Source organism: Esox lucius, chromosome 25, assembly GCF_011004845.1.
Source record: "Esox lucius isolate fEsoLuc1 chromosome 25, fEsoLuc1.pri, whole genome shotgun sequence".
NCBI lineage: Eukaryota > Metazoa > Chordata > Actinopteri > Esociformes > Esocidae > Esox > Esox lucius.
In genome coordinates, this window is record NC_047593.1 from 16,877,207 (window position 1) to 17,014,583 (window position 137,377).

The window sequence follows — 137,377 nt, forward strand, 5'->3', positions numbered from 1 at the left end:
AACATTTTTATGGAGGGCTTGCCTGTCTGCCTAGTGTAATCTACCATCCCTGTCTGAATCAAAAGGATTTGGAAGAAAACAGCAGTTTGTCTCCCCTATGTTTACATTTTAGTCATTTAGCAGATGCTCTTTTCCAGAGCTACTTACAATAAGTTAATTCCTCTTAAGGTGTCTTGGCAAACCAACATCTGACATTCATAGTAGTCCATCGAAACCATTAGTTGTCAAAGTCAGTGCCAGAGATATCAAAGTTAAGTGCTTTTATTTATTTATTTTCTGTCATTGGGGGTTGGAGGGACACACAAGTTAATTTAGTGCACTGAGAAGACATTTTATATGCCAATGAAAGTGCCCTTTGACCTGGAACCACTAGAGCAGGGGTGTCCAAACTATTCCACGGAGGGCAGTGTCTGCAGGTTTTCGCTATCTCCTTGTATTTGATTGACTAATCAGGTTACAAATTGGTTAGTTTCTACCCTCACCTGGAGCCAATTTATAGGAACAACCAAAAACCTGCAGACACACGGCCCTCCGTGGAATGGTTTGGACACCCCTGCACTAGAGTAATCCCTCCTTTGCCCCTCCCAACCTAGCTTTTATTTGCTGGGGATCCCTCACACATTTCAACATAACCTGCCTTGTGGTCTTTCAAGGCAAAAGAGAAGGACTGGGCACTGAAATTCTTAGTATTAAGCTGCTTCCAGATTTCTGTATATTTATTTTTTTATAGATTTTTGCCCCTTATGTTTCGCAGGTCTTGTTCCTCTACTTATTTATAAAAAAAATAACTTGTTCCTCTACTTGTCACTAGTTATGTTGCAATCATGCTTTTTTTCTGTTTTCATTTTTGGAAAAAAAGCAGACTCATTCCATTTCTGTTTTAATTCACTCGTGTACAAGAAAAAATGACACAAAGCGGTATCGGTCTATCCACACACAACTTATAGATGACACACAAACAGCCACATCCATCACGCGTGTGTCTTCACGTGAGCACGGAGGTGGGCACCGCGCGAGAAGTGACGTCCGCAAAGCGTGCAGGTGAAGGGTCGAACCCCTGTGTGCAGCAGCTCGTGCCTCCGAAGGTGGCTCAGCCTGATGAAGCTCCGCCCACACACAGAGCAGTGATGCGACCTCTCTCCCGTGTGGTTGAGGGTGTGCCGCCTGAGGTAGCTGACATAGGGGAAACCCTTCCCGCAGTCCTTGCATATGAACCTCCCCTCCTTGTCCTTACTGAGGGGAGCTCGAGTTCTTCTCGCAGGCCCGCCGCTCGCTCTCTGATCCCTGCGGGGTCCCGGCATGACGACGGAGTCGACGTGTTGGCCTGGCAGCAAGGCCAAATCGCTGGTGGCTGTCGTCGTGGAGGAAGTGTGTTGTTGGTTTGCCGGCGAGTAGGTGAAAAACGTACACGGGGTGTCTGTGTAGCTGCCGTAACCCAGGCTCAGTGCCGCATACTCAGGGTACGTTCTACTCAGATCCTGCTGGTTGATCCCCGGGTCTGGTCCTGCCCCTGGAGGTTGGTCAAGGTTTGGACTCTCTGGCTCCGTCTTGAGGCAAGGCAACAACCCTGCAGGCTGATCCGTGTCCAGACAGTGGGAACCGCTGCCAATGTGCTCCATAGTTCTATGTTCCAATTCCACGTGGTGTTCTAGAGTTCCATGTCCCAATCCTACATTGGGTTCCGTAGAGTCAGTGAGCTCATTTCTACCCTCCGAGGGTAGGTTCCGGAACTCCCAGTCCTCCTTGAAACAGGCCTGAACAGCAGGATGCTGTTGCCCAGCGACTAGAGGGGTGGCAGTATGTTCAGGAGCTGACATTTGAGAGGGAGAGGAGATCAGGGAAGGTGACAAAACTGGATAGGGAACATGGGAAATGTCATCATCAACCACCACCACCACCATCACGTCTCCTCATTGAAATCTATTCAACGCACCGCTCTCTCTCTCACCATTTGTCTTCTGTCCGTTAAGATCTGCATATTCCCCTGGGTCATCGCAGTCCTCCAGTCTCTCCTGTTTAATGGTGACAGGCGTACCCTTCCTGTCTGTTAGAGTGGCCTGTGGATCATCAACATGATCATCAATACACTGTGATCATCAATACACAGATGGGGCTTATTACAGTAACTAATTATTTTAACTCCCCCTTGTATGTTCTGTATTTGGCTTCTTTGTGAGGCAACATGACCTTTACTCTACAAAGTGTTAACCCTTTAAGAGCAATCATGTCGATTAACTCTATAACGCCTTCATTTTGTAACAGGAAATAATGTATATGGCATGCCAACCTACATTGTGACCTAGCTCGTTAACATCTGTCCCGGATGTTTCACCCCAATTTCTGCAGCACCCCGGCCGGGCCAAGACGGTGTCCGGTTCTCGTTCCTTCCTAGCCGCTGCATGGAAAGAGACGTATTTGTTGATGAAAGCATTTAAGCATTTAAAAGCAGCAAGCATTTAAGAGCATAAACATACCGGGCGTGTGGTGAGTTAGGGATCCCCCGAGATAGTATCTGCTGGTAGCTGAAGCACCACTCTGAAGTCTTTCGCAAAGCACAACAGCGCCAACATCATCCCCGCCGTGTTCAATCGCCGACGTCCTTGTCCGGTGCCGGCTTTCAACTTCTTTAAGTTTGTTCATCAGGATTTCGTTATCCTGTTTTTTCCGTGACAGTTCGGCGCGTAAAAACGCAGAGTACTCGTCAACTAGTTTGGTTATCTCCGCTACAGCGGCGCTAGATAGAACTTCCATTATGGACGTCAACTGCGTCTGAAATATTACGGCCTCCAACATTCTGATAGTCTCGATACTAGTATTAGAGCAACAATGTTACTTTTAAACTAAAGCTATGGCCTGTAAATACACAGTCCCGAAAAAAGATTTCCAAACACCGAAATCCTGTGTCTTTGCTTAATAACAAAGCTACGTGACGTCTCATTCAATTTACCGTAAGTGCATGAGCGGATTACCGTAACACTTCGGACAACACAACCCAGTGAGATGAACATTTTAATTAAACTATATTTTAGACTTTGTCGTTTCACATGCGCCTTTTTTACAAACAGGTGCAGAGGGTTTTTACTTTGACACTGTAAAGACACTACTCCTTTGGCTTGGCCAACAGTGGCAATGTCCACATGTGAAGGATGTCTCAGATACATTGGCCCTCTGTAGGACAAGTGAAAAGCAAGATGGTAGGAAGAGGCAGACTACATAGGCCCCTGTTTGTCTCAAATGACAACTATGTTCCCCACATACAGTGGTACACTACTTTGGACCAGGCCTATAGAGAATAATGTGCCATTTGGGACACCACCTCGGTTTTCTACTTCCTGTGTGGTCAAAGGAGAGGGACACAACAAAGAGTCAGGACACTAAGGGCATCTCTGCTGAGCACAGGTCACACCTGATTTGAGTTGAGTTTGCCACTTCCTGTTTAGCCCTGGCCCTCCTCTGATTGGCTAGAGAGCGGCAGTGGAGGTAAACGTGGAGAGGGTGGATGAAGGTGAGGAGGGTGAGGACAGTCAGACACACGTTGGCCTGGAAACACACACACACACACACACACAGGTGAGAAGACTAACACAAAGATTCAGCCCTTCCCAAACAGGTGTATTAATCCCCAACCCTCTCCTAAACATCCATCTGTTCCACTTGTTTATTTTGATTCCAATTAAAATGAATGCGTGAATGACAAACACGCATGTGAGCCAAAGACAAAATCCACTCTTTCAGAAGAACTCCCCCACGGGTCTCCTGCGGGATGAAGACACAGCCTTTCCCAACTCACGTGGAACGGATCTCCACGCAGCAAGCCTTTGATCAGGCGCAAGACAGGGAATTGGAGCAACAGCACCAGGGCGGACAGAGACGTCATCAGGCCTGACAGCTTACCGAAGTGGCAGCTGGGAAACCTGGGAAGCGGGCGAGGAGGAGGAGAAGAACGAGAAGCGGGGGCGAGATCAAGTGTAAGTTGCGATGGCGGCACGGACAAGATGGAGACGGCATGGTGATAAGAACGAGCAGCTGTCCACGGGCACCCGACTGTTCACACATCCACGCGGCGTGAGGTCTTACGCGATGGTGAGGAAGGCTTGGTGTCCGCCGTAGATGAAGGCACTGTTGAGGACCTGCAGGGTGAAGGTGAGGTACTGGAGAGGGAGGAGAGGAGTGGAAAAACAGACGTAGAAGAGGAGGCACTGGAGGGAGGTCAGGAAGAGGGAGAGGGAGGAGGAGCGCAGGTCAGCTTCTCGATTTGTCTCTCCTGCAGGGAGAGAAAGATTGTGAGAGACATGGGATGGTAGAAGACAGAGATGTAAGATGAGGAAAGACAGACAGGGAGAATGAGAAATGGACGACAGACAAAGACATAAAGACAGATGTGTATAATTTATTGGGACAAATATGGATCTCATTGTCTTGCATTATTTAACTGCTTGGTGTTTGAGTCTCTTGGTCTACTGTTTGTCATGTTACAAAAAAATCATCCTACCATACCTTTCTTTTGCTAAGGCCGCAAGCTTTTCTAGGCCTTCACTGACCATGTAATTCACTCAACTAAGCGACATTCACGTGCAACCCTTTGATGGTGCCACCCACCCGGAGCCAGATTTTTGTGTTTTGTTAATTTGTGTACTTTGAGCCGTACTGAACACGACCTTGTCAGCACCCCATGTTACTGATATGAATACGAGATGTCACCCACCCGGGGCCAGAGGCTTCCCCTTGTGTCTGTCCAGGATCAGGCCGTTCCATGGAGCACAGAGGACCCCACACAGCTGGGTGAAGGCAAACGCATTGGTGTAATGACTCACTGAGAGAGAGAGACACGGTCTGTTTCACTCTATGTGGCCAGGCCAAGGAGATGGTGACATGGTGATGGGACAGCATTGTTTGACACTAGGTTGTAAATGTGTGTATTTCTATTTGTGTTGTTGTTTTTACCCAGGGTCTGGTCTCTGTTGGCCAGCTGGTTGAGCACGGGGTTGACCGTGGCGATGAACAGGAAGTGACAGAACTGCATGACAATCACCCAAACCAGGTGCCACAGGAAGAACCAGGAGAGGACACAGCTTCTAAAACTAACCACTAGAGGGGGTAGCAAGGAGAGACAAATATTGGGTATTGAGCCTGGCACTCAACCAGGTGGGCTGACCAGGTGTCTCACCTGGCTCAGTGTGGTCAGGTCTGGAAGGACCAGTTCTGCCCTGGAACATGGTGTCCTCTGCCTCGTTGCTCTCTGTGGAATTCATATACTTGGCTCTTGGCTGGGCCATACTCACTCCTCCCACCTCCTCTCTCCTCTCCTCCCCACTGTTTCCCCGTCGACCGCAGCACCTCACCCTGCCACAATGGAGCAGAATTAGTGACTCATAGCGACGGTCACATATTGGCTTCCACAGTGGATGGTTGCCGTGGCGACTGTACATTTGGCGGGTGCAGCGGTGCATCATGGGTAGTGGCATTTATTCTGACCCGTAAGTGTACGCGTCGGGGAGTCGGTAGGGGATGTGGGTCTTGGGCATGAGAAACAACGTCCGGAAGACGTGGATGAAACTGCAGTTGGCGAGAACAAGAAAGGAAGCGTGGAGGGAGACCCCTCGTTCATACAGCACCTGGGAAGGAGGGAAACAGATTCAAATGAATCCTAACTTTCAAACCCCTCGTTGTGTTTCAACCTGAGGAAAGTTTGATTCTGTCACAATGGAATAGGCCATGCAAGTGAAAAGGCTGGATTAAGCCGAGGCAACTCGTTAATGACCGTGAAAGTCTTCCCATAGCGACTATAATGTGTTTAATCCCTCCTGGGATTACTGTAGGTTCTGACTCACAGTGACTCATGTTGCCACGATGGTGTGGTGGTGGGGAGGAGGAACCAGACACAGGCAGAGTGGCAGTCGATTGGATATTTTAATATTAACAAACACCGAGCACAAAAGCAAACTAATCGAAAACAAAGGCTTAAACAAAACGAAACAAAACACTCACCACTGATGTGGAACATACAGAGAAAGGGAACAATGACCAACAAATGAGGGGAGCAGAGGAGAAACATTTAAACACATACTGACTTAATTGGGACCTGGTGTGAGTGACAATTGGAGACGAGACAATGAAGGAGTCCGCGGTGAGTTCGAGAACAAATGGGAAACCTGGAAAAGCGGGAGATGACGGCGCCGTCCGTCACCTCACCGTCACACATGTTCTGGATAGAGGAACACTCATCATCACCAAGGTCACTGATAACATATCTTAATTATAACAGTGATGTTGACACTGACTGATGCTCAACCAGCACTTGTGTCCACAGTGACGTTTTATGGAGACACCCTGAGCAGACAGGAACGTTTATTTTCCCGGTCTTCATCTAGTCCTCAGAGCTGGACATGGAATAGAAAAACCCTGACTGCTTCTTCCAGGCCCATGGTTCTCAAATTATGTTACGCGGCACTCCCTTTAGTGGATATATATTGAGTGAAATATTTTCCGATGTGGTAGGCGGCGTAAAAAGCGTGAGAACAACTGTCCTGGGCGATTGAGAAGACGCTGCGTTACCTTGACGATGAGGAGGACGGCGGCAGAGGAATCAAAGGCCCCGGCGTAGACTGCTATGACCGTGGAGCGATGGCGGTCGAACAGGTTCCCCACCTGGAGAAGGTGGAGGGAGAGAGACAGTTGACCACCACACTGAAAAGCCTCCCCTCTTCATGTGGAGGACACATGCCACAGCGGGTCAAAGTTACTGCAATAGGACATTTTTGATACATTATCTTCCTTTGTTATACTTTTGTTTATATGATACATAATAAACATTACTGTGTGAGCGGGGAGTTGCAGACTGATGGGATTTGCTTGGGGAAGGGAAACAGGATGTTTGAGTACCAAACGGTTTCCAGTTGTTAGCCTTCAGTATTGGAACTAGGTAGGGATTTTAATACTGTCAACAATCGAGGGGTGGCATTCAAGCGCTCGGGTCTGTCTTGAACGCGGCCTCGTGTTGACATTACCTTTGACCTGTTTACCTTCCATTATCAAATGTCTGCCGGTGTTGTTGAATGTTATGGTTGAAAGGCTGACGCCAGACAGAGCCCGAGGGTACTCTGATCCTGGATCTGTGACGGGGTGTGATTCTGGAGCAGCTGATGTTGTGACTTCCTACAAGCCTCTTAGGCTGATGATTACAGAAACGTTGGCGCTGTGTGATTCGTACAGAAGAGACGGAGAGTGTTCTCTGCTCATGTTCTGGAGGGGTCTATCCGTTATAACAACTGAAACTTCCCACCAACACTCCTTGATTTGTGCAAGCCTCCCAAGAGTTGCCCACCCAACGGGATATGAATGATTGAGCAAATGCTTGGCTTGACACAAAAATGCCACAGTTCAAAGGATACAAACCTGAACATTGGTCATGTAGAACAACATTCCAGATGTAATCAGGCACGAGATGGCAGGAAACAGTAATGCTGAATGCTCTGTGTGTGTGTGTGACGGAAAGAGAGATAGAAATGGGGACAAACAGCAAATTCCTCTATAAAAAAATCTATAAAAGGATTGACAACTAGACACACTGACCAATAATAAAATATCTTGCAAAAACAATCAACCTTGACATGAGACGGCTATCAACAAGGTCCCAGTGGTGTAGAGACATCTGGAACAGAAGACAGACAGCTGGCAAGGTCAGTTGGGTCATGTAGGTCAGCTGTGTGATGATGTCAGTTGTGTGATGATCTCATTATATACACTGTGTTGTATTAATACCCTAACTAATATTTCATTCATGCCAAATCCAATATATTTGAGTATCAAAAACAATATTTTATATTACCCAATATAGAGTATTATAATAGCACATCTAATATATTAAAATACCCCAAAGAAATCCTAATCACTATTTATTTTAACTCCATAACCAACATGTTACCTTTATGACACTTCAATCCAGAGTTATTAATAAACATAAATCACGAGAAAAAAACGATGTTTACATGGCAAGTATCCTGGTGGCCAGTGTGCCATAGCGGTCGAAGACGTAGCCCAGAGGGAAACGTACGACGTTCATACAGAAGGAGGCGACGGTGAAGACCATGGAGAACTGTTCATCCTGTCCACTACAGTCTGAAAGAGATGAGAGATTGAGGGAGGAAGGGAGAGATGGAGGGATGGGAGGGAGGGAGGGAGGGATAGACATGTATTTTGAAGCAATAACGCCTGAGGTGGTGTGATATATGGCATACATACCAGACTCCTTTCATTGTAAACAGGTTACAAACAAAATTTGAAACATCCATCACCCAAACTCTTTAATAAATTGCCAACTTTCAGTTATGGTGAGAGAGAAAGAGAGAGAGAGAGAAGGAGAGAGGGAGAGAGTGTGTGTACAGTATGTCGCTCACCATACAGTATGATGTCATTACCAGGCTGCCCATCTGACAGCATGATGATGTCACCGGACTTTGTGGAGTTCACAGTGATATTACAGAGGTCACTGAAGTAGCCGTCGGTCTTCAGGACAAACACCAGTGACACCCAACCGTACGCTATGCCAGAGAAACACAGATTTTCAACCAACCCAGAGGCCAGCGTCAAACTGTGGCGCAGCCTTGCTCTGCCCTTGCATCTCAGCATACTCTCTGATTCCCACTGCTGCTGATTCAATTATGGTTTCCTCCTATGGGACTTTATGTCGTTTGTTGGATGGATGGGTAGTGAAGCTTGGCGGTAGTAGTTGTGGTCTTTCCTTCGATGTCTTACCACACCAACACACTACCTATTTAATTCGGCCCAGGGTATTTTTGGAAAGTAAGAGGAGATGTTCGGATCTGTGCCAAAGTATGAGGCACCAAAATAAACACCCAGCAACTTGTTTACCTCAGGCTTCGCTGTGTTGATATTCTATTTCCTAAGACCTGTGTTCCCAGAGCTCTGTTCCTTTATTCCTATGTTACATCAGTCCTTTGTTCCCTTAGTCCTATGTTAGCTCAGTCCTTTGTTCTCTCAACCTTATGTTTCCTCAGCCCTATGTTCTCTCAGCCCTATGTTCTCTCAGCCCAATGTTCTCTCAGCCTAATGTTCTCTCAACCTTATGTTCTCTCAACCTTATGTTCTCTCAACCCTATGTTATCTCAGCCGAATGTTCTCTCAACCCAGTGTTATCTCAGCCCTACATTCCGTGAGTCCTACCTGAGTCATAAAGCAACAGAAAAAGCCATGCCCACATGTAAACAATAGTCTTTGTGCAGTTCCCCTTTCAGCCAGTAGATGCCAGCATACATCTAGATAGCTGTGCACGGGCGTTACCCGGCCTTATCTCAGTCTTTTGGTTTCAGTGGAGCCTTGCTGAGCAAGGTGAGAGTTGCCCGAAATATACGAAGAGGAACAACAGGAGCCAACATCGCCCAAGATCAGGGCCCACACACACACCTAAAGTTTTTTAGAATAAAAAATATAATTAATTTAGCTTATTCTGACCTTGTCATTTACTATGTTAGGAGGGATAAACCGTGAGTTGATACAACGAATATGATGAAATTAAGTGTTTTATTTGTAAACTTATCTCACCCAAAACTGAAACCATGTATTTTCAAACAATTTCTACACCCCAATAATAAAGACGCATCTAACTACAACCTGTTTTTGAAGGGGATAACTGATAATTAGATAATCAAACTTTGTTGGTTTAACGACATCTGGATTGCTGAAAATTATGCTTGTGAACGTGCAATGTTTTAAATTACATAAATCGCTTAAGCCCGTACAGTTTTTGAAAAAAAATCCTTTTGAAGAGGTTCTCATATCCTTCGATGTTGATTTTACAACTTCAGTTTCAATATTAATTGTTTATTACACATGAATGTCATACATTTTTTTTGTCTTACCTTACATAACAATGCATTCAGGTGTTTTATTGCGCTAAAATGGTAATTACGGTAAAAAAAAATATTCACCGCCCTCTTTCTATTCACCTCCATTGTGTGTGTGTTCGTCAACTCGTCTCGATCACTGTGAAGGGAAAATAGGAAAACTGTGGGGAAGGAAGGGGAAGAGGAGTGGACAAGGCGAGGACGATTCTACCCTAGGTTGGTCCTAAAAAGTGGTTATTTCACAAAGGCTGCTCATCTATTTACTTTCAGCGTTATTTCACTTTGGTGTACGTGTTCAATGTTACTCTTTGTTGGTAAATAGTCGGAATTCGACTGAACTTTATTCGGTCGTGCGAGTGGGGCAAGAACGCCCAGAATTGGAATTGCAACCACTTGCTACCGCAGCAGTTGGAAATTTGAGCCTCTTTCGATAGGCCTGGATCCCTGTTCAAACAACCTCTCGGGACTTGCATGAAAACAACAATAGGCTCACCCGAAACTGGTAATTCAGTACATTATTTTCAATGTTCATTGTTTATTTAATTGTATTGCAAAGTGTCTCTTGACTCTTACAGACATGACGAACAAGTTTAACGTTTGCGTTGCCAGCTAGCGTGTGGTAGCTAGTTAGCAAGCAGTCGCCTGCTAGTGGTGTTTTTGAAAGGTTAGCAGGCTAGTCTGTGATCACAGTAGCCGGATAGTTAATGTTTAGTTCATAAGCGGTTGTCTTTGTTTTACATACTTATATTGACAACCCAACTTTACTGTTAAAACAATATGCGTTAGGTTGTAAGCATGTTGGCAGGTTTACCAAGTAAAGTTATCTTGTTCGTGAAACTAGTTTCGTTGAGAGTGGTCTGTTAAGGATGCAAGATTGGATACATTAACTGCCATGTAACCAGAAAGCAATTGAATTCCGTGAAGTTTGCAAAGACTTCGTCGGCTATTATTGCAGTTTCACTTACTGGACTTGACTCTCGATAGTCAGTCGTTATTGAGTATATTGCGTTAGGTCATGGACCTTCGGGAATGAGCGCTACTACCTTACCCCTCGTACGCGGAAGTTGTTCAGTCTGCGTTAGTCACGAATAGGATATGTTTCAAAGTCCAAGTGAATAATTTTGTCATATTGCTAGATCTCACATCGTTCGAGACGTGTACTGCGCAGGGACGCATTTTTTTCTGCGGTGTTTCAACGTGTGACACCGGTCTTTGAATGTTGTGCTCTGTCCTAAAATCTGACATTCCAAGTCTTCGATAGATGCGATGAGCGTTTGGAATATAACTTAGTTGTGTTTTGAATACAGCAACTGTTGAGATACTAGGTTGACTTAAAGTAACATCTGTGTTTACTGCATTCACGTTTCGCACTGTTGCTGTAAACATTGTAACAAGTAATGGTCCCACGGCGTGATTTGGTTTGTTTTTCCTCTTATCAAGGTGAGGCTGTGTCTTTGATGTGTTGTATCTCATTTGATATTATCCGTTTTGGTGAGAGGAAGGGAATAACCTGTTTTGTGAGTCTTGGCCAATCATTTTCAATTGGAGGCGTGTGTGAAGGTGTGGTAGTGAATAAGGCATGTTGGGTTCAGTCTGTCTGTAATGTTATGTGGAAATACTTTATACGGTGCATTTCTCTCCGTTTACACATTTTCGATGTGATGACTCCATTAGTTAGGTTCAGGTCCGTGTTTGTGAAATATTGGTATCTGGATCAAGGACATTGTGCACGTTGTACATCTGCGTCAGATGTTTTCAGCTTTTACCTTTGGGAGACTAAAAAGTTATAGTACAACCATGCATTTTTTCTTTTATTGGGGCATTCAAAAATCCCCTGCAGGTGTCTGTGAGAAAGACCCACTGAGACCTGAGTGAACAAGTTAGTTCATGCTCTACTTTAAATAGTAGCGCGTCACTTCTTCCGAGTGTGAGAACTCCTCGTTTTCTCCGAACGGGGACACATGTCACATTGGTGAGGTTACGTTTACTTGTCGTACTAGTAGCACTTTAAAAGAGACTGCATAGTCTTTGCCCGGGCCACTGCGGGTACGCAGTGCTTTTCATGATAAGGGTGTCATTTGTCCACATCCGTAGTGACAGTCAATCAGATGTCGTAATAGGTGTTGCCGCGAGATCAGGAAGTATGCTTTTTCCCGTAGTGGTGCCGCCCTTTTCCTAGGCTGGGCGCCTCACCTGGGGACTGTTTTTGTTTGAACTGTTGTCTGCCAGAGTGTGTTCATAATTATTTTTTTTGATCCAGTGCTGTGTCGCCAGTGACATTTATTTTCCCTCCAGACATTTGGTTGAACGTGATATCACACAGACTGCCCTCTACGTGACCACATTCGGTCTGTCCCCTCAGAGATGGATTGTGGTTGTTTGGTATTACTCAGAACTCGGGGCGGTTTGCTGTGGATCACCAGACCGGCGAGCCCCTGTACTGTATGTCAGTGAGAGGCCATTAGTCTCTGCCCAGCCTTTGGGTTGCCTGTTGGGTGTGTTTCATGGTCCAAAGTCCAGGAGTTGCCCTGGCAGTTTTTGGGCCAAGGCCAACACACACACACACACACACACAAATAAACTCTGACTGCCCGGCTCTAACCAGCCATTCAAATGTTCTGAGTCAGCGGTTTATGGGACAGGCCACAATAGCCTTTTACCACACGGCAGCAGTGCTAGCCACGACCTGAACGGGCTTTCATTACACGCTGTAAAAAAAGAAAATGCTGCCCCTTTTTTCCTGCTGTTTGCGATTAACCAAAAATGTTGGTTATTTTTTTCCCGTTAACGAGTAACTGTTTAAATTGACGTTGGGTCAACATTGGGTTGAATTCCAGTTGTCGTTCTTTTGCGCGTTTGTGAGCTCACTGCGACTTACGTTGGGACGTTCAGTGGCGAAATGAACACTAGTTAGGCATTAAACCCGGAGTCCTGCTGACGCGCCCATGTTATGCTTCACACAGGACCAGTATATGCATATGAGAGTGAGTGAGTGGGTGGGTGGGTGTGTGTGAAGTGTGGGATGGGGCCTGACAGTGAGTGGCTTAGTGGTCTAATGCACATCAGTGCACACAAGATTTACTACTGGGCTAATTGCTTCATAATGGCTGGACTAACCACAGCTAATGGACTCCACCTTCACTTAACTGGGCTTGTCGGGACAGCCGCGCGTCGGCGTTATGGCCATTCAGTCAAGCTGGGACGAAACCACGCCGACCGTGTTACTGGGACTCTCATTTCACTTCAGAACATTAAAAGGGGTACTCGCACTTGTGAGCAGTGATGAACGAGCCCTATAACTCTGTGCTAAAGGTTGCTTTTGGCAAGCTGAGATTGACAGCGCCCACGTGTCGCACACGCCACTGTTGTCTCGCCCTCGACTTACTTTAGTGTTTATAAAACGTTGGGGGATTTTTTTTCTGTAGACCCGTCCGTCCCAAATCCATGGTTTAAATTTCGCAGTAACCAGAGTATTTGTTTGACAGGCATTTTAGAGCAGTTAATCTTAGTGTCATTTACTGTGGAATTCCCCATAATATCTAGATCCCTCTAGACATACCTTAGCTAGACAGGCCTACTTCATATTCGTTGAAAAGGGAAATAATTTCCACAGGAAGTTACAAGCTGGGTAGTTCATTAACCGGTTCACCGGTGTCACCCAGCCTCGCAGAAACGACGCCGTTATACAGTAGTACGTTACTGCCGGAGACCAGGTCAGTCCTTCACTTGTCTCCTTCAACTGTCTACTGCTTCCACCTGGCTGAGGCTCGTTAGCCCACACGCTTACCAATCTCTGGTCTCACATTCAGTCTCTTCTGGCAATAGCGAAAGGGACCGGGAAAGAACCTAGAATCCTTAGAGAAACCTAGGTATGCGTGCTGAATGAGGTCAGCAGGACTCTGAAAAGTAAAAGTAAAAATAAAAACACCACATGCGTGCTGAGTGTTGAATGGTGTGCACATCCAGGCACTAGACATGGGTTTGTAGATGGCTGTATATGTCGAGGGTCAGTGTTAGAATGCACCACGGCTTGCTCCTGTGTCAGTCCTTCATACTCTGTGGGTGGGAAGCACACCTGTGTCTCTAATTGGTCAAAATCAAACAATCACAACACTGGTAAATTGTCGTAAACCACCAAAACGTAAGATGCGTGTAGGAAAAAGTAGCTGTGTCGTAGTAAAGAATATCCAAACCAGCCCGTCTATGTTTGTCGACCAACAACACAACTGACGTTTAATCCCAAGCAATGTAGCGCTGGCCGTGCAACATGGAGGATTGTGACGGGGCAGTGGAGCAGGCCTCCCCTGTCTCTCAACGTCCCCCCCTCGTGAATCAGCGTCAGCCTACAACCGTACGTCCTGTGACCCTATGATCCTCCACGAGCTGCTCTGTCTTCATACGCACTGATGGGGGTTCGCGCTGGTCTGTCCCCCGAATCACCCCAATTAAACGGATGGCCTTTTGGGCTGTGTTGTTGGGAGTTTGCTGGGAAGTATAGATTTGACTGAGATATGACGTTGCTGTAGTTCAGAATTCGGGAGGGAGAGCACGGATCCGGGAAAGAGAGATCGGGGATGTGTAAGACGGAGGATTTAACCACAGAGACGACCTCGACAGCTGGGGCAGGATGTGGCATGCCAGAGCTCCCGTTGGAATGTGTGTGTGAGTGAGACTATGAGAAAAAGATTGCGTGATGGAGTGTGTAAAAGACAGGGGGGGTGGGGGGGGGTGTGACTTGTAGAGCGGGAGGAGATCCTGGGTGATATTAACCAAGTTGACCAAAACTTGATGTTCTTTCTGGACTTTCAAGGATGAAGCCTACGTCACACTCTCTGGTATACCTCTTATTTAGACTAGCCTCTCATTAACCCCTCCACTCACTCACTCACCCACACACACACACACACACACACACACACACACACACACACACACACACATAGCAAGAGACCTGCTGTACTACACAGCTCTTTGTTTCTCTAATCTCCACAGACAGCAGCTGTGTGGAGTCAAGCTACTGCACAGTAGCGGGCAGATTGTCAACAGTGATTGATCATATAATTTAGTAGTTTGACAACTGTTGCAGCTATTATGAACTCAGGGCTTTAATATGATCGGTCAGGTTTTGGTTTTGACCTGAGTTCTATTCTCACTCAGCTCTCTGTTCATTGTTGGACCCCGTTTTATTTATTTTTTGCTCACTAGATTTCCCTTGAATGTCATTAGGTTCAGGCTTTTGGTACCATTTGGCTTGTGGAGCCAAGTTCCGTTCCAAACTCTGTTGTAGCTGCCGTTTCAGTTTTTTGTCTCAGCCAGGAGCCGACAGACCCAGAAATAGACTTTCAGGCCCTGCCTTTCTTTGCCGCATTTTCTTGTCGTCACGTTCTCTCTCACCCTCTCCTGTTCAACTCTCACATGCCTCTCACCAACTTTGTGAAAGAAAATAGGTGCTAACGAGCAGCACACACCACAGTCCCTTCCCTGAAAATGTGGATCTCTCCTGCTACTATTTTTACTCTTTGTCTCTAACCTCCCCATCGTCCCTCCTCCATCCCCACCAGTCCCACTGTTAGTTATTCAAGTGTGGAGGTGATTAGCACTCTGTCACCTGCCTTGTCACCGCTCAGCATCACTTTAACGTGTGTTAACTCTCTGTCTCATTCTGCCCTTCCATACTCATTCTAACCCTGCATCTGCTGACAAACATCTCGATTTGCCTGTTTCAATAAACTTAAGGGGGCCCTATTGTAGAATCCTGCCTCTTGTCTTTGCAGGACTGAAAATGAACAATGGCATGCCCTGTCTCCAAACGAGACCGGAGTTGTGTTAGCAAGTCCATGGTGGTTTATGGTGGGAAGGATAATACTGTGGGATTACATGTCAGTGCCATCCAATAGACAGGCCGGCAAGGATGTTAAAGGGGGAATATCTCAGGCACTTGCACCCGTTTTGTAGCAAAATAATATTTGTGCAGAAGTCTTCTGGTCATTTTTGCTTGTATCGGTACTCGTAGTACAGAGAGAAATTGCACGCACGTCCTTTTAACTTTGACGTGCTGCCACCCGAAATGGAAAGAGGCCATTATTGGAAATCGGTCAGCGTTACGTTACTTCAGGCATTGTGGCAACAACAACCGTGTGGGCCAGTCGCTTTGTGCTAACTCGCAACATGCTAGCTTGCAGCCGCTAACTTGGCTACAAAAGCTCATTGGCTGTGGTTGACGGTATGTTTGAACACGCTGCACCGTTTAGCTGCGTTCCTTTCTCTTCATCTGAAATAACTGACAGGCTGTTTGTGCTGTTGTCAGGCTTTGTGAAGGGGTGGGGGCAGCGGCGCACAGGACAATGTAGCGACGCACAATGGCACGATGAAGACCTGCGCATCAAATAATAGGGTTGAAATGAACTTTTCACTCATTCGTTCAGGATTAATGCTCTAATCCCACGTTAGGCATTATCCCCCTCTGTCTATCTCTGTCTGTGTCTCCCTCTGAATAGAACACGGCATGGAATGTGGTTTTAAAAAGAGATTTTCTCTCTGTGTGGCCGGGTATGTGCTCCTGTTCTCCCTTACATGATGCTAGCTGGTTTAACTGTCTCCTGTCCTCTTAACGCTGTGCTAGCTGGTTTAACTCTCTCCTGTCCTCTCTACTCAGTTTGAATGGAGCAGTGTGAGAGTGCCGCCTCTCTCCTGGCCTCCGTGCGGGAGCAGGAGAGGCAGTTTGAGCGTCTGACTCGAGCCTTGGAGGAGGAGAGGAGTTGTGGAGGCACCCTCCCACGCCCTCTCCCCGCCCTACAGGTAACACAAGTGTCCCCATGAGACCACTCTCACCCCCCCCCCCACAAAAAGTCATCCCTCATCTCCTCATCTCACTTCAACCGACGTGCGGTCGTCATGCTTTTTCCCTTTATTTTGGCAACCATGCTTGCATTCATTTGTTGTATTCGCTTGCATCTCTGTAACTTGCCCGGAATTGCAAGGTTCTCTTGAGAATTCTTTGCCCACTCCAGGTGGAAGTGAATCATGGATCTTCTGGGGTGTTTTTTAGTTCCTCCAACTCGGATGTGTTGTAACATTTAGGATTTTTCCCATGGGATGTACAATATTAGCCACCATAGCATCACCACATTAACCCTGCCCCCCTCCCCCACCAGTTTCGGCGTACAGCTGTCTTGTCTAGTTTGTTTGTGGCCGTCCATACGTGATCTGACCCATCATTTGTCCCTTGTTGCCAGTCAACTCAACCCGAGTTGACTTCTGCCTAAGCTCTCAAAGAAAATCTCAAACTGTCCCGTTCATAGCCCACGGTGCTGGATTGGTTAATTAGGTCCCAGATTTATTAAGATCTTCCTTCGCCTGGTTCTATTTGGTCTCAGTTGGGCATCCTGTTGAAAGCTAAAACCGAAAACCAGCCGACACTCGGCCCTCCGTGGAACCGGTTTGACACCTCTGGTGTAATGTCTCCAGCAGATGCAACACGGTGCTTTTACAGCAAAAAGGCTGCGACGAGAGTTTGTAGAGCTGTTAGCTTGAGATGCTTGAGATGCACACGCTAGCTTGAGATGTTCGTTAGGACAACGGCCTCACACTGGCACCACGTTTACGCTGGGCCGCACTCAGCGAAACGGGCCCATAACCAGGGTTTATAAATACGGGATCCAAGGACTTGAATGGGGACGAGAATATATTTGTGTAACTGAAGCCCTAATTCTGCACGCTCCAGTAGCCACATGTCTGCGATGTTTAATGTCTAATTTGTTATCCAGAGGTGTCATGCCCATAGGACTACAGAGGAACGTGCCCCCTCAAACGTTTAAAACTGGACAAATGAATTACTAAACTTCATGTTTAGGCCCATGTTTTCCTCAGCACTGTGTTTTGAAGTGTTGTTTCTTGTTGGTAGATTGTAGAGCCGAGGTGGGAGAAACCCAGCTCCCAAGATTTTCTGTTGAAAGTCAGTGAGCAACACCGCCTCAAGTACACCGTAAAGAAATGAGTCAGAGCATAAATTAGTCAAAGTTCTGGTCGTATTTGGTGACACGTGGTCTGATTCATTTGATTTTAGCCAACGGTAAATGTGTAGGGTTGTTCTGTCAGGAGCTACAGTATGTTGGTAAATAGTTTTCATCAGGTTAGGTTATTGAATGGCGGTCTTGCTTAATGCATGCAAAAGTGCTAACTACATTAGCAAAAGTGCTAACTATGCTAGCGATTAGTTCGGAGAATGATAAAAGATTTACGGAATATAATAACATCACAAAGCTTTGCATTACGTAGTCAGGTGGTTATGTACTATTGGCCACAACGGCAACAAGGTGTTACGATGAGAGAGGGTCCACCGATTGGTTACAGCCAAATTACTGGTGCATGTTGTATCAGTACTAGTTACTTATCTAGGGTTTATGTGTCGATGCATGCTAGCACCATTATAACCGAGCTACGTATTTTGGAAGTGAGCAGCGCACAACCTGGTGCAGGCTGTTATGTGTAAGCCCACTGCCACTTTCCATATAGGCGAACCACTGATGTTGGCTGACGAAGTTATATCAAGGTCTCTAGCCTAGAGCAATGTCCAGGATAAAGGGTGAGCAGGTGGATCGAATGGGGTTCAGGTTCTCCTGTTCCCACACATTTTTAGACGTTGGCCTTTCTGTAGGACGTTTTCGGATGTTTTGAGCTGGCATTGGATGTGGGAACAGGAGAAAATAAAATCTCCCTCAGCGTGCTCTGTATTCATGAATGTTTATTCCTACATGCATCGTCTAATTTTGATTGAACCGTGGCATCCAGCAGTGACCGTTGAAGAGATCTGTGAAAGCCTAATCAGAGCGTGGTTAAGATCAGATTGGCCAACCCACATTACTGCCAGGTGTGAACCGGGCTCTGGTAATACACACCTTGTTCTTCCTCCCTCCGCTAATCCCCTTTAACAACCCCTCTGTACTGCCATCGTGGTATGGTCCATGTGAGGGGAAACCAGGTCCAGTTGGACAGGTCTATATAAATCACGGGGGTGAGTAGAGTAGAATTAAAGTACTCCCTCCCTGAATATGGGCGAGTTCTTCAAGCCATAAAGGGAGAAAAAAACATGCCCACTTTGGGCTATTTTAGACTGTTCCCTTGGTCGTTAAGCGGCCCCCAACACACACACACACACACACACACACACACACACACACACGATGCTATACTGCATGCATTCAAGGTAGTATTATAATTAGTGGTGGTGGTGGTGGTAGTAGTTGTGGTGGTAATATTACTACCTCTGCCGGCTTAGTTAATAACCAGTTTGAGTGTCGACCACTGGGCCGTGTAACAAGCTGCCACGCCCACTTTCCGCTCGGTGCGTGTGAGAGCCTATCCGAAGGCCGCGACCTCCTTTCCAGAAGTGAACCCTCGCGGTGGTCTAGCTTGTAATATGCCCGAAGGTTGGGGCGGTCCGGTCAGTACACGTCAAAGTGCCGTGGCTCCGTGGCCCAGATGGGGTTGGAATGTGCTTGAGCCATATCTCCGCTGTTTACATAGCTGACAGGTTCTCACACGTTCTGAAACCACACACACACACACACACACACAGCGTCGAGTGACAAACAAAAACACACACACACACACACACACACCGTTGAGAGACCTGCACACAATGAGACTGCTCTCTGACAGGTTCTCACATGCTCTGCCCTGCCCGGCACTAAATCATTCTGCTACATGGTTTCTTTCTTCCTGACACTTTGGCCCAGAGAGGAAGAGATGAGTTGGGAGGGTCCACTACACCTAAAGTCTGTCCACGCTACACCGGGCAGTTAGCGGACCAAGCGAGGTACGTGGATAGTCAGATTTGGCGCAATGAAATTAGGGATGGGCAAGGGTATTTAAAACTCAAATGGACTGTAGTTTAGTATATCAATACTTGTGGGTATTAATTTTTGTGAGAAAAACAGTGGGCTTATTTCTTAAGTGCAGTTTTTTTCAGATGTCTATTAAATATTTGTAAGTCTTCTTGAGAATATAGTTTTCCGTTATTATTATTTTTTGAATAAATGTATGTTCTATCGTACCGTTTCTGTGTAGAAATTGTGCAGGGCTTCCCCCAACAACAGGGTGGTCATAGCAAATACTTGTTTGAGTGGATTGCTGATTGGCCAGCTCATCTATCTATAGCCTACTGATTGACCAGTACAAACAACTCAGGAGGATGTCAAATGATCTATGTTCCTCAGGTGTGTTTTTCATCTTATAATTATTTTCAAGTTTCAAGCTTTGCGTTACAGGACTAACATTTTTAAGGTCTGCGTTAAAGGAATATTACCTTTTAAAACAGATTTCAAATATGTGCTTTGTTTTGTTGCGCACAATGATTCACCATGGCATTTCAAATTAACATTAGAAATATAAGAACCACATTTCCTGGGTCCTTTAGGCACACTTCTTTTAGGTTCATCCTCAGATCCCTGTAGAAAACCGAGGTAGAATTCACTTTCGTTTACCGCACGACAAAATACAATTCAGAAATGTCAAACTTTCAGATATGAATTGACTTGACAACAATGGAGTGTGTTTAGGGAGTGTGCAGCACATGGCCTTAACGAGCCTCGCCACAGCTGGCTTGCCTCTTCAGCAAACTTATCTCAGCTGCAATATTATTGGATGTATAAATCCACATACAAGTGGGCTTGGGTTCTGTGTCTTTCCCTCAGTACCACAGGAACCCTCACCCATGGCAGAACTGTAGCTCCGGCCCCTATCGCCCATTCTCTTCCGAGCGCGTCGGTTCCGGCTGGCTTTCCGATTAGGCAAGCGGTTTGATAAGAAACGCCGGCATTTTGGTAGCTCGTCTCCGCATGCAAAGCGAGCCGGCATTTTCCGGGATGCTCGCGCTCTGTGGCGTCAACCCTGCTGCTGCAGACGCTGCGGTCTTTTCCCCGTCATCCATTGCTCATCCATTCTGTCCATCGTTCATCAGATGTTTCTTCACCTCATTTGTGGTCAACTTGCTTTTATCGTACTAGTCTACTTTTTCTGATGGATTTGTCTGTGCCCCTCTGTCTGTGCCCCTGCATCCTGTTGTAATGACGTTCTATGAACCTTTGGAACTTTGAACTATGAGTCCTGCAGGAACCTGCTCCTCTTGAGGTTTTGTGGAACATCTCTGCTCTCCCGAGGTTGTTGGCCTCCTAATCCACGCAGTCTCTCTGTGTCCCCTTGGTAACCAGTGCCTCCCACTTCCCTTTGCAGAACGGGCGTGTTTCTTGTGATGCGGACATAGATAGGCTCACACTGAACGAGGGATACATCAACGGGACACACGTAAGCTGTGTGTGTGTGTGTGTGTGTGTGTGTGTGTGTGTGTGTGTGTGTGTGTGTGTGTGTGTGTGTGTGTGTGTGTGTGTGTGTGTGTGTGTGTGTGTGTGTGTGTGTGTGTGTGTGTGTGTGTGTGTGTGTGTGTGTGTGTGTGTGTGTGTGTGTGGTCTTCCTTAACTCATGGGGACCAAATTTCCCAGTGAGTATAGTAAAACCAGAACATTAATTGGGATCTTTTTACGGTCCGGCTCAGGGTTTAGGGTCAAACTTAAAATGTATTTTATAGTTAGAATTGGGGTTTCTTTAAGGTCCAGGCATTGTTGGTTAAGTTTAGGGTTACGTCTAGGTAAAGTTTAGGCATAAATGTTACTTTATTGAGGCTAAGGTTAGGGTAAGAATTATGGTTAGGTTTAGGGTTAAGATTAGGGCAAGGGAGTATGCAATTTCTATTTTCTGGTCCCCATGAGAGTAGTTGTACAAATGTCTGTCTTTTTAATTTCCTGGCCTGTCTTCTGCACAGAAGTAGACAGCGAGTTATGCTAATTCAAGCTCTCTATCGAACCAAATTTAAATGTTCACCAAACAATGGCTGAACTCCTCTCTTCAGCTGCAACGCTCTGACAGCGGTTTAATCACAGAAGTTGTTTTCCATTCAACTTCTGTTTTGGTTTTGTTTTTCCCTTTCAGTTCGTTAGACTTGACCATTTTTCTCACTTTGTACTGGTGGCCGATTATGACCAGCGGATGACTGTTGTTGCTCATAAAACCGCTGTAATGCTTCTTAAGTCACGTCTGACTGTGTCTCCGTGTCCCCGGTGATCAGTACAGGATGGATCCGGGTCACGTCGTCGAGGAGACCTTCACCGTGGAGGAGGACCCTCAGGAAGCCCCGCCCATCGTGTCTGTGGAGACCAGTGAAGACGGCACCACTCGACGCACGGAAACTACGGTACCTATACGCAACCTACAGACACACACACACACACAGTCTCCTGAGGTTTGTGAATGACGTAATCTGATTGAATGATCGTTTTGTCTGCCCCTCCCCCCGTCCCCCCCCCGTCCCCCCGTCCAGGTGAAGAAGGTGGTGAAGACCACCACCACCCGTACAGTCATCCCCTCTGTGTCCGACACCCTGTCCCTGGACGGAGGCGGATCCGTGACGGGCATGGGGGGTGGCTACCCGGGCCCGGTGGAGCGGTCCTACCGCCGGCCAGGCCCCGTGGACTACCCCACCAACACCGTGCCCCGGAACTACCAATACGGGCCCCCGGCGGGCTACGAGGAGTACCGCGAGCTGCCCCCCACCATCGGGGAGGCCTATGCCAGCCTGAGCCGGGGGGCTCGCGTGGACGACCGCTACAGGTGAGAGACGTGACGGGCCGGTGGAACGCCGTCAGCTGGGGGTTTGGGAAATCTGAGCCCTAACCCGTCCGCTCTCTGGTTCTGTTGCCCAGGCCCATGGATGGCTACCGGACCCTGGATTCGGGCTACAGAGCCATCAGCAGGAACCAGCTGGACCCTTACGCAGCTCAGCCGCAGGTGGGGGGTGGGGGCGTGCAGGTGGAAACCTGTGATGGTATTATGCTGGTTGGTTGTGTGTGTGTGTGTGTGTGTGGTTGTGCGGTATGTGAGGCCTGTCTCTGTCCCCTCCCAGGTGGGTCGTATGGGCAGTGCGTTGGAGCTGTCTGGGATGCAGCGCTTTGTCCCGGATCCGTACGGGCTGGAGGACGACCAGAGGAGCCTGGGATACGACGAGCCTGACTACGGCATGGGACCGCCCATCCACTACGGAACAGTACCCCGCAACGCCCCGCTATACAACCACGGACCCCCTCGCAGGACCGGGTGTGTACAGGCGTGTGTGTGTGTGTGTGTGTGTGTGTGTGTGTGTGCGCGTTATGTGTGACTGTTCTGTTGGTGTCTGTCTTGGGTACTGACCCCTTTCCTCGTCACCTTCCAGGAGCTATGAGGGCACCCTGGACGGGGATATGAGTGGTGCCGGGGACATGTACTACTATGGGGGTGCCCCCCTGGCCCAGGGAGAGAGGGGCAGCCTGGCCTCGTTGGACAGGTGAGACAACTTGGGTGACATCCATACCTCTGAGCTGTTCGAATGTGAGCCTGGAAGTCAGGTCCAGGCCTGAATGGAGGGGAAGAATGGAAGTCTGCGTTGGCATTCAGTTCAAAGTCCGGGTGTTAATTTTACCGCCCTTGCTTGAAGTTGCTTTAGGGAAATGTGTGGCTAAATGGAATACTCTATTCTGTTGTATGATTGGCCAGCACCCTAAGGAAAGGCCCCGCCCCAGTTTCCTGGAGACAGCCTGAGTTACCGGAGGTCATTGCTATGCTTAACTACAGACTGGACCCTGTCAAAAGCAACGCTGCCGCATACCTGCAGCACCTCACCTTTAAGAATGACAAGGTAATACACTATGAACACCTACTGCAGCACCTCACCTTTAAGAATGACAAGGTAATACACTATGAACACCTACTGCAGCACCTCACCTTTAAGAATGACAAGGTAATACACTATGAACAACTACTGCAGCACCTCACCTTAAAGAACAACTGAAGCAACTACAATGGTTTTTTTCTCACAATTACTGGGCTTCAGGGTGCTTTTGCAGTTAGTGGACATAATTTGAAAGCTTATACCATCCAGCAACCAGCCGAACAACACTAAGGAATATTGAATGAATGCTAACCAGTAGTCCAGCCTCACCAACACACCTCTGCCGGCCCCTCCCCCCTCCACTCCCCCCAGGTGAAGTCTGATGTGCGTCGCATGAAAGGGATCCCCGCTCTGGTGTCAATGTTGGACAACCCCAAGAAGGAGGTGCACCACGCCGCCTGTGGAGCACTCAAAAACATCTCGTACGGACGAGACCACGACAACAAGGTCGCCATCAAGAACTGTGATGGAGTCACCGCCCTTGTCAGGCTGTTGAGGAAGACCCGAGACCAGGACCTCACTGATACTATCACAGGTGTTACTACGATTATAACATTACTACAATAACATTACTAATGTTGAAGTAGACCCGAGACCAGGACCTCACTGATACTATCACAGGTGTTACTACGATTATAACATTACTACAATAACATTACTAATGTTGAAGTAGACCCGAGACCAGGACCTCACTGATACTATCACAGGTGTTACTACGATTATAACATTACTACCATAACATTACTAATGTTGAAGTAGACCCGAGACCAGGACCTCACTGATACTATCACAGGTGTTACTACTACTACGATGATAACATAACTAGGATTACTTCACTAGGATAACATACTGTACTGACACAAATTATTACAACAGGTACTGTTGTTGGTACTTTTACTGTAAAAATCACAGTACTTACTAAAACGGTATTATTGTCATTACTGTAACATTACTACTTTAATACCAAGGATCAAAACCTGACCACTACTTTCAGGTTATACCATCACAGCTGTGATGTTGATTCATGGTGTACTGGGGTTCAGGTTTGTTCTATTCATTTTATTCCTATGCTTTCTGCTTGAGGTTTTGACAAAGTCAGGAGTTTTGAGGAGTGGCTGTGCTTGCTCATGCGTTGTTGATTTGAAAAAGAGATAATGGCCAAGGTTCACCTTAGCTTTCAGAAGAAGACCCTTATATTAAAGTATTTTGATAAGTAACCCTGCATTCCAATTAAGAGATTAGGAGACTAGACGTCTGGCTATATGAAGTCTGTTTATTTAGTTTTCATTCTTCATTGTAACCACAATATCACTGTTGGTTTGTGATTACCAAATATCACAGTTGGAGAACAGCCACACATCAAATATTGACAAACCAATGTCAGGTTTCATCAAGCCTGTCTTACTTCATCCACCACGTTTTCCTTCTTTGTGACATTACTAAATGAGAACAGGATTTCTTTGATTTCTGTTGTTTCAGCAGGGACACTAGACAGGGAAAGGTCAGCGCAGTGAACAAAACGGAGATGTCGGTGGGAACATCTTTGCCAGTTTAGCCGTTGGTACACATGGGAATCCGACCTCAGAACGCGAGGTGTTGCTGGCATAAGAGGCACCTGGCAGAGCTGCGCGCAAGGCGCTCCGATCTCTGATTGTGACGCCACTGTAACAGTTCTACTGTTAGTGGTGGTGATGATGATGATAAAGGCTGTGTGCCTTCCTCAGGGACGCTGTGGAACCTGTCGTCTCACGACTCGGTGAAAATGGAGATCGTGGACCACGCCCTGCACGCTCTCTCCGACGAGGTGATGGTGCCCCACTCGGGCTGGGAGAGGGGCCACGAAGGCGGAGGAGGCGAGGAGAACCTGAAGCCGCGTCACCTGGAGTGGGAGGCGGCCCTCACCAACACGGCCGGCTGTCTGAGGTGAGGAGAGGGCGACGGGGGGGGGGGGGGGGGGGGGGGGTCAGGGGGTCAGGGATGAGGAGGGAACTAACAGGGGATGATGGTGTCGGACAGATTTGGGACACAAGAAGGCAGCTTAATGTACCGTTAGTGAGTGGTGGGCGTGTGTAAGAGAATGAAGTCCAGTCCAGTCGTTTCTCTGTTCTGCTCAGAGTCCGTCGTATAAACCCAGTGCCGGTCCGATGTCCCCACCGGCCAGTCCCAGGCTTATTCTGACTCCGGGAGGACTCTCCGTTCACTATTGATGATTGGAGTCCTCATTTTGTAATAAATAAAAGGTGTGGTCGGTCGTCCATCCTATCCCCCGTTCAAAATATTTTTCGTTTTCCTAGTCATGGATTTCTTGAGTTCATTCCGTTTCCTGGAGGGTTTAATTCATGTGTGTGTGACCTGCAACGCTCATTGTTGTCGCGTGCGTGTGTTTCCCCTGTTAGACAGGGTGGATGCAGAATGTCTGATAGGGGTGGGTGTGTCAAGCAAGCTGCAACAATGCCCAGCAAACAGATCTATTAACCCCCCCCCCCAAACACACACACACACACACACACACACACACACACACAGAGCCCTATGGAGAGATGGCACCCTATTCCTTATATAGGACACTACTTTAACCAGAGCCCTATGGAGAGATGGCACCCTATTCCTTATATAGTACACTACTTTAACCAGAGCCCTATGGAGAGATGGCACCCTATTCCTTATATAGGACACTACTTTAACCAGAGCCCTATGGAGAGATGGCACCCTATTCCTTATATAGGACACTACTTTAACCAGAGCCCTATGGAGAGATGGCACCCTATTCCTTATATAGGACACTACTTTAACCAGAGCCCTATGGAGAGATGGCACCCTATTCCTTATATAGGACACTACTTTAACCAGAGCCCTATGGAGAGATGGCACCCTATTCCTTATATAGGACACTACTTTAACCAGAGCCCTATGGTGAGATGGCACCCTATTCCTTATATAGGACACTACTTTAACCAGAGCCCTATGGAGAGATGGCACCCTATTCCTTATATAGGACACTACTTTAACCAGAGCCCTATGGAGAGATGGCACCCTATTCCTTATATAGTACACTACTTTAACCAGAGCCCTATGGAGAGATGGCACCCTATTCCTTATATAGGACACTACTTTAACCAGAGCCCTATGGAGAGATGGCACCCTATTCCTTATATAGGACACTACTTTAACCAGAGCCCTATGGAGAGATGGCACCCTATTCCTTATATAGGGCACTACTTTAACCAGAGCCCTATGGAGAGATGGCACCCTATTCCTTATATAGGGCACTACTTTAACCAGAGCCCTATGGAGAGATGGGACCCTATTCCTTATATAGGGCACTACTTTAACCAGAGCCCTATGGAGAGATGGCACCCTATTCCTTATATAGGGCACTACTGTCCCTATGGGCTGTGGTATAAAGTAGTGTGCTACATTATGAACAGGGCTGCAGCCACGCCCTTTCAGCCTCTCCAACGCTAAATGAGGAACAATCAGTGTTTTATTAGTGATGGTCCTGTTCTGTACCAGAAACCTACTGTAGCCACTTAACTGTCCCCCTCGTCTCCCTTTTGTCTGTGTCCCCTCCGTCTCTCTTGTCTGTACCTCCTCTCTTCTGTCTGTGTCCCCTCCGTCTCTCTTGTCTGCACCTCCTCTCTTCTGTCTGTGTCCCCTCCGTCTCTCTTGTCTGCACCTCCTCTCTTCTGTCTGTGTCCCCTCCGTCTCTCTTGTCTGCACCTCCTCTCTTTTGTCGGTGTCCCCTCCGTCTCTCTCGTCTGTACCTCCGTCTCTCTTTTGTCGGTTCCACTCACTGTCTCTTGGTGTCTGTCCCGCACACAGGAATGTGAGCTCAGAGCGCAGTGAGGCCAGGAGGAAGTTAAGAGAATGCTCAGGATTGGTCGACTCGCTCATGTACATCGTCCAGTCCCAGATTGACCGGAAAGAAGTGGACAGCAAGGTGTGTGCTAATGTACACAACAATGTGATCCCCTCAACATGATTCAAAACACGACCGTGTGATCCCCTCAACATGATTCAAAACACGATCGTGTGATCCCTTCAACATGATTCTTATCTTTGTTTGTGTGTTTTAAACCTGTTTTCCTTCGCCCTGTTTCCGTCTCGCCGTCAATCTCTCCCTCCACCGGTCGCTCTCCAGCTGACAGAGAACAGTGTGTGTCTGTTGAGGAATCTGTCTTATCAGGTATGGTTTTTGATGTTTGTTGTTTTTGTATTCCTCCCCTTTTTTTCTCCACTGCTTATTTCTCCCTCGTTCGGTTCTGTTTCTTCTCCGTTTGTTGTGCCCTCTAACATGTGTTTTAAAGTATCCCCTTTGATGTGAAGGTTCACCGGGAGATACCGGGCGCTGAGCGTTACCAAGAGACTGCCCCCGTCAACCAGGGACCCGCCCCTTCCTCCGGAAAGACCCGCCGTTTCAGCTCCCGCAGGGGCAAAGGTGTGTGTGTGTGTGTGTGTGTGTGTGTGTGTGTGTGTGTGTGTGTGTGTTGCCTCAAGTGTCTTAGGTCTACAGCGTTTGTGTGTTAGTTTTGCCCGTCTAGTTGATCTATATTTGTTGTATCTGTGGTGATCTTAATTTGCTGTACCTGCGCTTGGTGCTTTGGTGGGAGCGCTGTTCAGCTGATCTGAGGGTTTCGGCTGTCCTCCTTTCTCTGACTGTAATGCTCTCTTTCTCCCCTCTTCGTCGTCCTCCTCTTTCTGCTGTTCTTCCTGCTACTTAACAGACGAGTGGTTTTCTAAAGGTAAGCTCTGACATCTGCCTGGTGCCTGCAATGTAGGTGGAGATAATGCGCGCGTGCGTGCGCGTGCGTGCGTGCGTGTGTGTGTGGGGTGGGGGTGTGTGTGTGCGTGCAAGTGACGCGTGCTTTGGCAAGCCTTTTTAAAGCAGCTTTTTTTTCTTCTCACCTAGTTGGTGGTGCTCAATCACCTCGGTGTGGGCAGAGGGTTCTAGAACAGGGAGGTTCTGGGTTTGAGATGATTCTGATTGTTCTGCTGTTCTGCTGCAGGGAAGGACGACGGGACCGATATGATTGACATTCCGAAGCGGACCGCACCTGCCAAAGGTAGAGTGACACACACACACCAATCACAACCTCCTCTTCTGTAATGTCTTCCCCTTTTCTCAAATCCGTCTCTCCTCCCCCTCTCGTTTTCTCTTGATCTCCCTCCTCGTCTGACCCCCCCCCCCCCCCAGGCTATGAGTTGCTGTTCCAGCCAGAGGTGGTTCGTGTCTACACCTCCCTGTTGAAGGAAAGCAAGAACCCCACCGTGCTGGAAGCCTCTGCCGGCGCCGTGCAGAACCTGTGTGCCGGACGCTGGACGGTAAGTCAAACGTAGTACGCCCCCTGGTCCGCCGACCCGTCACTTCAACCCAAAAGCGACTCGGGTCACGTGACCTCCGGTGAAAGCACGACCCCTAACTGGCCGCCGCCTGACGTTGCCGTCGCTCCGCGGCCGTCGCTCCGCGGTGAGTTCTCCCCCCGGTCTAATGACTGTCCCATGTTGTTCCCCCCCGTCCGTCAGTATGGCCGCTACATCCGAGCCCTGTCACGTCAGGAGAAGTGTCTGCCCATCATGACGGAGCTGTTGGCCCACGGCAACGACCGGGTGGTCAAGGCTATGTCCGGGGCGCTGAGGAACCTGGCCATCGACTCGCGCAACAAAGACCTGCTCGGTTAGTAGTGTCTCTGTGTGTGGCCCCTCTCTCTTCCCCTTCCTGGGGGGTGGGGGCACTTTGGGGTGTAGTTGGTGGGTGGGGGGCACTGTGGGGTGTAGTTGGTGGGTGGGGGGCACTGTGGGGTGTAGTTGGTGGGCGATGTGTAACCCTGTTCTCTGTCCCTCTGTGTAGGAAAGCACTCGGTGCCCAACCTGGTTGCCAACTTGCCCGGCGGCGGTCAGAGCCAGCCGGTCCGGGCCCTGACGGAGGAGACTGTGGTGTCGGTACTGAGCACGCTCCATGAGATCATGGGCTCAGGCCTGGAGGCGGCCAAGAACCTCAGAGCCTCCCAGGGCATCGAGAGACTGGTGCTCATCAACAAGGATGGGTAAGAGAGAGAGAGAGAGAGAGAGAGAGGGTGGATGGGTTGGGGGGGTGTGTGTGTGTGTGTGTCAGCGATAGATGGAGAAAGTGTGTTTTGGTTGGGCGGGGTCTCTGACCAGCGTTTTTCCCACCACTTGAAGAATGTCTAGTTAATTTGAGTCAATCATTGATGGAATCCCAGAGCTGACATGATTGGCAAACTGCATTTGTGTCCTTGAGAAAGACACGCCTCCTGAATTGCACCGGTAAGCTACTCTGGATAGGAGTGTTAGACAAGAATGTAACGACATGAGGCGCCCAAGCGGGGGGGGGGTTCAGATCCCAACATAGGGTGAAGCAGTAAACAAATGCAAGTTGCGCAACCCGTCGCCGATTTTATTGGCGCGTCCTGTCTCCTGCAGGAACCGGTCGGACCGCGAGGTGCGCGGCGCCGGCCTAATTCTCCAGATGGTGTGGGGACACAAAGAGCTGAGGAAGACCCTGGAGAAGGACGGCTGGAAGAAGACCGACTTCATGGTGAACCTCAACCCGTCGAATAACACCCAGCCTCGGGCCAACGGGGGCTACGAGGACAGCACCATGCCGCTCATAGACCGAGGTGAGACGCGCGCGCAGACGTCCCGGCCTGCTCCTCTACATTTCTCCAGTAGTTTGCGTTCCCGGATTTAGATGTGGTTGAAGGCATGGCGGTGGACCTCAGACACGTTTTGTCAGGTGGTTGGGGATGAACAACTTGAGGCTTACAGAACGGGGTTGAGACATTAGGATATCAGGGCCTCCGCTCAGTTGGTACGATACAGCCAATGTTTTACTGAACGTATGAAGCTGTAGTTTGTCGTTGTAGGACAATGTAGTGTGTCTGGAATAAGGAACAGGTAGCGCCTCCTACAGGGAAGCATTCGGGATAATTTTCCAACAATGGGAGTCAAATTACACGACGATGTGATCCCTTAAATCCGGTGTAAAACTGGAATCGGAGACCAATGTTCGGTGTCACGCTTTTAGGTAGCGTTACTGTTTTTGATGCCAGTGTTGACGGGCAGGATGAAGATGGAGATTCCAGACCCTCCTGAGATGCCGACTTCATCAATATGTATAATCAACTGATGTTTTGTTTGTTCCAGGAGGCGATAAGCGAGATAAAGACAGAGACTTGATTCCACTAAATGATATGGGACCAGGTATGTTGGAGAACGTCCACAACCCCCTGAATGGCTCTGCATTTCTATTCCTGTGTGGACCAGAGAACAAAAATCCATGTCCCCTGACCTTAACCTAAGTCTTACCTTCACCCATGCCAAAACCTCAAACAACCACTGTTCTTAAGCTAAACCCATTTTGAAGTTTGACCCTAACCCCTAAGGCAGAAATGTACTTTGTCCTCATGGAAAACCCTGCAAATAGTTTTTTTTTCACATTTTTACTGTCTTTGTGAGGACTTGAGGTCCTAATTGGTTTGTGAAAGGAAAGTGATAACTCCTATTGTCTGTCTTCCAGATGCCTATTCCACCCTGGACCAGAGGGGGAGGAGCAACACTCTGGATGAAACACTGGAGCCTGCTGACAAAGACGCAGCACAGGTATGTCTGCGAGCGCACGCGCACGCGTGCGCCTACTGAACACATACACATGAGTCTAGGGCATGTTTTTGCATGTCTCACTAAAATGTTGTCTTTGTGTCTCAGCTAAGATTTCTCACTCAGATCTGTTTGTGGAGGGGTTTTCCTTTTAACTTACACTAACCCACTTTATCAACCGTCTCCTCTCTCCTTCTCTCTCCCCTATCTCCCTCTCTCTCCTTCTCTCTGCCCACATCCTACCCTTTGCCTCTCCTTGTCTGTCTTCCCTCTCTCCCTCCTCCTCTCAGGGAGGGGTTTATGATGAGAGACGGGCCTCTGTGCCTCTTCTGGACTCTTACGACGGTTAGGCCGCACCCACTCAAACAGTGCATGTGAGCGCATTGGTATGTGTGTCTGCTAACCACCCCACCTGCCTCGCTTCATCGTGTGTGTGTGTGTTCCCGTTAAAAACACTCACATTTCAATGGTCCTACCATTGACAAGAAGCTTTTATCTGTGTTGGGGTTAAGTTTAGGTTTAGAATTTGGGTTAAGTTTAGGAATGAAGGGTTATGTTTAGGAGCTAGGCTGAAGGTTATGTTTTGGCATTGGTATGGGTTAGGTTTAGGTTAGAGGATGGGTTAGGTTTAGGTTAGAGGATGGGTTAGGTTTAGGTCAGTGGATGGGTTAGGTTTAGGTTAGAGGATGGGTTAGGTTTAGGTCAGTGGATGGGTTAGGTTTAGGTTAGAGGATGGGTTAGGTTTAGGTTAGAGGATGGGTTAGGTTTAGGTTAGAGGATGGGTTAGGTTTAGGTTAGAGGATGGGTTAGGTTTAGGTTAGAGGATGGGTTAGGTTTAGGTTAGAGGATGGGTTAGGTTTAGGTTATAGGATGGGTTAGGTTTAGGTCAGTGGATGGGTTAGGTTTAGGTCAGTGGATGGGTTAGGTTTAGGTTAGAGGATGGGTTAGGTCAGGTGGATCGGCTGAAGTAGTTATTTCTAATTGAACTAAATTGACGGCCCTCATCTTTATACCAAAACCGTCTGTGTGTCTTTCTGTTCATTGTAGCAGTGTTTGTGGTCTTGCTCCCTCTGCTGATGGTTGGTATGTTGTTCATGCTGCCTTGTTAGTTCCATAACTGTTCATACCGCCTGCTGTGTCTTATCAAGTGACTGTGTATTGATGCTGTCTGATCCCATTGTCAATTTCTGTTTGAGCTGACAACCTTTATGAAACTGGTTGATTGGGTGTTGATTGCATGGGCGGTTATTGCTGTTTCAGCAGTTGTAATCTGAAAACAAATGTTGCACTAGTGGGACTAATGTTGGCATTTCTCTGTCCCTCCCTCCAGAAAAACTGATTGTGTGCCTCGCTAGAGGAGAGCAGCCTCTTCCAGCATACTGCCCTTGTTGAACCATGGACACTGAGGGACCACCGATTCTCCAATAGGACTGGACTGCCTTTGTCTCTCCTTTCCCTCTACATTACTTTTGCTCTCGTTCTTTCCTTATCACCCAGGATATGTATGTGACATAAGCCACTTGCATTACCTTCAGCTTTCCTCAACCTCCTGTCTCCCTCCCCCACTATCTTACATTCCTGTGTTTGAACTGACAGCCGGGTGTTTTGTCACTAATGGAAGCCACACTAAGGACACCTTCCTCCCCTCATCTTCCCATGGACACGATACTATGACAAAAGAACCACTCCTCCATAGAGTAACTTCTCCCACAACACTACACGGTTGTGAATTCCTTTTGACCTCCATCTTAAAGCTCCTCCCACAACACTATACAAGCTCCCCCCACCACCACAGTAGGGACAGTTGAGACCTCATATCGGAATTCGGAGCTGGGAACGTTAACCACAGTAGCAAATCTTATCAAAAGGAAACCGTTGAAATGGGCTCTTGTTTTTTTTTACTTGAATGGTTAAATTTGCTTTTTAACTGACTGAAGATTTCCAGTCAAGGTTCTTTCATATTGTAATGACTAACTACCACTAAAACATTTTTTTTCCTTTTACAAATAATCAGTAATGTTTGTTCATCAACCACAGTTGCTGTTGTCCTGGTTTTGCATTGTGATAACCACTGCTGAGGTGCGCTTCTGGGCACAGTGACTTACATGTGCCAAACTAAACACGGCGATGGCCTCTTAACACTTTACGGAACCTCCTCCTGGAATGTCTGGCTGTTGACTATGTTCAGATGGAAGTTACGAGAGAGGTGCGGTGTTACCAATGACTGATAACCTTGTTTTAAGTCATTGGTAATGCTCAGCAATTAGGTCCCTTTCTTAGCTCCCATCTTGATCGAATGATGTCTGTGAAGCTTTGTGAGAAAAATACCCATTTGGTTGTTAATCCAGTGAGTAATTTTTTTCTTTTTTTCTTCTATCTGCAAATATATGGTATATATATGAATGTGTAAATACAGTGTGTGATTGCCTTTAACTAAACGTTTTTGTGGCTATTGGATGACTGGAGTGCCTCACCTGACGGTCAAATGGGTGAATCGGTGTGTGGGGGGGGGGGGGGGTACCTTTCACCTGGGAATATCATTTACTAGCCACAACATTCTAGAAAACTGCATCTGAGTGGAATGTATAGAACCGTTTTGTGTTCCACATAATAACACAAAGGAATGTATACAGTTGCTATGATTGGATTATTGATCAGATGGAACCAAAAGGGAGCCATGCTAGTTCTTTTCAGTTAATTCCATGTTAGACAGGCAACATTCTGGAGTGTTCCGGCCTACTGAATGTACCCCTGGTTTTTCGTTCACTGTGCCTGACTGGTTTGTGCAGTGAGACCACGGCACACTAAGTGAAAGACGAAAGGACGGAGTCCTTTTAGGACAGAGCTGTACCGTAGACGGCATTGTTCTCAGTGCAGAGTAGATGTAGATATTTTCTGAGTGGCTCATTAAAGCACTAGGGGAGAAGGCTTTTATTTCTTTTCTTCATGCCAATCCAACACTACGAATTGTCACAGGCTCCGAAATGTAAATTAGTTGCCTTACCAGATACAGGCATTGAATGACATGATTCTAAAGAACTGATTCTAGAACTAATGATAAAAGGTCCATTGGGAAGGAGGGCGGGAAGTGGCAGGAGAGCAAGAAGGCAAGTAAGGGGAAAGACCAGATTAAGATTCTAGCTAATTAGATTACGAAAAAATTAAAGCACATTTACATATATATATATATATATATATATATATATATATGAGAATATTTGTTAATTTTAATGGTTTTATGTTTTTCTTCGATATTTTATGATTTGGGATTGTTTTGTGGGTATTGTGGGTGAACGCATATGCAATCAGTTTTATTTTTTAATCGAGAAACATTTGCGGTTTATATCTTTTAATTAAAAATAAAACAAGCAACAAAAAAAGCGAACTGTCTCCTCAAACAATGGTTGGTATTCCTGATTTCTGTTGGTCTCCAGACTGTTGTTGGACCACTAATCTAAAAAGTGATTGTGGATGAAAACCTTAATCTCTTCTTTGCCTTGGCTCTTAAAGTTGCACATTTCTCTCCTGAATGGATGTAACTAGCAATACTGTTTCTAATAAAAAACGTGATTTTTTTTTTTCTCCAAATGCTGGCCTTTGACTTTCCGTGTGCACTTGTGATGAATTGTATTTGCGTTAGCTAGCTTTTACAAGGACATATGATGTACAATGAGTGTCATGTTGAAAAACGTAAATCTTAAAGATTCTGATAATAGGTCAACATTATAATTTTCTGCTTTGCATGAATATTTCCGGATTCTTTTCAGACTGGAACATCTGGCAACGGTAAAAACAACTCCGACCATTGATTTAAAATTACAATTCATGCACTTGTGTTTCCCGGATAATCTAGGTTTGTTGCATGTGCGCCCAAGAACAACACTCGCGATTTTGACTTTGATGAGTAAACCCCCTTTGTGGAAGTCTGACGTCAGTGCGCTAACTAGTCTAATTTGACCACGTTGTAGGAGTCAATTAACGTCAGAAAATGTAAACATCTAGTTTTGTCTTTGAAAAAGAAAGTTACTGGAGCAGAAAAGACTGCATGCCAGAAACAGAAAATGTAAGTACGTACATTGCTAGGTAGCAAGCTAACAGAGTGGCTGAACTAACATCTGCGTGATGGCTATTAGCACGGGGTGACATAAAGCAGAACCTAACTTACTTGTTACTCGGTAGCTATTTAGCCGGCCGTATCACATTATTTTGAGATGTTTTAATATATTTACACTCAGTGCTCCAACATAAGTTTTATAGATTTTGTTCGTTAAAGGGTGTTGCAGTGGCAAACAGCGTTCCTCAGCAATTCTCCGAACAAAATGTGCTGTAAAACGACACGTGCAGTTACATTTAGCGAGGTTTTCGGGTTGATCTATACTGTGTTTTCTTTGGGGGTTCAAGTTCAAGAAAATAATATAACTTAAACGTCGACACTGGCAGGTTCACAGAGAGCCATGGCTTGGTTCTGCAACGTAGAAGCTACAGTTTTATCCAATCAAACTTGCATTTGTCAATAGGCATACGTGAGAAATAAGGTCAGAGATTGTTTTATTAACTAAATCCAGTTTTCCAATAAGCCGTCATTTCTAATTAATAGTTTTCAGTCACGTGATTGCTCTGACAGCCTGGCGGGTATTGTTAAAACATGGCGGCTAACTGGGAATTATATGGAGGTAATGCACAAGCGGGTCAAATGTTCTACTTTAATAGCCCATGAAGGTTTAGATCACCTCACAAAACATGAAAAACAAATGTATGCAAACTTACTGCAAGTCTTAGGCACTTGTGACCCAAATACAGCACCCGCTGCCTTACAGGGTAAAAAACAGCGACATCCCTGCTGGAGCTGAACTTTGGGAGATGAGTACATCTACCTTGTTGTGGATAATCCATCCCCTTACACTATCGAAATGAACGCGTACAAAAGTAAATATAGATATCTGTACATTCGATCAGGGTGGGTCAATAATGCTATTATTTGAGAGGTGGAGAAGAAATTATTCATTGTCAAAGCGAAGTTGGGTGCTAATTTACCTAATTACCGGCATTAGTTCTATGGGTGGTCAGTGTAGCGTAGTGCAGCCAGTATAACACGGAATCTTGTGACAAATGTACCGGTACTATATTATAAACGTTTTCCCAATGTCAGGTAAACCATTCTTGTTTAAACGACCCACCATTAACAAACTGTGTTGCTGTGGAGATTGGTGCGATTTTCTCCTGTATTAACTTTATTTAGCTAACGTTTAACACAATAGGTTTCGCTAGCCTCACTAACGTTAGCTAGGCAATTGGAGTTGGTTGCATCGGTGCAGACGAAAACAGACCATGTCATTCATTACAATGATTACATGTAGATATGATTGCAAATACAATATATATGCGGTTAGCCCATCCAAGGGAACTGCAACTATCTGGCATTTTGAAGTATAACTAGAAAAAGTTGCACAGTTGTCGATGGTGGGCAATTGAAGGAAACTTTGTTTTGCCTTTGCACATGGGCGTTCCCATGTGTCGTGACGTCACATGAGAACTATCAGTACGTCACTAGTGGTGGAGAGTGGGCACACCCCGGCAAAAGGAGGTGCAGAAAATAGCGAGCCTGTTCAGTTAGGAAACGCCTACTCCTAGTGTCAGTCTATGGTGTCAGTATGCCAGAGATTTTATCTTTTTTGTTTAACCTGGTACCTAATTACATTCACCTGTTGTAACCTGATGCCTAAATAAAGACAGACATTTAAACCTGCAGTATTCCATATCACTAGGCATGGAGTTGAAAATAAGTCTCATAGAAAAAAAAAAGCTAGTCCACTCTCTTGACCATGAGATCTGATGTTTTATTAATGAGAGAACTGTCAGAATGTCCACCCAGTTCAATCTCGCACCATTAGATTCCACTTCCTGTCCACTGGACTTCCTTTCCCATTGGAGAGTGTAAAAGCAGATGGGTCTCCAACCTTGCCCCTGGAGAGCAACTGTCCTGGTAGTTTTCACTCCAACCCCATGTATATGCAGCCCCATTCTGTTATTAACTGTCTATCAGATGTGCTAAATTAGGGTTGGAGTGGAGAACAGCCAGGGTAGTAGCCCTCCAGGAGCAGGGTTGGAGACCACACTCCCTATCCTTTTTGACCCAGCACCTCTTCTAACCTCACACTTCTCCCCCTCCGGCTGCTCCCTCAGAGTCGAGGCCAGGAAGAGGAGGATTAAGATGTGGAGGTACGGGCTCCCTGGCTATGAGCTGAAGCTCATTGGGGAACTCCAAAAGCAGCAGCACAGCAGCCTCTACTGTGACACCCTGCTGCAGTCTGAAGGTGAGCGGGGGGGTCCGGGGAAGACACTAAATTATAATGTGGGCTGGGGGGGTAGGGGCGGGGGTGTATTCGGGTGAGGCTAGGATAAGAAAAGGGGAGTGAGATATTGAGATGGGGTGGTCCCAGGAAGTAGGGTTGAGTTTGATATTGGGGGTGGGGGCACATTTTGTATATTTTTTTTCCAAGTGCTCTTATTATTGGGAGACCAATTTCCAACATTGGAGGGGGGGGGGGGGGGGTGGTCAGAAAGGGGATGGGGAAATGTAGAAAAATAAGAACAGGGAGGGTGGGCCCCCCTCCTCGCTGTTGGCCTCCTTTTGGTGTGTCTCCCCCCCACACCACCCCCCCGACTGACCTCCGTTCACGACCCACAGACGTCTCAGTTCCAGCCCACAGCTGTGTCCTGGCGGCCCTGAGCCCCTACCTGTCCAGGGCCCTGGCCGCAGACCCGCCCCCACTACGCGTTGGCCAGAGACGGTCGCTGAAGCTCCACACTGTGGGGGCTCGGACACTGCTCAAGCTGGTGGGCCTCTTCTACTCCGGGAGGCTGGAGGGAGAGGGCACCGAGGAGCGCGAGGAGGTGATGGCCGCGGCCTGTAAGCTGGGCGTAGGTTGCCTTGTGGAGGGGGGAGGGCACGGGTGGAGGACGGGATGTGGTCTCAGGGAGGCGGGCGTGCAGACAGAGCATTCGGGGAGGGGGACCGACGTGGCGGTGGGGACGGGGGCGGAGGAGAGGAGAGACGGAGAGACACAGGTGGAGGCAGGGACCCTCGTGGACTCGGAGACACAGACCGCCGACAACGAAGGGGGTGATGACGCAATACCGCAAACCCCACTGCCTGACGTCCTCCCTTCGATATCTCCCTGTCCGCCCTCTCCTCCATGCCCACCCCTGCTCCCGACACCGAGCGGCAGTGAGGCGTCCTCTGGCGTCCTGAAGGATGGCCGTGCCCCGAGCGGCTATCCCAGGCCGCTCCAGTCGGGGAGTGGCGACCCAGAATGCTCTGTGGCAGTGAACAGTGTGACTGAGAGAAGGGTGCAGACTATGACGTGGGGAAAGAAGAGGAGGCAGAAGCAGCTGATGTCACACACTGGGCAAGGAGAGGGAGGAAGAACAGGAAGAAGGCCGTGTTTGGTTAAGAGAGGTAAGAGCTGGAGGCAATTTCGATTTTTCAATCGTCTTTTAAAAAAGTCTGCTTTTTAGCTACTCTTAGTGATTTATATCATCATGTTGGACATACATTTTGCTTTTGTTATGTTGTAAATCCATTGGTGCCTTTAAAAAATATATATATTTGTCTCTTTCATGCATGTTTTGTAAAGCTGCACTTCCCAATCCTCTCCACATTGGCCAGAAGAGGTTTCACATATTCAAATCAGTTACTAAGCGATTTCACATTTCAGTCATGCAGCAGGCACTTTATGCAGAGCAACATCTCCAGATAACTAGCTGGTATTAACACACAACCCATTCAAAGGCAGTTCATCTTAGCCAATGTAGTAGCTGTCAACGTCTATGCCAGAAGAATGAAAAAACCCTCTGAGACCAGAGATGGTGGAAAGAAGGCTAGAGACTTGAGAGTTGCCTGGAGCTAGGGAGGGACAGGTCCCCTTGATGCGGCTTTGGCATGCGCCGTGAATTGAGTAATTAAATCAGGTGTGCCAGTTTATGGCTAGCGCAAGTATGCAGAATGCCTGATGGTTCCAGAGGAGTTAGCCGGAGAACTGGCACTGTGAAGTGTCACCCTGATTTGAAATTTCTTCAGAAAAATTTGTAAGTTGTGATTTGATTCAAGGTGTGCTGGAGAGAAGGTGCCTGGCCAGACTGAAACAGATGGATACCCAGAACTCAATCAAGGTGAAGCTGAGGAGGAGGACCAGAGGACAGGTAGGTTTTGTGTGGGTTCAATGGCACCCTGTATTGAGCAACAGGGTCGACCTGTGCCAAAGTCAATCGGAAAGCAATCGTTTTTTCATATTGTAAAAGGTGGTGAGAAATCTCAGTCTTTGGTGCTAAACTGTAATTGAGTTGAACTATTAATAACTAATGACTACCTGAATATAACTGACTCCACAATTTGGGTCGGTATGTTCATACCGTAACATGTTAGAGTAGGTTTAGTGGACTATGTACAATGAGTTCTGAGTCATCAGGCAACGAATTGAGAAAACTAAACCTAAATAAACAGGCAAAATTCAAATACATCAATTTAATTCGCACAACAACTGTCATTTCACTACATTTCCAGAGGATCTGATTGGCTGTGGGCTTCCTTTATGGGGCAGTTTTGGACGTACTGTTTTTCCCTGCCAATACGAGCAACTGCTTTCACTTGCCGTCCAGTGTCGAAGCCTGGTTAAAGTCTAAGCCCTGTAACAACTGCTGACGGTTTTCTCAAGACAGCTATCCGATTGATTGACAGGTGTGGGAGGTGGTAAATTGGAGGGAGAGGGTTGGCAACGTCCCATCATCTGCCCGTGCGACTGTCCTCGCCGCGTTGAAGGTGAGGGGAACGATAACTGAATCTCACTTGCGCTTAGCCACGTAGCCTAACATCCATAATTCACCTGTGTCACGAAACGTCTGATCCCCACCCACTCTGAAGATATATTTCCTAAACATTTATGTCAAAACTCTGTTCAGATGATCCCCGATTAAGGCATCGTGTAGCTGTCGAAACCGTACATTGTCTAGGTGTGCCTTAGAGCAGTAGGTTCTCTAACCTTTCTGGTAACTTTGCTTCTTTTCCTCTCAGTCACGGCAGGACAAGAGGACAAGCCCAGGAACTAACCAGTGCTTTGATTCACCCCAGTCTACAGTCCTCTCCCAGGGTAGCCCCCCTACACCAGTCCCGCCCCAGGGTACTCCCCTAAAACCAGTCCCCTCCCAGCATACTCCCCTTAAACCAGTCCTCCTCCGGGGTTCTCCTCTTGGCCCTGCCTTCCTCACCCCTCCACCAGACCCACCCATATCTCCTTTAGCTCCACCCCTCTCCCAGCCACCCCCCCTCGGTGCCCCCATCCAGCACCTGACCCCACACCCCACCCAGGATCCCCAGCATGGCTTCCCCCAGCCTCAGGTAATTTTACTTATATTACAGAAGAAAAAAACAGAAAGATCCACCACACATTTTAGTGATCGAGAACAACAGTCCATTTCCATTGAGGTCCTCCTGTGTTGACCAGCAGGTGGAGGAATCAGAAGAGGAGATCGAGAAGATGCTGGAAGACATCATGATGGGGTTGAACATACTGCCCCCCAGGGTTCCGCAGAGGAACTGCGACCAGCACCACCTCCACCGTGACGGCGGACCGCCTGTCTGCTTGTGCCTCCCCGGCCACGCAGCGCCACGGCACTGTGAGGAGCGCGGCACTGTTTGCTCGGCTACGCGTTGCGTGTGTTCCCATCGCTACACAACAGAAAGCGAGGATGCGTTGGCGAAGGGAACAGGTACAGGTCTTTTTTTTAAACTGTCGTGTGTTATATGAACTACCGTCTTTCTGCGTTTCTGTAGTGAACGATAAGTTCACTATAGAAATGCTTTACCTTCCCGACTAATCCAAGCCTGTCCCACTACTTCTTGCACTTATTGGCTTATCTTTCTCGCGGCTGTCTGTTTTCAATAGATACATATTAGCATGTGCCCCTTGCTGCCGCTTGGCTGTAACTCAGTTGCCACCAGCTTCATCCACAACTCCTTCTTTTCTTTTTCTTCTCAAGCCTTTCACTCCATCACCTCCTCCCATTTCGCCACCACAACATCTGCCACCTGCACTTTCACCCCCGACCTTCACGTGGAGCCGCACCCTCTGAACCCTCACAGCCTCCTGTGCTGTGGTCACGGCCCCGCAGACCTGGCCAAATTTGACCGGGCTCCCTGTTATTCAGGTGCGCTCCGGTGCTCGTCTGGTCACTCCCGGAATCATGAGGAACTCCGGAACACTCAAAACCGTGAATTTCAGCCCCGGAACTCCCAGAACCAGGTGGTTGCATGCGATGGCGGTAGCAGCGCCGTAGCTGTCGACTCTGGTCTTTCACTTGGGCCTCTTCAGCTAGATCAGGCCCTCCCACATTGCCGGGCCTCTCTATCATACACAAGGGAAAGGGATCTAGATCCGTCCCGGCTGGCTTCTGCAGCCCATTCCGAAGTTTTGTCAACCGCAAGGGAGCCTGATTGCCCATCGATCAGTGGTGAGACCTTTGCAAGTCCAGGGAAAGGAAGAACTCCCCCAAGTCAAGCCAATGGTGACGCCATTCCAAGTTATAGGCATGCCGGAAAAAAACTGGTAATTCCACAAGAAAAAGAACCAATGATGTCCACCCACAGTGTCCCTTCCCCTGCTGAAACAGAACCACAACACACAGGACTACATTTCCCAGGAAGATTTGTAGGGCAGCGTCAAGGAAGTGGAATCCAGCCTTCCCAACTCAGTCCTGCACATTGGAAGGAGCTATTCCTGCCAAAACATCTCTCACCCATCCATTCGCCAGAACCCCCACTACCACCTTCTCCAGTGAAACGTTTCACTAAAGTTCCTGCCACTCCGTCCCATAGAGTGCCTCAGCTTTCAAAGCTACCAAATTGGCTTTCCCCCAACATGGCAAAACTACAGTTTCCCTTGGGCTCCATGCTTCACTCGCCACATTGCCAAGGAAACCAGTGCCCATCTGAGAAAGAGCAGCTGACCGATGGACAGGGCAAGATGGCTAGCATTCACTGCAAATCACAATATGCAGGTAAAAAGGAGAGCAAGAAGAGGATTAGGAAGATTGTCACGGACACCAGTGAGACGCAAATGTTGGAGAAACCCAGAGCCAAGACAAAGAAAAGAGACGTGGATGAAACGTGGAATTCCCCTAGGAACCTAGCGACGGCCCGTGTAAGGAGGAACCGGGCTGAGGAGAAACAACCAGAGAACGATGACACAACGGAGCATCCTCTGAAAAAGAGGAGATGCAGTCTCTCTATACAGGATGAAGCCGTTGTAAAAGAAAGTCCTTCAGTGAGTGCTGCAAGTTTGAAGCGCAAGCATAGGGAAAACCCCATGAATGGACGGGTTAAAATTGGTCTCTGCTCTGTCAGTCTGTCGAGCAACAATATCTTAGCCAGGGATGAATTAGGAAGGTTCCCCTTCGACACCTCCACATTGTCTTCATACAGCCTCGATGAGGAAGCCAAAGGACCTTTGAAGGAAACAAAGAGGCTGAGGAAGAGAACTGACAACCCAGCAAAGGTGCTCCGAGCCAGGGATGGCGATGTGAAAAGTCTCCCTATCATTTGCACCAGAGTCAGGAGGCTCTCCTCTGTGAAACTCCACCAAGAAGACAAGAAGCCTGACATCGCTTCTGAAACTGGGTTGCATCTGATCCCAACACCACTACCATCCCAGAAACGAAAACGAGGTAGACCCCGGAAGATACAACCAAGTGAAGATCAGCTTTCCACTGCTACTGGTTTAGTTCCCCTTGTCGAAATGGCAACGGGCAGCAATAACGGTGAAGAAGTTGAGTGCAAAAAGGAAAAAGGAGAGTTGAATGGAAAGGGACACGAGAGCGGGAGAAAACACTTTGCGGGGCTGTTCAAGAGTCTACCCTCCCTTCCTGAACCTAAAACTGATTTTCACAATCTTAACCAGCAGAGAGCTCATCCCAGTGTTTTTGATCCTTCCAACTGTTCACAAATATTACCCGCCACCAGTTTGGAATCCCAGCTGTCTGGACTGCCCCAGCACTCGAGTACAGAACAGTCTGGAGAGACTAAATCCGACAATGACCAGGTGAGCACCCCTGCTGTAATGCTGACCACCTCCAAGGGTCAGGCAACCACGGTGTCTCTTAAGAAGTTCAAAGAGCTACTGAAACACAGGCACCAAAAGACAAGAAAGTCTGCAAAAAGAGAAAACAAAGAGACAGAATGTGGAAATGAAATGGACAAAAGAGGTGAAGGGAAGTTACCAGAACCAAAAAAAGTTGACAGCAATGAAAATGTATCAAGTGAGGTGGAAGGACACACAGTTTTTTCCCAGTCTGTAGAAAGGAATTCTCCCACTGGACCAGTTGTTGTTGTTGAAATCCACAATCAGGAAAACCAAGCAGTGAGCAACCAACCAGAGGAAAAAGACGAAGGACCTAAGATCAGCACCAAATATAACAGCCACAGTGAATCTAAAAGAAAAAATGCTGAGGACGGAATCAATTTTGAGAACGCAGAAAATGACAAGGTCAGAGAAATTGTGTCCAGAAATTATGTTGAGCTGGCTCCCTTGGCGACGATAAAGACAACGGTCGCTTCTCAACAGACAGATGAGGATGAAGGCCACAAAGAAGTCACATGTGGGGTTACCAAAGACTGCAAAGAGGAGCAAACCGATTCACAGAGAGAGACGAACGAGATGAAAGAGGACCAAATCAAATCCGACGCAAAACCTAAAATCGGGACCGTTCAAGAGGTGGAAGACAGAACGGAAGATGAGTATTTGGAGATGGATGTTTTTAAGGAGACTGGTGCTGTTCAGGTCCACCCGACATTTGGCTTCACAGATACGGAGGAAATTAGTGGAGAGGTCCAGGTGGAGGAAGTGGATGTAGAGAAGGAAGAGTTTAGCGTGAAGGCCAACGATTCTACAGTGTATCCTGATGCTGGTAAATCAATAATGAATCTGAATTTTAACCTTTATTATATTTAACACTTGTGTGAGACACAACCGTTACTTGCAGTTGCCTTTCATATTTAAATCCAGTTTGAGCTATGATGGTATACATTGTTATCTTTTTCAAATATTGACCCTGGGCTTGTCCTCTTTTCTTTCTCACTTGGGAAGAAGGTCCTGGTGTCAGAGAAGTGGATCGAGGGTGTTCTACCGTTGCATTCATCGGACGCACCCCCGATGATAATGTCGACGTCCCTCGGGATGTCAAAATTGCCGCCGTTGCCCCAAATGCGGCTGACTTGATCCTCCCAACCCCTTCGGACTTTGGATCATCCCAAAGAATCACCACCAGGTCCACGATTAGCTGGGAGTCGGAGGAGGAAGAGGAGGCGGTGGAGGTCGATGTTCTGGAGTGCTCACCGGGCATCCAGCCAAGAGTGTGGGAGACTGGGCTTGAGCAAGGCTCCACAGAACTGACTGAAGTAGATGAGGACTTGGAGGAAGACGAGATTGACGTGACCGGCGATGAAACTGGTTGACTGCTGGTATACTCTTAGGAATTTGTTCATCTAGAATCTGTTCATAAAATCTTAAATTTACGAAGTTGCTGTTAAGAAATGTATGTAGATTATACAGCACACAGGCTAGCTTTGTATGTTTCTTTGGCAGCTTTTCTTATATGTAACTTAAAATCTGTTGGAACGCCAACAGATTTTAAAGGATGTTCTACATTTCAAAGACTGTGTTCTTGTGAAGGCTACCATCCCTAAGAAACCTACCTCTTTAACACCCTTAACTGTCAGTGCAGCCCCAAACTACCACACTGACTTAGATTATTTCACTAAATTGTCAGTTTTGCTTTGTAAAACACCTTGGGTGGGATTTTTGTTATTGTACTGTCCCTCCACAAAGTTTAAAAAGATCTAGACTAGATTCTTCAAGGAAGTTACTCTTTTGTTACATTTCAGGCCTATTGACAGTGTCTGACTATAAGTGAGAGATCTATGATCAATTTAACCTTAAATTATAATGAAAAAGGGCACTGGATCCTATATTCTCAATCCTGAGACTGACAATATAAACCCAGATGTTAAATGGTTCTTTGTTTCTACCTAATTTGGTCAGTCAGCGTCCAGTCAGAAGCACTTCAATGTTTTTATTATCTACTTAATATCATGTTTTGACAAGTTCTTTATTTGTACATTTTCTGTAAATGACAACCTTCAAGGGTGTCATGTAAATAGAATAATTTTGTTTTATTAAAATGTTTTTCTCGACCAGCTGTTCAAAAATATTTTTCTCTCTAGTAAATGGTGTTGTATTTCATTAACTTAGCTGCGGAACCAAACTTGCTTTGTAAGCTCATTGTAGTAAGATCAGTGTGTGAGCTCTTAACTGCCACTCATCTAGCCAGTCCAACATCAAGCCATCGGTGGTAAAAAAACAAAAAAAGGATTTTGATCATCTGTCGCATGGCAATAAGCGGTCTTTAATACATTGCTCAGTAAGGTAAGTAACTAAGAGTTTCCGTATTAACAGCTTTAAACATTATAGCGTTATTAGATTTATTTAAATAAAATAATGGGTAGTGTAAAATGCATTTGAACATGAGAAATAGTTCCCTCACAGCTTTTTGAATCGGTTTGTATGCGCAACTTTATTGACAACGGAAGTGGTACCGGAGGAGGGAAAGAGTAACACACGTGCATTCCTCCTAGTCTGAAGGTTAAGTAAGCCGGTGGTCGTTGCGTTTGTTAGCCACTCACAGTAATAGTTACGGTCAGATTTTGGAGATAGTCTAGTCCAACGTGAGTTCGCCGCAGTCATGGACCCAGAGAAGGCACAGCAATTGGCGGCGGAGCTAGAAGTGGAAATGATGGCTGACATGTACAATCGGTAAGACTGGATAGCTAGCAGTGTGAGATTAGCTTGCGAGTAAACCTTATTTCTCATAGGAAATGCAGGGATGTGCTACTCCCCGTGTAAAAGGGCTAGTAGCATTTTTCATTTCGCTTATCCCATGACGTGCAATTTAATTCAAGCATTTTCTTTTCCATGTTCGGTACTGTAGTGTAGATTCTCCCAGGCTACGCCGGCTGCAACTTGGTTTTAGCTGTCTAGCTACTGAACTTCAGACCAATTCAGGACGCGGTTTTAATCCACACAGCTACATACACTGAGAAAAGGCTACAAGGAATTTGAAACGTGAAAAGTCATACCAAATTGTTAAACTATCCCTTAACCAGACCGCTAACCTATTTTTTAACAAATTCTGAAATAAAATGTCAGCTTGCAAGTCAGTAGTGTCCATAGAGCTTTTTCTACATTCAGTTGCGCCTTGTCAAATGCATAGTCAATTTGTTTGTATTGACAGGTTATATCTGGGTGAATCTCAGAAGCATTTCTCGCATCTCCTCATGCTCAAAGTGAAGCAATGAGATTTAGGCCTGCCAATGCTCTCACTCCCTCTCCTCAGTGTTATTCAGCTGTTTTGAAAATGTGCTGTTTAGCTTGAACACCTGGGTGACGCTTCAAGGAAAACACTTGAGTCACCACCCAATTATCATAACCCATGACTAAGTCTCAACGCTCCTCCCGCTTCCTCCTTGCAGGATGACCAACGCGTGTCACAGGAAGTGCGTGCCCCCCCACTACAAGGAGGCGGAGCTGTCAAAGGGCGAGGCCGTGTGTTTGGATCGCTGTGTGGCCAAGTACCTGGACCTCCACGAGAGGCTTGGCCGCAAGCTCACCGAACTGTCTGTACAGGATGAGGAGATGATGAGGAAGAACGCCCTTGGGCAATAACACTGAAGCATGAAATGGGGGGGGGGGGGTTGGCTGGTGATGGCGAGATGGGGGTTGCATTCAACTTTAAAAAGCATGGTCGCATTCCACGCAGACTCTTATCGATGTGTTGCGCGTCGTCAGCCAGGAGTTGCACGTCACATCAACGACTGAGCCGTCTAGGGTCAGATTGCAGCGTGGCGATATGAGACCCTGCACGACTGCAGTGTGGTCAGCCTGGAACGCCACCTATTGCATCGGGTTATCCAGGGCGACGGTCTGATGATTTAGCTGAGACGTTGGATCAATTGTGCCAGCCGCTGGCGATTTTCCCCCCCTGGGTAGTGGTTTCAGTGCCACTGTCCTGGGCGGACCCATGGGAGCTTTACCCACAAGACCTTCATTTAGAGGTGCCTGTCACCTAGCAACATGTCGGTGTAGTCAATGTGAGAACAATCCCTGGGTGTGCTGATCAGACTGCGTTTGTTCATTGGTGTTTAATTTGTGTGTTAATAGCTTGTACTAATGTTGTACCAAGTTGTCTTTTGTGTCATTTTTCTGTTAATTGAGTTTTAAATAAATTGTCATTATATCAATGGTGTTTTTAGTAATGCCTACTACACAAATGGTCGTGTACCTTTTTTTTTTACTGTGATCTTTTTCAAGTATGTATGCTAAGGAGAAAATATTGTTTACAGCAATAACCTGGGAGTCAACGGTTTTCCTCAGGATAGTTTTTTCCACTTGTTGACTTAGGTATTAGAACCAACAAACTTTAATTTTATGGCCTGGCACACTACCCTGTAGTTGTTCTGCCCTTGCGTGATGCTGTGCTTGTTGAACTGCGTTATGCAATGACGAAGATGCCCTTTGTGACCGTATTCAACACTGAACATGGTGAAAAGTAATGTTCAGTTTTAATATCTCATTATTGAAATTTGGTGGACACATTTTCTTTAGAAATTCCCTGTGGGTTTCTTGAAAAACCCTATTCCAAATCAAAGGAGAAATGGAGGAAAAGTGGAAAGCAAACTTAGCTTCTACTGCCTGGCCAGCTGCCTCGTTCTAAAAACATCTGTGGCCTCAAACAGATTTGCCTCCGGAACAGCCTGCATTTTAGAGGCATGACTTTTATTTTATTTTTCTCCTCAGAGGACTCAAACTTGGCTCTAATATGTTGCTGCAGATTTGCTGGCAACATATCTTCTAACCACATCATCCAGTCCCAATCCAGTGTGTGATCACATGTCTACAGAAGCCAAATATTTTTTCAACTTCATCAGTAGAGTTTGATTTATGAATGAAGCTGCAACCATTCTGAGAGTTCCAACCCCTTGACTACATTAAGCTGGTGAAAGCCCTTAATGGGCAACCCACACACACACTTTTGTTTCCCCATAAACACATATACACATAATATGCCCCCTCATTTATAAAAAAAAAAAGTAATTTCATCTTGGAGCTGGGCCTGGCTACAGCAACGGCTGCATGGATTGGCCTAATGATCTTTGGTCGCTTTTGAATTAATGTTTACAGTGCAAAGTACACAGTGATGAAAGAAAAAAAAAAGAATACACCACAGGTACCAGGTCTGTGCAAAATAGGTGCTGGAACAAAGTAAGCAAATTCTGAAAGTTATGGGATCTTGTTCCGGTTGGATCCGTCTCAAATGGCACTGGTGACTAGTATGTCCCGGTACGACCCCGCACTAAAGATAGTAACGTGCTTCCACTGCTAGAAATGCCTTTTAGACAGCCAATCCACCTTTATGGGTGAGCGTCATTAACTCTGCAGCTGTGGGAGTTGCGAAAAGAGATGTTCTGTATCTTTAAGACAAACAATTATTCCAGGACGAGGAAGTGAGAGTCGTCGCAGTTTCGTTTCCCTCAGTGAACATTTAAATTTGGATCTGCGCCTTTTCATTAAAAAGGAGAAGTGCTACCGAGTTTGACATTATGTCGAAAATAGATATTAGAATGCGACTAGGTGAGAATCGCAGTTAGAAAAGCTTTATGCATATAACATAAAGGACTTGCAGTGCGTCGGTTGCCAGCCCAGCAATTGTAAGTGTTATCCATTGTTATGATTGTATTGATGGAAAAAAGTGTCTGAAATGAATAACTTTTTTTGAATATTTTAGAATAATACACATTTAAATTTAAATTGTATTTAAAACTATAATTTCTATTTTGTTAATGTTTAACAAGGTGTCAGATCTACTTTTTCATAATCTAAGTCATTGGTACATCGTAAGTCTTTAACCTCATTGGATGTTAGGTTAATTCTTTGAAATATGAATAAATTATTGATTGGGAAGCAGCAAGGCATGTGCTCAACTCATCAGTATTCCCCCATAGTTTAGAAAACATTTTTAAACGTGTGTTATACTCTAATGGTTTTTATGTTTAGTCTTTTAACGACAATAAACCCTATCTTCATGTGCTTGTTGTTCTTTATATAATCCGCAAGATGGCAGAAGCCGATGTGGTAACGGAAGAGAACGTGTATCGGGAGGATGTGATTGAGCATCGCGATGCGGCCCCAAACGGCGAAATTAATAACGACGAACTGTTACCTGTGGGCCCAGAAGGGAATATACAAGGACAGGTGGGAGACATCCAATTGTATATCCTAAGATTTACTGAAAATAATCCACAGTTTTGTTTTGATATTACATTTATTAGTTAACTTATTTTCTGTGTGGAGTGTGACTGTGTCAGGTGACGTGAAAGAAAGTGTCTAGTGATAAAGTAACTTTTTAAATATCTTAATTGATTACTCAATTATTACCTACATCAACAGATGAACTCAGTCAGTAATAATCCAGATTATTTATCTTCATCAACTTCCATCTCTCTCTTCTCCCCTCCCCTTCTCTTCCTTGCCCAGATGGAGGAGTTCCTTGGCCCTCAGCCAGAGTACGATGAGGAGGAGGAGGAGAAGAAGTACTACAGGAGAAAGAGGCTGGGCGTGATAAAGAATGTCCTTGGGGCCAGTGTTGGGGGAATGATCATATACAGCGTTTATTTGGGTACCTGTCTGTTTGTTTGCCTGTCTCTGTTTCTCTGTCTGTCTGTCTCTGTTCGCCTATCTGTCTGTTTAACTGTATGTTTCTATTTGTCTGTCTGTCTCTCTGCGTGTCTCTGTTTCTCTTTTTGTCTGCCTGCCTGTCTGTCATACATCCAAATTTGCCTGTATTCCGTTTTGTTCATTTAAATTGTGTGTGTCTGTGTGTGTGTGTGTGTATGTGTGTGTGTGTGTGTGTACAGGCCTGTTGCAGATGCAGCTGATTTTGCACTATGACGAGACCTACAGAGAGGTGAAGTATGGTAGCCTGGGCCTTGAGGACATCGACAGGAAGATGCTGATGGGGATCAATGTAACGCCTATCGTAGGCCTGCTGTACACCCCGGTACTGATCAGGTATAGACCTGCTGTACACCCCGATACTGATCAGGTATAGACCTGCTGTACACCCCGATACTGATCAGGTATAGACCTGCTGTACACCCCGGTACTGATCAGGTATAGACCTGCTGTACACCCCGGTATTGATCAGGTATAGACCTGCTGTACACCCCGGTACTGATCAGGTATAGACCTGCTGTACACCCCGGTACTGATCAGGTATAGACCTGCTGTACACCCCGGTACTGATCAGGTATAGACCTGCTGTACACCCCGGTACTGATCAGGTATAGACCTGCTGTACACCCCGGTACTGATCAGGTATAGACCTGCTGTACACCCCGGTACTGATCAGGTATAGACCTGCTGTATACCCCGGTACTGATCAGGTATAGACCTGCTGTACACCCCGGTACTGATCAGGTATAGAGCTGCTGTACACCCTGGTACTGATCAGGTAAAGGACTACAACACACCTTGGTTTTCCTATCCTTATGGAGACTGGAAACTCCGTGACCATGTTCCCTAGCCCTTACCGTAACCCTAAACCTAAAATCTATGCCTAAACTTAAACTAGCCCTAATGCCTAGCCAAAAACCACTATCTTGGTTTTTCTGACACTGTCTTTCTCTCAGTAACTTGTTCTCTCTCTCTCTCTCTATCTTGCTTTCCCTCAGGTTTCTGGGCACCAAGTGGATGATGTTTCTGGCCAGTGGAATTTATGCTCTCTTCGTCTCGACCAATTACTGGGAGCGATACTACACCCTGGTACCATCGGCCGTTGCTATTGGTGCAGCCATTGTTCCACTGTGGGCATCATTAGGGAACTACATCACAAGGTGTGAGAAAGGAAATAAGAATGAGAAAATGGTGACAACTCGCCCGCACTCACAATCACACACACACACACACACACACACACACCCACACACCCACACACCTCAATACATTAAGCGCTAACTTATTCTGTCCATGTGATGTTATTCACACTGTATTTAATTCTGTCTTGGTCTCTCTCTCTCACACACACTATGCGCACACACACACACACACTATGTGCACACACACACACACTATGCACACACACGCACACACACCGTCAGGATGGCACAGCAGTACTATGAGTATGTCAACTATAAGGACGATCAAGTTCAGGAACAGAAGAAGGTGCCTGAGGGGGCGTATAACCGCTACATCATCATCTTCCAGTCTGTGTTTTACATCATCTTTCATGTGAGTTGCCCCTTGGTAGAATAACTTGGATGTGTGTGTGTGTGTGTGTGTTTGTGTTTAAATTCCTGTCAGAATTAACTATGGACCGGTTGGAGCTTTACACTATTTAGGTGCGGACATTTTGTCTAATATACTTTTTAATTGTCCTTAGTTAAGGTCAGGGTCGGGGTTGGGACCAGTGTTTAGTTTAGGCATTACGGGTTATGTTTTGGGGCTGTTACTTCAAATTAATGTGTGTGGGTTTGGACATGTGTACGGGTGTGTGTGTGTGTGTGTTTGTGTAGTTAATCATTGTAAGGTCGTGTCTCTGTCTCTCACTCCTCAGCTCAGTCTGGTGTTTGCCGAGTTCCCGATGCGTATCTTTCTCCATGATTTCCTCAGCGACTACAACCACACCCTGTTCAATGTCAAACACTGTGGTAAAGTTGTGTTTCTCCATTTCTCACCGCTAAGGTTGTCGTATCTACTGTGGTGATACCGTTGTGGACTCCGTTTTTGTGCGGCTGTATTGCTCTTACCCGAACACACTTCTGTTATTGCTTATTTTGTCTCCCTTCCAGTTTGCTCTCTCTTGAGATAGATACGATCAGTGGTTTTAAAAAGCATGTTTCTCTATTCCCTCTTCTCCTTCTCCTCAAATGGAGGGCAGCGTCATGATAAGTTTGAATAACTCTCAGTTTATCTCCCTCTTGCACCCACCTCTCCCCCCCTCTCCCCCCCTCTCCCCCCCTCCTCCCCCCAGGTGCGGAGAGCAGTGGTATGATCGAGGGTTTCAACAAGACGGTTCTGAATCACCTCCCGCGTTCTATTCTCCTCATCCAGGTGGAGAGCGTCCTGATGGGGGCCGCCTTCCTCTCCATGATCATAGTAAGACGAGTGTCTCCGGCGCTCCTTCACAGTCCCTAGGCCTAACCTCAGAAACCTACCCTTAACCCCTTACTGTCATCCCTTCCCCTAATTTTTAACCCAACCCCTGTTTCAGCCTTACATCATCTCCGGGGGGACTGGGGAAAATGTCTCACATGAGCTTCCTAAAAGCCGAGCCCGTACTTATTTTGACTCCACCTCAACTGTGCCCCTCATTCACCTACAGTCCTTTGCTGCATTTTACCCGTAGTTCCTGGTGTTATGTGGCCCTGCCTACCGCCCCACAGAGGAGATAGACCTGAGGAGTATCGGCTGGGGCAACATATTCCAGTTACCATTCAAACACCTGAGGGACTATCGAATCCGACTCCTCATTCCCTTCTTCATCTACAGCGGCCTGGAGACACTTTTCGCCGTCACTGGACTGACTCTGGTAATACGAACATTTACTATGTGAGCCTTTTTTCCCCCCTCCGACCTAAAGACTTTGTGTGGAGCAGTACTGGGTCGGCGGTAAAGACCCTTCGTCCGTAGACGCTGTTGCCCAGAATGAGCTGACTGTCACGGTCTGGTAATAGAGACTGAAATGCAAACGCGTGTAACTTCCAGTGCGTACAATTGTTACTATACACGGACTCTTAGTACGGCCTGCTGTTCTTTAGGTTGTACTCTCGCCGCTGTGGCGGATTTCTATGTGAAGCACTGTGCTGCGTGTTCCTGGCACGGTCTAATCAATCGGTCTGATCGGGGATCTTTTCGCTGGTTCTGCTGGACTTGTGGACTTCCACTTTGTGGCTGGACGTAGTGAATGCGCGTCGCGGGTCGTATCGATCGCGGCTTTGCGGTATTTTAATGTTGTGTGTTTCCAAGTCGTTGTGGTTGCCATGGCGCCGTCTAGAAGCCCAGGTAGAGATCTCCTAAATTACGTTAATTAGGTAAATATTTTGTTTTTATAAATTTTTTTAAATATAATTTTTATATCCATTTTTATGTTACAGCCCTGAAATATCGGTCAGTCTTGTTCCACAGTTATGCTGGGTTGACTCCTAGTGAGTTATTTAGGCTGAGCTGGTTGAGTAATTCTCTTTGTCTCTCGGTGTCTCTGTCCTGCAGTCATACGGTGTTTGCACGGTGGGTCTGGAGTGGCTGTTTCTCCTGGTCATGATCTACGGCTTGTCCTGCTCCCTATTCTCCTGCCTGTCCCTGTCCCTCCTCAAGCTGCCACGCTACGTAACGCTGCTAGGGGGCGCCGCCATCCACGGGCCCCTGCTGGTGTTTCTTTTCTGCTGGTCCCCGGGACCCAAACAACCCGACAAGCTGGCATACCTGCTGCTGGTAACCGCCCTGTGGGGAATCGGCTCCGCTCTGAACAAGACCGGACTGAGCAGTGAGTTGTGTTACTGTGATTCACACACGTACATCAGGCTCTTTAATTTCCCAGTTGGAAATACACTGTTATTTCCCAGGTTGGCCGAAAAGTGATAATGTCCGCTATTAGTCTGCCTCAGTCTCCCCCAGTTTCACCAGGCTCTCTCTCTCTCTCTCTCTCCCTCTACTCTCTCTCTCTCTCTCTCTTTCTCCTTTTTGTCCTCTGCATCTCTCTCCCCGTCCCTTCTCCTCCCCCACCTCCTCCTCGCTCAGTTATCCTGGGTATGCTGTATGAGGATAAGGAGAGGCTGGATTTTGTCTACACCATCTATCATTGGTGGCAGGCTATCGCCATCTTCGTAGTCTATTTGTGGACCGGCCTCATCATGAGGGTTAGTGCGTGCGTGCGTGCGTGCGTGTGTGCGTGTGTGCCTGTGTGTGTTTAGGTATTTCACTCCTCCGCTTAATCCGTGAACCACCTCCTCAGGCCAAACTCTCCATCCTGTTGGTCACTCTGCTGCTAGCGTGCTTCTGCTATTGGACAATGGAGCGTCGCCTAGCAAAGAAAATCCGTTTCCGGCTGCCTCGTATTCCCCGGCCCAAACACAAGGTAATCCTTTGCCTTTTTCCACACTAGACTTTTGAGCATTCCTCCCTAGCCAATGCACGTAAAACAATGTCCACACACATTTTGAATGTTTTCAGCTCTTACTGTGAGACCCACAAAACTCAAAATCAGCAACAGTGCAGAAACAAGACGAGCCCGATTACGTTGTCATTGTTTCAAGAGCTGTGTGTTGGTATTGGCAACAAAGACAGTTAAAGATACCCGTGAAATAAATAGTCTGTGATATTTCAAATTGATGAGTTATCAAAGCATGTGACACTTTAGTCTGTGGGTCTGCGATATCATAGAACCTTAACTGTAACATGTCCCCAGGTCAAAGGTTACCGTTACCTAGAAGAGGAAAACTCGGATGAGTCGGACATGGAGGATAGCGACAGGAATGATGACGAGGACCAAGAGACTCTGGAGGAGTTAACCGAAGAGGCCAGAGATGAGGAGTCACAGGCCTCTGACTCGCCGAGGGGAGGTGCTAGGGGTCGACGCAGGAGGTGCCATGATGATTACGAGCAAGCAGGAGAGGGGGTGGATCTTTGAAGGAGAGCGGTGGAGGGAGGAGAACTCTGGGGGTCTTATTTTTTTACAAAGATGAACAGGAGGTGTCTTCCCAAAACAAACCCTAAATGGAATTGGTTGATTACTCCACCCAAAATAAAAAGCAATTCCTCTCAGCTGCATGATCTTTTGTATCTAGAAAAAGGGGAATTACTACACTGCTCTATCACCAGATTTCACATGTTCCTGGTCAATAGGAGAGTAGTATTTATGGAATATGATGCGATTTTCGAAGCAAACATACTGAATAGAGAACCAAAAAAAATTTGAGAAGTTGGGTACAAATGTTTGACCGATGTACAAACCCCTTGATAAAGCATCATGTTTTTTATTGTTGTGTGTGTGTGTGTGGTGTGTGTTTTATTTGTTCTGTTTTATTTGTGCTTGTTTTTCTAGTGTTTTGAGTAGCTGACATTTCAGGTAGTGTAGCTTTTTGTTTTCAATCTGTGTCATTTTGTAAAACATTTTCATTTACTCATGAATAATTGAATGTAAATGGTTCGATTGGAATTGTTGCCTTTTTCAGTTGAAAGCAGTTTTTTTTGTGTCCTCAAACAGGTTATGAAAGACCCAACTTTATCACCATGGAAACTTCTCTGAGCAAGTTAACATGTATTAAATAACTCCTACACTGTAAAAAAGTTGGATATAAAAAGTATTCACTTCATCAGATACATGGAGTGGACGTTTATATTGTGTGTGTGTGTTTATGTTTGTATATATACATGTGAAAATATACAGGGCCAGTCAGAAGTTTATAATCAATGGGGCCTTGGTGTAGCATGGCTGGAGGTTGCAATAGCGCCACTCACCCGTTCTGGCAGCGTGGCCTCGGAAGGACGCAAAACTGTGAAAATCCGTCAAACTGTGTGTCTTAGATGTGCAATTACCTCAAAATAAATCCACACATATTTCATGCAAGAAAGACAGGTGACACAGGTTTAAGGCGAGTGTGGGTTTATTAGTCAGCAAGGATCTCCTTCCTCACCACTGGAGTATGTTACTGGTGCTTGTGAACCAAAGTCCCCTATGAACAATCTGTGACGCTGCTAAAATCTGATGGGACCATTACAGAGTTATCACACTGTAACGGTCCTGTATCACGTGTTACGGCGATGACTCGTCTCCCCCTGCTGGCGACCTTACGGCACTGACATACCGACACGGGACTGTCCTCCCCCCGCCGTAACCCCCGGCTATACACCGCGGCATTAACCAACCGGAGTGTCAGAGGGAGCAAGCGACGGTTGAGGTGTGGATGTGTGACGGGACTGATGATGACCGGAAACGGCGTGACGGTTCTGACTGACCGGGGGAAAGGGGGTGGCTTGTGGACCCGGGCCTGGACCGAAGCCCGGGGCTTGGGTAGGGGGTCCGGTCCGCTCACGGCCCTCTCAGTGCTGGATACGGCGGATGGACTGGATCTGGGGGGTCTGGCAGTGGGATCCCCAGGTCCTCCAGTGCTGGTAGTCTCCGCTGTGCCTCTCAGACTCCATGATGTACTGCTGGCCCCTGTAGCCGGGGAACTGGTAGCACACGAAGCTGCAGAGGCCGAATTCGGACAGACGGGAGGGAAGGAGTGTGGGTGAAAGGGGGGGGGGGGGGAGAGAGAGAGAGAGGGGCGTGACTCGGTGCTCAGCATCATATAGCGGCGAACTGTGACATGTCGCAGACGGCGGCAACGAGCGGCCGTGCGCAGACTTACGCGCCACCCTGCACGTGCATGGATCCGACTTCGGGCACGAACCATCCCATGGCCTTCAGGGACGGGTAGTCGTCACACAGCTCGGCGCTGCGGCCCATGAAGCTCTCCCTCTCGAAGATCTGCATACGGCTGTTCTGGTGGGACTGGCGGAGGAGGGGAGGGAGGAGGAGGGAGAAGGGGAGGAGAGAGGTGAGGAGGAGAGAGGGGAGAGAGTGAGGGGAGAGAGTGAGTTTAAATCCACATACTGGTTTCCCTCACATCATATATCCCTGACTGTTTCCCTCTCAATCGCACACTGACTCAGTCAGACACAGGTTACTCTTGATCAGTTAGTCTATCTTGAACTCTCTTTCTCCTCTCTCTCTCCTTTTCTCTCTCACTTCACCTTTCTCCCTCTCCTTTCTTCCCGCCTTGCATTCTCTCCCTCCCCTGTCCCCCGTATGCATCTCTGACCCTCACGCCAGCACGTTCAGCACACACACACACACGCACACTCTCCGATACGCTCCCCATCCACAGGCAGGCAGACACGCCACTCACTGCGCAGTAGACAGGGCGCAGGGACATGAGGCGCTCCACGTGGTAGGACAGGGAGCCGCTGAAGGCGTCCCAGTGGGGGTACTCTCCCCTCTCCAGGATGAACTGCTGCCCCTGGAAGTCGTGGTGCTCAAAACCCACCCAGCTGGAGAGGTGGGGGTTCGAGGGGACGTACAGTAGGGCCGGGCGGGGGGGGGGGGGGGGTGGATGAGAGGGAGGACAGGTGTTGGTCAGCGAGCGAGGAAACAAAAGTCCTTCAACACTCGCGCACGCAAACACACACGCACACACACAGTGCCAGCTCTAGCCTTTTGGGGGCCCTGAGCAACATTTTATTTGAGGCCCTCTCCTCTATGTGTAGGGCCCCCTAGCGGTCCAGGGCCCTGAACAAGCACTTAAGTCGGTTATGTCAAGAACCGGCCCTGCACGCGCGCACACACACACATACACACACCTACATGCCCTACAACACAAACACCCACGCAGACATACAGGGCTGTGAGACTCACGCTCCGCTCTCCACTCTGATGGAGCGGATGTTGTCCAGGCCACAGTCCTGGATGTTGCAGCACTCGGAGGTGAACTCCTGACATTTGCCCTGGAAGTGCTCCTGCTCAAACACAGTCACCTATAGAAAGATGGGTTGAGATTAGTGAGTGTGTGTGTGTGTGTGTGTGTTTCAGTGTGGTAGAAATTGTGTGAGGTGGGTGTGTTTTGTGCTCGTGTGTATTTCCATATAACCATCTGTATTGTGTCAGTTCACACATCAAACACACGTCCGTATTTCTGTGTAAAGGTTAGGTTTGCGGTAAAACGTACAACTGGTGTTAAAATCGGGGTTACTTTTGGGTTTGGGGCATTGCTGGTAAGAGTTGGGTGTTAAAGCTAAAGAAGTTTAATCTTAGAGGTTAGGTTAAGGTTAGGGGAGGGTGAACATGCATTTCTGGCCCCCAAAAAGATAGAAAAAAAACCTGTGTGTGTGTTTGTGTTGTTGGTGTGTGATCACCTTCCAAAAAGGGGCCATACCCATGCCAGGGAAAAACATGGGGGAGGTCATGTGAGTTTTAGTAGCTCTATTCATGTCTGTAGAAAGAGAAATAGATAAAGAGGGACATCAAGAGAAATAGAGATGATTGAAAGAGAGATGGAGTGAGCGAGTTTAAATCGTTTAGGAAAGATTAAAATGCTATTATTCTGACTATATTTATAAAAAAAATATCTAACTATTTTCACACCAATTCACATTAACAACATTTCAACATATGCCAGTTTATTCTAACGATATGCTACTATAGACTGCCTCAACCAACTAGAGTAGGCTACCGCCAGCATCTAAATCTCCTACAAAGTATAGTGTTATCTTATCATTTAGGAAATAGGATCATATAAAATGTGTAAAATGTCGTTTAAATTAACAAAAACCGTTATAGATGTACTATGAGCTATTCCATCCCAGCACTTACCACGTAGCCTATCTCACAAATAAATGTCAACAAGTAGTTGTAAGGCCAAAAGAGGCTAACAAATTATTTTCAAACAGTATCTCCAATTACGGACTTTCGTTGTGCAAACACAAAACACACACACACACACATACACAAATACATTTTAAAAAGTTGGTAAATCCGGTGAATTTCAAGTCCTTTGGTCCATTCGGTCCCATCCGGAACGGGAGCTTACCTAGTTAGTCTCCTCTCTCCTTGCGATATTAGGTAGTGACACACGACAATCCCTTTACACAGTTTTGTGAGAATCTGGCGCGTCCGTTTTATACCAGCGTCCACCTGCAACACTGTGCGTGCGTGTGCGCGTTTCATCACCTCTGTGTAAGTGAGTTGTGGGTAGAGTTAGCACGTGCGCTCGCGTGCTCCTGTATGGGAACCCCTACGTGTGTCCACGCGTAAATGAGTCAAATGGGTGCGCGCGGCCGTGTGATTGACACGGGTTCCCAACCTCTTTTTCTCCCCGTGCGCCCCCTTTTTTTGTTTCCTATGAGCTCGATTGTGCGCCGACTCAGCAGATGCTTTAGCAGCGACCCCGTTGGAGTTCTAAGCCGGTTGAATACACGGCGGTGCAGGGACAGTGCCGTGCGCGGGCGCGTTCGGTGTGAATGGGGGGCCCGGTGCTGGGCGGTTATAATCGTGCAGGTCAGCAGTGCTATCGTATAGCGCAACAATGGCCAGGCTATAGGTCGTGAATGACATGGATTTGCCTCTCCTGAGCTGTGGCCGGCAACTGGGGGCATTAGAAGTCGTACAAAATGAGTTACTTATGGAAACTACACCTGCGTGAGTGTGACTTCGGTTTAATGTAATGGCTTTGTAATATGGCAGCGTTGCTCCTTTAATCAAACTTTTCAAATCAGTATAATTGTATATAGCCTGGAGACAAAACTTTTTATTATCAGTGTACTACAATAAAAATGTAATGCAGCGATGGTAGTCGTATGTATTAAAGATATTAGACCTAATATAAAGAAAATGATGTGCCATTCTCCACACCTACCACACTTCAAACCGTTGTCATGGTAACCTCGCTAGCCCCCCCCCCCCCCCATTTTGATCACCTCAATAAACCCTTGACCTCTGACCCAGAGCATTTGAGGAGGTTATGACAGCAGGCGGGTCGCCAACACAGACACACACGCACACACACATTTGAGGAATCTCTATACTTTTCTACACAGTTCGACAAGTTATTCCCATTCAATATCCGATTTTCCCTAACCATATAACTCATAACCACTAATCCCCAATCGTTAACCCTAATTCCAGCACTAACCCCTAGCTGTACTTTAACCCCAAGCCTGAAACCTATAACGGAAATGGGAGACTGAACAAAGTTCCAGTCGGCCATGTTTTACTATCCTTACAGGGATTTTCAGTCTACTGTGAACACACACACACTCCATATATGGTATAATGTATGGGAAAACATATTCTCCAGTGAAGAGTCAGGTTGCATGTTTGGGACAGCATGCATTAGACTTGGAATTTCACATGACCTTACTGAGACTGATGCATTCACTTATCACAGCATCTGTGATACGTGTGGACCTCTCTGTTCTCTCTGTTCTCTCTGGGTTCTCTCTTTTCTCTGGGTTCTCTCTTTTCTCTGGGTTCTCTTCAGGGGTGGGCACAGAATTACGACAAGTCTAAATTCCTTTGATCATTTCCACTCGAGCGTTGAGTTGTCATTGTGTTTCACTTCTATTAGACAGATGCAAAAACCTGTCACAGCCATTTTGCCGACAGAAATGCACAGCTGATCTGTATGATAATGTCCGAAGGGTTATGTGCTATGTAATTCAACACCGAGCTCCGACCCCTGCTCAACGACCCCAATGAATTGTCCCATACAGCCGTGCCACTGTTCAAAAGTGATGACCGCACAGATCCAAAATGGCCACCGTACACACTTGGAACCTCTGGCATGAGGTGGAAATGTAGTGCATTCCAAAAGGCACCCTATTCGCCATGGGCCATGGTTAAAAGTAGTGGACTATGTAGGGAATAGAGTGCTAGATGGGATGTGCAGATCTGAGGTCTGTTTACCCACATCATATCCTGACCTGTACCGTTAGTTGGGGAACATAACACCTGCCCCTGGATCAGTATGTACACACAATGGAGTAGGGAAGGTGTTCAGTGCAGCCTGGTATAAATCAACACTGTCAAATGTGAAGCTTGGCACTTGATAATGAGTCAGTAGAAGTGGTATCACAGGTAAATAAGACTGTATCATTAAAATGTTTTGTATTGATATTGATCAGCTGTACGTTTACTGGTATTAATATTTAAGCAATTAGGCCCTGGAGTCATGGTTACATATAAGGTAAAAGGTTATAAGGTTAAATATAACCTAAGTTATTGTCCAAGCTGGGGTTATATAAAGCAACATGAGGACCAAATAAGTGTCATTAAAAGCGAAAGCTGGCCAATGTAAGGCAGATAAATGTGAATAAAACAACCAGAGACAGCCAAAACATTATGCACGCCTCAATCAAGTGTTTTGTACATTAAGAAGAAGGAAAACCCAGCCCAGGTATCATGAATGACTGGCTAGACAAAGGAAGACCTACACGGTGGATAATCAAAGAACAGTCAACATAATGAAGACAGATCAGGAAGAGTCTCTAGGAGGAAGCAGTAGCCATATACCACCAAATGCCTCTAAACTCACTAGAAAACACTTCAACATGCAGGAGAACAAAGGCTCTTAAACACACTGTCACAGATACCAAAGAGTTTTTCATTGCCAAATAGTGGAATGTTCTCGACTAGCTAGGTCAATCCCACACCAAGTCTGTCACCCAATTTCCCAATACAACTGAGCAAACCTTCCACACGCTAAAGAGATGATTTAAGGCAACTTTGATCTGAAACAATGAGAAGGGAAGACAGCTGCAATACTGCCCAGGCAGAGCAACAACAGGGAAAGACCCGAAGTATTGTGATGTCAAATAAGTGAATGACTTCGCATTCATAAAATATGTGACCAAGTACTAAACATGACTGCTTTGCTTTGCATCATCATTTCCAGATACTATATTTAACATCATTTGTCATAATACTTTTGACACACTAAATATATAGATAGATATATATATATAAATATATATATATATATATATAAATATAACAACACGTGTCTGATAGACCATGCCCTATCAGACACTTAATACTAAGTACTAAGTAAATACTAAATACTAAGTAAATATTAAGTATTTCAAACTTAATACATTAAAAAGATCTATAATTGATTTCTACTCTCTCAGTCAGTCTCTCTCTAGGTAGATTTTACCTCCAAGCACAGTTCCAGGTTAGGAGCTACATCCATAAAGCTTCTCAGGGGAGAGCTGATCTGGGATAGATTCTTGGCGAATCCCCAGAACCCCTTTTTTCCCCCCAGAGTTTCCTGATCGGATTTCGTGCACGAAAATGTAATAGGCCTATCATCCACTTGGATGTTGAAGCCCATTTGATACATTTGTTTTCTATGCATTTATACCTACAATTGTTGAAATCAGGTTGGATAATTTAAACCCCAAAGCAGGTTTACAAAGGTTGTATATTAGAAATCTACCACGTTCCTCGAACTACCTGGGTTTTCACTGAGAATGTCGAACCGAAACGGTGACACCAGAGCTGAATAACAAGCTTAAAAGAATAAACCCATAGAATGGTGTTATTAAAATAACTGGTGTTAAACACCCATGAAAAGTCCCAAGCCAGTGAATAAAATAAACCTCTTGACAGTCACACCTGTGCATCGTGGCCAACACCAACCACAACGCATTAATCTCCACTCATTTAGTATTCACCTCTCCCTCTCTCTCTCTCTCTACTGCCTCCTCTCTCTCTCCCTCCCTCTCCCTCTCTCTCTCTCTCTCTCTTTGATGATGGGGGGATTTCTATTCTTCCGTGGCTGTGAGCTCAGCGGGTTTCTCTCTGTCTACCTAATCCCCCATCTCTGGGCGCCAGCATATAAAAGCTCAGGGGGGCCCTCTGAATTTACACACTGATCGCCTGAGTCCACTCCCTAACGCACGCACTGAGCAGAGGTAAGAGGCACACGAGGAGACATCCATCGGGGTAAAATGGTGGCAGGAGAGAGATGGAAGAATACGCAGCAGAGTTAGAGATACAAGTAAAATCCCTGTAAACTAAAGAACTCTCATGACAAATGAAGATTGTACATTACAGAGAGATTTGGGAATGGATGCCAGTTTTCCAGTGCTTGGAATCTGTTTAGCTGAATATACTTATAAGCAATTGTGTTTAACAACTTGGCAAAAATTTATTTTCATACCCGTCAGAATATCATGCGTGTTAGTGAGCATGTCTGGTACTAACCTCATCCAAGATGGCGGTTGATATTTTCTGGCGCGTTTGCTATTTTCTGTTTAACGTGTACACTTTCCACATTTTGGTAACCAACACTCACCAACTTTGCCAAATAGTGTAAGTTTTTTTGGGGAACAGCTTTCATGCTTGATTGGTACAACTTTCAGACTTGAGTCCCGAATATCAAGGTTGACCAGAGATAACACCATCAATGTGACCAGCATCAAGCCTAGCGGCCAGTTAGTTCAACCCTGTGAGCACACTTCTAACGTCAACTCTTTTTTGCCTTGCTTCACTTCTGGTGCCTCCTGTTCCCGTACCAGTCATCATGTCTGGAGATAGGTCCAAGTCCGCTTCTCAGACCGACGGCAAGGTCACCCAAGGAAAAAGATCCGAGATGGGCATGAACGCCTACAAGGTAGCACACAAGCGCGCGCACCCGCCTACATGCACGCGTACACGCCAACAAACACAGCTAAACACACACCCAGTGTGAGCGAACGGGAACCACAGGCCACTTCTGCATATATTACTTGTGATGACAGTCTTACCACGCAGTACCTCCGCTTGCCTCGGGACACCGTTGCCATGGCTCGTCGCGCGTGGAGGCGTTCCATGAGAGTCCCAAATGGCACCCTATCCCCTCAGTAAAGGACTCCTGACCAGATTCCTAGTGTACTCCAGGAGAGGGGACGGCGCACGTTGGAGGGGATGTGTTGCCTCAGTTTCTGCCTCTGAGAGAAAAACGAGAATGAAAGTAATTTGTTCTCTCTTCCCGACCCCTCTATTTCCAAATCTCTTCCCACTGCTCTTTCCCCTTATCTCCTGCTCTCTAACCCCCCCCCCCCCCCCCGTGGCTTCTTCTCCTCTCTCCTCCTCTCTCCTCCTCTCTCCTCCTCTCTCCTCCTCTCTCCCCCTCTCTCAGATGTGTGTCTTCGACCAGGAGAACTTCCAGGGTCGTTGCGTTGAGATCACCAACGAGTGCATGAACGTGTGTGACATGGGCATGGACCGGGTTCGCTCTCTGCGTGTTGACTGTGGCCCGTGAGTACACACACACACACACAACGCACCTGTCACCCACACACGCCTCAGTAGTCACACCTGAACCTACCGATCTGAACCGGATCACCAGATCAAACTAATAGCCGACAACCAGCGCTTCGGCCTCCGTTCTCAAGAAAAGCATTTCCTTCCCCGCCCTCTCAGTTTCGTGGGATACGAGCAGATGAACTTCTGCGGTGAGATGTTCATCCTGGAGAAGGGAGAGTACCCCCGCTGGGACTCCTGGAGCAACTGTCAGAAGAACGACTACCTGCTGTCCTTCAGGCCCGTGCGCATGGTAACACTCACAGTCTGTCTGTCTGTCTGCACACTTCGGTTCACCTGTCTGTCTACCTGACAACACTCCTCTGTTCACCTGTCTGTCTGTCTGTCAACACTCCTCTGTTTACCTGTCTGTCTATCTGTCAACACTCCTCTGTTTACCTGTCTGTCTATATGTCAACACTCCTCTGTTTACCTGTCTGTCTGTCTGTCAACACTCGTATCTCTACATGTCTGTCTGTCTACCCATCATCGGCCCTATGTTAACCTGTCCATAGTTCCATCTTCAGTCCTCTGTTTACCTGTCTGTCTACCTGTCAACACTCCTCTGTTTACCTGTCTGTCTGTCTGTCTGTCTGTCTGTCTGTCAACACTCGTATCTCTACATGTCTGTCTGTCTACCCATCATCGGTCCTATGTTAACCTGTCCATAGTTCCATCTTCAGTCCTCTGTTTACCTGTCTGTCTGTCTGTCTATTATCACTCATTGGTTTGTCTTTCCACTTTGCATCACTACATCTCTTGGCCAACCTGCGTACACTGATCTATCAGCATGTATTTGCCATCCATCCATTTAATCATCAGCTCATCTAAGTGATCATTCTGTTTCTCTCTCCTGCCAACCACTGCTCCTTGCTCTCCGAGGACCCCGAGAAGCACAAGATCTGCCTGTACGAGGTCGGAGAGTTCAAGGGTCGCAAGATGGAGATTATGGATGACGACGTTCCTTCTCTGTTCTCCTACGGATTTACCGATAGGGTCGGCAGCATCATGGTCAGCTGTGGAACGTAAGTGGTCCTCGCCGCGGCAACAGGCCCCACCCTCACCACAGAAATGCATACCATTGGCCTATATCGGGACCAGGACCGCCCGCCCTACACTGCAGACAGACATGCACGAGGCCAATAGGATGAGGCAGACCAATTGAACACTGATGAAGAAGTAATTGTCTCCCTACAGTACAACTAGACATTAGTTTGCTAGTTTTAATTTTAGCACACACCCATTGAAGTGCTGCACGGCATCATGGGTCATATTTTGTGGTCTCTGCATGTGCGTCGGCAGTCTGTTCATAAGACCGTTCCAAATATAGCTGTGAGTGACGCCAGCATCCACAATAGTTTTCATTCATTTCATATTGTCAGAGGGGTTACCCTGAGAAAATGATGTTTTCTTCTGGCTTCCCGTGCCATCCATAGATAGAATCTAGTTGCTGTCTCAAATGGCTCCATAGCCCCTACGTGGTGCACTGCTTCCCAACAGAGACATGGTCAAAAGGAGTGCACCGAGTATGGATCAGGGTGTCATTTAGCACGCGCCTCTCAGAATCTACGATTCATGACATCACTCTCTGAAACACAGCAGGAAAGGTGTCAGAAAGGCTTTTATGTATTTTAGTTTTTCCAACAGCTACTTTACAATCAGGACAGACGGTTTTTTTTAGGCGGTCTGTACGTTGGTGTCTGTGTGTGTGTCTGTGTGCACACGTGTGTGTCTGTGAACGCGCGTGTGTGTGTGTGTTTGTCGGCATCATCTCCCCAGTGTCCGTCCACAGTGCGACAGGAGATAAGCCCTGTTCCTTCACAGATGTGTCGGTCGCGGCGGTAGCCCGGGTTCCCGCTGGTGGACAAATGTGTCGGTCGCGGCGGTAGCCCGGGTTCCTGCTGGTGAACAAATGTGTCGGTCGCGGCGGTAGCCCGGGTTCCCGCTGGTGAACAAATGTGTCGGTCGCGGCGGTAGCCTGGTTACCGCTTGTGTACAGATGTGTCGGTGGCAGCGGTAGCCTGCTTACCGCTGGTGGACAGATGTTCCCGTGTCTCAAACTATCAATTCTCCCTCCTTCATTCTCTCCCTGCCCGCCCACCCCTCTCTCCTATCCCCTCATCTGCTGACCCTCCCTCCCTCCCGCCCGTCCCCCTCCGCCTCTCATCCTCCGCCCCGCCACTCATCCCTTCGCTAATCCCTTTCCCTTCCAGCTGGGTGGGCTACCAGTTCCCGGGGTACCGCGGCTCCCAGTATCTGCTGGAGAAGGGCGACTACAGGCACTTCAACGAGTACGGCGCCCGCTGCCCCCAGTTCCAGTCCGTGAGGCGCATCCGCGACATGCAGTGGCACCAGCACGGCTGCTACACCATCTCCAGCAAGTGAGGGTCCCAGAGGGCGAGAAAGAGAGGGAGCGAAGGGGGAGAGGCGGAGGAGGGGCACAGTAGAGGAGGAGCAGGAGGAGGGAAGGCTAAAAGGGAAAGGAAGCTCCCGAGATAGGAGGAGGAAACGTTCCCTGTATCTCTCCACCTGAATCCTCATCCCCTGACGATCCTTTACGCGGTTAGATTTTTATTTTTAGAGCGAGGGAGAGAGAGACGGACAGAAGGAGGTAGTTGTTGTTTTTTTCTTCTCCTGAGATGGCGCCCTCTAGTTTTTGACTTATGCAAAAAGACCAGCCTTGTAATGCCGCTCTGATTGGACAGGCAGGCAAACACCTTGAAATGACAAGACTACCCTGAGACTGTTGATATAATTAGACAACCACCACAACTCACTTATCAGAGATGAGACTTGTCCAGTCGCTTGGTACACAGCTAGATATTCTCTCTCTTTTTTTTTTCTCTCTCTCTCCGTCTCTGTTATTTTCCAGCCCCATTCACCCTCCCTTAACCTCTCTCTCTCTCTTTTTCCCCCTCGCATAATTTTATTTTTCATCCCACCATCTTGTTTTTCTTCAAACCTAAATTCAGCCCGAAATGCTACGGCTAGTGCCTGTCCTTTGACTCTGATCAATGGGAGTGAGGGGGCGGGGTCTGTTGTCATGGGCCAGAGGAGGGGGTGGGATCTAGGGATCTAGGATTCCAAGGAATTGCTTTCACCTCTGTCACTGTGAACGCTTGTACTCCAGCCCCGTGCTGTCTTCATTACAAACCCAAATAAAGAGACTTCAAACCTGACCTGATATTTCCTCTGATCCTTCATTCAGACACATTTTTGTGTCGAGTACGGTTGCGAGATTTACGCTTCCAGGTTTTCCAGAATGCTTGCTTGGTGGGATACCAGATTTACTACCACCTAAATGTCCACTCATGAACTGACAGGTCAGCTTTCTGCTAAGACATCTGTCCTACCAAAAGGTTGCTTGATTGAACACGTTCTCAGCTATAAAAAAAAGTTGCTTATATGTCTTGACAACACTACACAGGCAAAGGTTATACATATAATCAGAAATCTTCTTAAAAATGTATTCTGTCTCCTTAAAAAGAACCTCAAAGTATGTATACATAAATATTATCATTAAAAGTTACAAAGATTAAAACACTACATTTTTAAAAGATAAGATGTATAAACACTCGTAAACCATATAAACTATTCATGGTTCTATACATAATCAGTATGAAGATGAGCAAAATGATAATTGATCTGAAACCGCCACACAGGCAAAACTATACAGTATTTAGTTGGTTATGTAGCAACATATTTATGTAATATTTTATATTAAACACAGGCAATGTCTTTAAAAATGGAGCATGATAAACAGCAAGGCAGAGGAATAATTCTGATTGCTCCAGGACCGGGTCAAAATTACAAACTGAACCATCACAAGTACATCTTTGTTGAAAGCATGTCTCTACCGGGCCAAAACTCGACACTGTCAGCAAAATATTATTGGTCAATGAGCAAATGTCCGTTTCCTTGGACCACATGGAAGAAACATATGTGTGTAGCTATATCTGAAGATGGGGTGGTAGGACATAAGACACTTCTTGGGTGTTAGAATGCTGTGGCTGAGCCCTGAATGTGTTGTGATCCTAGCATAGCAACGCCTCAGTTCTCAACTCTCAAAAAAATAAAATCTTAATTATTCAACATTTTGAGCAGCGTCTAAGGGATTAAACCGGAGGTTGCGGGCGAGGCAAATCGGGGCTCTGGGTCTGTTCTACGGAAGTCTGTGTAGCACAGTTACAGGTCTTCTTTCTAAGTATTGTAATCAGGTGTTGTTTGGAAGGCGTGTGGAGTGCTAATGTATCAAACGTAGGCACTAAGATGATGTCGCTGTCACATAAGGGAAGTGAGAGAGCTAGTGACGTCTGCACATTACGAAATCAGGTGAAGAATGGGTAGATGCCTCTCAGCAGTGAAAGGTGATAAATATTTTAGGAAGTGCCCTAATTTGCTGATATTAATCTGTTGGGATAATTCATATTTAGATGTTGTCGTTTTTGTAGAGTGTGGCTGATGGAGGGAGCTACGACTTTGTTACAGAAGTTCTGTATGCACATATATTTAACGTGTTCGCCTACAGCCGGTGGAAACGTTGTTTGATTGTGAAATATCTGTCCGTGTTGTTTTGGATTTCAGTGCATTTTATATAAATGTTTGGTTTATCCAGTAGTAATGTGGAAATGTGTTTTACTCATTAGCAAATAGTGAGTGAGAACAACGAATGAACACATGGTTTTTGGAGGACCATGTGCAAATGGAGTAAGTGTGAAATGCAACGTTTATTGATGTTTTGGAAGAAAGAGTAATGTAATATTGTTTTTGATCAATTATTTCTTTAGCAGTGTCACCACTATTCTTACTGTACTACTATTCCAAAGTTGTGTTTTTATTATTGGACATTGCATATTATTAATTGTCATTGCACTACCATATTAGGCTGCTGAATTACAAGCTGAGTTGGTGGACTGTGGGAGTGAAATGGATAAAGAACAACTCCTGCCAGATAAAATGTCATACTTTATTTAAGATATTAAACTAGACAGATTAATAAAGAACACTGACAGTTATTTGTTGCACTGCGTATTTTCCCGTGTGACACAAACACTCACTCGCAAACAAAATGGAAGCCATTGAACCCCTGATAAAAGCAAAAAAGGGGCATCTGTCTCACCTCTGATTTCTGCTAATTGTGTCCCAGAAACAGCGCGATAATGTCATTTTCATGCAAGCGAAGGTTGGTACAGTGATATCGCCATACCATCTTAATCCTGTTCTCTGGTGCTGGCGTGTGCTTTCAGACCTTTTCGATTCACCCCATGAAGCCGGCCCAGTCATTTTGGCTGGTGTTCGTATTTCTGAGTGACTGCGACTCCACAGCTCAAACAGCTGCTGGCGGATCAGATCACTGAGGTTGAGAGCTGAGTACCTGCACTCACTGTTAGCTGTATGTGACCTCTGGAATTGTTGGATAACAGCTGAGACAGTCGAATGTGTAATGTATGACGGTCTTGGTACGTCTTTTGCCACTAGACGCAAAACACAGAGGAAACAGGAGGGTGTAGGCTAGCTTGTTTCATAACGCGGCGCTTACGGGGCTTATTTATTTTTCTGGACTTTACTGTGATTAATTGTACCTACAACACTCCGAATGTCACAATGACTCACGGAAGAAGCTCTAGGAATCCCAACTGTCTTGTTTTCCTCCCTCCCTTCCTTTCTCTTTCCCCCCTCCCTCCCTCCCTCCCTCCCTCATTTAACACATCCACCTGTCCTCACCTGTTTGGCGTGCGTTCCTGTAATGGATACGTTGAGGTGGTGGCAGCAGACGAGACCTACCTAGTTCCAGCGTCCTCCCCGGCCCGCGTCTCTGAGAAAGCTAAATATGGAGACGGTGGAGTGTTGACGTCAGTCTGTTGTCGCCCCTCCGAGCCCCTAGAAACACACACACACACATACCCCCCCCCCTCCCCTAGCCCATACACAATGAAGATGATAAGTCAGCACTGAGAGCTGGAATACTCTTCACAGCCAGGGAATGTGGGACGGCTAATTTACCCAGGACTCCCTGGAGGTGGTGTTGTGAGGAGATTGGTGTGCTACTGTTTATGCTAGGTGTGTGTGTGTGTGTGTGTTGTGAGGGGGAGTTCATCAATGTGCATGTGTGCTCAGTGTGTCTAGTTCTTACACCTTTTCACCGCCAATTCCCTCTCTGCTTTTGTTCTCTCCCACCTCAGGACTTTACTAGCTGTGTGTGTGTGTGTGTGTGTTTGTGTTTGTATGGATTCTGTATCTCTAAATGTGTGTGTGTTTGCTATGAAAACATGCATTTTCTGGGTGATCACGCCTGTGTGTGCGACCCTGCCGACAGGTCCTTGTTGGCTTGGCTATGTGTGTGTGTGTGTGTGTGTACGAGTTGGCTTAGAGGAGGGAGAGCATGCAGGCTGGTCCGTGGGAGGTCTCTGGATGACAGGATGGATGACGTATTCAACGGGCAGCAACCCTCAGGCTAAGATTAAGGATCAGCTTCCTCTCACCGACAACTAGAAAAACACACAAAGTAAATGACCTCGGTGGCCTGGGGAGAGACGTCACTCTGGCTGCATCCATGTTCCACACTGCACACTTCGGCAAGGATGGACGAGCATGGAAGCGGTGCTCGCATTGGCTGGACGGAGTTTGCATCGTTCAGTTGCATCCTTAAAAGTGGAAGCTGTAGGTGAGGCCTGTGGCCACTAGAGGGCAGAGTTTAGCCCAGCAGAAAATTGGACATTGGTGCATGGGGGTCATAGATGTTAGATGTTATGCACAGAGATGTGACAGTAAGATATTAACGATTTGATGAATGCAATTAAATGAGTTTTCAATGTTAGTTCCCCTTTTTGAAATGACACTGGAATGAATTTACTGATTCCTTCTTTCTTTTGTTCTTTCTCTTTTCTTTCTCCCTCTCTCCTTTCTTTATCTGCATTCAAGGCCAGTTAACGAATGATGAACCATTAATTGTAAATGAATCAGTGTGTTTGGAATAACCCACATTAACTGCTCCTACAACACATTAACAATGCATGTAGCCTACTAATCCACACACCTCCGACACAAAGCCAGGACGGCAAAGAAGAAAGGTTCGACGCACGCGCAAGCACATCCGAACAAACGCGCTTGTGAGTTTGTTCTGACAGTTCTATGCGTCATTATGTCAAAGCCTCTTCCTCAGCCTCTGTGAAAAGTCTTCCTTCCCATTGGTTGAGTGATGCAAGATTGATAATGTAATTCCTGCCCCATTCACTCCCCTCCTGGAACACAGAGTGGGTGTGTTGACCGATCAGAGAGACAGAGACAGAGAGAGAATCGGAGCCTGACAGAACAAAACTTTGCGCGGCAGTTGTTTGTGATAATTAGGCCACAGTGTGTGTTAATTACAGGTTAATGGCAGCTTCTGTGGCAGGTGAGCGCTGGCTGTTCAGAACGAGGTTCAGAAGAACATGACATTTTTCTGGTCAAATTGAACTCGTTTTGGTTCCACATGGAATCTGGTCTCCAAATAGAGTCATCAAAAGGGCGATTGTTGCCGAAAAGGCTTGAATCTGACCCAAAAGGGTTTCCTGGAACCTTTTATCAAGGGGTTCTGCTAAATGGTTCTACGTAAGACTTCATCTGTTCCAATGTACTGTCTTGTTCTAGTACTTTGTGGGCCATTGTGAATGTATTACAATACCTCTTTACCTCCATTTCGTCCTCTTTCCCCCTTCCTCAGTTTCCCTGTCTTACCCTCCCCTCTCTCCCTCGATATCTCCCTCGATGTCTCTATTTCCATTCTCTCTCCCCTTGGTTGGGTGTCAGCCCTGCGTTACCATTTGCGTCATCTGTGAGACGTGCCTGTGTCTGAGAGTTTAAAAATAAAGACGAGGGAGGGAGGGAGAGCAGAATGAGGCAAACGGAGAGTGAGAGAGGTTTGGATCTTATGAAGGGGGCAAAATGTGTGTGTGTGTCGACGCAGGCATGTCTATGAACATGTTTGCATGTCTGTGTTTTTTTCCTGAAGAGGGAACCAGTTTGCACTGCTAGAGGAGAGATATGAATATTGATAAATATATACACGTACTCTCCTCAAGCTGAGGTGTAAGCTTGCACCTGCCGTGTTGTGTTAATGCGAGGCACGCGCGCCCACGCACGTGAACACATACACACGCGTACAAGCACCTTTGCAAATGCTCGGTGAAAAAGGCACCAAATCAATCTCCAACAAACTGGAGAACATCTTAAGAAAATTCAGATTGGAGCGCAGGTTAATGTGAGATGGAGGAGGCTGGGGGGAAAGGGAAGAAGAGACAAAAAGTGAGAGATGAGAGTGACGGAAAGAAAGAAAAGTGGGTATACGGGGGAGTGAGGGAGAAAGAGAGTGGGGAGAGGGGATGGGGAGTGAGTGAGGGAGAAAGAAAGAGGGGAAGGGGAACTGAGGCAGAGAGGTGGAAGGAGAGAAAGTAAGGGTCACTGTTGCTATTCCACTGGATGATGGAGAGAAGTGGAAGAGGGAAAGAGGAACAAAGAGAAAGGATGGATGAAGTAGAGAGAGATGGAGGGAGGGATGAAGTAGAGAGAGATGGAAGGATGAAGTAGAGAGAGATGGAGGGAGGGATGAAGTAGAGAGAGATGGAAGGATGAAGTAGAGAGAGATGGAGGGAGGGATGAAGTAGAGAGAGATGGAAGGAGGGATGAAGTGGAGAGAGATGAGGATGGATGAGATGGAGAGAGATGGAAGGAGGGATAGAGGGAGGATGGATGAGGTGGAGAGAGATGAGGATGGATGAGGTGGAGAGAGATGGAAGGAGGGATAGAGGGAGGATGGATGAGGTGGAGAGAGATGGGGATGGATGAGGTGGAGAGAGATGGAAGGAGGGATAAAGAAGGTGGGAGGCAGAGAGAGGATTTTTGGAGGAGAGAGAGAGAGGGGGAAGGAATGATTAAAAAACTAGACATGACAGGGGAATCTAAGGTAGGTCTTTATTCTACAAGCAGCTGATACTGTACAGAGTTTAGGAGATAGCAATCATCTGATACCCACTAGAGGGAAGTTGACATTTGAATTTACTGAATGCGCAAGATTAGATTTAACAAAAGCTTGAAGTGGTCCTTGCTGGTAAAACAAACCAACAACAACGAATGACGAAAAGACAAAACGCAATTGCATAAAAAAAAAAGATTGGGCAACTTTCACTTAGAAGCGACAGAGAACGTGGCCCTTCATTAAATCAATTAATCGGCAAGTGCATCGAAGTGCAAACCCAACAAAAACGTCATAGAAAGCGCTTCAAAACAACAAGATGAGTTCCACTGAGGCACTCAAACCGTTATGGTTAGACGTCCAACCGGGATAAAAGTTGCTGATGGAAACTTTGGTGTAATAGCCTTGAGACTGCAGGCTGTGTCGCAAATGACTCCCCTTCTCTATTAAGTGCACTGCCTTTGAACAGCGCCCATAACGTTTTAGTCAAATGCAGCGGGAACCTGCGGGGATTAGGGTTCACTCGAGTCCCTCGACGTATTACACCTGAGGCATTACCGGTCTTTGATGGAGAGCGCAAAGCGTGGCAGAGGTAGGGTCAAACTGAACCGAAGTCAGTAAGTAGAGGAAATAAGCTGAGGTTTCACCAGCCCACAAGTACACACCCACGCATCTGTACACACAGAAAAGCACTTACAGGATGTGTGTGCATACAGAACATGTATTTTCTTGTATATGATCCCACAGAATACATATGCACTCTTTTCACATTGCGAAGTGTGTGTGTGTGCGTGCGTGCGTGTTTGTGGGCGCTTGCCTGTTTTGTTGTGTGTGTGAATATATAGGCCAAGGAGGAATCGGAAGTGATGATGCCAAGGCCAGTGAGGAAAACACAAACCTCTGATAGCTCTGCTGTGGAAGAAAAGGCAGGTCTGGTTAGAGAAAAGGAGCTAGACTTGGAAGTATGAAAGGCTAAATAGATTTTAGGTCAAAATGTTTTCTTTCTGTGTGTGTGTGTGTGTGTGTGTGAGAGAGAGAGTCGATTTTCTCCCTTTGTGTCTATGTAGTAGCGGATATCGACTTATTTTACTAAATCGGAGAGACAAGACCACATCCACCCAGCACGCACACACACACGCACACACACACACACACACACACACACACACAGACACACATAAATCAAACAAAGTGGTTTGGATCGATTCGTCAATGAACTGAGTGGGTGAGATGTTAATTGCAGATGATTCGGATTTAGAGTTGCGAGTCGCGGCCAGACACGGAAAGACTTGACGTGACACAGACATACACAATGCGCGCCCGCGCACACACACACACACACGCACACACACCTCGGCGAACAAAGGAGCAACTGATGGGGCGGAGGTGGTGGAGGGAAACCTCTTTTTGATGTCTATACATGTCACACACACACACACACACATTATTTATGGATACTGGAATTCCTGCTTGGACCCCCTCACACAGACAGACAAACACACGAATAAGTGGATCTGGTTATGTGGGTAGGAGTGATAAGGGAATGCCTCTTGTGTGTGTGTGTGTGTGTGTGTGTGTCTGAGTGAGTGGTTTAGTCATTCATAAGATAGTGGGTAGAAGGTCCAGATTGCCAGGAGGAGGTAGTGTGAAATAACACCATCACTCATCTGTTTGTTCCTCTATCCGTCTTTCGTGAGACCAGCTGGTCCCTCAAACTCAGGTCTTCTGCATGCCACAAGGCCGAGTTAGTTTACTAAGCTAAAGCCAGTGAGTACTCTCCCATAAACTGTTTTTACTAGTTTGGTGGTTGTAGCCGGTATTCACCCACATCGGCAAATTTATTTTATTTTAAACTCAAAATATATCTTGTATGTGTTACTCCAGCCCTCGTTATGAACCCTGTCTGCAAAAGTCTTGCAATTAGTGGTCGGAAAGGCCAATGCCAATACACAACTCGAACTGTCATTGTGTAGGGTTCAAAATATTAAAGGTCAAATTAACATAACATGGTGCCAAGGAATGGGAAACAAAACAGTTCTGATCCTGCAACCAATACGGTTTCATCAAGTCCCCTGGAGGTTGTCACTCCCTGTCAACATCCTAAGGAGGTGACAATTGGCTGGGCAATTAGCCAACAACAACCATATGATGAGCAACATTTGGTCATTGGAAAACTGTACTTCACGAGTCCATTGGGTAACTACATTTGACTGACACTGTTTCTTCAGAACTCCATGCCCCATGTGCATAATCCGTTTATCGGTCATGCCCACTTTACTCCACTCTGAAGTATTATTTCATAAATGCGTGTAAAACCTTCCTCTTCCCTAGGCCCCAGGTCTATGTTAATTTAAAGGCTATCCTCAAACTCCCGATGTTAAATCAGAATCAATTATTTCTTCCCACTCTCTTCTCCATTCATCTAGCTATTCTCTCTCTGCATGAGGCGTGCCCATGCCGCCCGGAAACGGACCATAGCAGCTTTTGATCGCGAGCCAAGAAGCGAGCTAGCCTCGTGCTACTCTCTCCTACCCGTCCTCCGCTCCTCCACAAACTGCAGTCATTGCCGCGCATTGTGCCTCCCTCCCTTTCTCTCTAACCCCCTCCCTCCCTCCCTTCCTCCCTTCCTCCCTCCCTCCCGCATTGAGTCTCTAAACCTATTATTTTCTCTATCTCCGAGGCTCTCCAGTATGCACTGCGCGCGCGCTCTCTCCAAGAATCAACTCCGCTACTCACCCGCCCGACGCACAACGCGAGGTCCCACCTCTTTCCGTTTTTCCTTCTCCCCCTCCCTCGATCTTGACCCGTGTAGGTGACGTAGGGGATTCCGTGGTGCCCAGCCGTAGGCGCAAACGGGATTCTCGAGTATAAAAGGGACACCAGTAGCCATCATTCGGTACTCACTCAGTCGCTCCGACTTGGGAACCAGTCGTCCAGAGAACCAGTCAGCGAAGATAGCAGGCAGTACTTTACCCTCTCAGGCTAACTCGCTTCAGGCTTTGGTTTGGAATGGAAACCCCTACGAATACTCGGAGCAGACGGTGTTCTTTCATGCGCAATTGCAATGGTAAGTTCCTCTTTGCATTAATAAAAGGATCTAGCTAATGGTTTCCTTTACATTGCACTTGCAACTGGTATGATAGTGTTAGGTGTGCTGTGTTTATTATGGGTTTTTAGAAACTCATCGATTTTAACGAATAATTTGAAATAATTTGCAATGAGATGCATGATTCAAGATATGGCATAAACATAATTTGTGCATTACAACAATGTTATGAATACGAATAGCTTTCTCTTCAATTGAAACATTTTATAATTCCCCTAAATTTGTAAGATTTATTGTTTGCGATTTGAAATTTGCAGTAGTGTTACGATTATATGCCTTCTTTTGATTGCACTTTATTGGATAGTCCTACTTACTAACTATGCAATTGACAAATATCACCAGTGTAAGATATGGAACTGAACTTAAACAAACAATATTTTTGTGAAAGGTTTAGACTATCAGATTTTTGTTTTGAGATACTGTTGTGCGTAATATACTACACAGGCAAATAGAAGCAGTAGTTTTACGCACGGACTCGATCACTCAATGACGCATTATGAAGTTGTCTAACGTCATCTCCGTGATTATGTGATTGACACTTAATGCTGTAATATTGACTAATTATGAATATTATTGTTCAAATTAAGTTTAACGTCCAAACAATGACTAGCACTGAGCTTATACAGATGGGATCACAGTCCAACAAAACGAACTTGATGGCAATTAGTAAAAATATTTACTTAACACAAGTTCCTTGGATCTCAGACTTAATATATGTCGATTGAGGCATTTTGACTTATTCAGAACCGTGCATGTTGGAAAGGTTGAGCACGAATCGTATACTAGTTGTACACCATGTCTCCAGCTATGCTGGTAATATTTATCTGCTCATGCTGTAGATGTGTTTTAAATATGGCAGCTTAAGATATTGTTGGTGACGAACAAGAACTGCTGAATGCCACACAAATGCATTGTTTTGAGAAATCAGATGAAGGTTTGGCTTATGATTAGATGCATTGAGACTTCACTGGCACATTTCCCGTGGCAGTTTTACGTTCCGTTGTGGTTTCAGAGCCGCGGCTACCGGGCAGCTCCCGAGGTAGCTTCTCCCTCCTCAGCCCGTACTCAGACCCACTTCTCCCCGCCTCCTTCCCTCTCCCAGGCGGCCTCTCCTTGTGGCTGGCGGCGTGCCTGTTCCTCGGCGAGCCCAGTCCGGCGGCGGCGTGCCCGCACCTGTGCGTGTGCTACCCGACGCCCATGACGGTGAGCTGCCAGGCTCAGAACTTCACCTCGGTGCCGGTGGGCGTGCCCTATGACTCGCAGCGTGTGTTCCTGCAGAACAACCGGATCACCGAGCTCAGGGTCGGGTCTTTTGGCTTCGGCACTCAGGTGAGGGGCCTGTAATGTAGACGTCCTTTACGACGTCTCTCTCACTTTCCGTAGGCTTTTCTTATTGAGGTTTGTACTATATTGTCTGAGTTGACTCTAAATGTTCTCCTCCTCCCTCGCTCCCTTTCCCCTCCGCCCTCTTACTCAAGGTGCTGTGGCTGTTCTCTAACAACATCACATGGATCGAGGCGGGGGCCTTCAGCGAGCTCAGGGACCTTGAGGAGCTGGACCTCGGAGACAACCCTGACCTGCGCAGGCTGGAGGGAGGTGCCTTCAGGGGCCTGGAGAAGCTCCAGAGTCTCCACATGCACCGTTGCAAGCTCACCGCTCTGCCCCACGACCTGTTCCGGAAACTTTACAGCCTGCAGTTCCTCTATCTGCAGGTAGGGGGCAGTGTACATTTACACAGACCCAAAATGCACACATGCACGCCCAGCAATTCTCATAGGAATGTCATTATTACAGGCTATTATATAATCGCATAAAAGCACAATTACCTTGAATCATACATATCAGTGTTATGACAGCACCTTTCAGTGTGTGAAAGTTTATCGTCTCAACAACACTGAGGCGTAGTTTGACCCATCCCTGGCGCCACCTGACCACTCCCTCCCCCCGGTCTCTCCTTGACAGGAGAACCAGCTCCACTTTCTCCAGGACGACCTCTTCTCCGACCTCATCAACCTCAGCCAGCTCTTCCTCCACGGCAACCGTATCCGCACGCTGTCCGAGAACGTGTTCCGCGGCCTGGTCAACCTGGACCGCCTGCTCCTCCACGACAACCGCGTCCGCCAGGTGAACCGCCGCGCCTTCCGCGACCTGGGTCGCCTCACCATGCTGTTCCTGTTCAACAACTCGCTTGCCGAGCTGCCCGGCCAGGCCCTCCGGGACACCCAGGGCATCGAGTTCCTCCGTCTGAACGGGAACCCCTGGTCCTGTGGCTGCGAGGCCCTGCCCCTGTGGGAGTGGTTCCGCGGGGCCCGCGTCTCCTCATCCGAGCTGCTGTGCGCCTCCCCGTCTCCCCGCCGCGGGATGGACCTCCGCTTCCTGCGCGAGATGGACTTCGCCCTCTGCCCTATGCCCGACCCCGGCACCCTGGCCGGTTCCACGACGAGGACCTTCAGCACCAAGACCAGGTGGTGGTTCTCCAAGCACAAGCCCCAGTCCCAGACCAAAGCCGTGTTCGAGAAGAGCTCGGAGACCGTCAAGGCCTTCCCGTTCGCCCAGGGGAAGAACATCCCGCCCCTCGTAACCTCCACCAACGTGAAGTACGAGCTCGGGGAGGAGGAGGCGTCGCTGCCGAAACTCGACCCGGAGGAGTACTGGGCGAACTACGGAAACGAAGACGCCGGCGCCACCCTGCGATGCTTCGAGCTCGAGTGTCCGCCCGACTTCGACGGCCTGCCTCCCAACTCCTCCTCCTCCACCTCCGCTCTCTCACTCCCCCTTGCCCTCTCGCTCCTCGCCGTGTCCCTCAATCTACACCTTCTATTTGGCTGAATCTACCTCCGGCACCTGCCCCCCAATTCCTCTGGGCCCGGGCCTTTCTGGGCCTCCAGGACCCATGGTTTAAGACTGTAACTCCCTAGTTCCCCTTCTGATGTCATACTGAGGAAGCTCTGTGTTTATCAGTAGTGCAGGACGCAGAAGGGGAAACTCACAGGGGCAGGTTAGATTCATTCTAACTTAATGCAGGGCTAAACAAAATGTCTGACAGTACCTAGTACAGATCACTATGTTAGTAGTCACCCAAGGCTGTTGCTACAACAGGCACTTCTGTGTCTGACCGCTGACGCTCGACAGCTGACGCCAGTGCTACTACTGAATGCTACAACTGTGGTTATTACAACTAATAGTCATACTGTAATTACGTACACATCAAACTAGCTGAAACTGTTAATGCTATTTGTGTCACGAGCGCTACGGTTCTGGCACCGACCACAACTGCATTCCTGCCACTACTGTTCCTTTAACTGTGACAGCTACACTGTAAATAGGTTAATGTGACAGCGGTCTAGAAATAGACAATTGTTGTCAATGTTGTCTACCACAATGCCTGCCTTATAATGGATTGTTTTCAGTTGGAGGGCTGAGGAGTCTCTAAACCTAGGGAATAAGGGAGGAGAGAGATTGGGTTGTCAGATTTGGGGGAAGGGGGTAATGAGGTGTGATGGTAGAAAGATGGGGAGATGATTAGTTAAGGAACTGACAAAGTGCTGAGAAAAAGTGGAGGGAAAGGAGAGAAGTTCAGGCCACGGAATGATAAGATTGATTAGAGAATTAGAGAAGAAATCCAAAGAAAGAGATCCTGAGAGCGAGGCGATAACAGTAAAATGAAGGAATGTGAAACGACAGATAGAGATGGAGAAAAGGACAGTAAGAGGAAGCGACAGTTCAGGCCCTTGACCATGAGACACAGTGAATAGGAGACAAGCAATCACTTCAGGTATTCAGGCTTATTTTCTGTTTAAACATTACCTGTAAATATGTCATAATCAACACAGAAGCCACCGGGAAAGGACACTTCCTGTTTGGCAATGTTAAACTGTTCTGATTGGCTAGTGCTGTTTGTTTGTAATCTATTTGTTGGTTTTGACTAGTGAATGTTCAGTTTGAGAGATAAAAAAAAAAGCAATTGAGATTCTGAGTGACATTTTGTGACACTTTTTTGGGGGGGAAATATACAGAGCTTACATTACAAAATGAATACATTTGAATCAATACTTGCCCTATGCAAGTTATTGGTTTACTCTCACTGGGATTGAGATCTCAGTAGTAACACTCATTGGACAGGGAATTCATGGAGAACATGGTGCCATTTCAGACACAGTGATTCTTTCCTGCTCTCAGACACTTTAGGTTGATGGATGACAAATCACCCCAATACCCACCCCAAAAATACCCACATACCAATACCTCACAGCAATACCCCCACACCCCCTCAGAATCAGAAGAAGATTCAACCAATTTTCAATCAGCATAGAACCCATGGAGAGTACTAGAAAGGGAACTGAAGGAAAAGAGCACCATTTGATGACTAAAATGTGACAGAAATGGACGCCAAACCAATGAGACGGGCTGGTGACTAACCAGCCCTTCTGTTGCACTATAATCATTCTGGACTACTGGACCTGAAGACCCTGGGAATGAATGGACCTAAAGAGTACAATGATCAAAGTGATTATTGAATGGAGATTGTATGGAGATTATTGAATCGACAGGCCGACAGACGGACAGACGGACTGAGATTATTGGACTGACAGGCTGACAGACTGACAGACGGACTGAGATTATTAGACTGACAGGTCGACAGACTGACAGACAGACTGAGATTATTAGACTGACAGGTCGACAGACTGACAGACGGACTGAGATTATTAGACTGACAGGCTGACAGAATGACAGACGGACGGAATTGAATGACAAACAGATTGAGCAACAGAAAGACTGACAGATTGTTTGTCTCTGGAATGGAATCTGATTGGCGGAGGTCTAAAGCAGTTTTACAAAATAGAGGCGGTGCTCTGAGGAGTTGATTAAAACCAGACTTCTCCTCATTCTCCTCAGTCCATCAGCAGCTCCCGGACCTTCCTATTCTGTCTCTTCCTACACGTTTTATCCGAGTTTCTTTTTAGGAAGCTGGGTAGGCGTGCTGACGTGTCATCCCTGTCTCCATGTCTTTCTCTCTCTATTATTTCTTTCGGTCTTTTTGTGCCTGTTTCTTGATCGCCTTCAACCATCCACCTGAATAAAAGAGTTAAAACAGAGAGAACAGGAGGAGGAAAGAGAGAGTTCCGTTTTGCAGAGATGGTTTCTGTAGAGGTGAAGAGGGCAAGGACAGAGAGTAGGAGGCAAGAAAGCGAGGCACTCATATGCTCACACACACACACACACGTGCGCACACACACATGTTCACATACACACAGATATATACACACACACGTGTTTCAAGCTGAGGTTCTAGAAAAAGTGATGACAGAAAAACAGGCCTAGAAGCTGTGAGTGAGAGTCTCACAGTTCCTGTAATGTCCTGTTCCCCTATTTGAACGGATTGTATCTACAAAATCACCTCAGTGCAGGCCCTCTATGTTATTCTAATGGAGCTTTTGGCTACATGCAAAAGAGCATCTGCACGGGGTTTGTTCCATACAAAAAGAAGTGGGAACAGATTGCTCTTTGGGATCAATACAGATTGTGTGGACTCAAGATCCCATTGGAGTCCATTGATTGATTGTTCTGTTATGTATGCTGTCTAACTGTGCCTGTGTCAGCCGTTCAGGGGTGAGGTCAAACTGGGCCTCGGTGCTCTTCTGTGACCATGAGAGTGAGGTCACTTTCAGACGACCAAAGCTCCAGATATACCGTTAATCCCTGACTGTGCTGTCTATATGGAACGTGTCCACTGGACTGAGTGAGTGCCTGAACAAGAGCGTATGTGGGAGAAAATCACATTTTGTTATCTGCTTGTCTGTGTGAGAAGATTGAGTTGTCTTTTGCTGTCATCTTTAATTGTGGATAAAAAAGATGTGCAGTAGATGCAACTAAATGTGAGGAATAAATGCTGAACTTTGTTTTGAAAAAGAAATAACGTGTGGGGGCGTTTTATTGGAAGGCTTTGGATATCAGCCTCAGCATGTCCTGAGGGATGAGTAGGACACACACACGCACGCACACACACACACACACATGCACCCATACACACAAGCCCATACACACACACGCACACACACACACACGTGCACGTACCCACACGCATGCATGCACCCATACACAAACACACATAAGAATTACTTGGTGATATAGTAATATTATATATCCATACTAGGTGAAATATTAACATTACCTAGGGCTGCACAATATATCGCTTCAGCATCGACATTGTGATGTATGCATCCGCAATAGTCACATCGCAGAACGTGCGATTTAGTAAGGTAAACATATACAATATTATTTTTTTCAAATGGAAAACGAGCATTATGTCTGTCTGATATAATGTAATGTACTCTGATTTATGGGTTATTGGATTCACAGTTAATTATAATTATATAACATGGTTGACTTGCAGACTCTGCTTGCACGTGACGAAATGATGAGCAAGGAACAGGCAAAAAAGGCCGAAATGGAGAATTTGGTTGCAAAATGAATTGCATCCTCAATTATTTGGAAATATGATGATGAGATGATGATGAGAGGAGATGATCATACAAGTGAGAACATCGCAACAGGGATGAGAGAAGCTTTAGCTGATTGGGGACTAGATGAGAGTCGTCTAGTCTGTATTACAACAGACAATGGCTGAACATGGTGAAGGCTGCACCTGAACAATTGGACCAGATTGCAGTGCTTTAGCAACTTGCAGTTGGTAAATTATGCCCAATTGTGCATTCTATTTGACTACTGTTGCTATTGCTGTACTATTACTGTTACATATTATTACCTAGCAACCTGTTCTGAAATATAAAAATTTTCATAAGTTTCATACATTTTAATTGTAGATGATGGGGCCAGGGAAGAATGAAGGATACAGACTGTCAGGTTGATAGCCAAAGGTCTCTCTGAAGACATCCTCTGTTTTTTCGTATCGCAATAGATATTGCAGAAAAACAATATCACAATGTCAGTTATTTCTAATATCGTGCAACCCTATTACCTACCTCAATGTTAAAATGAGCTGGTGATATACCAACATTACACACCTCAATATTAGAATGAGTTGGTGATATACCAACATAACCTACCTCAATGTTAGAATGAGTTGGTGATATGCCAACATTACCTCAATATTAGAATGAGTTGGTGATATACAAACGTTACATACCTCAATGTTAGAATAAATTGGTGATACACCAACATTACACACCTCAATATTAGAATGAGTTGGTGATATAGCAACATAACCTACCTCAATGTTAGAATGAGTTGGTGATATACCAACAGAACCTACCTCAATAAGTTGGTGATATACCAACATTACACACCTCAATATTAGAATGAGTTGGTGATATGCCAACATTACCTCAATATTAGAATGAGTTGGTGATATGCCAACATTACCTCAATATTAGAATGAGTTGGTGATATACTGTCACGATTCCCGGGACTCAGGACAGAGGTAGGATCCAGAAGCAGATACAGACACCGGGGTAAAAGGACAATGATGATGATTATTATAGTAGTCGGAGATGACAGTGGAGATACGTAGGCGGGTATGAATGTATTGTTGGAGGGTGGATAGTAGGTAGCAGAGGTACGAAGTCAAGAATGGTAGAATAGTCAGGCAGGGTTCAGTTAACAGAGTGGGGAGTCAGTCCAGGGGAAGGTCGATAACGGGAAGGCAGATAGGTGATCCAGGTAGTTGGGAGGGAGGTGCAGGACGGGTCTCGGTACAAGGGTCTAGAAACAACGGAAAAGACACGGTGAGCAGAAGATAACATAAAACAGGATACTAGGGGAATTCGGATAGCTTGCTTAATTAAGTAGAGAACACTGTAGTAATTACGTGGCTGTACAATAATCTGGCAGGGACTGAAAGCAGAACTCTCCTATTTATAGGGAGAGTGGCAATCAGCCCCCCAGGTGTGTAGACTGGTGCAGGTGCTCAGGATCAGTGGTGATTACGGGTGCCTTCGTGGAGTGCCGGCAACAAGGAGACTGGTACCCGGGGAGATGTAATGACAGACAAACAGCTCAGGAGGGCTGAGTCCTGACATATACCAACATTACGCACCTCAATATTAGAATGAGTTGGTGATATCCCAACAATACATACGTCAGTTCTAGAATGAGTTGGTGATATACCAACGTTACATACCTCAATTCTAGAATGAGTCGGTGATATACCAACGTCACATACCTCAATTCTAGAATGAGTTGGTGATATACCAACGTTACATATTTTCAATTCTAGAATAAGTTGGTGATATACCAACGTCACATACCTCAATTCTAGAATGAGTTGGTGATATACCAACGTCACATACCTCAATTCTAGAATGAGTTGGTGATATACCAACGTCACATACCTCAATTCTAGAATGAGTTGGTGATATCCCAACAATACGTGCCTCAATGCTGGAATGCGTTACCCTGACAGGTCAACGGCCTCCCTCTGTCTCTTCAGTCACTGTCCCTGATCGTCCCTCTGCCTCACTCCCTCTCCGTCCTCTCACATTTCTTTCCTCCACCCTTCTCTCTCTCACACATAGCAGATGGCCATAGCAGAAAGAGCAGCAGTGTAGAAAGGGCACTGCCAGCTTAGTTTGACACCACCAGGCAACACCTGATCTGTTAGAATAACATTATACTGGGAGAGCTGTTAGCGCGGCGCATGTGAATCAGCCATGTAAAAGTAGCCTAGCGCTACAACGGATGGCTAACCGCTGGTCAACGTTGGCAGGGAATAAAGCCGAGCCGACCTTTCCTCAGGTATATATGGGAGGTCTTTAGACTCTGAAACACCAATACAACACGGTTACATAATGTACGGCCTCTCTTGGCCTTCTTCCCCAGCGTCAAATGAACCAATTGCACACCATTGCTGGGTATCTGTGGTCAGTTTGTTGGAAGTTTGAGGTGGTTTCTCAAGCAGTCTGGATCGGTCTGTAGTGCCGTGAGGGATGTCTGCAGCTACAGCTAGTGACCTAGCTAACAAATGAAGATGGATCACATCGCTGAAGCTATCGATCCAGGAAGGTGACACAAAAAAACTTCTTCCACGCTTCCCGTCGGACGCTAACGTCTTCGCCTGGATGTGTGTCGCCGTCAGCATATCAGTGGCGTCATCTTTTGAGTCCGGATGTGTGGTAGTCATCCCATAATCCAATGTCACTATAGAGGGATCAGGTTCCTCCACCCGTGAATCTAAGTTGACGTTCTCTCCCGGGTGATTGTCAAGGCAACGGTGAAGTGCCAATCACTTTTGGGCTGTTTCTAACATGTCGTCATACGGAGCCAGACGCCACATGGGCCCTGGTAAAACGTGGGGAACTTGATGGCAGACAGGCTCCCATCCTTAACCGGCCAATCATCCCCGGATGACGTCCACAATAAGGAACAACGCATATTGACTCTCTCAATTCCTAGCTTCTTACTAATCTTCTTCTGATCTAAATTTGGAATTATTTTGACTTCTCTCTCCCTACACACACACACACACACACTGTGTACATGCCAAGGAATGCCAGGCTGGCCAACATGGTACGTTCCCATTGGATACAATGCATGCGAGCCAACAGACCTCACTATGACGCACACACACGCGTTGCTCTATGTACCCAATGGGTTTGGATTGGACGCCAGCCATGTCAATCAACAGTGACAAGCAGTTGAAGTCAATCAGAGACGCGGGGGTGGGGGGGGGCGGGAGTCTGGTCTGTTTCCGGAATAGATCAATGAATATTAATTAGTGAGTCAGAGAATGAATGGAGATGGGTTGGACTGATGGAGCCAGAAAGGAGGGATGAGTGAAAGTCAGAGAGAAAGATGGAGAGAGTGAAGGAAGGGTGAAAAGGACAGAAAGATGCAGAGGGTGGAAAGAAGGAGGAGGAAAAGAGACAAATGCAAGTGAAAGGAGAGTAGACAAAGAGAACTGGAGAGAGGAGAGAGAAGTGGAAAGACAAAGGGAGAGTGAGAGAGAAGTGGAAAGACAAAGGGAGAGTGAGAGAGAAGTGGAAAGACAAAGGGAGAGTGAGAGAGAGAGAGAGAGAGAGAGAAGGATAGAGGTAGTTAGAGGACAATGGAAAAAGAGATGTACCAGGAGAGAGAAGGAGAAAGTGAGAGTGTGAAAGGGGTATACAGTAAAAAGGGGAACGGCTGGGTTGTCGGAGAGCCATTTTGGTCCGAGAAGTAGTGACGTATTTGGGAACTGTGACAACTTGCCCCCACATATTGAACACTCAAACATAGTCACACACACACACACACACACACACACACACACACACATAGTTATTCGTCCACCAAACAATACACAACCCACACAGAGCAATGCTCATACTCATTACATTCACATACGGTACACACACACACACACACACAAACCCAAACCAGGCACGTGAGATGTACATTGCATATTGTGGGCATATTTCACACGGTCTTGCAGTGATCATAACACGTCTCCATTTTTTTCCTCACACATGCCTCTCTCCAACTCCTCTCTGACATCAGTGGCTGATGTCTCCTCCTCAGTCACACCTTTTTTTCCCTTCTTTTCAGTCCTCAAACTTTCAGTGTTGCACCATTTTTTTCTCTCCATTCCTCACAGGCCCTTTAAACACGTGCCTCGTTCGCTAATCCCTATTCCATTTGTTCTCTTTTCTTTTTCATTGGCGTCATTTCTTCACCGTGACTAATATCTGTTTCAAATGAGGCGTCTGATTGTTCTGGTCTTTTCAGGGCCGTGTGATCGTCTTTGCTCTTCTCCCCCGTGTCTTTGATTCCAGCTGGTTACTTTCCCCTTTGCTGTGTCCGTGAGTCTGGGGCATCCAGGTTGAGACGTGTCCCTCTTGGTTTTTATCCTGGCAGCCAATGTTCACCTTCTCCTGTTTCCTCCCGTCTCACCTACATGTAGCTTTTGCTTTGGTTCAATTCTGTTTGTCCCCCCGTCTGTCCTATGGGGAAGTCATTACTGGAGGAATCAAAGCAGAGCTCAGCAGAGCAGTGTGGTTATACGTGTGTGTGTGTGTACATGTGTGTGTGTGTGTGGGTGTGTGACTTTGCAGTGACTCTGAATAAAACATCTTTGATCAGTATACGAGCCCCCGTTTTCTCTCTGACAGGATCATATGCTAGGACACACATCTACACACAGTTGTTTTTTGGTCTGTCAAAGACACCATTCCTCTCTGTGTTGAACCTGCACTGTGTCTGTGTGTGTGTGATTATGTAGGTGTGTGTCTACGTGTGTGCAAGTGTGTGTGTGTGTGTTTGTGTGTGTTTGCGCGTGTGTAGACGCTCCCTCTGTGTGTGGTAAATGAGCCACCTTAATTTGCAAAGTATAAGTTTGCCCTTTTGCTTGTTTCCGCTAATTAAGAACTGGCGAATTTGTCATTAGCAAAGAATGAAACTATCCGTAGAGGGAGAGGAAGACAGAGGGATGAAGAACGCAGAAGAGATGTATGGTGAGAGTGAAGGGGAGAGAGGGATCGAGAGAAATAGAAACAGAGAGAAAGAAAGCGAGGGAGAGTGAGACATTGAGAGAGTGTAAGAGAGAGAGAAATAACCAACTGGACCAAGAGTTTTCACCAGTGAGTGAATAGGTAAATGATTAGATACAAGATTGTCTGCTAATTATTACATGAAACTTTCCACATGACTTCACTGGAAGAAATCTGCATCAACAATAATGATTCACTCTCCCGACTATTTATGCTCCTGCAGTGATGATACATCACCGTTAGTGAATTATTTTGTACGCAAATCGAGGAGTTTGTGAACAGCTCATAACTAATGACCGCATATAATGTGCTAATTAAGGAAAGAGCTGTCCTCCACATTACGGTCATGAGGTTTGTGGTCATGACCAATCCAACCCCTACACTGTTTGTCACAGGCCTGTAGGAATCCAGTCCGAGGGACAATATCCAACAATGGAAAGGCTTCTGTCAGGACATCTCAGTCGGGGAGACCAGAAATGGAAATTTCAGAAATGGGTAGTAGAAGCACAAAACCGAAGCCAAACACCACCAGGTGCCCCTTCACCGTGTGATCTACCACCCCACCAGCGCCACCTGCTTAACCTTCACAGTCTGATCTACCACCCCACCAGCGCCACCTGCTTAACCTTCACAGTCTGATCTACCACCCCACCAACGCCATTCCATGTCACTAGTTCAGGGCAGAGAACTCGGGGGCTTGACATCCTTCCTGTTTCTGTACCAAGTGACTGGTCCATCACTTATAATCTGAAGTGTACTCAGACTTGTGCTGCTCGTCATCAAGTCTTCAATGACAGGCTTTGCCCACACGGCACACTCGTTGTGTCTGGAGGGACTTAGATATTGTCTGGAGGGACTTAAATATTACCACGACTGGCCTCCATCTGCTCTGTCCGTTACACACGTGCGGCGGGTGGTTTGTTTTCTTCGCCTCCACCAAAATAGTGACCTGGATTTACCCAGACTCACTTGTGTGTAGCGAGAGCAAATCCCCCAAACCCCGCCCCTCTCCCCAACTTTGCAAGCATCCATTCTCTCACAGAGTGATTTCAGCTCAGGTCCAGGCGGATTGCCACCTGACTAGAGAGCTTCAACTTTTGACATTGCTATATCCAGTTGATGAACCCAGTTCATCTGGAGTCCTGATATGGAATCAGGTTCAGTCAGGTGATTCAGTGTTCTATTATTTTGTCTAAATATTTTTTACCATACGTATTTTTATTTATTTAATACATACACTTTAGAGTTTTCTACAAGGACCTTTCTGTATTTTCTTGATGAATGTCCATCCAGTCTTCCCCTCTTTCAGCTTGGTTGTTTTTTTAGGCATCATTTTGATCCACCTTGGAGCACTCACTCTTTGATATTTACAAGCAAAAACTGACTTTTAACATTACATTTAAATGTTTAATGGAATTCCAAATGCTACCAAGCTCTTCTTAGGGTTTAAGGTCTTCCTCTTCTGCTCGAAGATCAGTGTTTGTCCATGTCCAGAGTTGTGCAGACTTTCCTCGCAGGATGAAGGCAGCTATAAAAAGGTTTTAGAAAAACATATCCATCTATCTATCTACAGTATGGCCACGTGAGTTAGAAGGGTCTGGTCCATTCACATGCTTACCACTACAGACAAATGTTGTTTATTGGCTCGTTTCCACAACTTTCTAGCTAGCTAGAAAATAATCTGCTCCACTCGATGCCAAATGTCTTCTGGGTAAATAAAGCAATGTGCCCCCCTGTAAATCCCAAGGGGGCAGGGTTATTCATGGGCTTACAGACAGGTGGCAGTACTGCAACCAATGGCTCATCGTGCCCATAAAGACATTACCAATACAAACCCCGGTAAAAGTCGATTTTAGAAATTCCCGAAATGGCGCTTTCTATTTATTTTGTGAACGCATTTTTTGTTTTCTTCCAGGAATACTCCAGGGAGACTATTTTTTTTCACCACTCACAGATGAACGTGTTAATGTTTTAGGATTATTCTGTAACATGAAGAGTTTGAGTCACAAAAGCTGAAAATCGTGTAGGTTGTTATCTTGTGACGGTAGATTGCCCAGAGCGTTTTTACAGGTTGCAAATCTACTGTTTCAGCTATGTACAAATGACCAATGGGAATGTAGGGGAGGGGTCCACGTTCAACTATACTTCCAAAGAATTCCATGTAACCAGCATGTAGGACGTGGTGTCTTACACTTCAGATACGAGCTTTAAGTAGAGTTGCTTTGTAAGGTTAACATCGTAAAGTCGTATTATATTCTAATGACGTGTGCTGGGTCATCAAGTGAATGGATGGACACCAGATGTGCAAGGGAGAACCATTCCTGAACTGGGGCTATACATGAACAAACATCAAGTTACAACCACCAGTACCTCCAGGCACCAAGTGATAGATAAGAGAGTGTTTATTTAAGCAGAACCCATCTGACTTACTCAGTACTCCTCCAGGAACCATATTTTGTTGCACTAGTACATTTTTTCAATTCAATAAGACTGTCATTCAATGTTTCCTTGTGCCTGAACTCTTTTCTGTAATATCTAAAGAAATATAGTAGGCTTGTGGTCTCTTATAGTAATGCACAAACTACTTCTTATCCGTTTTGCTCTTCTGAGACTAGCCAGTGTTTCCCCAGAAGTTGACCATCTCTGCCTTCCAGAGATCCCCCAGCCAGGCACGGCCCCCACTTGCCTGACTGGGAAATCATCAAGATGCATCCTCCCACTGAATCTGCTTGACTGAAACAGACCAGTTACGTAGCTGGTTTGTTCATTCCTACTTGAGTATATTCTAAGACACACAGAATTGGTCAATTGCATTAGTAAAATGTGAATCACTGATGAAGTGAGATGACATTGAGAGAACAAAACAACAATAAAACTTTGACCAAATCTTCCACAGGAGTCCTGACTGGTCACTACAGATCCCTTGACACTCATGGTATGAGTATTGGTTTTAAACCATATCAAATATGAGCCTCACAGCAACATTGTTACCTAATCACCACCAGCCTCATTCCTCCCCTATTGTAACGATGCCCCCAGGTCATTGTTCTTAATGAGAATGTGTTCTCAGTCAACTTACCAGGTAAAATAACACATTAAACAACAATCAACTTGGCTAATGAGAAACTATTCTATTCATGAGTATGAATTAGTCCATGTCCCTTTACTGTTCCTGTCCATGCCATCAGTGACCATATCTGTCTGTTTATTCAGAACTCGGATGGTGCACGCTACCACAGGATGGCTACTGGGCCTAAAATAAGTTAATGTCTCTGGGGTGGTTGAAACTCTGGATACATCAACCTGTGGAACAAGCTCTCTGCTCACATCATCATGTAGGGTAATGGAGCGGTAGCCTTCCATTTAGAGTTTACTGCTCCCAGCACCTGTCGAGATCCGCAACACAACCAGGTGGACAGAGACGGGTGACCAGGTGACCTTAGGTTCTCTTAAGATTCAAAAGGACACCACAACAACTAGCAGGAGCATTCCTCAGATAAAAGGAGTAGCTTACCTCAGAATTCAGGCAGACCCTTGTCCCCTGGCACATAAACTATTGCGGCATAAACACTAAGGACTGAGATGCGGGGGTGGGGGGAACTGTGTGGCTTGCAGTATCCAAGGGATGTTATGGGATGTATGAATATGTGGAATACTGTCGGTCCACGAATGAAATTTAAAAATATTTTTCATCTGTGCACCAATCACGTACATTTTCACATACACTGCCGATTCTCAAAATGTCCGACTACATAAGAAACAGATTAGGTTCCCCTAGATCCCACTGTCACAGCAGGGAGTCAGGACACGAGGCACAGAGCTGTCGACTGGAAACCACACCATAGGATAAAAAGGGAAACTTATTAAATAGGATCCCCAATTAGAGACTTGGCAACTGCCTCTAATTGGGCACCAACAGAACTAAACATAGAGATACCTAGAGGGCATCCCTACAGTCCGGACCTGACTCATGCAGACTAACAAAAAATTTGAGAACCCGTCAAACATGGGCCACCTTTTAAGTTGCTTTTAAATGCTGTCTGCAGGATTTGTAACCCATGAATAAAGGACAATTATTGGAGCAAAAAGAACATTGTAAAAACATCCAATATTTATCAGTTTCATTATTTTCTCTTGCCCTCAATATTTTATCTGTTGGCACATTCTTACAACACTGTACATAGTTGCTTATAATATAACGTTTGAAATGTGTTTATCCTTTAGACATTTTTGTGTGTGTAATGTGTACATCTATATAATTGAACTGTCTCCGGTCCCAATCAAGCCCCTTTGAATGTTGAGAGAATTGAGAGTCAGAAAGAAGTAGAGAAAAAGAGAGAATGAGAATTAGAGAGAGAGGAAATAAGAACAGAAGTGGCTCTACGTACTTGGATCACTTTGACTTTGGGGAACATTCGGGAGGCTTTAGTGCCCACACAAACACAACACAACCACACACACACAAAAACACACAAACACACATAGCATGCTAACGCACACCAACACACACCAACACACGTAGCATGCTAACCCACGCAAACACACGTGCATTACAGACGCACTCACCGTCAAGGCTTGGCTTGTCGTAGCGTGTTAACACAGTCCTGTGGGGAGACAGATGATCTCCACCGCGTCACAGTCAAACTGATGACACAGCACGTCTGTGGAGACGCACGGACACACACACACACAGACATCTGTAGCTGTCTATGGGGACGAAGATGCCCTCCGACAGGCGTTAGTGTGAATGTGTCAATAGAGGCAATAAGATCAATGACGCCCTGGAAAGGACCGAAGCTACGGCTCTGAAATGGCATTTTGACACGGCGTGTCCGCGGTCAAAAGACGGCGTCGACACGCGGGCCCGTGTTCCCCCCACTCCGACGCCGGTTGTGACACTCCAACCGGCGTCGGATTTGCGTGCGTGTGTGGGTGTTTGGTGTACAAATCAACTTTCTAGAGCCTCATCAATGCAGCGCCCTCCACTCCCATGATCCTTTATTAACCGCTGGTTTCAACCGTGAATGTTGATTAACCGAAAGCTCTGGTACACCACGTCATACCAAGGGTTTCCCTGCGGGGACCCGCCAAAGAGCCCTTTTGGAACCCATATGGAAAACGGCACGAGTGTCACCGCTATAATGAGGCAGGGACCAAACAGGGTGAGGTGGCCTGTTTGGGGGGTGAGACACTCATGACACAGGAAAGGGCAGAGGAGGTGATGAGAGGGAAGGAGGAGAAACAGGAGACGGAGGAGAAAGAGAGAAGGGGGGAGAGAGAGGGAAAGGAGGAAGCAGGGCGAGGAGGGCAGAGGAAGGAGAGGAAAGATGTGAGGACACGGAGAAGGCGGAGGAGAGGACAAGAGAGGTTGAAAGGAGGTGAATGGTTGCCATGCTGAGGGCGGGGGGCGCGGAGGAGACAGAGGGGGATTGGAGGAGTGGGGAGGTTGAACGAGGCGAGGAGAATGCTTGGGAGGGGCGCGCCGATGTGTCAGTCAAGCAGTCTCCCGCAGCCGCAGCGTCACAGTCTGAGCGGCGCTTTTATCCCGACGCCCACGTTACTCTGACTTCACGTTGTCAGGAGTCTGACAGCTCCTCCATTTGTGGGTAAGAAGGAACAGATGTGAATGACAAGCCGACACTGGTCTACCCATCCTCCTTCTGGCTTTCCGTCTCCTCTTAATTCCACAGATTATTCCACAGATGTATTCCAAACGGCGTACCGTTCCGCCGAGCTGTGTGGGCTTTGGTCAAAAGCAGGGCATCAAACGGAGGGAATAATGTGCCATTTGGGACATAACACTAGATATTCTGTCAGGAACACTTGTTTTGCCACCTCACTGGTCCCTGTCTACCTGTTTCTGTTGACATGTCCTTGGCATCTTCCATCTCTCTGTCTGTCACATCCCTTCCTTCCTCTGTCTCTTTATTCATACTCTACATCTCCTGTTCTTTCCTACTTGTCCTAATTGGAGTCTTAAAAGCCACTATAATCCCCCTTTACTAATCCCCCTTTACTATTGGGCTCTGGTCAATAGTAGTGGACTATGTAGGGAATAGGGTGGTGTTTGGGATGAGGTCCTACTTCTGACTCTGTGAATGTGGTCTATCTCCTGTTTGGTACTAACTCTATGACAATGTATCTATATGGCTGCTATGTGGGAATAAAATGTATGGAGTGTGTGTGTCTGTGGGTCTGTCTGGACTTTCTCCGCCACATCCCATGATGCACTTTGATCTACACAGGTCCATCTCAAGATGTCCACCCGGCGATGAATCATCTTGGATGAGGTGTGTCCTAAATGGTTCCCTACTTCTTCAGTAGGGACTGGTTTGAAGTAGTGTCATATAAAGTAGTGTACTATAAAGGAAGAATGGAGCCATGTGGGACTCAGGCTTTAGCCCGTCTCCTCTGTGTCATTCAGTGTTTCTGTTTTGGGCCTCAGCATCTCTCTCAGTCTCTCTCCCTTCTCTCTACAAATCTCTCTCTCAGTCTCTCTCCTTCTGTTTCAGTCTGTCAGCCTTTCTGTCCTTGTTTTTTCCCCTCACAATTCCATTTTCAACTTAAAATTTACAATTTTCAAATTGAAGACATATGAATATGGGTAATGTTCACAATTGGTCACATATTATGCTGCTTTGACCGGAAACTGCCCCACAAGTATAGCAGTTTGTCTGTGTTTGATTTCAAACAAGTATGTCTGTGTGATCTGAGGGAAATATCTTTCTTTAATATGTCATACATTTGGCAGTAAGTTTGGAAGTGCAGCTCAGTTTCCACCTCATCCTCTGGGCATTGTACACAGAGCCTGTCTTCTCTGGAAAGGACAGGGCCCAACAGGCAGGAAGTCAATACACCCACATTGCCAAGCATCAACCAAAAGGACACCCACCAACCGCAACCACCCTGAAATGAGGGCCGAGTATTGCCAGCGGAGTTGCAGAAGTGTGCAAGTGTGCAACAGAGAGACAACAAGTCGGTGAGGACATCCCAGTGGCGATGAGAGCCCACCTGGCAAGACAGCAAGGGTGGACAGTATCAAGCCTTTCCTGTCACCTTCACACACCTGGGCCAGACTACACTTAATCATAGACCGTGCTGTAGAGATGAGTCTTTAGTACACAATTGAGAGTTGGCACTGAGTTTGCATTTCTAACCTTGATTGGCAAATAATTCCTCAGTAGTGGTGCCCTGTGAGAGAAAGCCCTGCCTCTAGATGTTTGTTTAGAAATTCTAGGTACAATTAAAAGGCCTGCATCTTGCAATCTAATGTTACGTGTAGGTATGTATGGCTGGATCATTTCAGCAAGGTAACTAGGAGCAAATCCATGTATTGATTAATTGAGTAGGTTAACAATAAAACCTTAAAATCAGCCCTAACCCTAACAGGCAGCCAGTGTAAAGAGGCCAGTACTGGAGTAATGTGTTAAAAACATTTTTTTGGTTCTAGTTAGGTTTCTATCAGCCATGGGCGGCACTAATTGAAGCTTATTTATTGATTTATCGGGGTAACCAGAAAGAAGAGCATTGCGGTAATCTAATCTAGAAGCAACAAAAGCATGGATTTGTTTTTCTGCATAGGTTTTTGATAGAAAGTTTCAGATTTTTGCAATGCGTTAATATCCAATTGAGGAAACTTAAATTGCAATGCAACTGCATTGAGAGCCAAAAGCGAGAGGTCACCATCGGTGCGTATGATCTCCAGGGTTACTCACCTCTTCCTGTTGTATTGGGAGTAATATAAAAGCTTCCTGTTTCTTGTTTAAGTGTTTTAAAGGTGGATTACTGGACATGTCTCTGTGTCCTTAATGCCACCCTATTCTCCACAGTACATCTGCTGTTGTGTAATCCTGCTTTTGACCAAAGCCAGTAGGAGACAATAAAATTAATATGGTGACACACAAACTGGGTTTAATCCAAATAAATTCTCTCTTCACATTAAAAGTTTTCTTTTCCTCCTTTCCCTTTTCAGATCTGAAAGGTCATGACCTTTATATGGAAACTCCCCCCGGCCAACGCCTAAACCGATCCGTTTATTTAGCATCTGTGTGGAGGGGTGAACCAGTGAACGCTTAGGGAGACGTGACGGATCGACTGGAATCTGGAGACGAAGGTAAAACCCAACGGGCCAGCTGTGATTAAACGACAGGCGATTGGCCAGGAACACCGGTCTGATGACGTCCACGCTGCAGGTCGCTGAACATGACGGATCTCAAGACGAGGGATCAAGCCCAAAGAAGAACAGAGATGTTTGGAGAGGCGTCAGACCACCGCAGATTGCAGAATATGATACATTAAAAAAAGAGAAATCGAGCACAAAACATTTTTGGGAATTTCAGAGTGGCGTGTGTGCTCCACTAACTGGTATGGACAGTGGGGCGGATGAACGAGGTTTGGACAACAGACACACAGCACACACACACACAGCTGTACACAAACAAACAGTATCGGGAGATCTGATGATAATTGTTTTTTCAGGATCATATCCGAGGTGGGTGACATCATCTGGAGTTGCTGCTTTGATTCTGTTTCTGTTGTGTATTCTCCTACTGGCTGGGATCATTGGCCTTTCTGTTCACTGTAAGTTTTTTTGTTTTTTACTAACATGTTTCAATCAGCTTCGAAAAGTACATTCATATCTTTTCAATGGACCACGTGGTGGAAATTATTGTGTTCTCAATTATTTCAAATGCAGTTAAAGCTACTGTTCATCCACTTGACTGTAAGAAAAATATTTCTGCAATTTTGCACCTTAACTAAATACCCATTTCCGTAGATATCAAAGTGAGCAGTCACTACAACTCAGACTACAACGACTTCACTGAAGAGAGAAACCTGTTAAAGGTCAGTTACAATAACATGACTGAAGAGAGAAACCAGTTAAAAGCCAGTTACAACAACATGACTGAAGAGAGAGACCAGTTAAAGGCCAGTTACAACAACCTGACTGAAGAGAGAGACCAGTTAGAAGCCAGTCACAACCAGCTGATGGAAGAGAGAGACCAGTTAAAAGCCAGTCACAACCAGCTGATGGAAGAGAGAGACCAGTTAAAAGCCAGTTACAACAACTTTATTGAAGAGAGAGACCAGTTAAAGGCCAGTTACAACAACCTGACTGAAGAGAGAGACCAGTTAGAAGCCAGTCACATCCAGATGATGGAAGAGAGAGACCAGTTAAAAGCCAGTTACAACAACTTTATTGAAGAGAGAGACCAGTTGAATGAAACGCTACACCTTTGGAACAGTGGTAAAAAAAACATATACTCCTTACTTCAGTCCCAGTAGATTCAAATAGTAGTCTATTTATATTGTATTTATATACTATAGTATATATACTGTTTATATCTATTTCCCCTCACTGGCCACTTATTTAGGTGTGCTTCTTATTATGGCATAGGAATCCCCATTTATGTACAGTGCCATTTGAAAAACAATTCCAAGCCTTTCATTATCACGATCTATGTTCTAAAATAATGTATGATAAATAAATGATAATTTCATGATAACATTTTTTGGAAACAGATTAGTCCTTAACACTTCTATGCTCTGTTTCCCGAGGGTGGATAAAATTCGGTTCCAGTTGGTACCTCCTCTCTGATCAGAAGAACACCTGGACTGCCAGCAGAGAGGACTGTCTGAAGAGAGGAGCTCACCTGGTGATCATCAACAGTGAGGCAGAACAGGTGAGAGACAGGAGTTAAATGGAGAAGGAGAAAGAGAGAGATTATTTCAACATAAGTCAGCATAAGTCAGCTCCTTAAGTCCCATTAAAGTCCATTGGGTCTGGACATATTTTTGCGCCGAAACAACAGAGACTCCTCCATGGACTGAGTGGATCGCGTAACACCCACATCGGTTTACATTTTATCAAAATGGAGAAGACTTGGATGTGGTTTGATGACGGACCGTCCAGAAAAATCATCAACTCCTGACATCACGTGAGTGGCCCTGTTCCAGGAGAAATGTTCCATTTGTGTTGTTTCAATGTTTTGTTTTTTACGGTCTGTTTTTCTGTTGCACTGTTCTTGTTGTTGTGGATTTCACAATTGATTCCTTTGTGTTATATTTTAGTTTCTGCTTATCTTTGTGTTTTTTAATGAACTGGATTTATATTATTGTCTGTTTAATTATGTTGTTCTATCAGAATACTTTTAATGGATGACTGTCTTTGTTATATGATGGCTTGTTGTCTGTTTATCTATGTTATTATGAATTATTATTATTTGAATATATTTTTTATATAGACATTTTGATTGCATTTGATTGTTACACAATGAATTTTTTTTTTTGCTCACTGTCTCATTACCTGTGATGCATTGAAATGCTTTTCACTACCTGGTTATTTTCTTGGACATATTTTTGTTTCTGTGTCTTGTTTTTTTAGGTTCTGGGATTATGGGGAACCAAACAATTCCGGGGGGGAGGACTGTGCTGAGATTGTAACCATGAAAACATACCCATTAAAGAGCTGGAATGACATACCATGCACACAGATGAATAACTGGGTGTGTGAGATGACCACGTCTGGAGAATAACATAATATCTATAAACATTTGGGATGTTAGGCATTTTGATGATCTGTTTTAAAAATGTCTGCTTTGAAAATGTATTTAGAAAAAGAAAACAAAATAGTTAAAGGAACCATTTCGACTATTTCCAAAATACAAATACTGAAAACAATTCTACTTATAACTTAAAGTGATGGGGAAAGATGTTATTTCAGATGGAAATGCTTAAAAAAATACTTAGTTATTTTTGTTGCACTTGAACTCATAAGGTCACCATCTTCTCCATTCTTCCTGTGGCAAGGTAGTAGATGCTAAACATCCAATTCAACGAAATGCCCCCTCCATTTTATAAAGCAAGGCTGGGTCAGTCTACTCATTGTCCTGAAGTGGGGGTGCTCCAGAGCAAGACATCTGACTGGCCAAGTAAGGGAGTGTGTCTTTGAATAGCCTGTCTTGGTTATGTTTCTGTGGTCACCACACATTGTACATGTCAAGCCCACAATCAGTTCTAGACAGGTAAAGCCAACCCTGAACACTATACATCCTGCAATATTTTTTGCCACATTTCCAAAACGATAACACGGTCTAATTATGTTTAATCTGTGCTTACATGCCTTTATTTTCTTTATCTACCTTTAAGTCTTTATCTACCATTGAGTCCCATATGACATGACATCTGTATTATTATTATTTTTAACTTGTGGAATAAAACTGGTGAACTGATAAAATAAATTAATACATATTTTCTAAAGCAAGGATTTTGTAAAGATCACAACTTGCTTGCATGCTTTGTCATCGTGATAACTGTGTGTTGTGAAGTGAAGCCAAGCAGGCAGAAAGTGATTCTGGATTAATTGAAGAAGTATTGTAAGTTCTAGTTTTTTCACCACAACACTACAATTACAAAGACAGTGTAGACATTGTTAAAGTTGTAAATGAATCTTGGAAACGGCTGATTTTTAAAGGAATATCTACATACAGAAGCCCATTACCAGCAACCATCAGTCCTGTGTTCCAAGGACTCAATGCTGTGTTTTCACTGGCTGACTTATCATTCGAAACCTCTTTTGCCATTATGTTAGCATGGCTGAAAACTGTTGTGCTGATCAAAGCAATAAAACAGCCATTATTTTTGGCTTGTCTATAGACTAGCCAGCATCAGCGTTTGTGGGTTCGATTACAGTCTCAAAATGTCCAGAAACTGTTTTTTTCTGAAACTCGTCAGTCTATTCTTTTTCTGAGAAATGAAGGCCAAGAAACTGAAGATTTCATAAAAGGATGTGTATTACTCCCTTTACTGAACAGCGCAAACTGGCTCTAACCAGAATAGAAAGAGCTGTAGGAGACCCGGGTGCATTGAGCAAGAGGACAAGTACATTAGAGTGTCTAGTTTGAGAAACGCCACACAGGTCCTCAACTGGCAGCTTCATTAGATAGTACCCGTCTCAACCGACGTCAACATTGAAGAGGAGACCTGAGATGCTGGCCTTCTAGGCGGAGTTCTTTCTCTGTCCTGTGCCAGTGTTCGTTAACCCGTCTTAATCTTTTCTTTTTTAATTGGCCAGTCTGAGACATGGCATTTTCTTTACAACCCCCTTTACTAACATATCTCCTGTTTGGTACCAACTCTACGACAATGTTTCCTTGTTGCAGCTAAGTGGAAATAATAAGTAGTGTGTGTGTGTGTGTGTGTGTCTGTTTAACCGTGTGTGACTATGTGTGTGTGTCTGTGTGTTCGTCTGGGATGTTCTCCACCACATCCCATGATGCACTTTGATCTACACAGGTCCATCTCAAGATGTCCACCCGGCGATGAATCATCTTGGATGAGGTGTGTCCTAAATGGTTCCCTACTTCTTCAGTAGGGACTGGTTTGAAGTAGTGTCATATAAAGTAGTGTACTATAAAGGAAGAATGGAGCCATGTGGGACTCAGGCTTTAGCCCGTCTCCTCTGTGTCATTCAGTGTTTCTGTTTTGGGCCTCAGCATCTCTCTCTGTCTCTCTCCTTCTGTTTCAGTCAGTCAGCCTATCTGTCAGTCCCTTATTTATCTCTCTTAATTAAATGTTCAACTTTAAATTTACATCTTCAATTACAATTTTCAATTTAAATTAAAGACACAAGTATATGAATATGGATCATGTTCACAATGTTGTTGACAGTGGGTCACATGTCGTGCTGCTAATATGCCATACATTTGACTGGAGGTTGGAATGTGTAGCTGCTTCCACCTCATTCTGTGGGCAGTGTGCCTGTCATCTTTGTAGAGCCAAGTATGGCAAAGCCATAGTGTGTATATTGTCTGTTTTTCTTAATTTAGGGTCTGTGATTTTTTTTCTTTGTGGGTATCTGACTGTATTGCTCTCATTTTGCTCTGATGGGTCTGTTGGGTTTGTGAACAGAGCCCCAGAACTAGTTGGTTTGGGAGGCTCTGCTCCAGGCTCATCTCTGTGGATGGGGGCTTTGTTATGCAAGGTTTGACAGTTGCTTTACTTTGAGTGTGAAAAATCTTTGTCATACAGCGCCTACTGGTGGAGTAGTAATCTAACTGCATTTCCTTGAGATGTACCACAACTGAATCTTGCTCTTAACAGAACGCCGCCAAAGTACACTTTCATGTGCATTTTACCTGTAGGCCTATGGTCTCATGAGTCTTCTCAAGACCCCCCTGTAGCTAATTCTAAGGAGAATTGATGTAGAAAATATAAGGTTGGGACTAAAGTAAATGTTGTGCAGTTGTTACATTTGTAGTTTGGTCTGTCGCTGCTAAATACATATAGGCAATACCAATGTTCAAAGTGAACAAATACACTTTGAACATGGAGCCAATCTACAAACTATCTGAATGAGATAACATGGAGGACAACCTGAATAGAGATTACCTAAAAGTGATTCTACGATTCAGAAAGGACAGGGGGATTGTATGTGAATTCATAAGGGGTCACTATTCGGAGGCGGAGCCCATCTTCTATAACGGACTTGATTGAACTGACTTGATGATTCCGGAAACCATGTTGAAGGACTTAAAACGTCACCTGGAAAGCCTCCTCCTTACATGTAAAAGGAAGAATACATATTTATTATTGTTGACTCTTATTCCACCCAAAGGCTACAGTTTATTTAAACATTCTTTAATTCCATTTGTTTAGTTATATACAAATTAAAAAAGGGAAATTACCTATTCACTTGTTCATTTCTGTTTATTCATGTCACAACAACAATGATTTTGTTCTACATTGTCAGCTATTTCACAAATACTTTTAATCGTCTTTTCATACTATCATTATCCAGGTAAATGTGCAATTTAATGAGAGAGCGTTCTAGAGCTGTATATACAGCTCCGGAAAAAGAGACCACTGCAATTTTTTCTTTCCTTTTCTAAAAAGTCGAAAAGGAAAGTTTTGAAAGAGGAACAGAAGCGTTAAATTTGCTGAAGTCTCTATAATTTCTTCCAGAGCTATATATTTGAAACGCTGTTCTTTAATTATTTTGCCCATACATAGGTAAAAAAGTAAATACACCAACCAGAATTTGTATTTAACATATTTGGACATTTGGACAGGTAAATTCCTGCCTCATTCTTTGAGAAAGGAAACATGAACAATTACACGATACAACTAACTTTGAAAACATTGATGCAATTAAAATCAACAGAAGTACATCGCTACCTTCGCCATCAGTCTAAAACTTGACTCAGGTGCACGAGAACAGAAAAAGATTAGTAACCTAAAGATTAGTAACTTGGACTGATTTGGTCTTAACCAAAAGGATGTGGGGCAACACGTTGTACCGAAATCAAATCATGGTCCTGTAAGTGTGTCACAGGGCTGGAAGACCGCGGGTGCGGTGGCAGTCCGTGGCTAGCCGGAGGAATTTGCCACAGACCGTGGCTACTCTTCCGTGACCCTACTCACGGGCGACTCGCCAGCGAAAGTACTACGAAATACCGGGGTTCTTAAGTGTTGGCATAATCAATGGATATGCCACGCCTGGCCTGAGCCGGTTAATTCTGGAACAGGTCTTCTACCGGGTTCTGCGTTTTCACGACGAGCGCTGGACATTCCCCAGACCACCACACGTGGGCATCAATGAGTCATTTATTGGTCATTACAGTTCATTGTCCATGTGGCTCCTGCATACAAAACCAAACAAACAAACACATCTAAATTGTATATATTACTGGCAGTATAGAATACTGGGAAGGTAGTGACAGAGTGTACATATCAGGGGTGTCGCGATATACCGGTATGGACGATAACCGTGATATTTAAAAAATGAAATATTGATATCATGTTAATAATACACATAGGATAATATCATATTCACTAAGCAAAAGTGATTTCGTAATTTTCCAAAAACTTGCTTTTTCGATAGCTTATTCACGTCATCTACAGACAAACAATGCATGTTACGTTAAAATCAACTCGTTATTGGGGGGACAAAAACATGACAGTAGATCTTATTTTGATTCATGAATTGAGGAAATCAGGAGATATTCTGTGGCAATTTTATATTATATTTTACACTATTATTGTTTATGTAGACTTTCAGTCACGATTCGTCACTCTCCTTAGAGTCTGTGGTTAGCAGATACAGCAGACAGACTTTAGATACACAGTGGTGGGACAGGGAAGCCCCGAACAGAATAGTATCCGTTGAATGTTGAATTTTGCTTCGGGTACTTCATTCATTCTTGCTGCATCATAGTCGCCTCACAAATAGCATCAATATTTCATCGAGGTACTGACGAATGACGAGTAGCAAAGACCTCACACCTGAATTCCAACCGCAGTATGCCTAATGCTACATTATCTAGATGTGGAACAAAAAAAAATATTCAAACATATTGGAGACGCCAAATGTGCCTTATGGAACCTCGGGTCTCGTGATCTCCTCACTTGTGATCTCCATGTGGCAACTGCATTTTCAGCGAAAAATCGAGAGGTCACATCTGGTAATGTGATCTCCAGAGTTACTCAACCCATTCTGCTATATTCAGAGTAATGTGTGAACTTTTTGTTTCTTGTTTATGTGTTGTTGGATTACAGGAGACGTGTTTGTGTCCTTAATGCCACCCTACTCCCTACATCTGCTGTACTATAACCCTGTTATTGACCAGAGCCAGTAGGAGGCAACAAAATAAATAGGGTATCATTGGACCACACATACTGGGTTTAATCCAGATAACATCTCTTTTCACAGTAAAAGTTTGCTCCTTTCACTTCTTGGATCTGAAAGGTCATGACCTTTATATGGAAACTCCCCCCGGCCAACGCCTAAACCGATCCGTTTATTTAGCATCTGTGTGGAGGGGTGAACCAGTGAACGCTTAGGGAGACGTGACGGATCGACTGGAATCTGGAGACGAAGGTAAAACCCAACGGGCCAGCTGTGATTAAACGACAGGCGATTGGCCTGGAACACCGGTCTGATGACGTCCACGCTGCAGGTCGCTGAACATGACGGATCGCAAGATGAGGGATCAAGGCCAAAGAAGAACAGAGATGTTTGGTTTTTGATCTCCTGTTTGTTCCCCCACCACCTAGCCCCCATCTACCCCTGCCGCTCTGCTCCAATCACTGTCCTCCTCCTGTCCTCCTGTCCACCGACTGCGAAACTGCTTTTCCCTGAACCAGTGATTAAACGAATTATACAGAACCCATACTGCCTTCGTGTCCGCATTTTGGTCCACTGTTCTGTCTTTTGTGTCCCCCCTTCACCATCAGTCTAAAAATAGACCAGAACAAGTACAAATGGCTATAAAATCATTAGCGAGTAACTTGGGACGGTCCGGTCTTCCACAAAGATTAGAAACTTGGACTGATTTGATCTTAACCAAATGGGTGTCTCTGATTTGATCTTAACCAAATGGGTGTCTCTGATTTGATCTTAACCAAATGGGTGTCTCTGATTTGATCTTAACCAAATGGGTGTCTCTGATTTGATCTTAACCAAATGGGTGTCTCTGATTTGATCTTAACCAAATGGGTGTCTCTGATTTGATCTTAACCAAATGGGTGTCTCTGATTTGATCTTAACCAAATGGGTGTCTCTGATTTGATCTTAACCAAATGGGTGTCTCTGATTTGATCTTAACCAAATGGGTGTCTCTGATTTGATCTTAACCAAATGGGTGTCTCTGATTTGATCTTAACCAAATGGGTGTCTCTGATTTGATCTTAACCAAATGGGTGTCTCTGATTTGATCTTAACCAAATGGGTGTCTCTGATTTGATCTTAACCAAATGGGTGTCTCTGATTTGATCTTAACCAAATGGGTGTCTCTGATTTGATCTTAAATCTGGCCTACATGGGAGGTCAGGGAGGAAGAATCATCTGCCCTAAAACAGAATATCAAGACACGACTGACAGTTACCAGAGAAATTTGAAGGGAGTGTTCTTACTTTCTCACACGAACGCATATAAAACATTAATATAGAATCAGTGAATGGCTAAAAACCAAGATGATGTAATATATAATAACAAAGAAATACTGTTCATGTATATGGGCCAAGGACAAAACCGGAGCTGTTGAGGCAGACTTTCAGGTGTGATTCCTCTCTTTCCTCTGAGTCTGTGGTAACTAAGTTAACAGAGAGACATAAGGTATACAGTAGTGGGCCAGGGACGCCTCTAACTGAGCAGTAGCCGATTGTGTAGATTCTTTATTCTGGTACTTTAATCGTCTGCGCTGGAAATGGCATTAATATCTAAATTAGTAAATTGAAATTGTGGAAATGTGAAGTAGAAAACCCTCCCACCTGAATTACAACAGCAGTATGACTAATACAGATTTATCTAGATGTTAAACAGAAATATCATAATCCCTGACGCTTGTGATCTGTGTGTAACAACTTCATTGTCAGCTAAAACCGAGATGTCATTATTGGTACGCCTGATCTCCACAATAACTCATCACATCCTGATATATTAGGAGTAATAACTAAGCTTCCTGTTTCTTGTTTAAGTGTTTTAAGGGTGGATTACTGCTTCCTGTTTCTTGTTTAAGTGTTTTAAGGGTGGATTACTGGAAAAGTGTTTGTGTCCTAAATGCCACCCTACTTCCTACATGTGCTGTACTATAATACTGATATTGACCAGAGCCAGTAGGAGACAATAAAATGAATTGGGTGACCCTTGACCACACATGATGGGGTCAAGTGTTCCAGATAATTTATTTTTTCACAATAAACGTCTTCCTTTGCTCCTTTCACTTCTCAGATCTGAAAGGTCATGACCTTTATATGGAAACTCCCCCCGGCCAACACCTAAACCGATCCGTTTATTTAGCATCTGTGTGGAGGGGTGAACCAGTGAACGCTTAGGGAGACGTGACATACTGACTGGAATCTGGAGACGAAGGTAAAACCCAACGGGCCAGCTGTGATTAAACGACGGGTGATTGGCCTGGAACACCGGTCTGATGACGTCCACGCTGCAGGTCGCTGAATACGACGGATCTCAAGACGAGGGATCAAGCCCAAAGAAGAAAAGAGATGTTTGGAGAGGCGTCAGACCACTGCAGATAGCAGAATATGATACATTAAAAGAAGAGAAATCGTGCACAAAACATTTTAGGGAATTTCAGAGTGGCGTGTGTGCTCCACTAACTGGTATGGACAGTGGGGCGGATGAACGAGGTTTGGACAACAGACACACAGCACACACACACACAGCTGTACACACACAAACAGTATCGGGAGATCTGATGATAATTGTTTTTTCAGGATCATATCCGAGGTGGGTGACATCATCTGGAATTGCTGCTTTGATTCTGTTTCTGTTGTGTATTCTCCTACTGGCTGGGATCATTGGCCTTTCTGTTCACTGTAAGTTTTAAATGTTTTTACTAACGTGATTTAATGGTCATCAAAAGTTAATTCCTAGATTTTCAGTGGACCACAATGTGGAAATTGTGTTGTTATCAATTATTAGAAAAGCAGTTTAAGTTATGTTTCATCCACTGTGTAAAACAATTTTTTGTGCAATTAAAAAAAAAAATACATCAACAACCAAAACTAAATGTCACTTTCCATAGATAACAAAGTGATCAGTCGTTACAACATTGCAAGATCCCAGTCATCCACTTACATTAAACAGACTGAAGAGAAATACCATTTCAAGGCAGGTTACAACAACCTGACTAAAGAGAGAGACCAGTTAAAGCTCAGTTACAACAACCTGACCAAAGAGAGAGACCAGTTAAAGGCCAGTAACAACAACCTGACTGAAGAGAGAGACCAGTTAAAGGTCAGTTACAACAACCTGATCAAAGAGAGAGACCACTTGAAGGTCAGTAACACCAACCTAACTGAAGAGAGAGACCAGTTAAAGGCCAGTAACAACAACCTGACTGAAGAGAGAGACCAGTTAAAGGTCAGTTACACCAACCTAACTGAGAGAGACCAGTTAGAAGCCAGTAACAAGAACCTGACTGAAGAGAGAGACCAGTTAAAGATCAGTTACATCCACCTGACCAAAGAGAGAGACCACTTGAAGGTCAGTTACACCAACCTAACTGAAGAGAGAGACAAGTTAAAGGTCAATCAAAACAACCTGACTGAAGAGAGAGACCAGTTAAAGGTCAGTTACAACAACCTGATCAAAGAGAGAGACCACTTGAAGATCAGTTACACCAATCTGACTGAAGAGAGTGACCAGGTAAAGGCCAGTTACAACAACCTGACTGAAGAGAGAGACCAGTTAAAGGCCAGTTACAACCACCTGACTAAAGAACGAGACCAGTTGAAGGCCAGTTACAGAAACCTGACTGAAGAGAGAGACCAGCTGAATGAAACGCTAAACCTTTGGAACAGTGGTAAGAAAACCATATACTCCTTACTTACTTTAAAAAAAAAATTCCTCTCCCAAATAGTTGTTTTGTATTTATTTATTTATTTATTGTATTTATTTATAAACTATTGTATATACAGTTGCAATCAAAAGTCTACACACACCTTAGCCAAATATATTTATACTCACTTGTTCACAATTCCTGACATTTAATCATAGTACAAATTCCATCATAGGTCAGTTAGGATCACCACTTAATTTTAAGAATGTGAAATATCAGAATAATAATAGAGAAAATTATCGATTATTGATTGATTCCTTTCATAACATTCATAGTGGTTCAGAAGTTTACATACACTCAATTAGTATTTGGTAGCACTGCCTTTATATTGTTTAATTTGGGTCAAACATTTTGACTAGCCTTCCACAAGCTTCCCACAATAAGTGGGTGAATTCTGGTCTATTCCTCCTGACAGAAGTGGTGTAACTGAGACAGGTTGCTAGGCCTCCTTGTTTGCACACACTTTTTCCATTTCTGACCACTCATTTTCAATAGGATTGTGGTCAGGGCTTTGTGATGGCCACTCCAATTCCTGGACTTTGTTGTCCTTAAACCATTTTTCCAGAACTTTGGAAGTAAACTTTAACTTCCTGATTGATGTCTTGAGATGTTGCTTCAATATATCCACTCACGTTTCCTTCCTCATGATCCCATCTGTTTTGTGATGTGCACCAGACCCTCCTGCAGCATAGCACCCAGACAACATGATGCTGCCACTCCCGTTCTTCACAGTTTGGACTGTGTTCTTTCAGCTTGCAAGCCTCCCCCTTTTTCCTCCAAACGTAACAATATGACCAAAATGTTCAAAAAGTTCTGTAGTCTGGCTTTTTTATGGTGGATTTGGAGCAGTGCTTAGCGGCCTTCCAAGTGATGTGGATACACAATCAAATTAAGGACTTATTTTACTGTGGACATAGATGTTTTTATACCTGTTTCCTCCAGCATCTTCACAGGGTCGTTTGATGTTGTTATGAACGTGGTACCTTCAGTTTTTTAGAAATTGCTCCCAAGAATGAACCAGAGTTATGGAGGTCTATGGTTTTTTCTAAGGTTATGGCTGATTTATTTTGATTTACCCATGCTGTCATAGAAGAGGCACTGAGTTTGAACACAGGCCTTGAAATACATCCACAGGTACACCCCCAATTGACTCTATTAGAAGCTTCTAAAGCCATGACATAATTTTCTGGAATTTTCCAAGCTTATGTATAGCACAGTCAACTTAGTTCATGTAAACTTCTGACCCACTGGAATTGTGATATAGTGAATTATTAGTTAAATAACCTGTAAACAATTGTTGTAAACATTTGTGTCATGCACAAACCGACTTGCCAAAACTATAATTTAATCTATAATTACATTAAGATTGTGGAGTGGTTGAAATATCTGTTTTAATGACTGCAACCTAAGTGTATTTTGTAGTGTTATAATAATAATGAATAATAAAGAAATACAAATTTTATGGTAAAATATTTTGGAATCATAGATTTGTCGTAAATACTTCTATGCTCTGTCTCCCAAGGGTGGAAAAAATTTGGTTCCAGTTGGTACTTCCTCTCTAAACAGAAGAACACCTGGACTGCCAGCAGAGAGGACTGTCTGAAGAGAGGAGCTCATCTGGTGATCATCAACAGTGAGGCAGAACAGGTGAGAGACAGGAGTTGAATGGAGAGAGATTTTTTTAAACAATTGTTCCGCATTATTTATTCAACAAAAGTAAACTCCTATTTTAAAGACAATTGGATCGTATTAACCCATTTTTATATCAAATATATTTAAAAAAAACATTGAAGTCCTTTGTGTCTGGATATATTTTTTGTGCCAAAACAATAGAGATTCATCTATAGATTAGGTGAATCCCTTTCCGCCCACATCGGTTTACATGACATGAATACAGAGGGGGATTGGGAGTGGGTTGATGACGGACCATCCAGAAAATCATCAACTCCTGACATCACGTGAGTGGCCCTGTTCCAGAAGAAATGTTCCATCTGTGTTGTATTAACGTTTAGTTTTTACGGTCTGTTTTTATGTTGCATTGTTCATGTCAAAATTATTTCCTCTGTGTTATATTTTTGTGTCTGTTTTTTTAATGCTTTATTCCTATCTGTCATAATTGGATTCATATTATTGTCTGTCTAATTATGTTGTTCTACCAGTATACTGTTAATGGATGATTGCCTTTGTTATATGATGGCTTATTGTCTGTTTACCTGTGTTCTAATGAATTATTGTATATATTTAGATGACTTTTTTAACATAATTTTTCTCTGTGTTGCATTTCATTGTTATTATCAGCAACTTTTTTTGTTAACTGTATCATTACCTTGGTTGCATTGAATTGATTTTCACTACCGTTTTTAGGTTCTGGAATGATGGGGAACCAAACAATTCCGGGGGGGAGGACTGTGCTGAGATTGTAACCAAGGCAAAAAACCCATTAAAGAGCTGGAATGACATACCATGCAGTAAGAATATTAACTGGGTGTGTGAGAAGACCCCATCTGCATTCTAATATAATGTCTTTAAAAATGAAATGTCTACAGTATAAAGGTTTGAGCCGTCTTCCCAGTGCTTCCTGTAGCAAACCAGTAGATGCTAAACCACCAACACACCCCCTCATTTTTATAAAGTTAGGCTGGATCAGTCTGTTATTCGCCCCAAAGTAGTTGTGCCCCAGAGCAAGACATCTGACTTGCCAAGTAGGGGAGTGTTTATTAGTCGGTCTTGGTTATGTTTCTGTGGTCACCACACATTGTACATGTCAAGCCCACAATCTGTGCTAGACAGGTAATGCCAACCCTAAATACTATATGTCCTGTAATATTTTCTGTCACATTTTCAAAAGGATCACACATTGAAATGATGATGAATCTGTGCTTTAATTTTATTTTCACAGGCCAGGTATATATTATTGAGTGCCATATGTTATGTCTTCTGTATTATACTTTTTTTTACATGTGGAATAAAACAGGTGAACTGATAAACAACATATTTTCTTAAGCAATTATTTTGTATGTGTGTGTGTGTATATATATATATATACACACACTCTAGAGTAGGATCGGAAAGAACATTCATATAGGGATGGGAAACCAAGGCCTTCTGAACCATTGCGGCTCGTTTTGGAAAAAACTCTTTATGATCGAAGGTTTCCAACACAGTGAACAACATGGACATCTGCTGGACAAAATGTAATATGACAACAAATCATTGTCCCTTTGTATGTGCTATTGTCGCCATCTGGCGACATAAATGTGGGGTTGAACTTCAGTTTCTCTTTCTGTAGCTCTGGTCCAGGGTGTTAGGTCTTCCTCGGTCAGTGAGGAAATATAAGCTTGAAAGAAAACATGTACAAAGTCCATAGATATTTTCCGGACACTTTTGGGTAGTTCTCTTTTCACGATCTTTGAGATTCCTTCGGTCACACGTCCACTTTCTAACGCAGACGTGGACAGTGAACTGCAGCGAAAGAACAAACTTCGAACACGGTAAAATAGCGCTTTCACAACCCGTTTAGAGCCATAATGTTTTATTTTCGACATTGTTTTTTGTAAGAAGTACAACTTTAAGAGGAATTTGGCTACACATATGATGTGTAAATGCTGCGGTTGGAAATGTCGACATCGCACATTTACACATTGTTTACACAAAATTTGGAACAGCTATATATACCAGAACATAGGACCGTTATATCTGACAGCTTTGATAGAATACGCAGGCAATCATGACTATAGGGAGCCTATTACTCTGTATGATTCTCATTTCATATGAATATATTGTAAAGGGAATCCTGTTTGCATTCCATGAAAAGCTCTGGTGCAATAAAGCTACAGGTAAGGAATGTATAGACATTGTGTGTCAAAGAATAGGTCCTAATAAGCTGGAAAGAGTTTATATTTAGTTTATCTACAGTAAGGTATTGAAGTAATTAGAACTACTACTACTGTCACTGCTACTACTAATGCTACTACTACTATGACTACTACTAATACTAATGATACTTATGATAATGAAGTGGCAGTTTTCTCCAATGTGCATTAATTAGTAACACCCATCCAAATTCATTAATGAATACAGGAAGTAACTGACCTGCCCTTATTTCAAAGTGTGACTTGACTGTAAGTACTGATGTAAGTAAATGCAAATGAAAATGCTAATATTTAAAGTAAAAGTAACTTTATCTTTGTCATTTTCTTCCGTCTCTTTAGTATGCACAAGCAAAGTCAAACACTCACGCACACATACAGGTAGATCATACACAATCAATCAATTCCTGTCTCTTTTTTTTAATACATTCAACTCAGCTCTACCGCCTTTTCGCTTGCTCTGTTCTCTCCTCTACATATCCCTTCTTTTATACTCCCTCCAGGGAGTTGCTGTTAGGTGGTGTTGTTGAAGCCCGAAGAGCAGAGCACCATGGTGGTTTCATTGGCCTGGACGTTACGCCAGCACTTCCAGGGTTTCCCCAAGCCCAGCGACTTCCAACTGAAGAAGGAGACGCTACCGGAGCCCGAGGACGGGGAGGTGAGGCGGATTATGTACACAGCCTGGTGTATAGACAGCCTGGTGTATAGACAGCCTGGTGTATAGACAGCCTGGTGTATAGACAGCCTGGTGTATAGACAGCCTGGTGTATAGACAGCCTGGTGTATAGACAGCCTGGTGAATAGACAGCCTGGTGTATAGACAGCCTGGTGTATAGACAGCCTGGTGTATAGACAGCCTGGTGAATAGACAGCCTGGTGAATAGACAGCCTGGTGAATAGACAGCCTGGTGAATAGACAGCCTGGTGAATAGACAGCCTGGTGAATAGACAGCCTGGTGTATAGACAGCCTGGTGAATAGACAGCCTGGTGTATAGACAGCCTGGTGTATAGACAGCCTGGTGAATAGACAGCCTGGTGAATAGACAGCCTGGTGTATAGACAGCCTGGTGTATAGAAATCTGTTGTCCACCACAGACACCAGGCGCTTCACTCAAAATCAACACACCGTCTCAGTTCTAAAGTTGATAAACTACATTCAGAATTTAATTCCTAATGTTTTCCCAAATAATGGACCCAACAAGCCCTTTTGGGTGTTTGTGGAAGGGTTCTGGCTTCGCCGTGAGCCGAGTAAGGGAGGGCCCTGATGAATACTGCCCTGTTCAGGTGCTGCTGGAGGCTGTGTTCCTGAGTGTTGATCCCTACATGAGGCCCTACAGCCGGAACATGATGAAGGAAGGGGACGTGATGATCGGGGAACAAGTTGCCAAGTAGGTAAACATTAGCGAGTGTGTGCCGGACACACGGCAACACGCACACGGTCCCGCGCTCCGTAAACTTCCTTCTAGTCCAACTGGTGCCTTCACCCGCACAAAGAAGCTCTTTCAAGCAGCATGCATGGTTACACTCCCTCTCCCACCCCGCCTCCCTCCCTCCCTCCAGGGTGATTAAGAGCCGTCACCCCAGCTTCCCGGTGGGTTGCCACGTGACCAGTAAGTGTGGATGGAGGAGCCACTGGGTGTGTGCCGGGGCAGAACTCATCCCGGTTCTACCTGACTGGCCCCAGGACGTCTCCCTCTCCCTGGCCCTGGGGGCCATCGGTATGCCCGGGTAATTAGGGCAGAGGTCCTCCTCTCTTTCTGTCTCGTCTCTCTTTTTCGTCCCCGTGGATAAATGGAGATGTAGACGTAGATGGACGCATGCATGAATGAAAGGGTACGACCCTGTGCGCTTCAGGTCAAATGTGACGGGTAGTCGGGCGTTCGAGTAATGGTGAGGTGCATTATGGGGATGATGATGGTGATTATGGTAATGGCGATAAAGGTAATGGTGATGACGGCGATGGGATAAAGGTAGCAGTGATCATGGGGATAATGGCAAAGGCTATAATGGTGATAATGGTCATGGTGATTATCTCTGCAGGCTGACTGCTCTTTACGGTCTGGAGGAGGTGTGCGGGATAAAGGAGGGGGAGACCCTTCTGGTGAATGCCGCAGCTGGGGCCGTGGGCTCCATCGTGGGGCAGATCGGCAAAATCAAGGTACCGTTCTTCTGACGACGTTCCCCTCAACATTCTCACAACGTTTCTCACACAAAGCACCAAACTTCCTGCAACATTCAAGTCTATGGCACACAGTGTTAGATAATTCTGAAGATGATGATGATGATGATAGTAATGCTCACAAGGTGGCCTGGTGGTAGACTGTTTGAAAGTAATGCTCACGAGGTAGCCTGGTGGTAGACTGTTTGATAGTAATGCTCACGAGGTAGCCTGGCAATAGACTGTTTGATAGTAATGCTCATGAGGTAGCCTGGCGGTAGACTGTTTGATAGTAATGCTCCAAGGTAGCCTGGTGGTAGACTGTTTGATAGTAATTCTCATGAGGTAGCCTGGTGGTAGACCGTTTGATAGTAATGCTCACAAGTTAGCCTGGCGGTAGACTGTTTGATAGTAATGCTCACGAGGTAGCCTGGCGGTAGACTGTTTGATAGTAATGCTCACGAGGTAGCCTGGTGGTAGACTGTTTGATAGTAATGCTCACGAGTTAGCCTGGCGGTAGACTGTTTGATAGTAATGCTCACGAGGTAGCCTGGCGGTAGACTGTTTGATAGTAACACTCATGAGGTAGCCTGGTGGTAGACTGTTTGATAGTAATTCTCACGAGGTAGCCTGGTGGTAGACTGTTTGATAATAATGCTCACGAGGTAGCCTGGTGGTAGACTGTTTGAATAACAGAAAGTAACAGAAAGGTCACTGGTTCAAATCCTAGAGAAGAAAATTCTGCTTGTGTCCCCTTGGGCAAGGCACATGTCTAATGTATTATAAATAGAAAATGACATAAACGTGTTGTTGGCTGTAAGGTATTGTGTGTTATCTGTGAATTGTAATTTTCAGTGTGTGTATAATGTTATCTTTGAATGTTGTTTTGTGTGTGTGTGTGTGTGTGTAGTGTTATCTGTGAGTTTGCTAATGCTTTTCAGTCAGGGCGTGTGTTTAGTTAGAGGGTTGAGCACTGAACAAAATGTGGTTTGTGTGTGTTTTCAGGGTTGTACCGTGGTGGGCTGCGCCGGGACGGACGCCAAGCTGGCCTATCTGAAGGAGCTGGGCTTTGACCGCGCCTTCAACTACAAGACCGTGACCTCGCTGGAGGACGCTCTCAAGGAGGCGGCCCCGAACGGATATGACTGCTACTTCGAGAACGTAAGGCCACTCCTTTAAGCACTAAAGCGCGCGCGAGTTTGTGTGTGTCGTGTGTGTATCAAAGCTCGGTGTCTTCTCTGGACTCTCTGCGTAGGTCGGCGGGCACTTCTCCAGCGCCGTGATGCCCCAGATGAGGGAGTTCGGCAGGATAGCTGTGTGCGGGAGTATCTCCATGTACAACGACACCACCCCCCAGACAGGTGGAGTACTCCGTCAGACACCAGGTTTCAGCTAGGTTAGCCTGCAGGGGCCACATCTTCATTCCACCATGGTTTTGTTGTTGCAGAAATGAGTGCATCGCTCCCCTTGGAGCATGTCAGGGTTCAAACTGTCTCACCACTGACCAGTGTTGGCCGGGTTGGTGTCAGAACCAGAGCAAAAAGAGGACGTTTTAAGAAGAAAGGGGTTCTTGTGTGTTTGTTTATTTTGACGTGTAAATGTAGGCTGATTTGTCCCTGTCCTTGTCCACTTGAGGTAAATGAATTCTGTTGACGTGTATTTCAGGGCCTTACGTACACTCCCACATGGTCTTCAAGCAGCTGAAGATGGAGGGCTTCCTGTGTGGTCGCTGGAAACACAAAAACCAGGAGTCCCTGAGGAGGCTGATGTCCTGGCTGACCGAGGTACCCGGCCGGGGACAGGGTTCTATGTTCCATTACCAGGGTTAAGCTTTCAGTGCTCTACTATTAGTGTTCCACTACTAGTGTTCTATCATCTGGGTTCTACCCCAAACCGTGTTGTACTAACTCTAATGTGTTCTATTATTGCACAGATCCGATTTGCTCTGGTGCCGGTCTTAGCCACGAGTGGCATGGATTGAAATGAATTAATATGATAGGTTCTAGTTATGGCCCAGATGATTAATGTCCATGGGTAGGGTTCTGTTATGATGGTTCTACTGTGAGTGTTCTGTAAATGCAGTAAAGAGGTCAATGGAACGGAGGCCGTCGGGTTTAGTAGACATTAGCCAACAGTCAGAAACTCAAACTGGAGTGTTTGAATAGAGCGTAATGGTAAACTTCCTGTAGAAACCCCTCCAATGATTTATCCATGAAGTTGTCTGTTAGTAAGTAATGTGATAAACCATTTTATAAACACTTTAACGCTTGATGCTGATGATGACGAGGATGGTATGAGGAAGACGTGAACCTGTCCGCGTTGGTTCCCCAGGGCAAGCTGAAGAGCTGTGAGCATGTCACCAGTGGCTTCGACAACATGCCTGCTGCCTTCATAGGCATGCTGAAGGGAGACAACATAGGCAAGGCCGTGGTCAAGGTGTGAGGACGTCACACTCCTCCAGGACATCCTGCCAAAGCATTCCAGAACCCTTCACTGCCAACACACTCCAGCACCTGGAACCCCAAACTGTCACACACTAGTGTTTGGTTACATGCTTTGGTTCCAATGTGAGTCGGGCGAGTGAACTGGATGCAGCATACTGTGTGTTAGAAAATACCAAAGAAAATAAAAATGTTCACAATTCTATGTTTATATTACATCCAACCTACTGCTCTCTTTTTTTTTTTTGACTGGTCTTTCAAAATGCATTTTGAGTTTTGAGTCATTTAAAACATTTTCCACAGAATGAAAAGGAAATGTGTGATTAGTTATATTGTTGAATTATAACCTGATTATAATGCAAAACAGTAGTTCGGTATTTCATTCCTCTGTTGTTTGTAATAACAGCCTGCACACAGACCGTTTGACATGCTGAAAAGACAGAACAATCTGATTTGTTTCAGAAACCGATGGGATGAGCCAAAGCGAGACAACAAATGGCTAAATCAACATTTACAAAACATGTTATAGATGATCAAATTGCTGATGACATTGTACACACAACTCAAAGGGACATGAAAACTCCAGGGGATATGGTCAAGGTAAAGGATGTGAGGCACAGAGCCGGTTGAGGTCGCCGTTTTATAAACTTCACTCTTCTTTAAGTGAAATACCCAAATAATGTCTTGTCTAGAGAACAGTCAGCTAAGACACATACAGCACTATACCAACATATAAAAGGAAGAACTAAGGGATGTGCAGTGTTGGTTAACAGCTTCCTGTGTGACATCAGCTCAGCTCAACGATCTCATTCCATGACAACTATATTACAGTCAGGTTGGACTCTTTACTAGTGCTTGGTGCCCAGTTAGACAGCCACATTGTTTTGGACCCTGGTCCTGTGTTTGGTACATAATGAAACAATGCATATGTCTTTCACCTGGAATGGACTACTGATTATTAGGGACACATTACCAGCTGGTTTCTCATCCAATAATACACCAGTGAAGGACACTGACTGGTTGCACTTGAAGTTTTTTCTGAGGAAACCAAATATAAGAAAAGAGTTAGTCTGAGAGGAAACCAAATGTAAGAACATCTATTAGACTGTGCTAGCCTGAGTCCCAGGTATGATTGTGCTGTCTTGTCAATTCTTACTTCTGAGTTTGGTGTGATGATGGCATAGAAGATTGCTAGACAGCACCTACAGATCAAGGACTCAGGCTAGGAAAATGTTTAACAGCTGTCAATGATCACCACTAAAGTCTCTCTGATGACTTATAGCCACATTTAAAAATGTGGTCTATTTTCTGAAATGTTTTAATGAACAATTGAGAATGTATATTTTGTTTAATTCAGCTTAGGATATTTGATTTGGTCATTTAAAACACTTTTTTAAGCTGTTTCTAAGAACCAGCAAAAAGTTATTTCCTGTCACTCAACCTGAGAGTCTGTGACCATGACAACTGAATGACCACCAGTTGTGGTTGACTTGGGGTCGAGATGCAGCAGAAAGACAAAGAGGGAGCATCATTTTTAATTGAAATGTTTCCATGTGGTGAACCATTGTAAGGCTGTTTATGTGTTCATACAGGGGTGATGATCATCGTGGCTCTCTGCACCTTTAATCTGATTTTTCAGTGTGTTGACAGGTTTTCTGTTTATATCTGCTTGTGAAGACATCTCTGCTTGGATTAAGGAGATCAGGGCAGACAGTGAAAAACATTAGACCAGGAAGAGAATATTACACTACTATCTCTGTCATTCTCAAGTCTGATAAATACAACTATAAAGCCGTAAGGATCTGATGATGATTCTTCTACAATGGTGTTAATAGATAAACTGTAAATATGTCTAGAACCATTTCCAGTGTATTTAATAACAGGTCGACCCTCACAATCTGATCCTCCACTCTTCTATACACTGAAAGGAAGTGAATTGGGGTTTGCACTACTCAACCTGATTATGATGGGTTTACACCTTTAAGGAACAGGGTTTATGGTTGTCTGCCTGTAAGCAGGCCACTGTAGCGTCTGACCAAAACACTTTGGAGGGTGGATAAGGTCAATAATCAGACCAGGGAACCTACTGAGATGCCTAGTGACTTAACATCTTACTCAGTGGCATTGCTAGGCCTGGGCGTCCGGGGCTATAGCCTTAAGCCATCACTAGCCAAAAGCACCAAGGACAGTGTCATGAGAGACCAGCAAACTTACCAATGAACAGAGACCTTTACCACCTTGACATGGTGCATTCTGCCCAGCAGCCTGAAGAGGGCAGACTTCACTAAAACAGATAAGGGTGAAGATTCTCAGACACACTTCAGATTGACAGGTGTTCAATGGGGTGGGGAAATATCCACTTACATAGATGATTAAAGATTCCCTAATTTGTGTTTCCAAAGGGATGTTTTCAACAAGTATTGTTTACTTTTTATGTAATTCTTCATTCCTTAAATAAATAAACCTGGACAATGCACAGACTCCAACCTTCCTTATAGTTCACTGTCCACAAGATCAGAGGCAGCAGGGGTGAACAGTGAGGTTTCTTAAAGTGATGTATTTTACACGACAGATTCCTTAATTTAGTTATCAAACAAGGAATTATGTCAAACTGTCCCTTTAAGTGTGTGAAATAGACCTGTTCCCTGTATCACGATTTCTGAAATGTACCAAGTATTATTGGTTGTCAGAATTCATTTTTTAGTAGTGTACATTGTTTTCTTTAGGTAGAACACCGTTCAATACTTTGGAGTCACATAGAAATTGCAATGTTTTTGAAAGAAAATAATAAAATCTGTCCATTAAAATACCATCCATGGATTGCAGACTCATCCATGGATTGCCGCCTCATCCATGGATTGCCGACTCATCCATGGATTGCCGACTCATCCATGGATTGCCGACTCATCCATGGATTGCCGCCTCATCCATGGATTGCCGCCTCATCCATGGACTGCCGCCTCATCCATGGATTGCCGACTCATCCATGGATTGCGGTCCCAGCTTTGTCTAAATTAAGTGTTTTCGACATTGAGCGACATGCAACCTCAAGCTTCTCGCATCTTAAAAATAATAAAGTAGAAATATTTAAATTAGTTGACGTAATTCTTTGAGGGATATTCACCTGTCCATGAAACAGATTTTGAGTCAATTGTCCAAATTCTTTTGGTCCCTTGAAAAAGAGGGGGCTACATAATAAAGAGCTGTATTTCCTAAACCCTTCCTTCAATTTGGTTGTGAATACCTTCAAATTAAAGCTGAGGCCCTGTACTTTAAGCTCATATTCATTACTTAACAGTCAGTAACTTGAATATATTTTGGTAATCTGCCAAAATGACAAAACGTGTCAGTGTCCAATTATGTCCTGTCATAATTGTATATTTTACAAATAAACACATACTACATAAATACATGGGTTTAGTTTGAATTTCAGGTGCCTGAGATGTTTGCACAGTGCTGTATAACACGGGTATGACATCACATCTCTCATTACTGCTGGTATTGCATCTGTAAACAGTTTATAAATCAGTAAGGTCTCTGGGTTTTATACCATGGCTAAGTACAGTGTCCAGGCACTCCTCAATGGTTTGTATCTAAGAACAGCTCTTAGATCTGGTATATTGGAACTATACCACACCTCCTAAACATACAATATTATTGTTCACAATAAGGTATTTATTGGATGGTAACATTGCAATCAGTTCTATATATTTATATACAAAATTGTGTTATGCTCTTAACTCTAACTGAGATCATCATTGAGTGTTTTCCCTAAGGTAATTTAATGTAACATGTGTTATTTCATTTTCTTTACATATTCATCGTGTGCAGTGACATCCATGACATAATTCCATAGAAATTATACCTCAATGGATTCCGTAATTTCTACATTGTATGACATTTCTGATTTAAACCTAATCCAAATATATGTAGCACGTGGTTGTGCTATACAATACATGCTTTCTTCCACAACAAACATAACCTTTTGCAAGGCAAACTGTCTTTAATGGGATTGGATTTCACAACAAACTTTGGAAGATACACTAGGATCCACACTGAGTGATGGGTTTTCTAAAGCAGCATGTAGCTCTTGTCCAGTCTTCAACTTAATATAAAAGACAGCATCACAGATAAATTACTTTTCATGAGCCTTGCATTGTTGAAAGGCACAGAAATTTTCTTTAGGTGTTGGAAGAAAGGTATGAGCTTTTTGAGTTTAGCTGAGGGCAGGTTTGAACCTTTCATTACAAACATTAGAACCTGTTCTTACTTCAGGAATTGCACAGGCTGGAACGAACATAGATGACCTTCACCAATCACAATCCAACAAAAGGAACCAATTTAAAATCTTAAATTTCACAATAATGATAACAATAATAATTCACTTAAAGTGTAAAGTATGGTCAGTAGACGGGTAGCTCCAATTTCTAATCTGGCACTCTGAGGCATCAAGAGGACAAAATGTTAAAAAGAAGACTTTGTCTTCCTTTAAGCACTGTGTGTAAAACATAAAGCGATGGCAAACATGAACAGGCCATTTACATTTTCCCGCCTGATCCCTCACTATGCTTCATGATTCCGACAGACTTCAGTATCACTATTCAAGTTCAAGTTTAAGGAAACCATGTTTGACGTTCCAGTGTGTTCCATGGGGCTCAATGACTGTGATATTAGATACTCAGTGTTTATGGTGTCATAACTGTTAGTAATATTAGATACTCAGTGTTTATGGTTTCATAACTATGTCCAAACCTACTAAAAACAGGTAGTTTATAACTTACTACATCTTATACAGAAATTGAGAAAACTCACCCCATCTGGGTGTAGTTACACAACAGGGGAACTATTAGTCGGTTATTTAGTATATCATAGATGCATAAATAAGAGATGGAAGGGTGATCTGTTTCAGAGGACAAACCCACCATGTATATCTAAATTGTTGTGTGGTTTAGTTTGTAAAAACAAGAGCATGGTTGACATGTGCACATGGTAGATAGGGTTTTCCTGTTATAAAGGGTTTTCCTGTTATAAATTTCCCCCATAATGAAATCCCCTTATCAATGGTCCCAGAGTCTGTTGATGACTTGTATTGTGGATGCACTGAAGAAATGAAGAAAAAGGTAAATAATGAATATCTCTAAATGAAATGAACCAGAACCCATTTAAAGAAAGTTGACACCAGGCAGAAAGTTGTGCAAACAAAGTTAAGCAAGGATTTCAAGATGACCAAGAAACATTTAATCCTAATGAACTTGAACATGATCACATCAAGGCCATCTCTGCTTATACAGCTGGTCATCCCAACATTTATTATGTTTTCGACTAAGACGTCCTCATTTAAATAATCAGTATACAACAACCTTCCCGCATCATACATACATTTTAGGCTCACTGACGCTCTCCGTGTTTTGAAAAAAAATCCACAGAACTGTAAAACCACTTATAGAAGAATAAAAGACAACTTTATAGGGAAAGCTAACAAAGTGATAAGATTTGGATCTTTTTCCTCCAGCTCCCGGCGTAATGATACTCCTTTGGAAATACATACGTTATGGTGCATACCTAAAGTCCTACCCCAAGTTGGGGAAACAAGAAGAGGAGGTGTTGATTCCACCCGACAAACTCTTCAAAGTAGCTGCTGTGCTTAAGAAAGAGAAATCTTTGGTGTGATACTGTGTACAAACTAGAGAGTACTGAAAAACCCTTAAGTAATCTGAACTGCAAACTGGTACGTCATTCCGCAGAGAATAATCTGTAGTGACAAGCCAATCAAATATTCAAATGTTATCTTTAAAGAGGATTTAATTCAACCAGATAGGCTGCTTATGCTTCTTAAAGTAACAAAATGTAATAATAATAACATTTTCAGTGTCTGTAGTTTGCATTGTATTACCTTTAAGGGTTTACTGACTGATGTCAAATACAGACCTCATTATGACACATGGAAGTACATTAGTGAGGTGGTTGTTCTAATCTGTGTATCAGACCAAGACACATACTGTATGGATGCAACATACTTCTGTTATCAAATGTGTTAATTATGAATGAATTACAGCCTTTTGTCATCACCACCTCCCACGTTCTTCTCCCACCCTCCAGCTGTTTCTCTTGAACAGCAGGGGGTTATTATCACTTACATCCTACAGGTGAACAGAGCTCTATTCCTTATTGGGAAGAGCATAGTCAACTTAAGTCCCCATATAATAACTACATCATAGTGGCTGCCTTTCCTTGTATGTACATTCTGCTAATTCCGTCATCTGTACTGTTGGAAGAGGATATAAGCTTGAAACTTGAAATGCATAATCAGAACAATCTGTCATGACGTTACTCTGTGTTGGTCTCTGCACTTGTACTCTTTTTGTCATGATGCTTCTTCCCATGGATCCATGTAATTAAACTTGAAATAATCAACTGTCATACCAGACTATGAATTTTTATTTTAAGAAATCGCGAACATTTTCCATCTGCCACACTTCCTCAGACTTCCTCAGACACCACTCCTACCCCTATACGTTGTCACGAGTGTGAAAGAGGTGTTGAATATCATTTTTAAAATAATTTCTAAATGAATGACTGTTAATGCTTTGTCCAAATTTAAAGTGGTGTTTTAAAAATGAGAGAATTCATCTCCAAAAAATAAATCTTTCCTAAATGAGAGTGTTTCCATAATTTTCTTAAAGCTGTTGACAAAATAATGTCCCACTTACTCCTAATTATGTCCTTGATATTCATATGTATTTAGGTGTTTATGTCCACCCACTGTTTGTACTGTTAATTGACCATCAACCTAATGTGACTCCTGCAGCTGCATTGTGATTTACAAACATTTCTTTTCCAAGTGGTGTTTCTTTTATTTTTACCGAGCCCTATACAAGTTAAAAGATTTTCTCAGCAAGAAAGGATGGGCTGTGAAATTAAACGAAACAGTATAACAAGGCGTCCCTTATTGCTGATTTTGTATCTTAAAGTATAACTAATTCCCATTACAAGATATTGCCTTTTGACAATTTTAACATCATGGTAAAAGACAAGATTGTAAAATTGTTTGCTGTGCTGTATTTCATTCATTTTTTTACTCAAAAATGAGTTATAAGAAATAAGAAACAGCATCATACTGCACCTAATAACCTGTTTACTGTGTAGAAGAACTTAGGCTCTTTTGAACATTTTCTTGGTTTCACTGAAGATTCGTTTTCCTTTAACATGGCTCTTAACTGTAGATGGCTACTACTAAGAATGCAGACCTGAAATGATCAAGAAGGTGAAAAACTATTATTTGAAAGAAGAAAGACACAATGACTAACCAAATGACAGCCAAAATTGCACCAGTCCTGACAACCGTTACAGCTGAATGTCACTCCTGGTTTTATATAATCTTTGTTGGCATGTGCAGCATTTAATTAAATTAATGAAGAAAAGCGTTGAGTACTTTCTTTCTCTCATCATTTACATTTTATTTAAACACAGTAAAACTTGAAGAATAGTAAATTGTTTCCACACACATTTGCTGTCAGTTGCAAATTCCATTAATAGTTACATTTATTTTTGGTCAAATACTCAAAATAACAATGCAGGACATTCAACAAATACTGTGTTTTTTATTGTTATTATTTTCTCCTAAAAGTGAAAAATAAAAAATACTTACTGGGAAAATTTTTGAAATGGAAATGAATGGATGACCAAATTATCCAATATTATTTATTTATTTGATGTAATTTGCAGAATACTGTCATGAGTGACCAGCAAATGTACCAATGAACAGAGACCTTAAGCACATTGACAGCAGCCTGAAGAGGGCAGACTTTCACTAAAACAGATAAGTGAAAGATGGTGTGACAGGTATTTAATGGTATGGAAAAATATCCAGTTACATAGATGAGTAAAGGTTGACTAATTTGGGTTTCAAAAGTAATGTTTTCAACAAGTATTGTTTACTTTTATAATCTGACAAAAAAATTATGTTTTGACTGGCAGCTTCATTAAATGTTACCTGCAAAACACCAGTCTCATCAAGAATTACTGACTCATCCATGGATTACTGACTCATCCATGGATTGCAGTTCCAGTTTTGTCTGAATGAAGCATTTGGCGTACGACATTGAACAACAAGCAAGCAACATGCAACCTCAAGCTTCTCCCATCTTAGAAATAATAAAGTATAAAAATAATTATTTGAAGAAAATTGAAATCCTGCTTAAAGCATACCCAGAATATTGTCATGAGAGACCATTAAAAGCAAACCTGCCACAGTCCTTGACATGGTGCATTCTGCTCAGCAGCCTAAAGAGGGCAGCATTTCAATTAAGTTATTTCTTTGTTTGGTGACAGTGGCATATAAGATTGCAAGACTATAGATCAAGGACTCAGGCTACGGAAAGAGTTTATCAGTCAGTGATCACCATTAAAGTCTCCCTCCTTCCACATTACAGTGTGCCTGAAGTAAGTTGTTGTCGGGCATGTTGTAACCTGACTTTCTTGTGGGCGCTAACAAACTCATTGACTATTTACAGACACTAATTGCAATTTAAAAAGCGTGGGAAATTCACCTTTAATTGCCATTTTCACCTGTGTGTGTCACTTTGTGTGTCTGTAACAAGGCCAAACATTCAAGGGTATGTGAACAATTGATCAGGGCCATTTGGGTGATTTCTGTATTCATTATGATTTAAAAAGGAGCCAAACAACTATGTGATAACAAACTTTAAATAAAATCATGATCTGTCATATTTTAGTTAAGGAAATTCAAAATCAATGCCAACATTTCACAATTTCTGCCTGGGTACGCAAACTTATGAGCGGAACTGTATCATTTAAATTATATATTTCCCCTTTAATTATTTCATGGGCTATTCATTTATTTATTTAATAAAGTCCCTAAAATTCCTTCCTTACAATGCAAGTGTCTTTGGAAGTGGCATTTTCATTCAACAATAAAGAACAATTATTGTTAATGACCGTTAAGCTATTATTTGGATTGCCTATATCAATAGGAAGGGAGCAATGATTGACTTATATTAAGAGAAGCTTGCTTGTCGGTCCAATAATTTTATAACGTGGACACAGACCAGTTTTGTCAGTGGTGACAGATGGAAGTGTTAAAGCATTGTGTTCATTGTGTTTATCTGTTCCACTTATTCAACTGTCAAATATTTATCTGACAACACGTGCGTGAGGCTTTTTCAGTTATTTAAGTAAGGTGCTCCTGTTACAGCTGGTTTAATCTGGCTCCTCGTTCCTCCCGAAGATTGGCAGGACCGACCTCTGCTTTGTAATCCTCTAAATTGACAAATGAAGTGCTTCTGTTTAGCTGTTAGCTAGCCTCATCAGCGTTTCCACTAATGGATGTGTCTGCAAATACGGATGTGTCTGTGAGATGGAGTTTTCATTCAGCCATAACAGATGACCCGTGCATCAACCCAAAAATATAAAAATACTAGAATAAGCTGCTTTTAAGGCAAAACATTAAACATTTGTGGTAAGTATGCGCAATGCAGTTTTGTCAGAGTTTAAACTGTGTGATGAATGAAAGGCAGTTCGTTAATAATCTAAGCAACAAACATTTTTGGGATGAAATATAAAGCCATGAAAAAGGCGGGAGAATGCAGGTTTTAGGATGGACATAAGAGGACATCCAAGAGAACCAAAATCACGTCTCAAAAGTGTGTTTAGTAGACAAAGGAGATGAAGATATTAAAATGGGCGAGAGTAGGGATTGTCTTTATAGAACTCAAGGTAGCCCTGAAAATATTCAATCAAAATATTAAAATGACCTCATCGTTTATCCCTCTAGTGATTCCACAGCCTCTTTTCAGTTTAACCAGATATACCAATCTACTCACAACTTAACGTAAATACCTTGGCGTTTGGTTATATTTCAGTATTGTAAGTGTAATGTTAGTATTCAAAGTCAAACAAGACATCTCAACTCTATTTCTAACATGGTACAGGTGAATCACCAGGATAAACAATCCACCTCTATTAACGATAACAATCATTATGAGGCTTCTTTTTCACACACAGAAAATATATTTGTGCCACAAGACACTGCCCTCCAACTTTTCAGTGGGTCTGATGCTGCCTGTGTGATTTCCACACACTTTAAGTCATCCTGATTACTGGGTTCCCCACGCATCCAGTACCTATAAAGACCACAAGGTAGCACACTGTAAAGACAACACAGTTACATATGCTATCCTAAAAAAAGGTGGTTGCTATCATTTGAGAGTTACTGCATCAATATGACATCTCTTAAACCATACAACACAGAATAAAATGTCAAGAAAAGTAAAGTTGGAATATGTTGACTCACGTGGATGTAACTTTTGTACTATCAACCCATTTCCACTTCGTGTCTTTTTTAAACATACCAATCCAGACATTCCTCCTGAGTCCATGGATAAATAGCTACCATGTGGCAAAGAATTTGAAAGAATTTCAGGGCAGGAAATGCATTTTCATGAATTTTGACTGTTAACAAAAAGTATGTAGACAGTGATGTGAACTTGGTGTTAGTAACAAAATGTTTTATTAGTAGATTATACGAAACGGTACAAGTTACAGGTAAATTCTCCACTACCTGTTCTTCTCTGCTGTTTATAATAACGTCTTCTGCATCCATTGCCCGACACGCTCGCTGACTGGCCCCTCCTGTGTCCTTTGTGGAGGACAGATAGTAACAGCTGCCGTCAAACTTCAACCATCCCTCCGGACACGATGTCTCTGAGATAAAAACAGTAGAACAGCAGTTTGGGACCCAACCTGTCTTTAAAACACTGTGTAGCAGTTGAAACAGCAGCCAAACACACCTACAACCTTGTTACAGTTTAAAGCAATTTAAGTGAAGCTTTGGATGCAAGGAGTCGACCATGACTGATATAATCGTTTTAACAATGTTTATGTTGATTTATAATGTCTACATTTAGAAACATTGGTAAAACAAAAGCTGACAATATGCTGATAATGTGGGTTGTGATAGCGAAGGACTTATTGAACTTACGTATATTGCTCATAAATGTTCAAGTCCAAGCAATAATATTAGTAAAAATTTTATGCATTTAAAAAGCCTGAAATGTTGCTTCTAAACCTAATGCATTTAGAACAGGAAAGACTGCACATACCATAGAAACGAAGTCTGGTCTTTAACTGGTCTCTCTCCGTTGTCATGGTATTTAAAATATTCTGTACCTGGTCTCTATCTTTAGACCTTGAATTGAGACTGTTCTTTAGTTGATCTCTTTCAGCAGTAATTACTTTAAGACTATTTTGCAGCTGGTCTCTCTCTTTGGTCTTTGTGGTTAGACTCTGTTGCAACTGATTTTTCTCTGTGGTTTGGATATTGAGATTCTTCTGCAGCTTGTTTCTTTCAGTTGTCATGGTACTGAGACTACTCTGTAGCTGGTCTCTCTCCTTAGTCTTTGTGTTCAGGCTACGCTGCAGCTGGTCTCTTTCAGTTGTCATGGTACTGAGACTACTCTGTAGCTGGTCTCTTTCCTTAGTCTTTGTATTAAGACTATTTTGCAGCTGGTCCCACTCTTTGGTCTTTGTGGTTAGACTCTGTTGCAACAGATTTTTCTCGGTAATTAGGGTATTGAGACTCTTCTGCAGCTGGTTTCTTTCAGTTGTCATGGTACTGAGACTACTCTGTAGCTGGTCTCTCTCCTTAGTCTTAGTGTTAAGGCTACGCTGCAGCTGGTCTCTTTCAGTTGTCATGGTACTGAGACTACTCTGTAGCTTGTCTCTCTCCTTAGTCTTTGTGTTCAGGCTACGCTGCAGCTGGTCTCTTTCAGTTGTCATGGTACTGAGACTACTCTGTAGCTGGTCTCTTTCCTTAGTCTTTGTATTAAGACTATTTTGCAGCTGGTCCCACTCTTTGGTCTTTGTGGTTAGACTCTGTTGCAACAGATTTTTCTCTGTAGTTAGGGTATTGAGATTCTTCTGCAGCTGGTTTCTTTCACTTGTCATGGTACTGAGACTACTCTGTAGCTGGTCTCTCTCCTTAGTCTTAGTGTTAAGGCTACGCTGCAGCTGGTCTCTTTCAGTTGTCATGGTACTGAGACTACTCTGTAGCTGGTCTCTCTCCTTAGTCTTTGTGTTCAGGCTACGCTGCAGCTGGTCTCTTTCAGTTGTCATGGTACTGAGACTACTCTGTAGCTGGTCTCTTTCCTTAGTCTTTGTATTAAGACTATTTTGCAGCTGGTCCCACTCTTTGGTCTTTGTGGTTAGACTCTGTTGCAACAGATTTTTCTCGGTAATTAGGGTATTGAGACTCTTCTGCAGCTGGTTTCTTTCAGTTGTCATGGTACTGAGACTACTCTGTAGCTGGTCTCTCTCCTTAGTCTTAGTGTTAAGGCTACGCTGCAGCTGGTCTCTTTCAGTAGTCATGGTACTGAGACTACTCTGTAGCTGGTCTCTCTCCTTAGTCTTTGTGTTAAGGCTACGCTGCAGCTGGTCTCTTTCAGTTGTCATGGTACTGAGACTACTCTGTAGCTGGTCTCTTTCCTTAGTCTTTGTATTAAGACTATATTGCAGCTGGTCCCACTCTTTGGTCTTTGTGGTTAGACTCTGTTGCAACTGATTTTTCTCGGTAGTTAGGGTATTGAGATTCTTCTGCAGCTGGTTTCTTTCAGTTGTCATGGTACTGAGACTACTCTGTAGCTGGTCTCTCTCCTTAGTCTTTGTGTTAAGGCTACGCTGGAGCTGGTCTCTTTCAGTTGTCATGGTACTGAGACTACTCTGTAGCTGGTCTCTCTCCTTAGTCTTTGTGTTAAGGCTACGCTGCAGCTGGTCTCTTTCAGTTGTTATGGTACTGAGACTACTCTGTATCTGGTCTCTCTCCTTAGTCTTTGTGTTAAGGCTACGCTGCAGCTGGTCTCTTTCAGTTGTCATGGTACTGAGACTACTCTGTAGCTGGTCTTTCTCCTTAGTCTTTGTATTATAATTATTTTGCAGCTGGTCCAACTCTTTGGTCTTTGTGGTTAGACTCTGTTGCAACAGATTTCTCTCAGTGGTTAGGGTATTGAGATTCTTCTGCAGCTGGGTTCTTTCACTTGTCAAGGTACTGAGACTACTCTGTAGCTGGTCTCTCTCCTTAGTCTTTGTATTTAGGCTACTCTGCAGCTGGTCTCTTTCAGTGGTCCTTAAGTTGAGACTGTTCTTTAATTGGTCCCTTTCTGCAGCCAATAATTTAAGACTGTTTTGCAGCTGTTCTTTCTCTTCATTTCTTATGTGGAGACTTGTAGCCGGTTGGTCTCCCTCTGTTGAGTAAGGACGACCAATGACTCCATCTGTAAAAGAGACAAGCTCATCAAAGGTGTGTAACATTAAGTTTCTCTCGTGTAATGGTTTTGTTAAACTGTAGAAAACTTTGTCACCACAGGGCGATAAAGGGTGGGAGTTGCCAGACAGACTTCTCTAGCTAGGGGGCGTAGTGACGTCCTGTGATCGACTGAACGGAAAATGTAGGCTCTGAATGACTTGTGGTGAAGAGTGGACCTGAATCAGCTTCATTCAGTAATCTGAGTTAACCCTGCTCCTGGATGCCCACCTGCCCTGCATGCTTTAAAACTCTCCCTGCCCTAACATACCTCTTGTAGCTCATGAAGGACTTGATAATGAGCTGATCATTGAAATCAGGTGTGATAGAGCAGTTAGAGATATAAAACATGCAGGGCAGTGGGGCGCCCAGGAGCAGGGTTGAGAAACACTGGTTTAATAGAAAGATGAAAAATTTATATATATTTATTAATTTCAAGATTTTTCTAGTATTATGAGTTTCCCTCAGGAATTAAAAAATAGTTCATTATTCGTTCAACTATGGAGAATTACTAATTATTGATTGATCTTATTAAAAAGCATTACTTTTGCGTGTTGCTGTTTGAATGGAGAATCTTACCAACTGCCTCAGTGTAGCTGGGTAAAGTTCGGTACCACAGCCCTATGGACCAAAGTTGACAGTACATAGGAGATTGTGTGTAACTGTGTCACACAGATAAAGTTTAAACAAATGTTTCAGTCAAATTATTGTGAACTTACAGTAGAAGCCCAGGCCTAGTATCCCAGCCAGTAAGAGGACACACAGCAGGCCGAGACACACTGCAGCAACTCCAGAAGGTCTCTTCCACCACTGAAAATGTGCTTGAACACACAATACTATGATATGAGATTTTTCAGCTCTCTTGAATAATAAAAAATACAAATTCAAGGGAAAAATTACACTTGTGTAAGAACATTGTATGTGTGTGTGTGTGTGTTTGTTTGCAATGGTAAATGTTTGTGTTTTGTCTGTGGGTCTGTACTTGGATTGATACCTGAAAATGCAATACCATCCCTTTTTCTAGTTTTGTTAGCAAATGGGTTGTCATCAAAATCCATTCTCTCCATTATTCAAATAAGTAGTTTTGAATCCACCTGCGTTAACATTGAGTATTATTGTTCCACTTGTGTAAAAAAGGCAACATTTTCCATGTATTTTTCAGTTCTACTATAAATTTGTATCTGTTTCTTATTGTAAGTCATAGGCCTATTTTATGTAAAAGAAAATTGGTATACGTACAAAATAGTCTTGCTTACTGACAAAGGTCTTTGACCAAAACTTGGCAGTTTTTTATTAAATTATAACACTTGTTAGCATTATAAGTGTGCAAGACTATTTTCTATTTTGATAATTTTTTTTCTTGCATCTGGTCAATTATTTTCAGATGTGCGATCTGCTGCTTCATTTGAATATGTTTGGTAAACCTTTAAATCACTAATAAAGGATAGTCACACAATGCGTAAAATAAGTAAGGACGTATTGCTAGTTGTATTAGGTGAAAATAAATAATACATACCAAGTTTCTGAGCGTTGAAAAGAGAAGCATTCAAATATTTTACAAAGTTGTCGTTTTTTTTAAGAATACAACAAAATATACCGAGCTTGATGTGTAGAGAAACATGTACTCAAGTGTTTTATAATGGGAAATAACCCATGTTTTGCCATTGTCAGCATTTACTTAAGTTGACAGACAGCACTTAAAAAAAACATGTATTCAATGTTTTGCAATGACTGTAGTTTTCAGTTTCACAAGACAGTAATCATTTTAGTAACATAGGTGTCTTCCACCTTTTCTTGTCCAAGGACCCCCACTGAAGCTATCAGTCAGTCCAGGAACCCATGTCAGATGTTCCATGTTGGTCACTTGGATGTTTTGTTTTCCGTTTGGGAGCATTTATGAGAGTGTCTGCTTAGCAGCAACTACAGCAAGTTGCTCTGGTTAGAGATTTAGCAAAGACTTAAAGGGACACTGTGTAGAATCCTGCCTTTAACGTTCATACGACTCCCCCTCTTCCCTTACCGAACGAGACCGGGTTAGTATTACTTAGTCCAGGGTGGTTAAGGGCTGGGGGATAGTGGAGACTACCAGTCAGTGCAAACTGATAGCCAACTCGGCAAGAACGTTTTAAAGGGGGAATATCTCAGGTGCTCAGAACCATAATTGTTTTTAAAAGTTTGACCCTTTTAATATTTCTAAATGCAAATACTGATATTTTTTAATAACACAAATTACTTGATCTAACAATTTAAAGACAATATATATTTTTTCGTAATATATCATATTTACTATAGTAATTTGTCACATCTTATGGAAATAGGTGCATGAAAATTGTTCAAAACATCACAACAACCCCTCATCTCTCCCTCTCTCCCCAAAACCATAATTATCTCAACCTCCCTCTTTTATTTGGCATTTGCAGTTATATTTTAATTTCCGGTGACGCTGTCATGGGTGGCCAAGGCTCATTGATGCATGTGGGGAGCGAAGGTTGGCCCATGTGGTCCGATTCAACAGATGAGCTACTGTAGCTCAAATTGCTAACAAAGATAATGCTGGTACTGATAGAAAGGTGTCAGAACACACAGTGCATCGCAGTTTGTTGCGTATGGGGTTGTGGAGCCACAGACCAGTCAGGGTGCCCATGGTGACCCCTGTACCACTGCCAAAAGTGCCTACGATGGACAAGTTAGCATCAGAACTGGACCACGGAGCAGTGGAAGAAGGTGGCCTGGTCTGATGAATCACGTTTTCTTTTACATCACGTGGTGGGCCGGGTGCGTGTGCGTCGCTTACCTGGAGAATACATGGCACCAGGATGCATTATGGGAAGAAGGCAAGCCGGCGGAGGCGGTGTGATGCTTTGGGCAATGTTCTGCTGGGAAACCTTGGGTCCTGCCATTCATGTGGATGTTACTTTGACACGTACCACCTATCTGAGCGTTGTTGCAGACCATGTTAACCCTATAGGGCAACGATATTCCCTGATGGCATTGGCCTCTTTCAGCAGGATAATGCACCTGCCACAAAGCAAAAATGGTTCAGGAATGGTTTGAGGAACATAACAATACATGTAACCCTGTTTCCCAAAATTTTGGGACACTGTGTAAAATGCAAATAAAAACAGAGTGCAATGTGCTGATCATGTAAAATAAAGCAAGGCTTTGCCTTTGAAATGGAAAGCGGACTCTGCTCTTCATTTGTTTGGAGGCTTGCGTGGAACCAGAGCATGGCCTTGTGGGGCCTGAGTGGGTCCACACAGGGGTGGCTCTGTGCCGTAAAACATTCCCATCTTGTCACATCTGTATGTTTTCAATGGGTGACAGGTCTGACCTGCTGGCAGGCCAGTTTAGCACCCAGACTCTTTTATTAAGGAGCCATGCTGTTGTGATACGTGTACAGTGTGGTTTAGCATTGTCTTGCTGAAATAAGCAAGGTCTTCCCAGAAAATGACATCGTCTGGATGGCAGCATATGTTACTTCAAAACCTGCATTTATTCAGTATTAATGGAGCCTTCACAGATGTGCAAGTCAACCATGCCGCATGCTCTAATACACCCCCATACCATCATGAATGCTGGCTTTTGAACTGTGTGCTGATTCAAGCTGTATGGTCCCTCTCCTCCTCAGCCTGGAAGACATTGCGTCCATGATTCCCAAAAACTAGTTAAATTTCTGGGCCTCCCAAGTTGCGCAGTGGTCTATGTGCTTGCCTCGCAAGTGTATCTGCGTCACTATGGCTGTGCCAATTGTGGCTGGGGGGCCCAGTAGGGCGGCGCATGTTGGGCTAGCGTCGACCGGTGGGAGTGGGGAGGTCATCGGCATTGGGGATTTCCTTGTGCTGCCACATTCCAGCAGATTCTGGCGGGGCGGGCGTCTCTGATCTGGCCGTGCATAAGGCAATGTGAGTGAACGTTACGTCCGGTGTGTTGGCTCACATTGACTTCCTGGTTAAGGTGTGTGTGTGGGGGGGGGGGGGGGGGTGTAAAAAAGCAGACCAGCTGATTGTACAGGTTTTGGAGGAACAAAAATATTTTTGATTTGTCTGATTTGATTTGTCTGACTGTATGGAGCCTGTAATCCAATGCACAAAAGTTGATCCTGTAGATACTGACCTAATCTCTAGAAGCCCAGTTGGATTGCTTCTTCAATCAGCGCTACAGTTTATGATCAATTAGCCTTTTATAATGCATTTGCAAAGCACATTTTTTGCCCATTAAAATAACATCAAATAGATCAGACATGCAGAGTACACTTTGTTAATGCTGTAAATGACTATTGTAGCTGTAAAAAGCAGATTTCTTAATGGTATTTTTATATAGGCACAGAGAGACCCATAAGCAACCATCAGCCCTGTGTTCCAATGGCACATTGTTTGCTTATCGGTCAGGTCAAATAAAAAGGAACTTGGGTTGAACAGACATGCAGTGTAGACTTTGCTAATGCTGTAAAAGGCAGATTTTTAAATGGTGTATTTATATAGGCTTAGAGAGACCCATAAGCAACCATAAGCTCTCGGGTCAGATAAAAGGGAACTTGGTTGAACTAAGGTTAATTTGGGCTTATCACAACAATGGACAGAAAGAGTCAGGAACGGGTTAAATCGAGTTCAGTCAAACTGAAAGTTCCAGTTACAGAAGGCTGCACAGAAGGGTCCAACAGGCCCTCATTTCTGATGCACATGAGTCAGAGGGGTAACATCTGTACAGCCGGTAAAAATGAATGGCTGCATAATCTTCTAAAACAGCAAAAAAAATAGTTAGTTCTTAGTGATGATTGTGAACATTTTAATCCTGTTCCTGTTCTGATCTACTGTAACCTAGTAACTAATTGATGAATCCTTGAGGTACAAGGTTATAGAACCTTTAGCCAAAGTCTTTTCAGTCCATGACTGACCTAGTTATTATTATCACAATGGTTTTCTGGATACTTTGTTAAATGTGTCCACCTTCGCTGTAATGCATTTGGTGGGACAGAGTACAGGTTTTTCTTTCTTGTGTTTATTTCTTAAACATAAGGAAACTAACTAGCATATTCTTGGGTTGTTAGATCTTGTCCATCTGCTCATGGTTCCGAGCTGGACTAGGTTTAAATAGACTCCGGACTCAGCACACATGCATTTATTAATTATTACAACTTGTATTTTTAATATGTTCACCCGGCACAGCCAGAAGAGGACTGGTCACCCCGCAGAGCCTGGTTCCTCTCTAGGTTTCTTCCTAAATTTCGGCCTTCTTAGGGAGTTTTTCCTAGCCACTGAATTTCAACACTATTGTTGTTGTATTTTGTAAAAGCACTTTGTGACAACTGCTCATTTTAAAAGGGCTTTATAAATAGAGTTGATTTATTGTTAGTGTGCCTGTTTCAGGGTCTCTAGCTAGTCTATAATGTAGATGGTAAGGCGTTGTATAGGCCACTGTAGGTCAAGTAAGGTCACATGGTTTACAGGAAACTGTAAGGTGTTGTCAGAACGTCTTTACACAGCTCGCCTGACACAGCTCTTCAAATTTCCCTTTCTCACGCCATCCTCTTCTTGTCGTTCGCTTTCTTCACTCTCTGTAGTTTTTGTAGAATATTCAGACAGTGCCCAAGAAAATAAATTAGATCCCTTCACTTTTTTGTGTGTTACAGTTTCAAGGTGGCACTATGCAGAATCCTGCCTCTAAACAATCTTGCCTCACTGAACAACATCCAGAATTGTTTTAGCTAGTCCGGGATGGTTTAGGTTTGTAAGGATAATATTTTGACTGTATAAAGTGATTATTAAGTGATTATTAAGGAGATTACAAATCATCCAAAATGAACGACCGGTGAGGAAGTTTATATTGAGACACTGATACATTTGAGAGAAAAATATCATTTGAAATTTTAACCTGAAAACATTAAGTGCAGATTTCTACTAGTAATTTGTTATTGTGTTAATGCTGGTATGACTGTAAAAATATTGTACATTTTGCTCCTTAAATAATAATTGATTTAATGTTTTTTTTTTACATCAATTCATGCAATAATAAAACAAGTGAAAATGCTGATGTATGTAAATATTCATAGCTTTAACTCTTTGTAAAAACACATTTTGGCAGCAATCACAGCTTTGAGTTTTCTTTGTTTTTCAGAATTGGATGATAGAAGCCCTGTCAGAATTGGATGATGAGTGTCGGTTAGCTGTGATCTTTAGGTCTCCCCGCAGATGTTAAATGGAGTTTAAGTCTAGGCTTTTGCAGTTCAGGTCGTTGTCGTTCTGATAGATGAATCTTTACACTAGTCTGAGGTCCTTTACACTCAGATGTCAAAGACATCCCTGTACTTCCCTTAATCCTCACCAGTTTCCCAGTCCCTGCCCTTAAGAATCATCTCCATAACATTATGCCCCCACTACGCCTAATCTGTGGATGTGAAGGCTTAAAGTGATGGAGATACTTTCTGAAGGTCTTGTACGTACAGTGGATATAAGAAGTTTACATACCCCTGTTAAAATGCCAGGTTTTTGTGATGTAAAAGAACGAGGCAAAGATAAATCATGTCAGAACGTTTTCCACTTTTAATGTGACCTACTATGGCTGTATATTTGCAGGAATGAGAAAACCTGAGCCATGATCTCATAGAGCATTGACATCAATTATAAAGTATGGATTAATCAGTTATTTTAAAATGTGTTTACCTGAAATGTATGTTATTGTATGGATTAAAAGCTAGTGTGGAGACAAAACCTCTGATGTAACTAACAGTTAAAGTTCTGAAATGATTTATCTTTGTCTCATTCTTTTACATCACAAAAACCTGGCATTTGAACAAGGGTGTGTAGACTTTTATATCCACTGTATATATAGGCTATGTTATGCTGGTTTGCTGTTATAAACTGTAATAATAGGTTCAGCTTTGCAGTATCTGAGCTGAATGGACCACTTGATGTACACAGTCTTTGTTGTACTCTTTGTCATATTTGGACCACTTTGTTGGCGGCATCGTTTGTGGAAATGTATCTAGTGCTATGCCATCTAATGTCATGAATGATGACTCATCATCACTGCTGTACTAAGTCTCTATAATATTCAATACTTCTACCATATGGTTCATACTCCCCATCCTACTCTTTCAAAACTTGCTGCTAGTTTACATTGTTATGTATATTATTGCCATACTTGCCATATCTATAATTTCAATACCACCACCAATATTGCTGCTAATTTACAGTACTCTTTCTAAACTGCTGCTAGTGTACAGTTTTATGTATATTATTGCTTTCTCTTCTTGCTAAATTTTTGCTGTGTATGTATTTTTCTTCTTAATTCTCACTACGTAGTTGTAGTGTGCTATGTCACCATTCATTAGCTTATTACACTCATATGTATCTATAATATTCAATAATTCTACCAAATTGATGCAAGTTTACATTGTTATGTATACTTGCCATATCTATAATAATAGGCTAATACCCAGATTGCTGCAACCATGGGCAAATATATATCCTTTTCAGATTGAAATAGCAGTATTATAGAAATGTATGATTGGGTGGAATTGACCTGTGTTTTTTTTTCCTTTAGCTCACTGACAATTTATTAACTTCTCACATCATGGAAATAATAAAATAAATCGAGTAAACATTTATTTGCCGTAATTCTTAATATTGAAATACTGCCTAAAGTGTTATCAACCCTGCTCTTGGAGGCCCCCCTTCCTTGCATGTTTTAAATCTCTCCCTGCCTTAACATACCTGATGTAGCCCTGAGGGACTTGATGAAGAGCTGATCATTTGAATCAGGTGTGACAGAGCAGGGAGAAATCTAAAACATGTGGGGCAGGGGTGTTCTGACCAGAAGCAGGGCTGAGAAACCGTGGCCTAAGGGATACCCAGAACACTGTCATGAGTGAGCAGCAAACGTAAAAATGAACAAGAACCTTTACCACCTTGACATGGTGCATTCTGCCCAGCAGCCTGAAGAGGGCAGACTTTCACTAAAACAGATAAGTGAAAGATTCTCAGACACACTTCAGAGTGACAGGTATTTGAAGTGTAAAGTATGGTCAGTAGACGGGTAGCTCCAATTTCTAATCTGGCACTCTGAGGCATCAACAGGACAAAATGTTATAAAAAAAGACTTTGTCTTCCTATAAGCACTGTGTGTAAAAAAATAAAGCGATGGCAAACATGAACAGGCCATTTACATTTTCCCGTCTGATCCCTCACTATGCTTCATGATTACGACAGACTTCAGTATCACTATTCAAGTTCAAGTTTAAGGAAACCATGTTTGATGTTCCAGTGTGTTCCATTGGGCTCAATTAATGTAATATTAGATACTCAGTGGTTATGGTTTCATAACTATTTCCAACCCTACTAAAAACAGGTTGTTTATAAATTACTACATCTTACACAGAAATTGAGAAAACTCACCCCATCTGGGTGTAGTTACACAACAGGGGAAGCTATTAGTCAGTTATTTAGTATATCATAGATGCATTCATTAGAGATGGAA

At 44.5% G+C, this 137,377-nt stretch overlaps 14 protein-coding genes and 1 pseudogene across 35 annotated transcripts; 11 read left to right on the plus strand and 4 right to left on the minus strand.

Annotated features, from left to right (window-relative positions):
• Positions 1 to 864: 864 nt before the first annotated feature.
• Positions 865 to 2,911, minus strand: LOC105020891 (zinc finger and SCAN domain-containing protein 10-like). Of its 3 annotated transcripts, none has more exons than XM_010888232.5 (4): positions 2,475 to 2,911; positions 2,292 to 2,395; positions 1,949 to 2,057; positions 865 to 1,810 (listed from the first exon to the last, which is right to left on the minus strand). In XM_010888232.5, the coding sequence occupies exons 1-4, from the start codon at positions 2,791 to 2,793 to the stop codon at positions 972 to 974; spliced, it is 1,371 nt and encodes a 456-aa protein (XP_010886534.2). In that variant the 5' UTR covers positions 2,794 to 2,911; the 3' UTR covers positions 865 to 971. The 3 variants fall into 3 exon arrangements, with proteins under 3 accessions (XP_010886534.2, XP_010886532.2, XP_010886533.2); XM_010888230.4 differs by having other exon boundaries at positions 865 to 1,852; XM_010888231.4 differs by having other exon boundaries at positions 1,934 to 2,057.
• Positions 2,912 to 3,100: 189 nt separating this feature from the next.
• LOC105020890 (solute carrier family 43 member 3-like) lies at positions 3,101 to 9,855 on the minus strand. Of its 3 annotated transcripts, none has more exons than XM_034291145.1 (13): positions 8,397 to 9,855; positions 7,989 to 8,118; positions 7,605 to 7,651; positions 7,396 to 7,472; positions 6,556 to 6,648; positions 5,476 to 5,615; positions 5,168 to 5,343; positions 4,945 to 5,088; positions 4,706 to 4,813; positions 4,078 to 4,264; positions 3,895 to 3,914; positions 3,430 to 3,540; positions 3,101 to 3,316 (listed from the first exon to the last, which is right to left on the minus strand). In XM_034291145.1, the coding sequence occupies exons 1-12, from the start codon at positions 8,626 to 8,628 to the stop codon at positions 3,437 to 3,439; spliced, it is 1,458 nt and encodes a 485-aa protein (XP_034147036.1). In that variant the 5' UTR covers positions 8,629 to 9,855; the 3' UTR covers positions 3,101 to 3,316; positions 3,430 to 3,436. The 3 variants fall into 3 exon arrangements, with proteins under 3 accessions (XP_034147036.1, XP_034147035.1, XP_019899349.2); XM_034291144.1 differs by having other exon boundaries at positions 3,791 to 3,914; XM_020043790.2 differs by having other exon boundaries at positions 3,101 to 3,540; positions 3,791 to 3,914.
• Positions 9,856 to 9,970: 115 nt separating this feature from the next.
• On the plus strand, positions 9,971 to 34,811 carry ctnnd1 (catenin (cadherin-associated protein), delta 1). 11 transcript variants are annotated; one of them, XM_029118313.2, is made up of 24 exons: positions 9,984 to 10,079; positions 16,519 to 16,661; positions 21,096 to 21,167; positions 21,985 to 22,110; positions 22,237 to 22,526; positions 22,619 to 22,703; positions 22,819 to 23,009; positions 23,125 to 23,235; positions 23,445 to 23,586; positions 23,932 to 24,154; positions 25,344 to 25,542; positions 27,442 to 27,559; positions 27,761 to 27,805; positions 27,946 to 28,057; positions 28,344 to 28,361; positions 28,626 to 28,682; positions 28,814 to 28,941; positions 29,143 to 29,293; positions 29,468 to 29,663; positions 30,061 to 30,257; positions 30,784 to 30,840; positions 31,157 to 31,239; positions 31,527 to 31,622; positions 32,567 to 34,811. In XM_029118313.2, exons 2-23 carry the CDS (start codon positions 16,524 to 16,526, stop codon positions 31,584 to 31,586), a joined length of 2,799 nt encoding a protein of 932 aa, XP_028974146.1. In that variant the 5' UTR covers positions 9,984 to 10,079; positions 16,519 to 16,523; the 3' UTR covers positions 31,587 to 31,622; positions 32,567 to 34,811. The 11 variants fall into 11 exon arrangements, with proteins under 11 accessions (XP_028974149.1, XP_028974146.1, XP_028974147.1 ...); XM_029118314.2 differs by having other exon boundaries at positions 31,527 to 31,610; XM_029118310.2 differs by having other exon boundaries at positions 31,527 to 31,581.
• A 76-nt stretch (positions 34,812 to 34,887) lies between these two features.
• LOC105020888 lies at positions 34,888 to 43,312 on the plus strand. Its single transcript, XM_034290923.1, has 9 exons — positions 34,888 to 35,299; positions 37,420 to 37,550; positions 37,925 to 38,695; positions 39,347 to 39,438; positions 39,974 to 40,054; positions 40,307 to 40,630; positions 40,740 to 41,001; positions 41,272 to 43,224; positions 43,281 to 43,312. Exons 2-9 carry the CDS (start codon positions 37,448 to 37,450, stop codon positions 43,310 to 43,312), a joined length of 3,618 nt encoding a protein of 1,205 aa, XP_034146814.1. The 5' UTR covers positions 34,888 to 35,299; positions 37,420 to 37,447.
• LOC117594126 lies at positions 43,218 to 45,506 on the plus strand. 2 transcript variants are annotated; one of them, XM_034291147.1, is made up of 2 exons: positions 43,218 to 44,193; positions 44,373 to 45,506. In XM_034291147.1, exons 1-2 carry the CDS (start codon positions 43,347 to 43,349, stop codon positions 44,738 to 44,740), a joined length of 1,215 nt encoding a protein of 404 aa, XP_034147038.1. In that variant the 5' UTR covers positions 43,218 to 43,346; the 3' UTR covers positions 44,741 to 45,506. The 2 variants fall into 2 exon arrangements, with proteins under 2 accessions (XP_034147038.1, XP_034147039.1); XM_034291148.1 differs by having other exon boundaries at positions 44,376 to 45,505.
• Positions 45,507 to 45,873: 367 nt separating this feature from the next.
• On the plus strand, positions 45,874 to 47,605 carry timm10 (translocase of inner mitochondrial membrane 10 homolog (yeast)). Its single transcript, XM_010888222.4, has 2 exons — positions 45,874 to 46,097; positions 46,814 to 47,605. Exons 1-2 carry the CDS (start codon positions 46,027 to 46,029, stop codon positions 47,004 to 47,006), a joined length of 264 nt encoding a protein of 87 aa, XP_010886524.1. The 5' UTR covers positions 45,874 to 46,026; the 3' UTR covers positions 47,007 to 47,605.
• Positions 47,606 to 48,817: 1,212 nt separating this feature from the next.
• unc93b1 (unc-93 homolog B1, TLR signaling regulator) lies at positions 48,818 to 55,732 on the plus strand. Its single transcript, XM_029118320.2, has 13 exons — positions 48,818 to 49,048; positions 49,455 to 49,592; positions 49,875 to 50,016; positions 50,255 to 50,408; positions 51,071 to 51,232; positions 51,497 to 51,626; positions 51,952 to 52,045; positions 52,369 to 52,493; positions 52,744 to 52,926; positions 53,607 to 53,880; positions 54,135 to 54,253; positions 54,349 to 54,471; positions 54,802 to 55,732. Exons 2-13 carry the CDS (start codon positions 49,455 to 49,457, stop codon positions 55,021 to 55,023), a joined length of 1,866 nt encoding a protein of 621 aa, XP_028974153.1. The 5' UTR covers positions 48,818 to 49,048; the 3' UTR covers positions 55,024 to 55,732.
• Positions 55,733 to 55,981: 249 nt separating this feature from the next.
• cryba1l2 (crystallin, beta A1, like 2) lies at positions 55,982 to 59,125 on the minus strand. The gene is made up of 6 exons (XM_029118406.2): positions 58,964 to 59,125; positions 58,290 to 58,366; positions 57,793 to 57,911; positions 57,287 to 57,428; positions 56,747 to 56,889; positions 55,982 to 56,583 (listed from the first exon to the last, which is right to left on the minus strand). Exons 2-6 carry the CDS (start codon positions 58,362 to 58,364, stop codon positions 56,436 to 56,438), a joined length of 627 nt encoding a protein of 208 aa, XP_028974239.1. The 5' UTR covers positions 58,365 to 58,366; positions 58,964 to 59,125; the 3' UTR covers positions 55,982 to 56,435.
• Positions 59,126 to 62,776: 3,651 nt separating this feature from the next.
• Positions 62,777 to 67,397, plus strand: crybb1l2 (crystallin, beta B1, like 2). Its single transcript, XM_010888219.3, has 6 exons — positions 62,777 to 62,846; positions 63,453 to 63,547; positions 64,055 to 64,173; positions 64,339 to 64,471; positions 65,101 to 65,243; positions 66,432 to 67,397. The coding sequence occupies exons 2-6, from the start codon at positions 63,458 to 63,460 to the stop codon at positions 66,601 to 66,603; spliced, it is 657 nt and encodes a 218-aa protein (XP_010886521.1). The 5' UTR covers positions 62,777 to 62,846; positions 63,453 to 63,457; the 3' UTR covers positions 66,604 to 67,397.
• An 8,576-nt stretch (positions 67,398 to 75,973) lies between these two features.
• rtn4rl2a (reticulon 4 receptor-like 2 a) lies at positions 75,974 to 82,158 on the plus strand. 2 transcript variants are annotated; one of them, XM_034291044.1, is made up of 4 exons: positions 75,974 to 76,235; positions 77,287 to 77,603; positions 77,753 to 77,986; positions 78,237 to 82,158. In XM_034291044.1, the coding sequence occupies exons 1-4, from the start codon at positions 76,178 to 76,180 to the stop codon at positions 79,101 to 79,103; spliced, it is 1,476 nt and encodes a 491-aa protein (XP_034146935.1). In that variant the 5' UTR covers positions 75,974 to 76,177; the 3' UTR covers positions 79,104 to 82,158. The 2 variants fall into 2 exon arrangements, with proteins under 2 accessions (XP_034146935.1, XP_010886520.1); XM_010888218.5 differs by having other exon boundaries at positions 75,987 to 76,235; positions 77,377 to 77,603.
• Positions 82,159 to 95,857: 13,699 nt separating this feature from the next.
• LOC105020881 (C-type lectin domain family 4 member K-like) lies at positions 95,858 to 98,935 on the plus strand. Of its 2 annotated transcripts, XM_010888216.4 has the most exons (6): positions 95,858 to 96,148; positions 96,236 to 96,337; positions 96,534 to 97,004; positions 97,316 to 97,440; positions 97,570 to 97,695; positions 98,142 to 98,935. In XM_010888216.4, the coding sequence occupies exons 1-5, from the start codon at positions 95,932 to 95,934 to the stop codon at positions 97,687 to 97,689; spliced, it is 1,035 nt and encodes a 344-aa protein (XP_010886518.3). In that variant the 5' UTR covers positions 95,858 to 95,931; the 3' UTR covers positions 97,690 to 97,695; positions 98,142 to 98,935. The 2 variants fall into 2 exon arrangements, with proteins under 2 accessions (XP_010886518.3, XP_019899309.2); XM_020043750.3 differs by lacking the exon at positions 97,570 to 97,695.
• A 6,625-nt stretch (positions 98,936 to 105,560) lies between these two features.
• On the plus strand, positions 105,561 to 110,103 carry LOC105020880 (C-type lectin domain family 4 member M). The gene is made up of 6 exons (XM_010888215.3): positions 105,561 to 105,904; positions 105,992 to 106,093; positions 106,303 to 107,082; positions 108,641 to 108,765; positions 108,952 to 109,076; positions 109,483 to 110,103. Exons 1-6 carry the CDS (start codon positions 105,688 to 105,690, stop codon positions 109,631 to 109,633), a joined length of 1,500 nt encoding a protein of 499 aa, XP_010886517.2. The 5' UTR covers positions 105,561 to 105,687; the 3' UTR covers positions 109,634 to 110,103.
• A 290-nt stretch (positions 110,104 to 110,393) lies between these two features.
• LOC105020879 (prostaglandin reductase 1) lies at positions 110,394 to 115,810 on the plus strand. 3 transcript variants are annotated; one of them, XM_010888214.5, is made up of 10 exons: positions 110,394 to 110,609; positions 111,330 to 111,368; positions 111,491 to 111,645; positions 112,273 to 112,376; positions 112,549 to 112,716; positions 113,029 to 113,146; positions 114,152 to 114,307; positions 114,402 to 114,507; positions 114,812 to 114,930; positions 115,478 to 115,810. In XM_010888214.5, the coding sequence occupies exons 3-10, from the start codon at positions 111,538 to 111,540 to the stop codon at positions 115,586 to 115,588; spliced, it is 990 nt and encodes a 329-aa protein (XP_010886516.2). In that variant the 5' UTR covers positions 110,394 to 110,609; positions 111,330 to 111,368; positions 111,491 to 111,537; the 3' UTR covers positions 115,589 to 115,810. The 3 variants fall into 3 exon arrangements, with proteins under 3 accessions (XP_010886516.2, XP_019899183.2, XP_012996081.2); XM_020043624.3 differs by lacking the exon at positions 112,549 to 112,716; XM_013140627.4 differs by lacking the exon at positions 111,330 to 111,368.
• A 368-nt stretch (positions 115,811 to 116,178) lies between these two features.
• On the plus strand, positions 116,179 to 121,365 carry LOC109615137 (annotated as a pseudogene).
• Positions 121,366 to 124,214: 2,849 nt separating this feature from the next.
• LOC105021000 (centrosomal protein of 135 kDa-like) lies at positions 124,215 to 130,504 on the minus strand. 3 transcript variants are annotated; one of them, XM_029118375.2, is made up of 9 exons: positions 130,419 to 130,504; positions 129,897 to 129,996; positions 129,622 to 129,723; positions 129,482 to 129,523; positions 127,889 to 128,873; positions 126,708 to 127,720; positions 126,167 to 126,309; positions 125,900 to 125,994; positions 124,215 to 125,729 (listed from the first exon to the last, which is right to left on the minus strand). In XM_029118375.2, exons 2-9 carry the CDS (start codon positions 129,967 to 129,969, stop codon positions 125,585 to 125,587), a joined length of 2,598 nt encoding a protein of 865 aa, XP_028974208.1. In that variant the 5' UTR covers positions 129,970 to 129,996; positions 130,419 to 130,504; the 3' UTR covers positions 124,215 to 125,584. The 3 variants fall into 3 exon arrangements, with proteins under 3 accessions (XP_028974208.1, XP_028974206.1, XP_028974207.1); XM_029118373.2 differs by having other exon boundaries at positions 126,708 to 128,873; XM_029118374.2 differs by lacking the exon at positions 129,482 to 129,523 and having other exon boundaries at positions 126,708 to 128,873.
• Between the last annotated feature and the right edge of the window lie 6,873 nt (positions 130,505 to 137,377).

Bases quoted from the DNA above. Each gene is read 5' to 3' on its own strand.
- LOC105020891 (XM_010888230.4), bottom strand. From the start codon at position 2,793: ATGTTGGAGGCCGTAATATTTCAGACGCAGTTGACGTCCATAATGGAA. The intron at 2,396-2,474 runs GTATGTTTATGC...CTTTCCATGCAG, and splicing joins CCTAACTCACCACACGCCCG to CGGCTAGGAAGGAACGAGAA. The intron at 1,853-1,948 runs GTGAGAGAGAGA...TTCCCTATCCAG, and splicing joins TAACGGACAGAAGACAAATG to TTTTGTCACCTTCCCTGATC.
- LOC105020890 (XM_020043790.2), bottom strand. From the start codon at position 8,628: ATGCTGAGATGCAAGGGCAGAGCAAGGCTGCGCCACAGTTTGACGCTG. The intron at 5,616-6,555 runs GTAACGCAGCGT...CCTCCTTCCCAG, and splicing joins CCGTCCTCCTCATCGTCAAG to GTGCTGTATGAACGAGGGGT. The intron at 4,814-4,944 runs GTAAAAACAACA...TCTCTCTCTCAG, and splicing joins CAACAGAGACCAGACCCTGG to TGAGTCATTACACCAATGCG.
- ctnnd1 (XM_029118310.2), top strand. From the start codon at position 16,524: ATGGAGCAGTGTGAGAGTGCCGCCTCTCTCCTGGCCTCCGTGCGGGAG. The intron at 25,543-27,441 runs GTGAGGAGAGGG...TCCCGCACACAG, and splicing joins AACACGGCCGGCTGTCTGAG to GAATGTGAGCTCAGAGCGCA. The intron at 27,560-27,760 runs GTGTGTGCTAAT...GTCGCTCTCCAG, and splicing joins GGAAAGAAGTGGACAGCAAG to CTGACAGAGAACAGTGTGTG.
- LOC105020888 (XM_034290923.1), top strand. From the start codon at position 37,448: ATGTGGAGGTACGGGCTCCCTGGCTATGAGCTGAAGCTCATTGGGGAA. The intron at 37,551-37,924 runs GTGAGCGGGGGG...CACGACCCACAG, and splicing joins CACCCTGCTGCAGTCTGAAG to ACGTCTCAGTTCCAGCCCAC. The intron at 39,439-39,973 runs GTAGGTTTTGTG...ATTGATTGACAG, and splicing joins GGAGGAGGACCAGAGGACAG to GTGTGGGAGGTGGTAAATTG.
- LOC117594126 (XM_034291147.1), top strand. From the start codon at position 43,347: ATGCTGACCACCTCCAAGGGTCAGGCAACCACGGTGTCTCTTAAGAAG. The intron at 44,194-44,372 runs GTAAATCAATAA...TCACTTGGGAAG, and splicing joins TACAGTGTATCCTGATGCTG to AAGGTCCTGGTGTCAGAGAA.
- timm10 (XM_010888222.4), top strand. From the start codon at position 46,027: ATGGACCCAGAGAAGGCACAGCAATTGGCGGCGGAGCTAGAAGTGGAA. The intron at 46,098-46,813 runs GTAAGACTGGAT...TCCTCCTTGCAG, and splicing joins ATGGCTGACATGTACAATCG to GATGACCAACGCGTGTCACA.
- unc93b1 (XM_029118320.2), top strand. From the start codon at position 49,455: ATGGCAGAAGCCGATGTGGTAACGGAAGAGAACGTGTATCGGGAGGAT. The intron at 50,409-51,070 runs GTATAGACCTGC...GCTTTCCCTCAG, and splicing joins TACACCCCGGTACTGATCAG to GTTTCTGGGCACCAAGTGGA. The intron at 52,927-53,606 runs GTAATACGAACA...TCTGTCCTGCAG, and splicing joins CCGTCACTGGACTGACTCTG to TCATACGGTGTTTGCACGGT.
- cryba1l2 (XM_029118406.2), bottom strand. From the start codon at position 58,364: ATGAATAGAGCTACTAAAACTCACATGACCTCCCCCATGTTTTTCCCT. The intron at 57,429-57,792 runs GTGAGTCTCACA...CCACCTCTCCAG, and splicing joins ATCAGAGTGGAGAGCGGAGC to CTGGGTGGGTTTTGAGCACC. The intron at 56,890-57,286 runs GTGAGTGGCGTG...CTCCTCCGCCAG, and splicing joins TGCGCCCTGTCTACTGCGCA to TCCCACCAGAACAGCCGTAT.
- crybb1l2 (XM_010888219.3), top strand. From the start codon at position 63,458: ATGTCTGGAGATAGGTCCAAGTCCGCTTCTCAGACCGACGGCAAGGTC. The intron at 63,548-64,054 runs GTAGCACACAAG...CCCCTCTCTCAG, and splicing joins TGGGCATGAACGCCTACAAG to ATGTGTGTCTTCGACCAGGA. The intron at 64,472-65,100 runs GTAACACTCACA...TTGCTCTCCGAG, and splicing joins CCTTCAGGCCCGTGCGCATG to GACCCCGAGAAGCACAAGAT.
- rtn4rl2a (XM_034291044.1), top strand. From the start codon at position 76,178: ATGGAAACCCCTACGAATACTCGGAGCAGACGGTGTTCTTTCATGCGC. The intron at 76,236-77,286 runs GTAAGTTCCTCT...TTGTGGTTTCAG, and splicing joins TTTCATGCGCAATTGCAATG to AGCCGCGGCTACCGGGCAGC. The intron at 77,604-77,752 runs GTGAGGGGCCTG...CTCTTACTCAAG, and splicing joins CTTTTGGCTTCGGCACTCAG to GTGCTGTGGCTGTTCTCTAA.
- LOC105020881 (XM_010888216.4), top strand. From the start codon at position 95,932: ATGACGTCCACGCTGCAGGTCGCTGAACATGACGGATCTCAAGACGAG. The intron at 96,149-96,235 runs GTTTGGACAACA...TTGTTTTTTCAG, and splicing joins CAGTGGGGCGGATGAACGAG to GATCATATCCGAGGTGGGTG. The intron at 97,005-97,315 runs GTAAAAAAAACA...CTGTTTCCCGAG, and splicing joins GCTACACCTTTGGAACAGTG to GGTGGATAAAATTCGGTTCC.
- LOC105020880 (XM_010888215.3), top strand. From the start codon at position 105,688: ATGACGTCCACGCTGCAGGTCGCTGAATACGACGGATCTCAAGACGAG. The intron at 105,905-105,991 runs GTTTGGACAACA...TTGTTTTTTCAG, and splicing joins CAGTGGGGCGGATGAACGAG to GATCATATCCGAGGTGGGTG. The intron at 106,094-106,302 runs GTAAGTTTTAAA...CACTTTCCATAG, and splicing joins CATTGGCCTTTCTGTTCACT to ATAACAAAGTGATCAGTCGT.
- LOC105020879 (XM_010888214.5), top strand. From the start codon at position 111,538: ATGGTGGTTTCATTGGCCTGGACGTTACGCCAGCACTTCCAGGGTTTC. The intron at 113,147-114,151 runs GTACCGTTCTTC...GTGTGTTTTCAG, and splicing joins GGCAGATCGGCAAAATCAAG to GGTTGTACCGTGGTGGGCTG. The intron at 114,931-115,477 runs GTACCCGGCCGG...TTGGTTCCCCAG, and splicing joins TGATGTCCTGGCTGACCGAG to GGCAAGCTGAAGAGCTGTGA.
- LOC105021000 (XM_029118373.2), bottom strand. From the start codon at position 129,969: ATGGAGAGAATGGATTTTGATGACAACCCATTTGCTAACAAAACTAGA. The intron at 129,524-129,621 runs GTAAGTTCACAA...TTTGGTCCATAG, and splicing joins ACTAGGCCTGGGCTTCTACT to GGCTGTGGTACCGAACTTTA. The intron at 125,730-125,899 runs GTGAGTCAACAT...TGGTCTTTATAG, and splicing joins AGTACAAAAGTTACATCCAC to GTACTGGATGCGTGGGGAAC.